The 143,799-nt window shown below is 46.5% G+C and overlaps 3 protein-coding genes across 6 annotated transcripts; 1 reads left to right on the plus strand and 2 right to left on the minus strand.

The window, feature by feature from the left end:
- Positions 1-21,281: 21,281 nt before the first annotated feature.
- IL1RAP (interleukin 1 receptor accessory protein) lies at positions 21,282-84,466 on the minus strand. 4 transcript variants are annotated; one of them, XM_030575742.1, is made up of 12 exons: positions 84,388-84,466; positions 82,472-82,772; positions 64,801-64,868; positions 53,337-53,622; positions 52,369-52,561; positions 48,860-49,025; positions 47,715-47,786; positions 45,307-45,436; positions 41,858-42,006; positions 37,845-37,994; positions 37,052-37,195; positions 27,505-30,984 (listed from the first exon to the last, which is right to left on the minus strand). In XM_030575742.1, the coding sequence occupies exons 2-12, from the start codon at positions 82,588-82,590 to the stop codon at positions 30,617-30,619; spliced, it is 1,845 nt and encodes a 614-aa protein (XP_030431602.1). In that variant the 5' UTR covers positions 82,591-82,772; positions 84,388-84,466; the 3' UTR covers positions 27,505-30,616. The 4 variants fall into 4 exon arrangements, with proteins under 4 accessions (XP_030431598.1, XP_030431601.1, XP_030431602.1 ...); XM_030575738.1 differs by lacking the exons at positions 27,505-30,984; positions 82,472-82,772 and adding an exon at positions 21,282-22,130 and having other exon boundaries at positions 84,388-84,463; XM_030575741.1 differs by lacking the exons at positions 27,505-30,984; positions 82,472-82,772; positions 84,388-84,466 and adding exons at positions 21,282-22,130; positions 82,359-82,461.
- A 30,822-nt stretch (positions 84,467-115,288) lies between these two features.
- Positions 115,289-119,817, plus strand: TMEM207 (transmembrane protein 207). Its single transcript, XM_030575049.1, has 5 exons — positions 115,289-115,363; positions 117,214-117,251; positions 117,720-117,764; positions 118,720-118,862; positions 119,669-119,817. The coding sequence occupies exons 1-5, from the start codon at positions 115,289-115,291 to the stop codon at positions 119,815-119,817; spliced, it is 450 nt and encodes a 149-aa protein (XP_030430909.1).
- Positions 119,818-127,538: 7,721 nt separating this feature from the next.
- Positions 127,539-138,412, minus strand: CLDN16 (claudin 16). Its single transcript, XM_030576455.1, has 5 exons — positions 138,299-138,412; positions 132,439-132,541; positions 129,598-129,762; positions 128,429-128,620; positions 127,539-127,678 (listed from the first exon to the last, which is right to left on the minus strand). The coding sequence occupies exons 1-5, from the start codon at positions 138,410-138,412 to the stop codon at positions 127,539-127,541; spliced, it is 714 nt and encodes a 237-aa protein (XP_030432315.1).
- Positions 138,413-143,799: the final 5,387 nt, after the last annotated feature.

Below are 143,799 nucleotides of genomic sequence, written 5' to 3' on the forward strand. Positions count from 1 at the left end.
TATTTTTTTTTACTCAAACGAAATGGCCCATTGCAGTTACCACCCCAAGGGGGCTTTGTTCATCCCACATGTGGCCACTGTTCCCCCTAGATCACCTGCGCCCCGTGTCTCCTCTCCTTCTTTTCTTTCCCACCCTAAGGAAACAGTCTCAGTTGATTTTACTTGATTAATTTGTCACCAGCGCTAGTAACTTAAAGCAAAGTGATGTAAATTTAGGCTAAGGTTTGGGGTCACTGCACTCAGATTGGCTTCCCCGGTGTAATGGTAAAGAACACTTAATCCTCCTTTTGACATTTCGGGCTCAGTCATCTTGCACTTTGTGTGTCGCCGTGAAGCTATAATTACTGTACCTGAGTCAGATCTGACAAGTGAAGGAGAGGATTTAATTACAGTAACCTGGCATGACTGTGGGAGGGAGGGGCGTAGGCGGCACTGAACAGACGTGGGGGTCTACGTTCGTGTGTTGTTCAGCTGGTTGCCAGGCCACAGGTTAAATGAAGACGAAAGCTCCCCTGTCATGGGAAGGGATGGAAGGCCTTGTGCTGAATTACAGCTCTGAGGGTATGCAGGCTCACCACTTCCATGGGCTGTCACGGCGAGGGGCTCAGAGGGTATATTGGCCACTGAAAAAGGTAACACTGGAAAGAAGAGAAATACAGCATGGCTGTAACACAGCGACAATGGCCTGGTTTGGTAACTCTGCAGTTTACTGACAGCGGAGAAGGGAAACAGGCCTTGTGCTTTTAGAAGCCTTTGTGGTACTCTGCAATCAAGTGTGGGGACAAAAATCTCCAGTGACCAAGAGCTGAAACAGATCCTTGTATTTAGCACAAAAGGCTTTCATGTGACTGTGCTATAGTGTGGCCTAGTGGCTAGTATGAGGGATTAGGACTCAGAAAATCTCAATTTAATTCCCGACTCTGCTGCTGAGTGATCTTAGGCAGGTCATGTCACTGCTCTGTGCCTCATTTTCCCCATCTGTAAAATGGGGCTGATGATACTGACCTCCTTTGTAAAGTATTTTGAGATTAATTCATGAAAAGAGCTAGGCATTATTCTAATGTCATCCAGGGCAATTAGAGCCTGATCCTACTGTTAGTGAAATGACTTGTTTGATTGCAATGCAAATGGCATGTTCCACTGGGATATAGGGTGGCTGGATATCAGGAACTGGTGGCAATGGGCGGGCAGGATGGGCAAATCTAAGGGGCCTGTTGCTGCCCCTGAATGTCTGGTTTTAGGTACAATGGCCATTTATTCCTTGAAAGCCTACAAAGCCATGAATGTTAACAGGCTGCTGGAGCAAAGCTAGCTTTGCTTAGAAGTTGGTCATAGAATCAGGAAAACTAATCCTTTTTCACGCAACCTCCCAACACACCCCCTGAAAAACTGGCATTTTGTTGCTGTTATTGTACACACAACCACATATATACATATTGCATTTATACGTGTGTGTGTGTGTGTGTGTGTGTGTGTGTGTGTGTGTGTGTAATCATTTATATATATCTATATATATAATAACAAAATAAGGAAAAACAACAAATTATAAGGATTTCCATGCTGGTGTGAACAATTTCCACATCACCAGCTAGAAAAGTCAAACCAGTGACCTCCAGCTTGAAGGCTCTATGCCATCACCATTCCTCTGAGCCATTAATTCACCCTTCTCACATTACTTTATGATTCGTAATGAATCCTATATGGTAATTCTTTGTATTTACATATTTAAGTCAGAATTCTGCCCTGAGGAGAATAACGAAAACATGATGCTCAAAGGCAAAGGACATTTTGCAGAACCTGAAATGTTTATCACTTGTCAGTTATCCACCCGGCCTACAAATGAACTGTCCAGAAGCTCTGGGCTTTCTCAGAGATTTCACACCACTTGAAATTAACCAGGCATGGTCATCTCAGTCTAGTTTCTAATAGGCTACTATCTCCCCACATTTTGTGCTAGGAGAGAGCCCAGGAACTGAATGCTCCATGAAGACTGACTTCCCAGGCAGGGGCGGTTCCAGCTTTTTTGCTGCCCCAAGCACTCTAGTCAGGCAGCCTTCAGCAGCATGCCTGTGGGAGGTCCCCGGTCCCACGACTGCAGCATACTTGCCACCGAATTGTCGCCAAATCCACGGGACCGGCCAACCTCCCGCAGGCATGCCACCAAAGGCTGCCTGACCACCGTCCTCACAGGGACTGGCAGGATGCCCCCCGTGGCTTGCTGCCCCAGGTACGTGCTTGGAACGCTGGTGCCTGGAGCCATCGCTGTTCCCAGGGGATTGTGCCAGGCCAAGGTTAATTAAGACATACTAGACTGGCTTTGGGGGCAGGGACTGTTCTAACACAATGGGGGCCATGGCTGGGGCATGACAGTAATACAAAATAATAATAATGATAATTAATAAAGCTGGTACTTCTGTTGCTGTAGCTATTCTCTGAGAACCCCAGTATCTGAGGGTATGTCTACACTCCACACTAAGCCCAGGCTCTGACTCAGGTTGGAGACCAAGTCCTCCTTCTGTCCACACATAAATCAGTCTCACTCAGAACTGCAAGCTCTCAGGAACCTGGGTCCAAGGACCCTGCTAGTGGGGTGGGTCAGAGCCCAAGTCGTACGGAGAGTGGGGTCCAAGCCCTGTCATTTGCAGTGCGGACGCAGGTTAAGCAGCAGAGCCGAGTCAGAAGGTCTGTGTAGTGCAGTATGGATGCGTTAGCACAGCTGTGAGACCTAGGTTTACAAAGCAGTGAGGACCAACCCAATGGCTGTTGAGACAGCAACTTTCATCAGCCCTAACTCCACTTAAGAAGTTTACTTAAGAAACTTCCCCCCTATTTCATCAGGGGAAGGAACTCTGGCTCCTTTTGCTAATCTCACTTGACCTTAGAAAAGACGTTTTTAAACCACTAATTAAGTGGATGGTAAGATCAGTTCCTGCATGCATTTCTCCGAAGTGTACAAGCCGCAGTGAAGAATAGAGATCTGTGTCTTGGCAAAGCGAGCCACTAGCACCTTCCTTCCCCTAAGCTGAAGTAGGAAATACTTAGTTCATGCCCAGCGAGAACAATCTCTCTCGGCAATAAATCATGGAAGCTGGTTTGTCCACATTTCTTTCTTTTCTTTTGACTGCTTGGCTGAATCTCCCACAGAGAAAGTTACGCCATGCAGGGGATTCAGCAAAATGAATGAAAATGTACACAGGTCACCTACAAACTCCTCACCTCTGGCCACGTTCCAGTTGTGGCTCTAATGCAAGACAATGCCTTTTCACTTTCCCTCCCTGAACCTTATAATTGCAGCTGTTTAAACATTCATCATTTAATGTTTCAAAAAGAGGGAGTTCATTGTATGATGCTATCTGATCCTTCAGACCTGCTGAGTGTTTGTTCCAGGGACCAATGGAACCTGTGTAGGGTCAGGTGGAGTCACTTCATGCTGTCCACCTTGGGCTTAATTTCTGGACATGAAAAAGCTCTCTAAGATTCTCCTGATTCACTTCAAATGGGTTCAGGGAACTCAGTGTTGGAGAAAGGATTCGGTATGATGGGGAAAGAACTCTGCGCCTGATGCACAGAACAGGTGGAGCATTAACAAGGATGGTACAAGCTGGTTCTCCCATGCCATGCAGCTAACGTGCTGCAACTCTGTTCTGCAAGTTCAGCTTTTAGTTCAGCTGTTATGTCCATTAGTGCATCTCATGAGTCTGATAACAAAGGGCACAGTTAGTGTCCTCTGTGATGTGGATAGATGGCCACTTGGAAGTGGCTCTTGAGATCATAACAGGCCACTGAATACATGATCCCAACTATCAACTAACATCTCAAGCTAGATCTAGAAGTGAGAGTCTCTGCATACAATTTACCAATAGCCAAAGGTGTCCAGGCCCCTGGGGCTGCTTGTAAACTAATCCATGTTTGGAAAGAAAGGCTTAAAAAAAAGGTTACTTGCCATCTTCTGACACTTCCATTGGGTTTAATGGGAGCCCTGGCTGCTCGGTGCTTCTGAAAATCAGCATATGGATTGTGGTGCTTAATATTAAACAACAAACTCAAACATTGCAGCCAGCATTCCTTATCCTGTTCCCAATTAAATCCAAGGCAAATGCGGTACGGTCTCCTGCTGCCATTAATGGGGGCAGGATAATTCCCGTTGAAATGCACAAGAAGAGGATCAGCCCCCAAGTTTGCCACAACTTTGCTTATTGGCCGCTTGTTTTCTTCAACTCCGGCTGTCCGTGCATTTCCAAGGCGATTTAACGAGGCAGGGGCTGTGACTGAGCAGGAGGGAGACTGAGACGTTGGCGAGTTGCCAGTGCTGAGGAGCAGCGGTTTGTAAAGACCTGCCAGTCACAAACCATTCGCCTCCTTCTCCTGAAACCTTGCAAAGCCACCCTCCTTTCCACTCTCAGTCACCAGGCAATTTGCTGGCCTGTTTCTGCAGGTCACAGTGTTGGGGAAGCTCAAGTAAAGTTGTATCATTTTTCAGTTCATTGGTCCCCAGACTTCCTGTGGAACGAGTCACGTAGGCCCCGATCCTTCAAGGCATTTCAGTGCCTCACGTCCATTGATTTCCTGTCAGGATTGGGGCCTTAGCCTCTTTGAGGCACTGTGCCTCAGTCGCCCTTCGGTCTAATGCCCCGCCTCACGGGGGCTGTGAGGATAAATACACTAATGGGTCTGAGGGGCTCAGAGTGTGGGGCCCGCTTGGTGTGGTGCTCGGCCCCCCTCTAGTGGCACCTAGCCCTGCTAGAGATTGATGAGACCACTACAGCCGTGGCTAAGCGCCACGTGGCTTTTAGCTCATGCCGTACAGGCTGCTGCACTAAACTTCCGAGGTCCCAGGTTCAGTCCCAGCCACTGACAGTTGGGGTCTGTGGGAGTTGTTATAGCTCCACTGATTTCAGCGTCCTGGCCCTTCTGCTACGCCAATGAACACCAGCTGAGGATCTGACCCTGCCTATTGTCTGCACCACATTCGTTACAAGGTCTGGCGTGGCCGTGAGCAGGATAACGAGTGTCTCCGCTAGATGGATTTGTACAGAGCAGTTTCACAACCTCAGTAACCATTACAGTTCCTTGGGAGCAGGGCCTATGCACGGGCAGTATTTGACTTTGGCTCCAGCTCACTTCTGCAAGGTACTGACCTGCGGATGGAGGGTGCCATTTCTGGGCTGACTGTCCATTTCAGGGATAAAGCCCTTGTGTCTGCAGGGTCCTTGCTGGGCAGAAGAATACCAGCTGACGCTCCTGAAAGGCAGATGCTGCGAGCCCCCCTCTCTTTCTTGGCTCGGCTGCTCTTGGCACCCAGGCGTTCCAGCCAACTCTCTGTTTGCACTTCTCCTGCCACAGGCTGACACCAGATGATTTCCACTCCATGTGTTTGCAAGCTGAAGGGAGGTAAGTGTGGAGTGCTGGGAACCGACTCCAAATACTGAGTGGCAATCAACCCCTGGTACTTAATACCCAGTAGGAGAGCTGGCTGCCAGACAGAGCTCCAAGTCCAGGGACGAATGTTGTTTGGGGAAATTAAGCATTGATCCTGGTGCTGGGGGTGTTGCTGTACTCCCTGGCTTAATAACCAGGGGCGGCTCCAGGCCCCAGCATGCCAAGCGTGTGCTTGGCGCAGCATGCCGCGGAGGGCGCTCTGCCAGCACCGCGAGGGTGGCAGGGAGGGTGCCTTCGGTGGTGTGCCAGCGGACCCTCCGCAGGCACGCCAGCGGGAGGTCCGCTGGAGCCGAGGGACCGGTGACCAGCAGAGCGCCCCCAGCAGCATGCTTGGGGTGGCGAAATGTCTAGAGCCGCCCCTGTTAATAACAACCCACATATATGGTTTCTGCCTTCAGCGCCCCCACTATAGAAATTGTTCCAGCACCACTGAAATTAAATCCCCCAATTTCAGCATTTTTCGTGGACCTGGAAATTGGCCATATTTTGTTTTGGAACCCCCCGCGGCAGGAATGTTTCGGTATTTCCGAACCAAAATAAGCCTCCTGGGCTGTCAAGTTCCCCTGGGAGCCCTGGCTGTGTGGCAGTCCACCCAGCAAGCTGCCAGGAGCTTGGGATCTGGGGCTCCCAGGGTTGAGGAGTCAGGAGCTGGAAAGCTCTGGGAGCCGGGGCTTGCACACCAGGCCATATTATAGTGCTCACTGAAGTGAGGAGCAGCTGAATTCTGATATCCTCTAACTAACGAGGTGTATTGTGGTACAGGTTCACAAGGGGGCTGAGTGAAGGTTGCACGGGAACCCTTTACGTGGCCATTTTCTGGCTTCTCAGTGCTTAGCTGTGGTTTCTTGTACGGCACTGATGTTTTGTAGGAACAGCATGTACAGAAAGGAGTTTCTTTGCACTCCCAGGGACACCGTGCGGCTGCAATTCACTCCTCCGGGGCACGTAAAGTTTAACACCGCCTTGGCCTTGTTGGCTTCAGTGGAGCTACTTTTGACTTACGCTGTAAGAAGAGAAACCGGACCCAAGCCTGCACGGTGACACTGTGCCCCAGAAACAGGAAACTTTGGACAATGGTTGCCTCTGGGTGAAATTCAAACTTCTCCAGCAAAACTAAACCTAAGTAATCCTCTGGGTGCTATTGTGTATCTGCCAACCGCGCAGCTATTATCCAGCTAGCCCGACTCAGCAGCCTGGCCTGCTTCATCCTGCAGGATACTGCAGACAAGCCTCCAGCTAAAAGCCTCCCTGACCCAAGGACAGCAGGCCTCTTGGTGAGCTGCCTCCTGGCTATACAATCTTCATACAACGGCCTGCTTTGCCCTCTTGTGGTCATTAAACAGAAGACGGGGAAATTCGGAGCAATCTGCTCTGGTCAATAATAAAAAAATCAGCTGTTTGCTCTATCAGGCTGAAAGTCCTGAAGCAGCCAGTCTGGTCTGACCTTTTTATGGCCCATCTCTGGATAAGTGTCTCCCTAGGCACATAGATCATTAGTTCTGCACAAGAGGATGTGGTAGTTAGTGGGGGAGAGCGATGCTATTCTGAAAAGTTCAGAACAGATACCCTTAATGGGGAAAGGGATTTCTGGGAGCACTGGAAAAGAAAATTCCCTCTATTTCTAGCCTGCACGTGTGCCGGAACTGTGAAGGGACTATTCTGAGGTCAAGGAATGGATGAAAAATGGATGCAAAAATAGCCTCACCACATTCCTTTCCAAAAACATGTTGCCCTGGAACCTTCTTGAATCAATTGTCAATTCATCAGACTATGAGCTCAATGGATGGTCTGTCGGAAACCATTAGAGGAGACTTTGGCAGGAGAAAATAACAGTGCTGAGCAAAGAGCCCGTGGCAGAGCAGGAGAGGGGGATTAGAGTCAATTAGATAGTGGTAGAACTGGCAAAAAAATGACGTATTTTCCATGAAACATTTCTAAAGAAAAGGATTTTTTTTTAATTTTTTTTTTAATTGTGCACACATTTATTTCAGTTTTTGTTACACATGTAGGAAAACTTTCTGGGTTTTGATAGATTTTGGTTTTAATTGAAAAAACAGAAAATTTCAATAGAAACACACATTTTCTCAGACCCTCCCAACTTGCTGGGTTTCAGAGCAGCCTAAGTGGGAGCTCCGAGCCCCAGAGCTCGAACCCAAGTCAGTTGACCCAGGATCTGCGACTCGCTGGCACTGGGGTTTTGTTTGGGTTTTTTTTGGGGGGTAGATGTATCTTTAGCCTCCTCTAATTTGCTTCCTGCAAATCATAAAAATGTTCCTTTTTTGCCAGAATCTGGGAATGGGCGGCAGGGGATGGATCACTTGATGATCACCTGTTCTGTTCCATTCCCTCTGGGGCACCTGGCATTGGCCACTGTCGGAAGACAGGATACTGGGCTGGACGGACCTTTGCTCTGACCCAGTATGGTCATTCTTATGTAAAGACAGTGTCTTGAATAGGAGCTGGTCAGAAAATGGGGGTTTTCTCCATGGAAAAAATCAACAAAAATGGGGAGAAGAAAAAATGTTGTAGAAAAGTTCAATGAAAAATTTCTGGGTTTTCCCTCCCCTCAGAAAATCAAAAACCTTAAAACCAAAAAATTTTAGACAAAAATAATCTAAAACCAGAGGGAGAAATGGTTTTTGTCTGAAAATTTTTGGTTTCCTGACAAAATATTTTTGATAATTTCAGTGCAAAGTTTGGTTTAGTTGAAAACCTAATTATGTGTTGAAAATAGGTGTTAATGGAACTTTTTTGATCAGCTCTACTCTTGAATGTGTGTGTGAATACATATGTGCCCATGTTCACGCAAAGCCATATTTGCATGAGTCGTCGTGTCACACTGCAACAAATTCACACAACCCATTCATTGAACAACAAACAAATCTGTAACAATCAATGTCATTTGCACACAGTTCATAAGCAAAAAGAAAGGGGGTCCTTATGTTGACAAAATTAATTGTGACTAGCTCACTCACTCTGACTTCAAAGGAGATAACTATTCTATTTAAGTATCAGAGGCATAGTAGTGTTAGGCTGGATCTGTAGAAAGTGACAAAGAGTCCTGTGGCACTGGCACCTTATGGACCAGGGGCCGGCAACCTTTCAGAAGTGCTGTGTCAAGTCTTCATTTATTCACTCCAATTTAAGGTTTTGCGTTCCAGTCAGACATTTTAACATTTTTAGAAGGTCTCTTTCTATAAGTCTATAATATGTAACTAAACTATGGTTGTATGTAAAGTAAATAAGGCTTTTAAAATGTTTAAGAAGCTTCATTTCAAATTGCATTAAAATGCAGAGCCCCCTGGACCAATGGCCAGGACCCAGGCAGTGTGAGTGCCACTGAAAATCAGCTCACGAGCCGCCTTTGGCACACGTGCCATAGGTTGCCTACCCCTGTTATAGACTAACAGACATATTGGAGCATAAGCTTTTGTGGGTGAATACCCACTTCGTCTCACCACTATGGGGTGTAAGCATCAAGCCTTGATGAAACGTCATACCATGCTACAACTCTAGTGGCTGGGGGAGTTATATTTGACATTGGTTGTTGAACATGGAAAGATTTTCTAGTGGAAGAGAGTTCATGTCTCATTTGGTGGAGGCTGTCAGAACACTTTAGAACCTCAGTATTTTAATGTCTGTCCATCTCTGCTCTTTAAGGAAGATTTTTTTGACTTAAATAACTCAGTTTTACATACCACTGCAGGCCAGGTCTTTGATTCATATCAGTCCTAGCCAAACTACTGTGAACCATATTCTCTGCAGGTGTAATTCCAGTGAAGTCAATGGATTTAGGCCAGTAGAAAATTTGAAGCTGTAGCTCCATGAGTTAGTTTTGAAACTGCAGGGATAGGCATTGTGTTAACTGTGATGCCTGATTTCCCAAGATAGATGCAGTGCAGTTGTCCCAACAGGAAAGATTGAATCCTAGGTGGTCCTGTTACTCTGAGTCTATACTTTAGTGAAAATTAAATAGCTGTTTTCTCAAAAAAAAACCGACAGAGTCCTGTGGCACTTTATAGACTAACAGATGTATTAGAGCATAAGCTTTTGTGGGTGAATACCCACGTCGTCAGATGAAGGGTGAATACCCATGTGTCTGACGAAGTGGGTATTCACCCACGAAAGCTCATGCTCCAATACATCTGTTAGTCTATAGGTGCCATAGAACTCTTTGTCGCTTTTTACAGATCCAGACTAACACGGCTACCCCTCTGATACTGTTTTCTCAAGTGGCCACTAGATGGCAAACAACAAACCTAGCTTGAAATGTGACAAGCTACAAGCCAGCACCAGTCTCCTGTGGCTCCAGCCAAGAAGCCTGGGAAGACAGGGAAAAGAATCCAGCTTCCTGCAAAGGAAAGGACAAATAAGGGGTAGACCAAGGCCCTGTCTCAGGCACCTCCTCACCCCCTTTCGGATCCTGGACCCTAGCTCAGGTCAAGCGGTGTAGCCCAGCCCGCTCCCCCCAGCTACCTCGGATAGTGACTGAGATCCTCGTCAGCTCCAGGTGCCATCCACGCTGGAGGCCCTGGAAGCAGGGCAAGAGATTAGGTCCCACCCAGTGCCGCCTACTCCGGCCCCTGTGGGGTCCCGGTCCCGGGGTAAACCCACGTTTGAACAATCACAGTCTCCACCTCTACGGCAATGCTCCCCGTAGTGGAAGACATCCTGCCAATGGTCGCCCTCTCACAGCCGCGATATGCTTCAGACTGCGATAGGCAAAAGCTTCGCAGCCCCATCTGGTCTCTGGACCTCAGACAAGGGCAGAGCGGCTTGAGGCGCGGCTCGCCGGTGACCGAGCGCAGACCTCTGGAGGCATGCGCCCCCCGGCAGGAGTTTCAGAGTCAGCGCCCGGAATCTCCATGGCACTGGTTCTGCTCCAGGGACAGGTCGAGGGACCGATGGTACCATTCTCCAGACTGTCGCCGATCCCCCAGGGCGGCATAACCACGTGCGGCTGCATCTTCACAATGCCAAGCCCACTCTAGTTCCTGCTCCACATCCCAGTACATCTCGTTAAGCATGAGATGTAGATCGCTGGCCCAGTCCATCACAGAGCCACTGAGCACTGCCGGTTGCTGAGGCCTCAATCCAGATGCTCATCGAGGTCAGCCAGATCTAACTCCAGGAGGAGCGACCAGTACCGACCGGGACAGAGCTACCACTCAGCCCCGTCTTGGCTGCAGTCAAAACCCATTCTCCCTAGGCACACCAGCCCGAGTGAGCACTACTAGAGCTCCCTGACTCTGCCAGGAGCATTAACCTACTGGTCCCCCTTGTGAGCCATGCTCCTGACACACGTTATTCCACCACAGCATCTGGGGCTAGCGAGGAGAGTGGGTGCTCACACTAAGCCATGAGGTTAATACCATACTGTAGGACAGCCGTGAGTTTTCAGAGGTTCTCACACATGACTTGGAAGATAAATCTGAGGGATATTCGACAAATGAATCCTGAACTGAATTTGTGTTGGGGAGACCTGCCTTGCCTATATCCTGACTCCATGATGGGACAATGTCATGCCATGGAGTTATAGGTCAGTATTTTCTATGCCTGTCTGATAACACTTTCAGGAGACAGAACCCAACCCTTAACTCTTCCACTCCTGTTTGATGGCCTGTAATGGTCAAGGGGTCCAGGCTACAGATTGCTGGGGAAGTGAATGGTCATGCCAAAGCTCATTGCTTGCTTCTTCGGACAACGATGTCTTTGTGCAGTGTGGAGTGGTGGCTGCCTTATGGCTGACTAGGAACAAGCTATAAATAACTTCTGGGCAAATATATTTAACAAATAGTTTCCACTCTCTTGAGATACACTGGTTGGTTTGAAGTGCGTGTGCAGGGGATGGGCAGGGGAGCTCGGAAAGCATGCCTGCCCTACCTGTAAAGGGAATATCACAAGACTCCCAGCATAAATGTTAACGTAATGGAAAGGGGCCACGGCCCAGAAAACGTGTCCAAAACAAACTAATCCTTTAAGAAGTGCGGCTTTAGCAGCATAACAAGGTAAGTTGTTTTCTTTTAGAAATTGAGCGTGAGTCTGGTGCTGCTGAGGGCCAAGGAGAAACGGTCGGTGTGAGATAATGCACAGCGGGACCTGTGAAAGCCTCTGCCCTTATGACTGAGCTCTGCCCATGCCCCCACGGTGTCCCCTGCTGGCCAGGCATAGACACCTCTCCAGGGGAAACTGCTACGTTTGATGAGAAACAAGAATTTCACCACTAGTGGCATGTTCACTGAGGGTGACCTCTTCTTGCTGGTTAATCCAGGGACACTGTCTAATCTCAGGCCATGTGTACGCTACAGACCCTATCCCAGCATAACCCCCTCAGGTAGGTACAGCATAGGCAGACGGAGGGAGTTATTCAGCCGACATGGTAACACCACCCCCCTGAACGTTCGCTACACCAACGAAAGTCCTCGTCTCTGGACATAGCTGTGTCTATGCTGGGAGTTCTGCTGGCTATGTCGCCCAGGGAGTTGTAATGTTTTCACACCCGTACCAGACACAACTGTGCTGGCTGAACTTCATAGTGTTGAACAGGCCTCACATTAGTAGATATCTGCAGCATTCAGCACTGTGGATCACAGTCAATTATGGTCCCGCCTGGAAGACTCAGCGATTCCCAGGCCAGAAGGGATCACTGTGATCATCTAGTCTGATCTCCTGCGTAACGCAGGCCCATAGACCTTCCACAAAATAATTCCTAGAGCAGGTCTTTTCGAAAAATATCCCATCCTGATTTTAAAACTGTCGGCGATGGAGAATCCACCACAACCCTGGGTAAGTTGTTCCAGTGGTTAATTACCTTCATGGTTAAAAATGTACAATTTGTTTCCAGTCAGAATTTGTCTAGCTTCTAAATGTAGCAAAGGTTAGGGTGAAAGCAGAGGTTTGGCTGAATCCTTCCTTTTGGGCTGCACGGAGAGTGAGCAGGGACATGCAACTTCTCCTCTGCCACTAGCCTTCTCACCTGCGGAGTCCCAAGGCTCTAGCACAGGGGTCGGCAACCTTCCAGCAGTGCTGTGCCGAGTCGTCATTTATTCACTCTAATTCAAGATTTTGCGTGCCAGTCATACATTTTAACGTTTTTAGAAGGTCTCTTTCTATAAATCTATAATATATCACTAAACTATTGTTCTATGTAAAGTAAGTAAGGTTTTTAAAATGTTTAAGAAGCTTCATTTAAAATTAAATTAAATTGCAGAGCCCCCCGGACCGGTGGCCAGGACCTGGGCAGCGTGAGTGCCACTGAAAATCAGCTCACGTGCTGCCTTTGGCACGTGTCATAGGTTGCCTACCCCTGCTCTAGTCTATCACCCATCTGGATGAAGCTAGTGGAGGACACCATGAGACGTCACTAATTGGAATGCTAACAATACATGGATGACACCCCTCTTTATACCACATGCAGCACCATCACCTACTTATCTCAGAGCCTGGCCATGGTCAGGATGAAAGGCAGCTGCTGGAAACCAAACTTGAGCAAGACGGAGGGCTGGTTGTTGGGAAGAGGACACCATTCTGGAGAGCTAGCCACCACCTTAGCATCACCCAGCACTGAGGGGGGTCTGACTCCAAACAGTAAGTTTGGAAGTTCTAGAGTCTGGTCGTAAGACACCTGAGTAGTTACAACTGCCAGAAACACTCTCTGCCATCTGCATCTGGCACGAAGGATGTAGCACTTCCTGCCAGACCATGAGCTCACAATGATCCTGGTCTTTGTGCTTCTGGGCATGACTTCAGCAGCTCCCTGGACTAGGGGATGGGTGGGCCAACTGGTCCCACAAAATCCTGCCTTCCAATCAACACCACCAAGAGCAGCCTCGGAAGGCTCCTGACTTGTAGATGTCACAGATCTCAGGAGCACAACTTGGGCCTCTGTGTCCAGTGGGCCTGAAATTGAGACTTGTATCCTGGATCTCTTGCCCATCACTGAAGTTCAGATTTGGCTGTGAACTCCCCAGCTCTGGCCTCTCTCTGTAATAGGCTAACCTAGAAAAACCCAGCCTGAGCCAGTCTGTGCTTTGCAGAAGTGTTGCTGCAGAGCTGATTTGTGGAGGTGAACTCTGTGAATCAGCCCCATCTCCGGATAAATCAAGGAATGTACATACCAGAAACATCCAGCTCTTTGTACAGATGGAAAGAACTGTTCAATCAGCTGAAAGGAATGAAGAGCATGAATGGAAAGCATCCTCCTCTGGGGGAGGGATAGCTTAGTAGTTTTAGCATTGGCCTGCTTAAACCCAGGGTTGTGAGTTCAATCCTTGAGGGGGCTATTTAGGGAACTGGGGCAAAAATCTGTCCAGGGATTGGTCCTGCTTTGAGCAGGGGGTTGGACTAGATGACCTCCTGAGGTCCCTTTCAACCCTGATATTCTATGAACATCCAAGCCAGCACATAATGGGTACAGCCAATAGAATAGCAGGAAAAAGGTATTAATGGACAATATTATATGACAAATTTCACTGGTATTTATCAAACAATATAGATTCACTGAATAATCTTGTGCAGCTCTAATAAGACACTTGATGCCAGATCTTTGCAAACTTCCTTATGCACAGTAAAGCCATGCTTATGGGAGGGATGGTCCTGTGATTAGGGTGCCAGTTTGGGTGGTGGGAGATCAGGAGTCAATTCCCTGCTTTGCTACAGACTTCCTGGGTAACCTTCAGCATGTCACTTAGGGCCAAATTTTTAAAGTTATTTAGGCACCTAACTCCCAGTGGGAATTACATGCCTAAATACCTTTACCAATGTGGCCCTTGGTATCTCCCCAGGCCTCATTTTGCCATCTGTAAAATGGAGAGACCAGCACTGCCTTTCCTCACAGGGGTATTGGGAGGGTACATACACTTAAGATCGTGAGGCCTCAGATACTACAGTGATGTGAACTAAGGAGTCCACCAGCAGGGTAACTGCTGCATATCCTTGTAAAAACACATATTACTTCGCATGGGCTGTGATGTTATCTCTGGACCTGTTCTCTGGTTACAATTTGATCCACTTCTCAGGGGAAAACCATCTTCAATTATCTTTATTTTCTCCTTCCACTTCCCAAGGGCAAAATGCATTTTGTAGTGTAACCAGCACATTAGGCCTGGGTTGTGGTAGATGGGAACCTAATCCCCTAAATCATTTGTGAGCTTGTTTGGCTTGAGGGTGCAGCTGATTTGATTAGTGTAAATTGACTGAGGAGCTAACTAATTGGGTAGAGTATAAAGAGACTCACCTGAGGCTGTGAGGTCAGAAGTGGGGAGGGGTTTATGCTGGGTTCTCAAGAAATTTGCTCTTCACTTTAGAAGTAAGGTCACTTCATGGGCTTTTCTCACGTACTCACAGTTCACCGTGAAGTCAGTGGGGCTCTCTGGGGATGGGCCTAATTACAGGGCTGGGGCCTAAAGCAGGGGTAACTGAGAAAGGACAATATAGGGAGGACTATGATAGACCAGGGGAAAGGAGATCTGCCTGGGGGAGGCCTGATTTACTAATAGCTCATAATGGAGCATAATCCTTTCTCTCTGACACTGTTTATCTCTGGAAAGGAAGAAAAATGTTCATTTAACTTTGTTTGAAAATACTGATTCCTGCCAATGCTAGTTTTAAAGTTAGCTATTAAGAGCTTCAGAATGCTGATCCACTCTTTGAAATGCCTGATCCCTCAATGTTCAGAGGTCTCTGATCTGGGAATTTTCTAGACCCACTATAAGTGGGGCCACTCCCAAAGCCAGATCCTGTTTTGGATTCCAACACTCACACACTGTTTGAGTTTAGGGGTATTACAATCTGTGGTATTGGTTTGGATGGTTCTTTATTTCCTCCACAAAATTGCTTCTACTCGAAGGTGCATCCTTGGTGTTTCTACAGCAGTGACTCTCAGCCTTTCCAGAGAACTGTACCCCTTTCAGGAGTCTGATTTGTCTTGGGTGCCCCCAAGTTTTGCCTCACTTAAACACTGCTTGCTTACAAAATCAGACCGAAAAATACAAAAGGGTCCCAGCACACTACTACTGACAAATTGCTGACTTTCTCATTTTTACCATATAATTATAAAATAAATCAATTGGAATATCAATACTGTACTTACATTTCAGTGTATATAGAGCCTTACAAACAAGTCATTGTATGGAACTTTAGTTTCTACTGACTTTGCTAATGCTTTTTCTGTAGCCTGTTGTAAAACTAGGAAAATGTCTAGATGATTCAATGCACCCCTGGTTGAGAAATGAGAACCACTGCTCTACGGCTCCCAGGTTTTCATCTACAGCAGGAGTGATCATTGCATAGCTGCTGCAATATGAAATCTATCCCCAAGCTGGGACAATCAATGGGATTGGTTTGAAAGGAGTATCCCAGTGTCACATTCTTGTGCTGCAGGACTTGGCAATGCATTGCCACAAGGCCTTTAAAACCTCGACCATCACATCTGTTGAATTGCTCTCATAGCAGTGATGATTGCTCACCAGCCCTGCTGCAGCTAGTTCACACATCCGGGGTTTAGTGGTGTCAGGACGGGGCAGCCCCCACGTTGTTGTCATTTGAGTACGCTCCCTGCACAAAGGTCTCCTCCTTGCCCAGTGTGTTGAAGACAGCACACCAGGCTTTTTCCTCTCCAAACATCCCTAGGATATCGGTCAAATTCTGGAACATTTGATGAGCTGAAACCCTAGATGCTGCTTTGTTACCAGTGTGTTGTCAGAGTCTCTGTTTAAAGAGGAAGCCCAAACACCAGCCAGAGAAGAGGAGAACTGAAAGGGATCAATGACTAGTTATTACCAGCAAGGTTAGATACAGAGACAGTTGTAACCCTGAGACAACAAGGCAGGCTGCATTAGCAGTATATTTGAGTAGCTACGGCAACTACTCTAGGAAACAGAAATTCCAGGTGCTAGTCTCAGTTCTGCCCCTGACCTGCCATGTGTCCTTGGGTGAGTCACTGCTACTCTTTGTGCCTCAGTTTCCCCATCCATGAAATGAGGATGACGCTATTTCCCTTCCTTTGTAAAGTGTGTAGGGATCTGCAGATGACAAAGCGTATGAAGGTGCCAAGGGTGATTTATTGTCCAGGCCAGCCATAAGCTGACGGGAAGGATGGCCTTGTGGTTCAAACTCAGGAATGGAAGTCGGGAGGCATGGGATCTAGTCCTGTCTCTGCTGTGACCTTGGACAATTCAGTGCCATTCTCTGTGCCTTGTGTAAAATGGAGCTATCGGTGCTTTCCTACCCCACCAGGGTGTTGTGGGGTTGAAGGCATTAACCCCTGCAGAACGTTCGGAGATCCTCACATAGAAAATGCTACAGAAGGGGCAAATGCTGTTAAGAAAACACCATAAATGTCCAAGCACTATACAAGGGGTTGGCCCCAAAGAGTTTACAGCCAAGAAGCCCTGGATCAATAATTCAGGAAAGGGGCAGTAGCGAGAGCCTACTGGGGAGGACCAGGAGGGAGGCGGTGTTCCTTCAAACCCACAGCTTCCAGGAAGTGGGAGCAGCTGGGACCAAACTGGACCCTGTACCTCATTAGAGTTCAAGCCTGGCACAGAAAGTCACGTCTCCATCCCAGAATGGACCAGGGCTGTTTGCCTGCCAGGTGAGGCATTACACACATTGAATCTATTTCCCCATGTATCTTGTCAAACTGTCTGTGATGGGCTGTCTTGATTATCACTACAAAAGGTTTTTTTCTCCTGCGGACAATAGTTCATCTTAAGGAATTAGCCTCTTAGAGTTGGTTGGGCAACTCCCACCTTTTCATGTTCTCTGTATGTATATATAATCTCCTCACTATATGTTCCATTCTGTGCATCCGATGAAGAGGGCTGTAGCCCACGAAAGCTTATGTTCAAATAAATGGGTTAGTTTCTAAGGTGCCACAAGTCCTCCTGTTCTTTTTACTCCAGAAACGTGGCTACGCAGAGACATGAAAATAACAGGGACTTTCTCTGATGGACATTCCAAAGTGAGTCCATTTGATAACTGATGAAATGTGAAATTTAAGCCCATTGCTTCTTGTCCTATCCTCAGAAGTTAAGAAGAACAATTTTTCTCCCTCCTCCTTGTAACAACCTTTTATGTACTTGAAAACTGTTCTCATGTCCCCTCTCAGTCTTCTCTTTTCCAGATTAAACAACCCCAATTTTTTCAATTTTCCCTCATAGGTCATGTTTTCTAAACCATTTCTGTTGCTCTTTTCTGGACTTTCTCCAGTTTGTCCACATCTTTCCTGAAATGTGGCACCCAGAACTGGACACAGTACTCCAGTTGAGGCAGTATCAGAGCAGAAGAATTACTTCTCATGTCTTGCTTACAACACTTCTAGTGTGTATTTGTCTCACTTCAGCTTCCAGCCATTAGGTCTTATTATAACTTTGTCTGCTAGATTGAAGAACCCTCTATTATCAAATATTATCAAATGTATAGCCTGTAATCCAGTGACACCCTTAATCTCCTCTTTGGTAACCTAAATGGAGTATCCTCTTTGAGGCTTTCACTATAAGACATAATTGTGAGATTTGGGAACTCGAGGATTAAAATGGCTGAAGTATAGTTTAGGCGCTGACAACACCCAGCATGTGTTCCAGATGGGAGCAAGGACCCCAAAATCTCTGCCTTGGCCTGCCAATGGTCTCTACATCCTGCTGTACATGAGACGTCTCTTCTCCATCTGCAGTTGGAGGAGCAGAGTGAAACTGAAAGGAGACAGCGGAGCTTCACAGAGCTTCAGTGGGTCAGCAGATTTCTAGGGAGGAAGAGAATAAAAAAAGCAGGGGTGGGCTGACCCACCAAGAAACATGCTCTGTTTGGAATCCTCATGCTTCAATACATGCAGCTGGGGCTGCAGCTCTCTGTATAAATATTGTACTAAAGGCTTTGTGCATTATGACTTTACATTTTCCTCTGGAGCATGAGCAGCTGCTCCCTGCCAGAGGCAAGAGATACTGGTCTGTATGAAACTAACAAACAATCTATTCCAGTAGAGCAAATACTTATCAGCATTTCAATCCAGCAATCTCAGTACAGGGCAAAACTCCATAGAGTCTGAATTTTTTACTGTACCAGGAGATCCTGTTCACAGATCCCAAGTTGAGGAGGGACAGTTCTGCTGGGGGTGTGTGTGTGTCTGTGTGTGCATGCGCGCAAACATGAGATATCACATACTACAGTAGGCCCAAGGTGACAACAACATTGTGCCGAGACTGAAGCGTTTCTATAAAATGTTAGTTTTAATGTTAATGCCAGAAATGTGTCAAAAAAAGGATGGATCTGAAAGTGCCTTTTCTACCTCCATTACCACGCTAAAGGTCTACGTATTTCTCTGCATCTTTACCAAGAGGAGAGCAATGACTGTATTGTGAGGGCTGCACCTGCCAATAGCAGATTGAGTGTGAAATGGTTTAATTGTTATTCTCATGGGGTAGAATCCACCCCTGTGCAAAGGGCCCACCCAACTCCTTATGGAATTCATAGTCCTGGTGCAGATCCTTAAAATTCATTGATTTTAACAAGGAAGTGTGGGGCTCATTTGGCTGCCTTCTGCTTTTGGAGCTGTTGGGCATTACATTTTTACATTTTTCTACACAAGCATGAGGGCTAGAGACCTAATTTTCTTTAAAATAAAAGCCGAGAGTCCCACAGAAATCACAGGACTCCAGGAGCTGGGATCCTTCTGTGCTGAAGTGATTTCTGCCCAAAAGGATTAAGATGAGGGACACACAATCGGGAATGAACCTAACTGTATTCTAAGGTTCAGCCACTGGAGCTCTGCAGGCAGCTGAGCTATGCTGGATAGAGGAAACCATTCCCGTCATATTAGCATGAGCTGCCACAAAGCTTTACCAATTTTCAGCAAATGAATGTCCACATTCTTGTGACGTATCAAAGCTCGGCTTCTCCTCCCAGTCGTTACAATACCAAATACTCAAAGATTAGGCCAGCTCTTCGGCTGGAATAAACTGGCACACCTCTGCTGAAATCAGTGGAGCTACACACCGACTTCCATCATCTGAGGTTTTGGCCCTTGGCATTTTACCTCCTCCCTGCCTGGAGGGCCAGGAGTTTGTCCCAGCAAGGGCTGAACTTGCCATTTTTACAGCCCTCCACAATTTTACCCGCCTCTCCAACTCCTTCCTTTTTACAAAGCTCTCTGCAGTTTCCTAGGTCTCCTGCCACACACAACCTCACTCCTCCGCCTCTACTTAATCACTCAAGGTTTATGTGACTTTATATGAACCTGGCTTTAGTCATGTACAGTTTGGCATCATGCAGTCCTGGAGACAGACTGACAGAAACAGTTCTGCTGTGGGTGGAATGATGGGCGAGACCTTGAGGATATTCTAATTTTCACACTAGACAGGGCTGCTCATTTCAGACTCAAGTTTCATTTGGAATTCCTCCACAACCATGTTTTTCTTTCTCCATTTCCTCCTAACATTTGCCTCAGCTGTGCGCTACATTTTTTAGTTCCTCGTGAATCATAATGGGAAAGCCCCGGGGGTTACGTTCAGTGTCCTGATGACAGAGAAAAGGATATAAGATTTGGCACAGGGGAGAGGCGGTGGAATGAATGCCACCTGTACGACTTTCAGAGAGTGACGGGAGGGTTGCTGTGCTCCGACAGTATTAATCTCAGGCAGATGTAGGCCAGACCCTCAGCACTGACTCAATTATGTCAATGCAGCTGCGTCCACTGACCCCAACCGAGCCTCTGGGCTGGTAGCCACACACTTCCTACGGTGGATACCTGACGCATCCCTCCCACACACAAGAAAAATTAATAACAGTCACACTTAACTTAGAGACAAGCAGTCAGACCAATTAAAGAGCTGGGGGAGGGATTAATTCCCAGGGAAAGGCCTCCAGCACTCAACGTGTGACAGCAAATGACAGCTGAGGGGCTGAAGGTGGTAGTATTTGAAAACCCCTGGGTGGAGGGGAATGGGTGTCGAGATGAAAATGGAATTCAGGATGCACAGCAGGAAACGCTGGCGGCGAGGTCTGCTGGACCCGAGGGTGGTGATCAAGGGCCCTTTTTGTGAATCACTTAATGAGACACGGTCCATTTGAAATCTAGGGCGTTTCAACAGTGGGGTTTTTAAGTGTGTTTCAGGCCTTATCTTGCCTCTTCTGGGGCTGGCCACCCCATGTCTCTAAACGTTAGTGGCTGCGTGAAAGGCCCATCCCAACCAACAGGGGAACTGGCCTGACAGGGCCACCACTGAAACGGCCTGTGCACAAAGGGGAAGACTCTCGAAAGCGCAATGAGTGGTGGGCACCTCACCCCCCCGTGCCTGAAAATCTGCCCCCAGAGCGTTGTCTGGAGAACACTATTTTTCACTCTTTCAGCTTCAGTGACCTTAACAGTCACTTCGACCAGTGACACGCTAAAAGGCCTACAGAGAGTCGGGGGTTATTTTTTAAAGCTGTGACCATGTCCCTTTAAACCAGGATATGGCAAAGCACCACGGAAAACACTGAAAGGGACCAATCCGGCCTCGGCAGGAGTTGGGACTGGATCCTGCCCACAATGAAATAATTAATGAAGTTTTAATTGACTCAAAGGTGGAGGGTCAAGCCTGAGGTCACGTCACACTTTTGTACCTCTTCAGAGGGAGACTGTTTAGTCAACACCTCCCCTCCGATTCACCTCACAGGGACTCTTTGCTTATCTCCCTGGGCCGACTACAGCAACTCCTCATGGGGGAAAGCAACATAAGGGAAATACTGAATGCCTTTTTATATCTATTTAGTAACCCAACTGCAAATGCCCTGTGAGGCCCCAGAGGTCCCTAGATCAGTTTGGGACTAGATGATCTTTCCTATCTCAAATGGCAATGAGTGGAACTTTTGGTAACATCACTGTGGCCCTCCTGCATGGCAATTGTTTGGCTGGAAAAGAATGCGGACATGTGGAAGGAAGTGGAGCCAGTCCGGGAAATCCTGAAAACCCTCGTCATTGCTCCATTCACCCTGCATCCCCAGCAGCTCTGCTGTGGTCGAGGAACTCGGCTACAGAACGCAGACGTCGTTGTTGTTGGACATATCAGTGTACTGGCAGAGCTGTGCAGCCAGGGGCTCCGGTCTGTTTCTGCCCAAGATCGGCCTGCAGAGGTGAGTCTCCCATTTGGACTTGGGCATGGCTCGGCTCTTCTGCCTGAGTTTATCACCATGGTCACAGTACATCATGCAACACTGACATGGCATGAACCGCTTGGCTTGGTGCTTGGTCTTTGGCCTGGGTTCTGGGGCCACCCCGCTCTGAGCAGCAGTGCCCGTTCTGGAGCTCTGTGGTTCCCTCTGTCCTTTCAACCTGCTCCTCCTCCTCTGGATGGGATCCAGGCTGATGTCTGACTGCGAGGAGCAACTCTCATTCCAACCCGAGCCAGAGCTCAGGCTCCTCAGAGGCAAGGCAAGGCGTAAGGCTTTCCAGAACTTGGAGCCAGATGGCTTGGATTTCTCCCCATCCCAGGTCACAAAGGAGACAGACTCCTTCAGCTGGAGAATGCCGGGATGGGTGACCTGCAGCGGCCTGTACTCCACCACAATGAGCTTGGTGGAGATGGCGTTCTGGCACACGATGCCCAGGTTCAGCTCCAACAAGCTGATGCTCTTCTCCATCAGGTAATCGGGGCTCAGCACCACGATCATCCTCCGGCTTCGCTGAATGAAGTTGAAAACTGCCTCAGTGGTATCTAGGGAGGCAAGGGCAGGAGAGGAGAACAAAGCCAAATGAGGCTATTTCACTGGACACATGCATTGCTCTTCCCAGCTGGAGAAGAGAGAAATTGGTTAGTGCAGCCCAGCAAACTTTTACTCGCCCATGGTCCTGGCACACAATAAATATAATAGCTGATTTTTCAGTCAGCATCCCCATCATGGTGAGGGTTGACAAGCAGGGTCTGTGTCTCTCTGGTAAGTGTTCTTTACCAGGCTACTAGTGAATTTAGGAGCGATCCATACCAGGTCAGACCAGTGTGCGACTTGGTCCAGTATTCTGTCCCCAGCATTGCCAGGAGCACCTATTTCACAGGAAGGAACAAGAGTCTCCCCAAAGGATAGGTAGGGAATTACCTGCCTATAGGGTTTACAGCTGTTTTGCATCACTAGAGCAATGCAAATGTGTTTTAGAAGAAATAATCTCGGGATTAGTGTGGGGCAGGTCTCTGGCCTGTTTCTCTGCAGGAGGTCAGACTAGATGATCAACAATGGTCCCTTCTGGCCTTGGAATCTATGAAAACAAACAGTTCATCTGGCTCAGAGAGCCTGTTTTTCAGAAGGCTACACCTGTAATGGACATCACTGGGGGCTTCTCGCCAACACCAGAACACCACCTCTTCTTGTCTCACATTGGATATCCAAAAATTGAAGCATCCCAAATTAGAGACCTTTGAAAATGTTGGCCCTTGACTCCTCTATGTCTCAGTTCACCGTTCTCTAAAATGGGGACAATAAAAGTACTGCCTTGCAGAGGGCTTCATTAAAGTTTGTACAGTAAGGCGAGCTCCTTAGATGGAAAGGTGCAAGACAAGCCCCATGTATTTACTATTATTAATAGTACTGAAATGGAACTGAACCAAGGAACAGCCTTAGACTTTCTGGCTCTAGCTTAGATGAGGCAGGTTATATAGTGTATTAGCGGCTGATAAATGCAAGAGTTGTGACTAATGGCTTCACAGTGAACAGAATGGGGATTAATAGGGTTGTGCCACTTAGCAAATTAACTCACTCTAATTGACATCAATGGGTTTTCATGGTAATAAACACAGGAGGGATGGCTACGCGTTGTGAGTGATGGCATCTGGCACAGGGTAGCTGGGACTTGGTAGTGTCTGACTGGGGCAGAGTGTGCTGGAGGGAAAACTTTAATAAACACAAGAAGAAAAATCCCCTATAAAAAGCTTCATTTGCACAAGAGAGCAAACTCAGCTACGTCCATCGCCCTTGTTCAGATCTCTGACGTCTAGGAGCTGCCACATGGGAAGGTTACCTTGCTGCACCATTCAGCAGTTTTAACAAGTTTGTCTGGTCTCAGCTGTGCAATGCAGAACCAGACTGCGGGGAGGACAGAGTTTGACTTTTCTGGCAGGAAATGTTACTCGCTTGTGATTTCGCTGTGAAGGTCTCTGGTCTGGTGCCTGCACATTTAGGTAGCATCTGTGTGCACCGCAGAGCACCCCAAAGTTATGTGCAAAAGGAACCTAAAAGCGACACATTTCTATTAGCCCTTTAAAGGCTGTAAAGTTAGAGTACGTCTAGTGCCCTAAGCATTCATTTGGCTAGCAGTCTGGAAAGGCTAGTTTGTGAATCTACAACCTGCTAGTATGTAGATAGGAAAGAGGCAAGCCTGAGCAGAATGAGAAGCCTTCCCAGATAAATGGATGATGTGAGAATAAGCGCTTAACGGAGAGGTTGACTTTGATTAAGGATGAATTCCTAGCTCTGACATAGACTCCCTGTGTGACCTTTGACAAGTCACTTACTCTGTGCCTCAGTTTCCCCATCTGTAAAATGGGGGTAATAGCCGTGCCATCCCCCTTTTGTCTTTTTAGACTGAAAGCTCTTCAGGGCAGGAAGTGTGCGTGTGTGTGTGCACACGCGCGCGCAGCCCCTACAACAAGGGGGCCTCTGATTGGGGCCTTTGGGTGCTATTTATAACATTAATAGGTACCACTATTTGGATGGCATACATGTGACTGAGGTGATACCTAGGCCTCATGACGCTGGGTCTCTGCACAGGGGTGACTTCCACCCGCTAGGGTTCTATTTACAGTAGATGTTGCCACCGGGACAGAACATTTCGCCTTGGCTACACATATTTGCTGAGGAAGAAATGGAGTAAAATGAAACTCAGGAGAACCGTGCAAAGACTGAAATATAAAAGTGAAAATAAACATTTTATTTAAAAGTAAATATATATATAAAACCCAACAACACTGATTTATCACAAAAGTGGGAAAATGTAGAATGGAAAAAGGCCTTAAAACAGCATATGAAATGGAAAGCAAAGTCCATTCCAATTTGTGCAAAGCTGGTCCTCCTCCGCAGTGAGATAAAATGAAGGACTTTACGTTTAGCTATTTATTGACTAATGTAATGTTACAGCACAGAGTCAGATGAACGCACCAAATTAAAGGTACAAGCTGTGCTAAAATCCTGCACTGGGAACCAAATTCCATTCATAAATAAGTGGACAGGCTTATTTGGGACAGGCCCCAGCATCTTCCCTACACATGGGACATTCAAAAAGCCAAACACTGGCCTAACATTGCAGTCAATGGTAACTTGCATGCTTTTATTCTTCACCGAATTGATGGAGATTGCCTACCTCTTTGTAATTCTGTCGGGGAGTGGGCACAAGCATTTTGAATCATTGATATTGATGGAGTTACGCTGACTTACACTAGGAGAGGATCTTTCCAAGATAAATCTCTACCACCTTATTAACAAAGGATCTCTTGGTACCTAAGCTGGCGGTGAGACGCAAGATGATAATGTCTGGGAGATGTGGGGACACTCAGATTTCATGCATGCAGGCTGTTTTTTTAATCAACTTAGAATACAACAAAAAGTGTTCGGAGTGCGATGTGGGGCCTTTCATCCTGCATGCAGATGTCACAGCTGCTTGAAGGTAACTGCCTACGTTTATAGCAAGGAGATGCTTAATGTGAAGAGATTCCATAGCCCCAGCAGGAAGAAATGGGACAAAACGATGCATGTTAGAGGTTAATCCTGGCTTTACCAAGTTTTATAAACTGTGAGGTGCTGATTAATCACAAGTGAAAACATGGAGACTGAGTTTACGGCGGCAGGAAACCACACTGCCTCCCGCACAGCCAGCGGTGGATGATGGCCCCAGCACAGCAAAATACTTGCTTTATCCTAAGCAAATGTGCAGTTCTGCTGATTTCCAGGAAGCCACTTGGAACTTGGAGTCACCAGGACTATTCATTTGCTTACAACTAAGTATGTGCATAAAGGCTTTGGCAGAATGGGACCTTGGCTGTATCTCCAGCACAGCACAACGATTCCTGTCCAGTTGGATGGACAGTTCACAGATTCCAGCTGTTGTTTCTTTTTAACAATGGCTCCACAATGTGCATCCCAGTCTCACCAACGAGCATCACAGGGACTGTGATGCTGGCAGACCAGGTGCCAGCTCATGCCAAGGTCCCTAGGTCCCAACTGAACACTGATGAATGCAGAGCTGGGAACCCTGTCTGGCTCAGCTCTGGGTTCGGATCATTAAAATAGGTATTCAACGTATAAAAATGTGTTAACACTTTATGAAATACTTGTAGAATGCTGCATGTATTAATCTCGCTTAACATCTGTAGCCCTTATTAAAAGGTAACATTAAGCGTTTGCATTGTAAACCTCTGTAGGTGTGTAACTCATCACACAGGAAAGAAGCATTAACTCACGTAAAATGCTGGCTTCCTGCAGAAAGGGTTAGGCCCTGCCCTGCTCTGCAAGAAAGCCGATTGAAACCAAATGAGCCACCAGGGCCATCCTTAGGATTTATGGGGTCCTAGGCAGTATTATTAAACTGGTGCCCCTATGCCGGATGGCAGCCCAAGCTCACAGCCTGGTGGGGGAGGGGGAGGAGGGACTTGACAGCAAAGGATAATGAGATGCCCAGCCTGCCTCATGGTGGCGGAGAGTCACAGTTCCCCGCAGAAACTTCCATGCACTCTCCCTCATGCAGAATGGACATGAAGAAAGTACCTAATTAAAAGCACTAAAATTTGGGAATAAAAAATGTCAGTCACAGGTTTTTTGATATGCCCTGAAGTTTGTCAGAGATTTATTTGCAAAAACTTCATAGTAAGGGTGAGTCAGCTGTCCAGCTGAATACAACATTACATATAATGGAATACATGATGCAGCTCTTCTCTGTTTTACATTTTCTTCATCAGTATTTCTAAGTTGAATTTATATTTTAAATGTACTCAAATCTTAAGCCAGCATTCCTGATTACTACATATTTAACTCACTGAAACAAAGACATTCTTTTAAATTAATCAGAGAGATTTAGTGTGTTCATAACAATGTTCATTGCTTTTAGAAAAAGGGAACAGTAATTTACTTTGTGTGATCTCCATAACAAGAGACATGGTTATGAAATTTCACCAACTTTAAAAAAATATGTTTCCAAAGATTTTAGGTATAACAAGGATTTTGTCTTACTAAGGTACTGATTTTGCTGGAGGGTTCTTTTAAAACTAGTTTGTCGGACAGTCAGAAGTAAAGAAAGGGAACTCTTTGTCCAGCTATCTGGAAGGGAAGGACTGTTGTCCCTTTAAGGGCTCTCTTCAGTGGGGAGTGGGGGGAGAGGTGGTGAAGGGATGGACAGAAAGGACAGGAAGACTTGGAAGCACTTTTTTTTTTTAAATATAGTAATTAAAATGTGTATTTTAGATTAGGGAGGTCTTTTGAAGGATTTATTTAAAAAACTATGTGTGAAGATCCACACATTTAAGGCTAAAGATGATTGTGCATCTAAAACTCTATGCAAGCATTTTTTAGAAATGTGATTTTATAATCTTCACCAGCTCACTAATGAAATATTTTTAAAGCAAATTTTAAACTAAGGTCCTGTAGACTGACATGTTCTGTGTAAATACTACATTAATGCACAACTGTTTTTGTCAGTAAAGTCAGAAACTGACAGTATAAAAATTTATTTGGGCATAAGCTTTCGTGGACATCTGATGAAATGGGTTCTAGTCCACAAAAGCTTATGCCCAAATAATTTGTTAGTCTTTGAGGTGACACAAGAACTCGTCCTTGTTTTTGCTGATACAGACTAACAGGACTACCACTCTGAAACCTGTCAGTATATACCTTGGGGTTGGCAAATGCCTGTTAAATGGCTTTATTACCCCTTGAATGTCTCTTTAACAGTTTCAATGTTGTGCTAATAGGTCTGGCAGGCTGGAGGTTTTTTCACTTTTAACTACTAGATTCCCTCCCAAGGAAGACTCACCAGGCTAGAGCAGCCATCTGCAGGAAGGGTCAGAACAGGGATAGGAAAACAAGAGGGTGGACACTAAGACCCAGTGGTGCCCCAAATTTTCAGGTGCCCTACGCAGCTGCCTATGTTGCCTATGCCTAAGGACGGCCCTGTGAGCCACTGCGAAATGTCAAAGAAAAAAGACATTATTAATTGCATTCGCCCCCTTTCCCCGCCCTCCCAGAAGAGGAGGCCTGCATGTAAACTCATCCCATCAGTTAGAGCTCGGGGAGGAAGGGAATAACAATCCCCAGCAAGAAGAACCTCAAGCTCTGTGCTGCTTGAACGCTTAGGGGCAAAGATTTCTAAGCCTAATCAAGAGACCCCAGGGTTTAGCATAGGTTAGTCCTAAAGGACACAGAACTTGCATATTACAGCAGCTTCTATTATCCCTTTGTAATTTCAGACAGTAACCCATTTGTGTGCATATGTGACCTGCTGTAACCTTGGAAAGAGCTTTAATTTCTTGTCTTACTTAATAAAAAAACAAGATTTATTATAGGATTGGCTACAGCTGTTGGCTTTGGTGAGAGGTCTAGGGTGCCACTGACCTGGGGAATGACTGGACATTCGGGACTAGGAATAACCTGAATATTGCTGTGATTTTGGGGGGCAATGGACCATCTATCACAAGGACAAGCTTACCTAGGTGGCAAGCTAGATTAGATTGCCCAAGGGGACTGTCTGTGACTCCATGTTAAGGCTGTCACGGTGCTTGAGTTCACACTAGATACTTGGCTAGTGAAATCTAGGTATCGGACTCACACTCAGTTTGGGCTTTGTGCCATTTCTTCACAATCTGCCCTGAGGTTGGTACTCGCGCTTGTGAGCAGCTCCGGATAGCCTGACGCTGCTCGGGTGGCAGGGCGAGTTACAGGTCAACCAAGAGTTACAATCTTAGACACAAACAATGTACGCGCATTTACCAGGAGTAACGCTCAGTTCCAGAATAAAGCAAAAACGTCCCCACGTACCAAGACATCTAGGTGCCTCAAGGGAGGCAAAGAATTTTAGGACAATAGTAAATGATTAACAAATCTAGACACATGGAAAACCCAATCCTCCTTCCCTAGGAAAGCATGGCAGAGCTGACCTGCCCTGAGAACCGATTGTCCTCTAATATTTATCATTAGTAAACATTTCTATCACAGCAGAGTCTCAAAGCGCCAGCCAGAACCAGCCCCATTATGCTGGGCTCGGTAATGAGTCCAATGCTTGCCCCAGCGAGCTGACAATGGGAAAGGCCTGCAAGCCAAGCCCTTGATTCTTCCGGCCAGTGCCGCTGCCTCCTGTCTAATCCAGGGTAAAGCAGCCCAGAGTGGAATTTTCAAAAGCTCCTGGCCTAACCCTGCTGCCACGGATGACAGGGGGGCTTTACCACTGACGTCATCGGGGGGGAACAGAGGGAGAATGTGAAGGAACAGCTGGAAGGCGGGCAGGACTGGTGCACTGGTGCACTGGGGCCCAGCACTGACAGGCACTGTTAAGACCAGGAAAGACACTTGTCAGGACCAGTCAGATATGTGCCAGCGGCCCAGAATCACTCCCCTCGTGCGTCGCACTGCTTCTTGCACATCCAGCCCTGCTAGTGTCCTTGGTGCTTCTCACTTCAGAGAGTGGCAATTCAGAAACAAAATACAGGTTGGCAAATACACTTCCATAACCGCTGTTTTAAAAAATGTGGATCTACAAAACCAAACATCAGGACAAGAGAATAAATAAAAATGCTTTATTGCTTCATACTCCTTAAAAATCTGTGCAGGGGGCATTCAGCCTTCCCCGAAAATCTGGGAAGTATGTGCAGACTAGGGTGACCAGGCAGCAAGTGTGAATAATTGGGATGGGGGTGGAGGGTAATTGTCTTCCATATAAGAAACCCCCCAAAAATATCAGGACTGTCCCTATAAAATTGGGACATCTGGTCACCCTAGTGCAGACTCAGTCCTAGGTGTCTCAACAAAAGCTGCTGAGGTCTGCCTGTTATATACTGTGAAATACAAGCAATGTTGTCATTGCTGCACGTCTGAGCCGGGAGAGCAGTAAGTGCAGATATCCCAGTGGAAAGTGGGCTCTCCGAAGTGCCATCCCAAGCATGTCTGGCAGCAACAGATGTGCTGGTTGACTCACGTACCAAGTGCATGTAGATGTGGGCAGAACTTGGAGAGAGGTGGTTTGGGTTTTGGTTTTGAAACAAAATGTCTCCTTGAACTCCTTCCACAGTGTTTTCCAATGCTGAGCAGCATAGGTTGAACAGGGACATTACTCTTCCCTGCAGTAAAACGGAACTGTCTGCAACCCTTGTGAAGTCCCTGAGCTTGTTCTACGAATAAGGGTCACACATGCATGTGAAGGCAGGCTCTGTGGCACTGTATGAATGGCGAAACTCCCCTCGATTCTGAGGATTGGGCACCACAGGGGCTTGGAAACTCAGAAGACTGCCATGAGTTTCTGGGCTGGGCCAGCTTTTGCCAGAAGGGCTGTAAAACAAATACCACCAAGGAGTAACTTCACAACAAAACATAAGTACGTTTCCGTGACAATCGCTTCACATTTGTAAAGTCCCTGAAGGAAGTCGTTCCCATGGGAACACGTCCGGGAACGGTATGGGCCAGTTGAGTGTTAGGTGTGAACATGTGCTGTAGTGTACGTCCCATCCTGAAGCAGAAATCAGGAGTGTCTGAATGAGCAACGTGGCCACTCCCGTCTCCAAGGATTCTTACTGAACACATAACAGCCAGTCTGGTGACTTTGTTCAAACTGGCCCGGTGCATCTATGAGGGGTCGCTACTGCCACAAGCCATAATCAGAAGGGATGAAAAGTCTTAAGGAGAGAAAGCAGGATAGAGGTCCCAGAATAGAGGGGCAGGGCTCAGCTCATATCCCAAGAGTGAGAACGCTGACCCATGCAAACACCTCCCTTCCCCCAAAGGATGCTTGCACCCCTCCTGGATGGCAAATATTTAGACCCTGAGAGTGGATGTAATGCCGACCAGGTCCTGTCCAGCTAAATAAAAGGGGGCACATTTGAAACAGTGGCCAGTGAGCTCTTCTCTGACCAGAGCAGTTTGAGGTGCCATTCTGAAATGCTCGAGATGGAATCCTTCACTGTAAACCCTCAGAGGACACGTTCTTGTCCCCTCCCCAGCCTCGCTATCCCCTCCTCTATCAAACATCTCGCAGGCAGGAATCAGAAAGCTCCTGTTCACTGATGGTAGTGCGCCTCGTCTTCTTCTTCAGTGGCATCTCCACCTGCAGCTGCTTCCAGAACCTGCCCCGTGGGTACTTGGACTTCTCGCCCTTCCACTTAATGACAGTGAGTGCAGTCTTGGCCTGCTTCAGCTCCTTCACCTTGCTCTTCTTGATGGCTTTGTACTGGACCAGGATGACTCTGATGCTGCCCTGAGAGGCCATGTTCTCCAGCCCCGCTTTGAGCTCCAGGAGGGCTTGCGTGCCCTGAAGGACGTAGTTGGGGCTCAGCACAACGAGCAGGCGGCGGCTTTTCTGGATGAAGCTCAGAGTTTCGTCTGTGACAACTGGGAGAGAAAGACACTGAGCTGGTTAGTGACAGCAGAGAACGCGCCGCTGAGTGACTGTGGCAAAGCAGACCCTTCTGGGAGACCGAGCCCCTCTGTGAGACTGCATGGGGATATCCCAACCACTTCAGGCAGGCCTCCTCTCCATCAGCCAGCACCCCCCTCCTGCCCAGCAGCTGGGCCTTCTCTGATCCACAAAGGAACCACTACCTCACTCCCAACCCCTTCTCTCCAAGCCACGGGCAGAGCGTGGCTGTGGTCGCTCAGAGCCTCAGTTTCCCCCTCTGTGAGATGGGGATAGTAATTATCCACCCAGAGGTGTGTACTGAGGGCTAATTTAATTTTGAATCCTGGATTTCCAACTACTCTCCTGGACCTATTATTAAGCTACTGCTCCTGGCTCCCATGTCACCGCAACGAGGGCACCTCCACAATGTTCCCAAATGTAGTGACCCCAGGCGCACCAGGCTTTTTCATGTGGGGTCTCTAAAGTGACACCATGAGAGTCAGTGACACAATAGAGGATACCTTTGATTTCCAGCAGCTGGAAGCAGGTTTGCCTTAGCCATCTTCACAAAATTAATGCAAAGTCCTTCTGAGAGCGCATCTCCCAGCGGCTGCTTCCATAGTTCACGGGCAGAAAATATAATGGAAAAGAAAGTAACACTAGAATGTAACGGCATTGAGCCGTCAAGGTGTCTGATTCGCTCCTGCCAGCAGAACTGGAGGGATAATCCATCTCCCTCTGCTTTGTCATCAAGGACAGCATAATCCTCCCCCTATCACACAGGTGCATGCTCTGGGGCAGGGTACCAGCTGCCCAAAGCTACCTCAGAGCCTGTCACGTTTCCCTAAGAGGTAGATGAGGTGAAGCCCTGCAGCGTGTGATGGGGGAACAGCAGCCATGCCGTATGTGGCACGGCAACTGAACATGACCTCGCCGCTGTCCAGGTGGGCAGGGATGGGCACTTGGGGGACCTAACCAGAAGGTGGCAACTGCTGACCATTGTTGTGAGCCTGCGTCACACAGATGGGTATGGAAGCACCCCTGGTTGGGCTTGAAGGCAAGGGGTCCCTAGATCGGTCTGGAAGGGAGACACAGCAAAGGGATACGGGCAGGCAGGAGAGAAGCAGCGACGTGAGTGTGCAGAGCAAGAGAAAGAGGGAAGCTTGCTGGCACAGCGTGGCAGGCAGATTCCTATGACCCACTTTCATTAGGAATTCGCTGGGGCCTGTCAGGAGTAGCAGATTCTCATTCTAGAAAGCCGGGTTTAGCAAATCTGGCTCCCTGGTCACCCCAAGAGACGGGCTGCGCTGATGCCAGCCACTCCACTGTCCATGCCGGAGGCAGTGAGAGGCAGATGAGTGGTAGGGACTAGAGCTCATGCGCTGAGCGTCACTACCTCTCGGGCACATTCTCTTGTTTTGGCACAGGAGGTGGCGGTGCATTTTAAACACACTTTTGCAAGGGAGCATGAGGGCGGGGAGAGCCCTTTTCTGCACTCCTTGTTCCACACATCCCTGTGGCATTCTCAGGGTCAGGAGGTTGAAGCCACACCACAGAGGCTGGTGCTGAAAGCAGCCACAGGCAGCTTGGGGCCAGGCTTGTTTGACCTGGGCACCATATTCGTTTCTTCCAACAGGGCAGAGGAGTGGCCAGAGTCGCCTGGTGATGGGTGTCGCCAGATGCGCAGGGGCAGACGTCACCATGCCCCACGGGGGATTTAAACAAGGAGCTTTTCTTTTTGTGCAAGGACACGCAGCAGAAGAGCTCAGCAGATCAGACACAAAGCGACGGCTACTCTGCCCATTACCTGCATCACGGCTGAGCTCGACTGAAAGCTCTGCCCCCAGGAGTTCTTAGCACAGTGCATGGCTGAGTGATAGTGCTGGACTTGGCTGATTTCTTTCTTTTAGCTCTTTATTTTTTTTCAGTCGGGGCCCTGCCGATTCTCTCTCTCTGTGGAGAATTTAGGAAGAGGCTCAGGCTTGCCCTGAGGGCAGGATACCGCTGTCTGCCTGCAGACCTGCCACCTTCAGATACAATCCGGCCAGATCTTACAAGGCAAGGAGAGGAAGGTTGAATCAACTCTTTGCTGGAAGAGTGCCACAGATTGGCTAGGGGCTGCAGGGAGCGGTGCTGGCCAGTCAGCAGATGCTGCTTAGAACGGGCTGAATAATGGTAAAAAATATTCACCAATTAATTTGAATCATGGACTGAAACTTGTGAATAACTTTGGCCAGCTCTACAGAGGACTGTCCCACTGAGCCACACCCTACTGAAGTTCTAGTATGGCACGAGGGCACCAGGCTGCTGGAAATGCCATCTTCACATGCTCCCCACCAGTGGCCATTGAAATTCCCACAGTACTTTTCACTGTAGGCAATTCAGATGGATAAACTATTCCTCACGTCCTGTGCTAAACAACCCCTGGGTTCCACACACGAGGCGGATAAACCAATCCCTGTGCACGCTGTTTGGAAAGTGCTTTGGGACCCTTTGAGAGGAAAGATGCTCTGTTGTTTTGAACTGGACCAGTCCCCGAGGAGGCAGAGTGGGTGATATTGCACATGGAGAGAAAGGGGGATGAGAACACCAGAGTGAAAGGCAGAGGACGATCTATCGTTAGTTCCTAAGGAGAGTGTGCATTTGCTGGGTTATGAGAGAATCACAGCAGCCAGCACCCTTTGAGAGCAAGGCCAGAACAGAACAGAACAGTGGAGCTGTAGATCAGACGCAAAGCTGTCCTTCCTGCTGATACAAAATAGCTATGGAACATAATGAGCAGAGACGTGACCCATACGAGGCAGGGAAGAGAGTAGTCTGTTAATGGGCATCTGGGACTAACACCAGAAGGAAAGGAAAGAGTTAAGCACTTCCTAAAGCAATCAGCCAATCTGCTCTTGAAACATTTGGCCCCATGCAGGCTTGGCTTCGTTACAGTAACATAGGACTGAACAGGACTTTGAGAGGTCGTCTAGTTCAGCTCTGCATTGAGGAAGGACTAAGTATTATCTAGACCATCCCTGACAAGTGTTTCTCTAATCTTAAGAATCTTCAATGACAGAGATTCCACAACTTCCCCAGGCAATTTATTCCAGTGCTTAACCACTATGACAGGAAGTTTTTTCCTAATTTCTAACCTAAACCTCCCTTGCTGCAATTTAAGCTCATTGCTTCTTGTCCGATCCCAAGAGGTTAAGGAGAACAATTTATCACCCTCCTCTTTATAACAATCTTTTATGTATTTGTTGAAGTTTGTTCTCATGTCCCCCCTCAGTCTTTTCTTCTCCAGGCTAAACAATCCCAATTTTTTCAGTCTTCCCTCATAGATCAGGTTTTCTAGACCTTTAATCACTTTTGTTGCTCTCCTCTGGACATTCTCCAATTTGTCCCCATCATTCCTGAAATGTGGTGCCCAGAACTGGACAAAATACTCCATCTGAGGTCTTACCAGCACTGAATAGAACAGGAGAATTACTTCTTGTGTTTTGCTTGCAACACTCCTGCCAATACATCCCAGAATGATGTTCACCTTTTTGGCAACAGTATTACATTGTTAACTCATATTTAGTCAGTGATCCTCTATAACCCCCAGATCCTTTCCTGCAATACTCCTTCCTAGGCAGTCATTTCCCATTTTGTATTTGTGCAGTTGATTATTCCTTCCTAAGTGTAGTACTTTCATTTTCTGTTACCGTCTTTCCCTCTTCATTGAGTGAGGAGCCTCTCATTCATGTTCCGACAACGTGGGCCTGCCTTGTTCCTGCCATCATTGTTCCTACACTGGGGCCATGGGACCTTGGTTCTGGCTTTGTGCCACATCTCACCCTTAATGAACTGCTCTACCTGGAGCTTACTGCAAAAATGACATTGTGGGGTTCCAAGTGTATCGCCTCTCAGGGACTCAAACTTACCTGCTCACAAATATGTTTTATGTCTAACTGCCAGCCCTGCAAACCCTACCTGGGATCTGAGAGGCAAGCTGGATTCTTTCCTTCTTGTACATCACCTCCAGTAATAAAGACAAAGTAGGTTGACTATGCCTTCCAACACATGACTAGAACTTAATGAATCAATCCTGTTGATACACAAGAAGGGACAGAAACTCTCTCTCCTAGAGCAGCATCAGCTCTGCAAGGTGAACTGGAGCAGAAAACAATAAAAATATCAGCTTGCTGATCTGACTGCTAACAGGCACTGGGAGCAGATCTGCTGCGGAAGGAGATGTCAAGTTTACAGAGTCTCTTCTCAACACAGAACTGCACTTTTTAGTCCACGGCTGCCTCAAAATTGTGTTAAGAAGTAGAATAAACCCTGAAGATTTAGCCTAGAAAAAAACAAAACAACTTAAATCATCAGTGTTCACCAAACCCTCCCTCAGCTGTCTCGTGCTTTGCAGGGGCTGAACTAACCTGCTATTTTCACTTTGAGTCGGTGCACAAAGCCTCCAGTCAGGACTGGAGCCTGTTATAAAACTGTAAGTTTTCGTAAAGAGCCAGATGATGCTGTCAAGTGACACCCATGCAAACACCTGGTGGGAACTGCTCTGTGGTCCCTACTAAACTTGGCTCCATGGTTTGGTGACATAAAAATGGTTCTCCTGAGCCTCCTCCCACCATGGATTGTCAGTGGGTGGAAGGAAGGAGGAGCCACAGTCCTTCCCCTTTCTCTCAGCATTCACATCCTGTGGGATGCAAGGCCTCCATCTACTGACCACTGGCCTTAGCTAGGCAGATGGGAACATCACACAGTGAACAGCTGCTGGACTGAACTATCCAGGGCTGGCTGCAGGAGCCTGCTCCTTCCGAGCATCTGCCTGGGCCTGACCATTGGTGAAAACAAACAAGCCGGCGTACGGCTCGCTTCTTTGTGCATCCTTTGCATTGACCAGCCACCCAGAGGTTTTAGCTGGTCACTCACTTGGTGATTCATCTTTGCTTATCTATATGTCAAAGGGGTGGCGCCCAAGCACCTTGTCAACGGACTCTGCATGGGACCAGGAGAGCAAAAAGACCCGGGGTCTGATTCTGATCTCTTGCAGCTGGCTCAGACTGGTGTCTGACTCCAGGGGAGTCGTTCCTGGTTTGGGGTAACTGAGTGCACAAGCCTCTACTTTGGAACAACCTAGCTAGTGATTTTTACCAGCACACGTTCTGATACAACCGGGCCCTCACCCAAAGCCCACTGAAGTCAAGAGCAGTCTTTCCATTGACTTCAGTGGCGGTGGCCCTTATCTAGCCTCCTACTGAGGGTCTGGCACCTCTGTGTCCTGTAGCCATGTGGGGTTCCCCAGGAGATGGGCATTTGGAGCAAGGGCTGTTCTTGCATCTTTGGTTCCGCAACCCCAGGTTTGTACAACTGATCCAAGGAGGGTCCTGGATTTGGACACTCCCGGGTGTGGAGCCCTTTGGCCCTGTCCATTGTTTATGGATGGGCCCCCAATAAATACAAATGTAGTATTTGCTATTCAGGGTTATTAATATGCTGATATTTACGAAGGACAGACGTGCTTCAGGGTATGAGCTGATCTCTAATTAATGGGGATTAGTAGGAAACTTTCCTTGGGGACTGGTCATCTCATCACTGCTACAATAGGGTTTAGTGCACCTTCCTCTGACGCAGCGGGTGCTAGCCAGGATCAGTGACGTGGTAATGCACTGGCTGGATAACAGATCTGGGCTAGTACAGTAATTCCCCTATTCCTCAGCCCACCCCCCCACAACTTTATCCTCCCTTCTTCAGGCCAGTTCAGAAGTTTTATTTAAGGATAGGGGGCTGGTTGCCTAGTGGTGCTTTTAGAGCACTATGCAGCACTCCTGGAAAGAGCACTGAAAAATACCCAATGTCGTTTGACCACGGCAGCGTCCCGCACGCTGGCTCCAAGTGTTTGCAACATCCCGTGAAGCCAGACGCCGGAATCTGCTCCGAGGGATGTTTAATGGCATGGGGGACGTTGCTTTGAAATAAAGTGAAACTTGAAAGACCAGGTCGTTATCACCCTCCTCTCAATCACCACTGCCTCCAACATAACGAAGGGGAAGGGCATCCCCCGGACATACTTACTTCCCCCGGGGAGGCTGTCTCTGTCGAAGATACACAGCTTGTATCCAAACTCATTCTCCAGGACTCCGCGCAGGGTCAGCAGCACAAACTCCTCTTCCTCGGCATTCCGGGCATAGGACACGTAAATGTCATACTCCTTCCCGTCTGAGAGTCGCGAGCAGAGAGACACTTCTGTTACTGGCTACGTCCCATGCCTTCCCGTTGTTCAGCCCCTGCTGCCTCTCAAGTCTTACAGACGCCGTGGCCCTGTACCTACAAGCCACCTCACCAGACAAGGCTCTGCGCTTCTCCAGCCTCGGCGGGACTCAAAGCACCTGGCAAACATTCATGGGATCAGCAGCAAACCGCCATTCCAGCCAGGGATCTACTATCATCCCAGTTCTCCGTAGGAAGAAATAGCGGGGTGGCATGCCTGGGAGATGAGCTCAAAGTGACATAAGAAGCCTGATTCTGTGCTCGAGACAGAAAACCATTCTTTCCACACCCTTAGCCTAAATATCAGAGACCAGACAACATAGTCCTGTCCCTCGAGACAGTCCCTTGAAGCAATGTGTGGAGAGCTTACACTATCATGGCCATGTCGCATCTACTCCAAAGAGACCCTCCTAGACCCTGCCCCTGGCTCTTCTCATAAGCACTCAGTTCACCCCGAAAAGTGAAAACAGTTAAGGACATTTAGGGTCAGTGTTACCCTGCTTCTGGAGGGGGGAGAAATGGCCTGACACAAAGTTATTTCCAGAACCAAAGGGACTGGCAGCAAGAAGAAGGCCCTGCAACTCCATGGAACCCTTACCTAGGATGGCTTCGTCCGTTCCAAAGTGAGCCCGGTAGAAGAGAACCATTTCGAGCCAATAAACGTGGTAGACGACAATCAGGATCACCACCAGCAAGACGGTGGCTCCTAGTCCGCAGGCCAGTTCCACGGTGTACCTTGGAGCTAGAACTGGGGTTAAAAACAGACAGGTCTTTTTTCATGGAATGCGCTGGTCTTCCATTTTAATGGGCACATGGCTGGAACACAGGCAGCCGAAGGACAGAATACAATGTGAGCCCATCTGTAAATGGAGGTTCCTGTAGGACATCAAAGGCTAATGCCTAAATAAACACACACACACACACACACACACACACACACACACACACACACACACACACACGCCCTGTGAGCAGTTTTAGGGGGCTGGGCGGTTGCAACATGAAGGAGGCAATTGAAAGGGTGACAAAATGACTGAAGGGCCAATTCTGCTCCCCAGACAGACCCTGAAGATGGGTCACTCCCCACATCTTCCTGGAGCAAGACAGACACCAGGGAGGAATCTCTGAGTCACAATTCCCTTCTGCCGCAGGGCTGGGCTGGGCCCAAAGGCTCAAGCTGGCCCCAGAGGGTACCGATTGTGAAAGCTGCCTTTTCAGGAACAATCATAACCTTGGAAACAGCATGTAGCAAGTGCAGTGGGTGTGATCGGCGCATGGACATGGGGAAAGCCAGGCCAAAACCAACAGCCCTAGCCTGGAGCGGAATAACTCCATGGCCGCCATCTTATGCTCATCTCTTTGGGACAAGGCATGAGATAATACATATGTCAGTAGCATCCTCCGACTATTTCTAGTCACGAGACAGAAGGGAGGCTCTGAGAAAACACTGGAAAGACTGAAATGTTTGCAAAGAGTCTGTCTAAACAAGACAGACTCTCTCATGAAGCCAGCATTTGCTAACAGTAGTATCTGAGATGCCCCTGTTTTTCCTCATACTTAGAATAGGAATTAATGTGGTAACTGCGTGGCATCACTAGGCAAATACTGATCTTTTAATGGGCCCCGCCGAACTCAATGACGTGTGCAGCGGCAGTTTGAATAGAGAGCCATCAGCAGTAAATGGAAGCATCACAAAACTCGTGGATGTAACTGAGCTTTATTAGCGAACAAACCAAACCACCAGAAAGAGAAAACGGAAACTGAAAAAATCCAGCAAGTCTCCGTGGGTAGCGAACAGCACAAGAGATACAGGGAACCGTGAAAGAGACAATCCCAAGAAGATTAAAATCAGGAGCCAGAAATGAATATAAACCAGTGGCAGGGAGATAGGGAAATTTTTTCATAGCCAACACAAAAGAAATACAAGCCACTTGCTAACATTTATAAGGCAAATGGTACTGAGAGGTTAGGTCCTGGCCAGGTTGAGCCACGAGTGACATAATGTGACGGTCTGCAGCTAGTTGACTTTAGCCTGCAGTGGTCCAGGCTGGTTCTTGCACTCTGCTGTGGAATGGAGCAGAAAGAAAAAAAGAGAACATAAGTAACTTGTCTACAGAAAGAACAGCTTCCAGTCAACTATCCTGGGGTCTGGCAAAGTGGACAGGAGGGAAAGAGAGACAGCTGCAGACAGTCAAGCATCAGTCAGCCAAGAAACAGTGTTCTGCGAGGTCCTGGATGGCTGTGTTTTCTAATCAAAGGGTCAGCATGCCAGGCACCTCAATTTTCCTATCCAGAGACAAGAAGTGCACAGACACTACAGTGATGACTGCTAGAGAAAAGCCTAAGGTAGGCAGATAGATAGATGGCTCTAACCAAACTCTGGCCTTGATTAATTGCATGCTCTGTCTGGGGCTCCTTTCTGAAGGGACACAAACAGATTGTCGCAAGTGGATAATTCTATAAAGAAAAGGGGTGAGAATAGATGTGACGCGGTCGTTAGTGAGGTAATCGGGTCAACCATGGCTAAACTCCCAGCAACCCTGGCGGCAGCAGAGCAGAACACAAGGAGCCAAGTGTAGTCCTAATGAAGATCTTTGAAACCCAGAGGATGACTGCTCATGTTGACAGATGGAGAGTAGAGTAGAGCAGAGCAGGAGCCACAAAGTTGTTCGACATAAGTCAGAAAAAGGCTATTTTTTGGCATCTTGCATTTGAAATAAGTTAAACCAGGGCAGACTCCTCTCTGATGGAGCTTCTTGGAAACAGCAGTCTTTCCTGATGTACAGCTGGGCAGTCTCTCGGGCCTTCTATGTACAGTGCTGTCACTCATTGTGGTTAGTGAGGTAACAGAAATGTCTGCCTGGCTAAGGAAACTTGGTACAGACATGCCTGAAGAAAGGGTTTTGGCTGTTGGGAGATGGGTATGTGAAACAGGAAAAATACCTCTCACGTTAAGAGAGAAACAGCTCTAGAAAAAGTCGGCTTGCGAGGCCAATGTCTCTGAATTACACTTTTTATCCAGAATTTGCCCACCGTCCTGGCAGTCCCAGATCACCCTCCCACAGTGAGCAAGGCAGGAACCAAAACCAGAGCACGGTGCGGAGTGTTTCATGCTCTGAATTCTGTCTAGTCTCCGTCTGGGCACCTCAAAGGGACGTGACCTTGAAGGGTTTCAAGCACAAGCAACTTCCAAAAGGCATTTCCTGTCTGCCTGGTCACACTGGTGGGGAAGCAGTAAGGTGGTGACCTGCCCCAGGGACACTCTGCCAGGAAACCCATAATGAGAGACCGCAAACATCCTTTGTCTTCAAAGAGGCCCCAGGATGAGAGAGGATGCTCAGATTAGCGTTTCCCAGTGAGGGGCAGTTATTTGACATTGGCTAAAGTTGTTTCTTTAAGTGAAATCGAGACTCATGGGCCTGTTCTACTGATGCACAGGGCATGGGCACCCCACACTAAAAATACTGTGTTTAACAGGGGTGAATAGCGTCGGTCGGAAGAACCTGTGTGCTCATCCCATGGTGAGTTTCCACTGGCCCTCCTGCAAAGCAGTGGCATGTTTAAAGCAGAGGAAAAGACTCTGAGCAGTGCCTGGGACAGTGACCATTGCTAGACTCCAAAGGCAAGGTCAGCGCATAGCTCTACTAGCAAGTCTAATCAGTCCGTGGTTTTTTCGATTTCCTGGTGCACAGTCCAGAAATGCCACGCCTCAGCAAATGGTCCCTCATCCTGTGCTGATAGCACCCACTGCATGTACCGCTTAGGACAGGGTTGGAGGAAAATATTCTTCCATCATTTAGGGCAGAATGGTTTATGTAGTTCTGTGACTGGGATATTGAGCTTTATAAGAATCAGAGTACAAAAAAGACTGCAGCTTCCCACATAACCCAGCTTGGTCAGCAGAAATGAACATAGAAAAGCCATCACATCCGGTTGCTGCAGGATGTATCTTCTCCTCCCGCAGTACAGAGATAAATGGGAACCGTGTCCATGCACCACGGAGATAACAGATGTCTAAAGAACAACTGGATGGCACCTCCGAGAGGGGTCTGGCAGCTGACATAGTGTAACAACCCGGTGCCAGCCCCTGAACAGGGCAGAACACTGTGAGCCCCTGCTCCCTAAGGGCCAGATCAAGCCTTTAGGCTCAGCCCATGGAAGGGCGACACGTCACTGTGCCACCCCAGAAGCGGCACCAACAAGGAACCGTGACTTAGACAGAATTCTCCCTTGCTTTGAGGGAAAGTTTGTCCCTTCCTTCCTTTCAGGGTGCAACTTATTAGCCTCTTTGGCCCTGCTCCACTTAGTGCCTAGAGGGAACAGAACCATGGTTTCACACCCCATCTTTCTCCACCCCCACTTGAGCACAGTGGCGAATATCAGGCATGCAGCCTCCACTCTTTTCCCTATAGCTGGAAGTGCAATCTGAGTAGCAATAAGAAGGCTACACAGGAGCAGAGGGAGTAGGAAATATTTACTCCCCCTATTCCTTGTATGACCACGTTCAGCCAAGGCCCATCTTGCCCCAAGAAATTTCTTCCACATTTGACCATGCGTCTAAGATTTTTGCCTTGCTGCATCCGTTAAGCCGCTGCTGTGCAATTCCATTACCTTTCATTCTCACCACAGCCGCCTGGTGAACCTCCCCTCTGGTGTTTCTGGCATGACAAGTGTAGTTACGCTTCAAGTCCTTGGGTGTGACCTTGGAAATGGTCAGAGTCCTTGTGATATGCTTATGTCCAAGGTCGGCAGTAAATACGCTGGAACAGAAAAGTTCAAGTGTTGCACATGCTAACGCTGGCTGCACTGTTTGTGATTTTTACACACACACACACACACACACACACACACACACACACACAATTCAGCCTTTCCTTTTTGGCAAAATTACACCCATTCTTAGGAATTGCTTCATTTTTCACAGAAACTTGTACAGCAGAACGGTTTGACCTTTTGGTTGCTCTATGAACAGGTTTTGTTTAATTTTCTTGGCATTACTTTTGCTTATTCCCAGTGTGTGGAATATGACTGACCAACTGGTGCCCTGGGGCCTTTTAGAGGGGAAGGGTGCGCTTGCCATAAGGCACTGGACAAAGACTTGAGATCTGGGTTCAGTATCCACCTTCATCACAAACTCTCTGTGGGACCCTGGGCAAGTCATTTAGTCTCTCTGTGCCTCAATTAGCCACCTCTAAAATGGAGATAATAAGATTTCCTTTCTTCTCCACTTTGTTTTGTCTGTCTAGTCTGTAAACTCTTTTTGAAACAGACACTGTCCTTTAATATGTGTCTGTACAACAACCAGCACACTGGACCCCCAATCTTGGTTGGAACTTCTACGTGCTACTTTAACACCTAGTCATAGGTTCACAAATTCCAAAGCCAGGAGAGAGAGCTGTGATCAGTGAGTCTGACCTCTTGTATAGCTCAGGCCAGGCAACCTGCCCCAAAGCATTTACAGAGCAGATCTTCTAGATTAACAACCTATCTTTGATTTTAAAATTGTCATTGATGGCGAATCCACCACAGCCCTGGTCCAATGGTTAATTACTCTCGCTGTTAAAACATTACGCCTTATTTCCAGTCTGAATTTGTCCAGCTTCAACTTCCAGCCATTGGATCGTGTTCTACCTTTTTCTGCTAGACTGAAGAGCCCATTGTTGAATATTTGTCTCCCATGTAGGTACTTACAGACTGTGATCACGTTACTCCTTAATTTTCTCTTCGTTAAACTCAACACCTGGAGCTCTTTGAGTCTATCGCTGTAAGGCAGGTTTTCTAATCCTTTAATCATTCTCATGGCTCTTCTCTGAACCCTCTCCAATTTATCAACATCCTTCTTGAATTGTGGGCATCAGAACTGGACACTCTACTCCACCAGCGGTTGCACACTAGTGCCACAAACAGATGTAAAATAATCTCTCTACTACTTTATATCCCTCTGCCCTGAATCCCAGGATCACATTAGCTCTTTTGGCCACAGCATCACACTGGGAGCTCAAGTTCAGCTGATTGTCCACCATGACCCCCAAATCTTTTTCAGAGTCTCTGCTTCCCAGGACAGAGTCCCCGATCCTGAAAGCATGGCCTGCATTCTTATGTACATGGCATTCTAATGATGATAATGCTCATCTTCAAATGAATTCTGTTTCATCTCCAAGCTAATTATGGCTTGGTTCTACTAACCATCATATTTATTAACATTCTTATGAACAAAACGATGACTGTCCAAATTTTAGAACCGAAAGGTGGATTTGAAAGCACGGAAAATTAATAGTTGGTTTTTAATTCCTCTAACAGTTTGGAAAACAAACAAACAAACAAAATCCCATGACTGGTCACCCAGTTCTTTATAAACTGCTGGTAGGCGGTAACCTGACCCCACACAAGCAATGCTAAACCTAAACGTCATGACGAGACAACTCCAAGGAAATCCCAGCTGCTGCAGGGTGTTGTTGGGTGATTCTGAAGATGGTATTCTGGCCTCTGAGTCAGCATGGAATGAAGGGCCTAGCCTGGTGCTAGGGGTGCTCTGCTTCAGGACAGAGTTTTCTAGACAGTTCATAGCACTTTTTATGAGCACCTCAGCCTCCTTGAAAGTTCTGATTTGGGTCGTTACTTTCGGCCTATCCTCAGTGCCCCAGCAGTTTGCAGTGGGTTGTGCTCTTCTCTTCCAGCCCCAAAATGTTGTGCTATATTCTACTCCCAGGCGGCTTCTTTCTAGTGGCGGGTGAAGCTGTAATAACAGAATGTGACCATGTCTCCCTGTAGTGGCTGGTCCCAGGATGCTGCTATCTCTCAGCTATGGGAGTTCTTCATTTCAAGAAGTAATGACTTGTGTACTTGGTACTAATGCTGTGAGGGGGCGGGGGGGGGTGGTTCAATCTGCACTTGTGATTGGGGTGTGTGTGGGCATGAGTCATGGTTTATTACAGTGTGATCTCTGTACATGTGTCATAAAGCACTCTGGGGTCGTCCAGGATGAAAACATAACAGGAAATGGAAGATGCTGTAATAAATCTATTGCTCTCAACAGGTTCAGGTCATTATGACGATGGTGGGGAAAGAACTCACATCCTCCTGATCCAAAACCAACTGCCTGAGGTAAAGAGAGAGCCTCCCTTGGTTGTTAACAGCACAGAGTCTTTGACACACAGTGATGCAGTTCCCTTATTCTCCATTTCAGCTTGGAAAAGAGGAGACTAAGGGGGGATATGATAGAGGTCTATAAAATCACGGGTGGTGTGGAGAAAGTGAATAAGGAAAAGTTATTTACTTGTTCTCATAATATAAGAACTAGGGGCCACCAAATGAAATTAATGGGCAGCAGGTTTAAAACAAATAAAAGGAAGTTCTCCTTCATGCAGCGCACAGTCAACCTGTGGAACTCCTTGCCTGAGGAGGTTGTGAAGACTAGGACTACAACAGGGTTTAAAAGAGAACTGGATAAATTCATGGAGGTTAAGTCCATTAATGGCTATTAACCAGGATGGGTAAGGAATGGTGTCCCTAGCCTCTGTTTGTCAGAGGTGGAGATGGATGGCAGGAGAGAGATCACTTGATCATTGCCTGTTAGTTCACTCCCTCTGAGCACCTGGTATTGGCTGCTGTCAGCAGACAGGATACTGGGCTAGATGGACCTTTGGTCTGACCCAGTATGGCCGTTTTTATGTTCATTAGAGGGCAGTGGCACACACTAGCCAGTTTGAGATGCTATTACCAATGATGAGCCCTCTTTAGCTTATGGAGTCTCTTAACAATGTCTCTTTTGAAAGAAAGCTTGGTGACAAACAATGAGCAGATCGTGGTTAAGTATCATAACTACGCATGGGTGCCATACTGCACCCTGGAGGGATTTGATCTAACACTAAGAAACGAGTGACCCTTGGCTCCTAAAGTTTGGGACTTGCCAATAACCTGAACAGGCTTTTTCCATTGGGAGCTCCAGGTGTTGCCAAAGGGGCAGTGCTGTTGAATACCCCAGGCCTCTCTGTGGGATCCCATGTGAGGCTAGTGGAGAGGGCTGGAAGAGCTATGCAATGAATGTTATGAAATGTTACCTTTCAGAGACTTTTACTTTCAGGTCTGTGATATCGTCTGTATTTTTTCCATCAACTGTCCACCAAACCTCCGTTCGGGAATCTTTCAGAAAGGTGAAGTAAACTTCGCACGGCAGAACAAGCTCGGCACCTAGGAGCAGAGGATTAGGGTGAAGTGGAGGCAGCAGCAGCCTTGCATTGCTTCTGCTTTCCAGAGCCTTTCATAGCCCGAGGGTAAATAGAAATGAAAAGGAACAATCACAAGAGTGAAATGCTTGCAAGCTGCATGGAAGCTTTTTTAAAACACCATAATAGAGGCTCAAACTAAATGTATACAGCAAATAAAAAATACAGGAAGAGGAACAAAAAAATTCCACCACGGCTAAACAACAGAGTGAAAGAGGCGGGTAGCGATAAGATATCCTTTAAAAACTGGAAGGCAAATCCTACTGAGGGAAATAGAATGGAGCATAAACTCTGGCAAGTCAAGTGTAAAAGTATAATCAGGCTGGTCAAAAAAAGATTCTGAAGAGCAACAGCAAAAGACACAAAAACTACCAGGAATGTGGCCAAAATACATTTTCAAATGTCTGATAACTGTGCAGTAGTGGGAATATTTCACTTTTGTTTTACAAATAAACAGTAAACAAATAAACAAACAACCCTCCCCCTAACCAGGTATGTAAGTGGTTCCTCCCACCAATTGTGAGCCCCTGTGGTGGGGTGTTCACCCCACACTTGCCCTGAAGGGGTTAATGTAGGCTAAGAAGGGGGCCAATCAACCAGCCAAGCCACAGATGAGCGCAGTAGGACATTTACTGACTGAGGAAGCCCAGAGGAGGAATGGGCTGGGTTTATAAAGGCAGGAAGCTGATAACAGAGGGGGCTGCAGGGAAGCAACCTGCAGTTCCTGCCAGGGAGAAGGGAGGTGTGTTTGGGGTTACAGAGACAAGTAGCCTATGGTTACTCCCTGGGAGCAGGGAGCTGTGGGGCTGGCAAACCCAGAGAAGTGGGGAGAATGGAAGGTAAGGAAGGGCTTAGGGAAAAGGCAGCAAGGTCCAGGGTGGAACAGACCGTGGTTGCTGACTGGAGGGTCCCTGAGCCAGAACCCAGAGAAGAGGGTGGGCCCGGGTTACCTACCTGCCACTGGGGAAGTGGCACCAGTTGGGTAGTGAATGGGAAGATGGCCTGAGACCATTGCTTTGAAGAGACTGTGATGCCCCATAAGGGGGAAGCGCGCATAGTGACCTGGCTGGAGGGCCAAGTGGCACGAAGAAGGAGCACCCAGTCGCAGAGACCAAGAGAGTGCAGCAGTAGGACGTACAGCAAGCAGCAGAAGGGGGCCCTGGCCCTGGACGGTGCTGGTCCCCAGAGCGGCCAGGAGGAGGCACCCCTAGCTGTGAACCCCGTGACAGTGCCCCCCAACAATAATTGGCTTATTCTCAACACCCCTGGGAGGCCAGATGGGGCTACTGTCTCTATTTTACGGATGGGGAACTGAGGCAGAGAGAGAGTAAATGACTTGCCCAAGGTCCCAGGAAGGAAATCTGTGATAGAGCAGGGATTGAACTCAGATCTTCTGAGCCCAAATCCAGTGCCGTCAGGACAAGATCTTCCTCCTTGTTATGAATCATGTTTATTGTTTATAATTATTTGTAATACTGCAGCTCCTGGAAGCTGTCTGTGCCTAACGACCAACGAAGAATGTGCCAGGAGCTGTGCAAACCCAGAGTACCAGACAGTCCCTACCCCGAAGAGCTACCAATTTAAAGAGACCAGACAGGCAGAGGGCTGGGGAAGCAGGAAAACACACCAGCAGAGTCAACGATGTGAGGATGGGCAAGATTTTAGGAGGAGATCGGCTAAATGGAAAGAAAGGGGTGGGGGAGAGGGCAGGAGAGAAGACAAACAGGTGCAGAGTGAAGATGAACTAAGGGGACTGCGGGAGCGGAGGGTTAGCACAATCAACACAGGGCAGAGAAAGTCCAGTTAAACCTGTAGTAAGTTCTCTGACTGTCTGCAGATCCCTGCCATGGCTGCTTCTGAAGAAGGGATGCCCCCAGCTGCGCCCCATTTTACCCGCTTCTCTCCAGTGCTTTCTCTGCTTCTGAAGCTGCTCCTACCAGCTGGAGCCTGATTTCCATGCTTATTATTTCAGTAAGTCTGTGCGCTCAAAGAGCCGCCTTAATCTGTGTTCTCATGTCCCATAATTGGGCTTTGGAAATTTGGAAGCTACAGAAAAGAGAGAATCCCATGCTGCTTGCAAAGCAATCCTGGCCCCCCATATGCTTCAAGTAAAGACACGAAGGAGAGCCGTGGGAAAGCAGGCAACCGAGATGAACCCCTGGGCTTGTTAATTACATGGCTTAAGATAATCTTCCCCGTCACTGCATGCAGGCTTCCTGTGGGCAGCTACTGCTGTGATTTACCTGCTTCGAGTTCGTAGATTATTTTCTCATTTGGAGAGAGAAATTGCGGTGGCATTGCCTTGTCTGGAGACCCTGCAGAACAGAAAACAGAATCCCACCCCCGGGTTCCCAGTTGAAAACACACTCAGTCTCATTAGGATTTTGAATGATTTCAGACTATTTTATAGTAACTAGCCACTTGCATATACTCTACCGTCTATGACCGTGCACTAGGTCACTCACCCCCTGCTTCCCTGCACCCCCAGATGTGTGTACCCATCTCCCGCTGCAGTTGCTAAGAGCTGTGCGTATGTCCCAAAGGGCAGAAGCTGATCTAAGTAGAGAGTGGTCCCAGTCACAAAACTCGGTGCCCAATCCAGATTTTGAAAACCCCCAAATGTAGTGCTGTCTGGATAGATGATCTGGGCCCAGCTACAGTCTGGAGGAATCACACCTCCATCTAGGCACTTCGGACTTTACTTACAGTTCAGCCTAGCTCACAGATTTTTCTACTGCTGCTCTTTAAAAGAAACAACAAAACTTGTTTTTTCCTGCCAGCAGTATTCTCTTCTCCTACCTGCATTCAGTGAGCAGCTGTTACCACGTGACACAAGCACGTTCTAGTGTCTACGAGGTTTTTACACTCTGCATAGCGTTCGCTGCCACTTAGTCTGAGCATTCTTTGTTACTTGCATAGCACCACGTGTGTGCTAGGCACACTGTAGGCAGCTCTGAAGAGACAATCTCTGCCCTGAAGATCCTACAGTCTGAACAGATGAGCCTGCTAGTTTTAAAATACAGCCTGAGAGACGGTAGGAAACACAGCAGCCACTGGAAAAACGAGACACTATTTCTAACAGTGAGTTGAGATCACCATAGACAGACAGTGACAGGGGCGATGCCAGCAGAGGCCAACCCAGATCATCTCATCCTCATTCGCACTACTCACCCAGCCGGAGATGCGTCCTGGGCATCCACATGCCAGAGGAGGCTGACCCCAGCAAACCAAAATACACACCTGGTGGTGGCAGATTAATTAATTCATTTACACCAAGGAGTTGGAGGTGGGACCAATAGTCAGTCACTGATCAAGCCCGCAAGAGCCTTCTCCAGATCTTTTCATCTCTGTGGCTACAATTCTGCAAGGTTTTTTTTATCCTCCTTACCTACTACCTTCATCCTTATGGTTCTGGTGAGGTTGTAGGTCCTTCCGTTCTCCTTGTAGCTCACAATGCAGGTGTAATTGCCTTCGTACACACTGCGGACAATGCCAATGATGAGCGTTGGGCCTTCGGGATATCGGTCGTGGAAGCCTTTCACCAACACGCAGTTCTAGAAGCAGACAGCAAAACACTTACATTTTTGGACCAAAAATTCAGAAATTTGTTTTCAATCCCTCTATAAAAATCTAAAGCTCTGCTTGGAATAAGCCTAGCAGGCAGTATTTGGATTTTGATTCAATGCAGGTTAAGGTCTAAATTCTACAGCATCAAAATCTCATGAGTCCAATAAGGTGAGGGGGACACTTGTCCACCCTTTGCCTTGGTTTCCCCAGATGGAGAAAGTTACTTTTCAGGAAAGATTAAGGCTGGGACAGTCAAAGGAACTGGAAGGAATCAGGCACCCAGCTCCCACTGAACTGTATGTCTAATTCCTCTTTGCTTCTCTTCCAAGTGGCATGAGTTGTTGGGGCTCTTCAGGTCACTTTCCCATTCATGGAGAGATCACTAATGTGGAGTATGGGTACTGCCTTTGTTTAACTTCTTTTTTCACACTATAGGCACCTGTGCTGGAACACAGGATGCTACAAACAGCCTGCAGGCAAATCCTCTCCTTCAGAAATATCAGCCAACGCCTGGTTCCCAGGGAGCAACTCTGCCTCAAGAATTAGAGAGATTAAGACAGACAGCAAACTCCCTTACTGTTTATAACAGCTCCCCCAGAGATTCCACATCACAAAACTAACCATACTGCACGTCTTTGGACAGTACGCTACTCACACTGTAAGAAAGCGAACAGGTGAGATTTTGTAACAGCACCTGCTGGTGTCTCCTGCCATAACAGCCCTTAAACTCCTTGAGCCATTAGGCTCTTTTAGGCTGTGATTTTCAAAGGTGATGAGCATCCACAAAAGCCAGCTGGATCTGCGGGTGCTCAGCAGCTCTGGATACCAGCCCATAAATGCACACAGTTAAAGGGAGACGTAACTACCTACAGGTTATTTAGAGGGTACAAACACTAAGAAAGGAGAAGAATTGTTTAGCTCAGTACCAAGGAGTATAATGGGATGAAATTAAAAAGGAAAAGCTCTGGCTGGAGATTAGGGGAAAAGTCCCAGAACAAGAGCGATGGGGCTGTGGAAAGGTTTACAAGAGAAGTCATGGAACACGCTGACAAGTAAAACCGGAACCACCTTTGCACTTCCAATGCTTTTAATTGCTGGAGTATCTGGATACCAACAAAACTGTCTCAATAAAATTTTGTCTCCCCTGCTCCCCTTCGTGTGTTGGATTTTTTCTCTTCTTTCTCTCTATGACAGTGAGCGCAGGTACTGCAAGGAATAATCTTGAATAGACAAGGCGATGGCGTAGATGACCCTAGTAAGTTTATTCCATCTCTGACTAATCAGGTTCTATAAGAGACAGAGCTCTTAGCGACGCTGAGATGCTGGAAGGGTGAGGGTCCCAGAAGAAAGAAAGATACAGAAGTGAAAAAAAGGACAAGAACTAAACTTAACTCTATTCACAAACTGACACCAAGCTGCAAGGACACATCTGCAGCTGCATAGCACTTTTGCTCTCAATGGGACTACGCTGATTGATGTCAACTGAGGATTTGACCCAAAATGAGCAACTCACCAAAAGAAATCCACAGTATAGGAACCTTAATAAGCCTTCCTATTTGTCAGAAAAAGCAGGAAACATGTCCCATGTGCCAAGTTACAAGCCCATTTTCAGAAAGGTTTATATCCTCTAAATATGCTGATGATAACTTGACTGTCATAAAAGCCAAAGATTTGTACATTTTCCAAGTGATTATTTCTAAATGGTGCATTTCCAACTCAGATTTATCTTAATGTGACAGTTGAAGACGGAGGTAATATACCATTGTTAATGGCTTTTACTAGGCAAAATGGCTTTTACAGCTTGCTGTCTGCAAAATGGTTTAAGTGGGGCTCTTTGTTTCATTCTGCTAATTGATTGTCAATATTTGAACATCAATAGATGATACAAATTAGTCATTTAAACCACCAAAATGAAGCTATTCCTCTTGGCCCAGAAGGAAGGGTTTTAGTTAGACCAGATACACTAATTCCCAAATGTCGTTAGTGAGCAGCTAGCTGCACACCTGCGGCACCTTCCATCTAAGAATCTCAAACCACTGTACAAAACATTTAGCCTCCCAGCCCCGTGTGGCTGCATGTCCATTGAGACTACCCAAGGGATTCTCTCCCCCCTGTCTTAGCATGCAGGAAAGTGTAGCCCAGCCCCTAACATTCTTACCACTGTGTCATCTAGCCCTGCCAGGCAGAGCTGGACACTGCTGTGCCTGTTGCTAGCCACGGCACGCGGAATCTCGAAAATCTCAAAGGAGATATCAAGATTTTCAAAAGCGAGGAGCACCCAACTGCAGAAACCAGATAAGGCCTAATTTTCAGGTGGTGCCTCCAGTAGGGCCCCAAAAATCACTCATCACTTTCCAACCTCTTCACCTAATAGTAATAATTTGGCCATTGATGTCCAGCTGCTTTACAAAGGAGGTCAGTATGGCTAGCCCTGTTTTATAGATGGGGAAACCTTGAGGCACAGAATGGGCATGTGACCTGCCCAAGGTCATTCAACAGCTCAGGAACTGAACCAAGATTTCCTGAGTTCCAGTCTACTGCCCTCTCCAGAAGGCCACCCTGTGGCTAAACTCTTCCTTGTTAGAACACAAGGATGGCCAGACTGGGTCAGAACAAAAGTCCATCCAGCCCAGTATCCTGTTTGCTGACAGTGGCCAATGCCAGGTGCCCCAGAGGGAGTGAACAGAACAGGTGATCACCAAGTAATCCATCCCGTCACCCTTTCCCAGCTCCTGGCAAACAGAGGCTAGGATCATCATCCCTGCCCATTCTGGCTAATAGCTATTGATGGACCTACCCTCTATGAATTTATCTAGTTCTTTCTTGAACTGTGTTATAGTCTTGGCTTTCACAACATCCCCTGGCAAGGAGTTCCACAGGTTGACTGTCCGTTGTGTGAAGAAATACCTCCTTTTGTTTGTTTTAAACCTGCTGCCTATTAATTTCATTTGGTTACCCCTAGTTCTTGTGTTATGAGAAGGAGTAAATAACACTTCCTTATTTACTTTCTCCACACCAGTCACGATTTTATAGACCTCTATCATATCCCCCCTTAGTCATCTCTTTTCCGAGCTGAAAAGTCCCAGTCTGATTAATCTAGGCCCCAATCCTGCGTCAGTGCTAGCAAGGGACATTTTATTGCTGACTTCAAAGGAAGCAAGATTGTGGCAGTAGCTCCAGTAATGTCAGTGGAGCTGCATCAGGGAGTTTGGGGGTAGAATTTGGCCTCCTGGTTCTTATATCAAAGGCTGCACAGTTGGCTCCTTCGGGTGAGAAGCACTGCACCCCACTGCCTGGCCCAGGCTACAGCCCCACTACTCCCTTTCTTACCCTGTACCAGTTGACAGTTGGTGTTACGCTGGGAGGATAAAAGCCATCAATATCTGGACAAATGATCTTCTCGTTAGTATGCTCCAAATAGAACAGCTCTTCGGTGGGTTTTATTGATTGGCTGACGCAAGAAGTTTGGTCCTTCTGAACAACCTCCAGGGGAAACGCGACCTTGCTGCAATAGGTTGTGTTTCTAAGCACAGAGGAGGGAAACGCAATTAGCTTGGTCTAGTTTATTCACGTGGCATTATGAATGAAATAAAAATAAAAGTGACAGTTCAGGTCATAGAAATGACGACTCTGATGAGATAGATCCAGCCTGAACTGTCGTATTTGCATGTAGGAAAACTCCAGACAGACACTCTGAGACAGACACAGCAGCAGCACAGTGCATTAGGAAAGCCTGAAGACTGTTTTCTCCATGCAAATACAACTCATGTACTGCACCATCCTCTACCAACGTCATGAAAACAACGGGGCTAAGACATGAAAGAGGAAGACAGACTGAGATCTCTTCTTTGTTGCTTTGGGGATGCTACACTCATTTTCTCCTGCACCCAGAGCTGTTTTTAATTCCCTGGAACTTTTTTGAGGTGTCAGGAAACTTTGGCAAATCAGCATCCAGTCGACATATTATCCTGCCTCTGAAGCTATCTCCACTTCTATATAGAGATTGTGCCTTACTGAAGAAGGCTTGTGGATTTTGCCAGTATTCTCTCCACGGACACTCACAGTTAGCACGGAGAGGTATGTGCATTAATGTCTGCAAGGTGCTAAGCATTATTATAATATAAATTGGCTTGGCACTGAGAATTCTTGTAACTGTCACATTCTTTCACTATTAATTCTTCTGTAAGTGGCTGTCATCCGACAGTAAGATATTAAGCTGGCAACACAAAGTTTCTGTTATATAAAAGGCATTTGCATGCCCTAAAGTCTGACGCCCACCGCCCTACTGTGCTGCTTACCTGAGCATGCAGGTATAATTCCCAGTGTCATTAAGAAGGGCAGGCCGGAACCAAAGGGTGTCTTTTTCCTTACTGATCCGATTGTCCGGGAGACGGAAATTGATTGGCTCCTCCAGGTCCCAGTCCTGTCCAATCCAGTACCAGATCAGGGTTAAGCCGGCCGAATGAGCTGTACTGTAGTTGTATTTTAAGAAGGCCTCGAAGAGCGGGCATTTGATCCTAGCTGGTTCCCCGTCATAGACCTGGATTTGTTTCATGGTATCCACTCCCCAGTCATCACAGCGCTCTAGGGCCAGAAGGAAGAGATGCCTTAGCTTTCATGTGGGCAGAAAAGAACTGCTGTGTGTGCTCCTACTCCCGCTGAAATCAACGTGTCTAGTGGTGTCATTGGCGACGGAGCTGGGGATGTTGCCTTCAGAATACTAGGCACCTGGAAACCTGGCTTCTTCTTTCTGTTCTTCCTACAATTCCCCAAGATCTGCGTCCCTGCCAGGGCAACCTCACAGGACATGAATGGGTAGAGCCAGGCTTCCCGGACAGCCTGGAGAGAAACCTTACCTGAAAATGCCTCCTTGATTAACTTTATGCCACAGCTGTGTGTGCGTTTGTGTGGGGCAGCAGGGGTTGGGAACAGAGGGTATTTCCTGGTGGTAGAATCAGTTAACGGTGCCACAGGACTTAAGGGCTGTTGCTGGAGAATTCAATGGCACTGTGCCACCAACTACATAGGGACTTGTTTCTATTATAGCGTAGGCAAGGAAACATGGGGGCCGGGCAAGGTTGCTGGTGGTACAGCGGGAAGACCTGGCATGGAAGGAGGCGTAGTGTACTTCTTTGGGGAGGGTGCTCCAGACCTAGGAAGCAGCATGGGAAAAGGCACAGAGCCCTGAGATGCATTCCCATGGCCACACGCGTCATACAGCAGAATCAAGGAGGGCTCACTGCAGGGTCTGACAGAGGCAGAAGCTGGGCTGGGAGGAAGAAAGCTGCAGAGCAAACCCACATTCATCTTCATCAATAACAAAGGAATAAAGACAAAGAACAAGCAAAAGGTCAATTGTTCTTTAACAAGTATCAGAGGGGTAGCCGTGTTAGTCTGGATCTGCAAAAGCAGCAAAGAATCCTGTGGCACCTTATAGACTAACAGATGTTTTGGAGCATGAGCTTTCGTGGGTGAATACCCATTTCGTTAGATGTATCTGACGAAGTGGGTCTTCGCCCACGAAAGCTCATGCTCCAAAATGTCTGTTAGTCTATAAGGTGCCACAGGATTCTTTGCTGTTCTTTAACAGGCATCTCTTTTCCCCGCCTTTGCCTCAGCATGGAAGCTCCTTAATAAAATGGACACGGAATGCAAATGAATCCCAAAGCCACTGTGCTGGCTAACCGCTGTGTTTCCTAATTCTCCTCTGTAAGCCGAGAGAGGCTAGTGGTATGACAACACATCCTACCTTAGCGTCAGGCCCTGCACACACACAGGAAACGGGGCTGTGGCTCGTGAGAGGTGTCAGGTAGTGGCAAGCCTCCTTCTCATGCCAGAAAACCAGAGTGAATCACACAGAAAACCGAGTCAGATGCAGCAGTGCCGTCATACCATGACAGTGCACATGGGAGGGGATTTACCACAGAGCCTCTCACGTGTGCAGAGATTGGAGGAGCATTTCTAGACAGAAAACAGAGTCCTCAGACCTATTTCCTTTGGGCCAATCTTGCTGTCTCCCATTGCCTTCCAAGGATCAGGCCCTTCTGGCACATCCTCCTCCTCAAAGGGACAGTGGAAAGTATTTTGGCCCAAAATTGACATTGAAAAACAAAGAAGGTGAAGAGTGGGGCCAACACAACCTAATGGGACAGACTTCACTACCCTTGCGCTGGGCAACATGAGCTTGCATAACTAAGTGCTACTTAAATGTAAGAATTAAAGAATCTGACCCAATCTGAATAGAAATGTTTTTCTTGTGAGTCTAAAAATGTCAATGAAAACTGAATGTGTATTCCCTTGGAACAGGAGACACCCAAACCAGCAGGAGAAACCTGGTGAAATGGACTGTCAACAGGAAGCCATGCTGAGCGGATAGCGAACGGCATAAAGAGTGAAAAGTGAAACTAGATTTGTAAAAATTATTTCCTTTAAAACTCTCTGGCTGGTGTTTTCAGAAGCACACAGCATTGGCCTAACTCTGCTCCTAGTGAAGCCAGCGGTAAAACTCCTATGGGCCTTCCCTGGAAACAGAGTCAGGCCAATGCTGAGTGCTACTGAACCCCTCATCCTGTAAGTCCAAAACATTGGCTAACCAGCATCACGGTCAAAGCTGAATGGGACACATACATCATGGACAAGGCCAACTGTAACCAACACATTGCTAAGCATGAGGTCCAGGCTACTTGATTTATACAAGGTCAGGACTTCAGAGTTGTTAGCAAAGCAGAACGCTCAGTCAGCGACTGCCTGCTTACAGGCCTGATGAAACTTTACTGCTATATGCTTTAGGGGTATTTATTTTCACAAAGAAAGCCTACAGCCTCATCCTTTCCTCTGCTTCCCGTTAAGGCAGGGGTTCTCAAAATGGGGGTCAGGCCCCCTCAGGGGGTCGCAAGGTTATTACATGGGAGGTCGAGAGCTGTCAGCCTCCACCCCAAACCCAGCTTTGCCTCCAGCATTTATAATGGTGTTAAATTGATAAAAAGGTATTTTTAATGTATAAGGGGGGTCCACTCCGAGGCTAGCTGTGTGAAAAGGTCACCGGTACAGAAGTCTGAGAACCCCTGCATTAAGAGAAGGAAGTGCTGTCCTTCCTCTGTGAACAGGGAGTGATGTCTTGGGATTAGATCAGGGGACCGTACATGAGGGCTCCCTGGGGTTCGTTCTCACCTGCACTCCATGTGCCACTCACTTCACTATGTCCCCTTGGGCTGGGTAAGTGTCACTTGTCTTTATTTCTTCAAATGGCAGGGCCAGAGGGGAAGAGAAACCTACGTAAAAATGGCAACACATGTTCTGGGCTCAAGGCCAATGAACTCTGCAATCCTGAACAATCCTTTGTACTTTGGAAATGCTCCCAAGTCAGCACTGCCCACAGTGTGGTGGGCAGGGGGGTGTTGGTCGATGGCCACATAAAAGAGAATTGTGGTTTTCCGTGATTGTCAATCACTCTGGTAACCGGTGGGCAAGGAGAGGTGTTACCTGGGCTGGGTAAATTTTCCTGACCGTTTAGTAAGGCTGTCACAAAAGGAATGGCCAGCAATTGCTGAGTCCATTGCACGGATTCAGGAGTCAAGACATGCTTAGGAATCCCAACTTGGAGAAGGTGGCGGGCTGCAAACCGCAGTGCGTGAACTCAAAACGCAGCCGGCAGCCATGCTGATAAAGAACGGCTACACCGTACACCACAAAGCAGGGGGCTGGCTTTAGATTACAGGGGAACATGGAGAGGTTGACTGCTCCCCAGCCCCAAAAACGCAGGAAGGAAAGCCTAGGACCGTCAATCTCAACTTGGACAGCAGAAACAAGCATTGCATCTGACATATAAACCTTTCAGGGCATGAGACGGGCTCCCCTCTACCCCTTCCTACCTGGCTCAGGCTGCTGTGAAAGGATGCAGCCAGGCAGCCATTACCCACAGGCTGATGCGCATTTAGATTTACCACAGTGGGTGCCTTGTGCCTGAGAGATTGGGTTTGTCTAGGAGGACGAGTGACGTGATCTGTCACACACACACAAGAAATTTCTTCCTCTTCAGCTGTTCAGTGGCTCTTTTACCAATGCTGATAACGCCCTTTGCTGCTATGACTAGCCTGCCGCTGTCGCAGAACAACGCAGAACCTGCTGTGGAGAGAGCTGGTTGTATCATTTGCCCAGGATGTGGGAGATTTAATCTGGGCTGGAAACTGATCTTGATGTGTTTGCATTCAGCAGTGTTTTGTGTGCCAGCAACCTGCTGCACCCCTCCCCATCCCCACTTCGTTAGGCTTCATTAGAAGTTCAGAAACGTATTTGCTGCCGATGCCAGCAAGCCCATAACACTTCAGCTGGCGATGTCAGGCTCAACAGGTGACAAGGGCATTTCGTTCTTCCCTGCACAGTTCAAGTCCGGCAAATATTCTTCCACAACACAAAGGATTTCATTCTAAATACTGATGGGATAGCTCAGGTCCAGCCTTACTACAAAGCAGAACAATGACACCAAGGAGGGCTTCGGGGCTCGGTGCAAGAGAAGCATCCAGAACTCAGGGAGCAATCCTCAGCTGGCATAGCTCCACTGAAGTTAATGGAGCTGCCGGGGCTTACACTATCTTGGGCTCTGGCTTTCACAATCCAGGCACAGACAGTTTCCTGTCTCTGAAATGTCCCCTGCACAAATTAGACCTGTCAGAGGTAAGCTAGGTGGAATCAGCATTCACTCTGTGGCTTGAGGGACTTGTGTAGACTTCTGGGCTTGGGCTGGAGGACCCTGCAGGGTGGGAGTCTACACAGCAATGAAACAGCCCTGCAACCCAAGCCCAACTCAGCTGGCACTGGCCAGCCACGGGTCTTTCTTTGCTGTGTAGACAGACTCCCAGATATGGTAGCAAAAGGAGCATTAAAGATGCCTAGCAGAGAGAGCTGATGAAATTCTATTATAGTCCACGGATACTCACCCTGGAGATGCCAATACAATTTAATTTTAAAATAATGCATGCAAGTGTCACTATTATTCGCATTAATTTGTACTGCTGCCGTCTCGAGACTGAAGCCCTGTTGCACCTGGTGCTGTACAAACACACAGGAAAACACAGTTCTGGACCTGAAAAGTTAAAATCTGAATTGACAAAGGGTTGATGAGATACATGTTGTTATACCCATTATACAGCTGGCGGAACCTAGGTCCCGAGAGACTGCCGTCACGCAGCGCGTTCATGACAGAGACTGGAATTAGACCAGATCTCCTGAGTCCCAGTCCGACGCCCTAAACCACCGACTATTGCAATGTGTCAGCAAGAGGAACAATGAGTGCCGAAGGGGGAAGGAAAAGTGGGATGGGACAAGGCATGGAAAGCCAGCATCAGTAAACACCAATGTGCAGAACTGGCTGTTCAGAGGCTGCAGGCCGCAGGGAAGAGGCTGGTTTACAATCCTGCCTGGGAAAGGGAACAGGGAGCAAGTGAGATGCAAGGAGGTGGGCAAAGTTGTTCCAGCCGGTGTGTCAGGAGTCAACGATCCACCTCCAACCCAGGAGGCTGGAGAGCAGAGACAAAGGTCATTCTAAGGCCACTGCATGAGTTCAATGTTCCTTGAGAGAAGGATGAGAAGGGAGGAGTCCCTCCTTCTACAGTTCTTCTCTGATGCACGGGGAAAAGCAGCTCATACGGAGGAGGGGAGTTAACGCTGAATGACCCGGGCTGTGGGTGTTACAGCACTGACCTCGCACGCAGGCAGATTTTTTTTATCATCACCATCTTTGTTCTCTTGCTTTAAAAACCTGCCCCCTTGCTCAGCCTGGCTGTATCATGGGTGAGGAGGCTTAGCAGGGAGCCGGGACCTTGCTCAGAAGCTGAGCGAAGCCGGGGGTTTCCTCTCTGCACAAAGGAAAGTGCTGGGAAGGAGGGAAAATAACGGTGTCGCGCGACCTCCGGAAAGTAGAAAATAAAATTCTGGAACATTGCAGTTTGTTCACAATGCTCCCCACTCCCCCATTAGGAACGCCCCCTGCAGACACACAGACCATCTCCTCCACACACACGCGCACAACACACCAACAGAAGCACCCGCGCACGCACACGTGCCCAAATTTCATCAGATATACACGGTAAGTAGCTAGGGCACAGCACTGAGACTCTGGGAACCTGGGTTCTATCCATGGCTCTGCCACTGGCCGGCTCAGTAACCCTGGGCAAATCACTGCCTCACTCAGTGCCTCAGTTTCCCCATTTGTAAAATGGGGATAATAATGCTGACCTCTTTTATAAAGTGCTCAGAGCTATAATAGATGTACTAAGTGGGCACATTCTTTTGTATATTATTGTAAAGGAAAGGACTTTAAAGCAGGTTAAGTTACAGATATGCCAAATCCAGAACTCTTTATCGCACCTTCCTCAAACTTTCATGGTTCAAAAGAATTAGGACCCACTTCTAAGCCCTTGCCAGTTCCTTTCAGTTTTTTGTTTTTCAAAACTTCTGACCAATGAAATTCTGCCAAACCAACCCCATCCCCAGTTTTGTCCATCACTAGTTAAAATCTTGGAGATGACATTACAAAGAGCTGTTTATGCGGCAAACCATCTACCCTGCTGGCATCTGCTACTATGCCATTGCCAAATAGAAGCATCCTTTTTAATTGTCTTGAATCCTTGGAAAGCTGCCCTCCCTGCAAAGTGTTTGATTGCACGATAACAGCAGGCTGCGAGCCAGTAATGGTTGTTTCTTAGTGGATCCGCAGACAAGTGTACTGATTTAGTTGGAGATCGGTCCTGCTTTGAGCAGAGGGTGGGACTAGATGACCACCTGAGGTCCCTGCCAACCCTGATATTCTATGATTTAAGCGCCTGATGCTTTGCCCTAGCAGACACCAGAGCGAGCTTCATCCAATCTTATCTGCGCTTTCCTCCAGCACACCCATCTCAGAAGCAACAGTGAACAATGCTCTATTACAGCGGTTTTCAACCCATGATCTGTGGACTCCCAGGGGTCCACAGATTACAGCTAAGACTTCCAAAGGGGTCTGCACCTTCATTCGAAATTTTTCAGGGGTCTGCAAATGAAAAGAGGTTGAAAACCACTGGCCTACTATCATCTTAGCAGCTTCCTGCCATCTTTAGCTGCCGCTGCCTTACCATCTTCAGCAGAGCTGATTTGACTCAGCAATGCCCTGAGCGGGGAGGAGAGAGCCAGGCTCACATTCGGCTTGACAAAGAATCAGTGTCAACGAGACAAGAAAAGTTGGTCATGAAAGGCAACTAAGTAAAACATAGTAATGTCCAGAAAATCCCTCACCCTCCGCTCCAAGCCAAGACTGCAGGGGCTGGTGTCACAATTCCAGAGGGAGAGAAGAAGGCAGACTGAATACAAAAGTGTGCGCCAGCAGCCAAATGTGAGTACGTTCACGCAGAGAGCAGGAACTGGGCAATTACCTGTTCCCTTCATACCGACTGTGTCTTGTGATTCTAACTTCGTACACACGTTCCAGCCCAAGACCGTTCCACTGCCATGCCTACTACCTACTGGGAAATGGCACAGGGGAGATGCTCCCCAGCAAACCTCCACACCACACCCTCACGTGGTCTATCTATTCACACAACAGAAGAGTCATCGGGGGAGGGGGAAGAGCAGAGCAAACGTGACTACAATCCAGGATACCCTTTCCCTACGCAGGACGAGCAATGGGTGGATCCAAAGCCCAGGGGGCTCCTTCCCTTGACCTGGTATCTGGTGATCTCAGGATCCTCATTTTCCCACAGCTTCTCTGTAAGCTCCCGTCTCACACAGCCCAGTGCCCGTGACACCAGGCAGCAGCATTGGCTGTTCCTTGCAGCATGCTGGGGTTTCCATGGACCTCTCATGCAAGCGCAGCCCTGCTTAGCTTATACCTTTTGACAAGGCGACTGCAACTGCTGCCCCTGGCCGCCAAAATCCAGTTACACCTCGAAGGGACCTCAAAGTGCGTCTAACAGGTTTTCAATCAACAGCGGAGTCGAACAGAAACGAAACACCCAAACAAGATGTGAGATATGGACGTTGCTGGCTGGTCTCAAAGCATCACCCCGGCCCCTCTGGCTTCGAATTTTGGCTTATTACACCAAACTAAACCGAGGGGAAGAGATTAGGTGACTCAGATAATATGATATGGAGCTTGGATCAAAGAAGCCACCAGTTCAAATCTGATTCATGTGAGGAGAGATTGAAAGTGACCAACTGACCTCATATCAGTGACCTAAGTGAAATGGGCTCCTCCCTTCTGAGAGCTGCTGCCTGCTTGGACATAGAGACTGAACTCCTCTCTTGTCTGCAGAAGGAATCTCAGCAGCTAGGGGTTAATGCACATTGGTAAGTACAACATGGGGGTGGCTAACTGCTCTACCTGCTTTGCAGCCAGACCTCCCAGTTCCCCTACAGCTGTGGATCAGGCATCTTTCCCCAGTATAACTTCACTTAAAATGTTGGGTGGGGAACAACCTATCTTCAAAGCATTGAAAATAAACCTTGGAGATGAAAGCAGCTCCAGGACTGTGCTTAAAAATGGTGCAGCAGGTCATAAAAACATACCTGAGCAGCCAGGGGAATGGACGAGGGGGGGTGAGGCAGGAAATATTAGAAGATGGGGTGGGGGCAGAGGGCATGAGAGGGGCGGTTGTTCATTTAAAAAAAAACACAGACATTTCCATCTACTTTTCTTGTTACTTTACACCCTAAAATACGCAAGCTCTGGGTTCTGGGGCTGTCACCACTCATAGGAGAAATATGGTCATTGGAATCCCATCATTCGAATAACAGCTGTGTAGCAATACTTCCCAAGAATGGATACAAAGCTTTGCCTCTTCAAAGTGTTTCACAGACAGTAATTTATTAATCCTCAAATTATCCCTGGCCATAAGTAACTACACACCCATCGGAACGAGTGGGAGACAGGCTAAATCAGTGGTGGGCAACCTGCAGCCTGCACCGCTTCCCACAGCTCCCATTGGCCAGGAACGGCGAACCGTGGCCACTGGGAGCTGCGGGCAGCTGTGCAAATGTAAACAAACCATCTGGCAGCCTGCCAGCGGATTACCCTGATGGGCTGCATGCAGCCCGTGGGCCGAAGGTTGCCCACCATTAGGCTAAATTGATCCCTGGTGGGAGGTTAAACCGGGGATGATTTGACCCAGAGGGCCTACTTCTGGGCAGATGAGTTACCACTGAGGGCAGATGAGTTACAGTGGATTTACACCGTAAGCTGAAAGTCTCAACTCCGTACCACTGAAGTCAACTGGAGTTGTGCAACTAATTTCAGAGGGAGCCAGGTCAGGCCCTGAAAGCAGAATCTGGAATAGAAACATAGAATCAGAGAATATCAGGGCTGGAAGGGACCTCAGGAGGTATCTAGTCCAACCCCCTGCTCAAAGCAGGACCAATTCCCAACTGACTTATCCCAGCCAGGGCTTTGTTGAGACTGACCTTAAAAACCTCAAAGGATGGAGATTCCATCACCTCCCTAGGTAACCCATTCCAGTGCTTCGCCACCCTCCTAGTGAAAAAGCTTTTCCTAATATCCAACCTAAACCTCCCCTACTGCAACTTGAGACCATTGCTCCTTGTTCTGTCACCTTGTACCACTGAGAACAGTCTAGATCCATCGTCTTTGGAACCCCTTTTCAGGTAGCTGAAAGCAACTATCAAATCCTCCCTCATCCATAGAAAGACCTAACAATTTACACTGATTTCGTACTGACTTACAACTCCCTTTAGGGACAGCATGGGGTGTAAATCTGCACAGAACTTGGCCCCAAGCATCCCTGGCTTGCACTGCTGTTGCTCATTCCACTCGATCACCCGGCCTGTTTGGATAGGTAAGGAAAGGGACATGATTTTCTATATATGCATGATGCTGAATGGCAATGAAGAGTTACTTTTTGGACAGCATTTATTCCTCAACTCTAGACAGATCCTTTAAATAATCAGAGCTCAGGACGAGGCTTTCCCATCTCTGCTGGCAGCATTACAGGCTCTTAACCAGTCCTTTCTAGTTCCCCACAACAGTAATACTGCCGATGATTTTCTCCCAATCCTCTACCCTTCACCAAAGTTGAAAGACCGTGAAGAATACGAAGGCAGCCTGGTCAGGTAAGTGATACAAATGGAACTTGCAGTAAAATCAGAGTCATCTATAAAACGATGATCAGGAGCAAATAAGGGAGTGTAGTATTCAAACACAAAACAGCCAGTATTTTGCAGTGCAGAATGGGTTATGATGGCCCTTAAACCAGTGTCAATCTGAGTAGCTTCACTGGCCTCAAAAAAGGTAATCTGGATTGACACCAATGAACTGAGACCAGAATGTGGCCCACATCGTGCTGCCATCCATGGATACTAAAGTGCGTCCCTTCCTGACAGCGGTTAACTCCCTTTTAAGGCAGAGCCCAGGGGAGCTATGGATTCTCAACCCTTTTCATAGTAGGCCTGGGGTCCCACGGAGGGCACCCAACAGCTAAAACACTAAAATCGGTGGACACTTCTTTGTGTCCTGCCTAAGGGTACAAAGCAAGCCAAGGGCAGAGCTGGGCACAGAACCCAGCAGTCCTGGCTCCCAGCCCCATAATCTAATCAGGTTTCAGAGCGGTAGACATGTTAGTCTGTATCAGCAAAAAGAATGAGGAGTCCTTTTGGCACCTTAGTCTAATCAGTAGATCATACAACTCCACCTCGTAGCACCTGCTTCTCATGTCCTCATTTTAGCACAAGCCTAAACAAACTCAGCAACACCTGCAGAGGCAACAGGCCAGGAGCTACAAACCACGGCACTGCGGGGAATTGGTTTTGCTCACTGGCTTGGGCTTCCCAGATCCGTCACTGCAGCGAGCAACGGCGTGAAATACTCCGGTAACACTTTCTGGCGTGCTGCCAGAGAGCAGCACCCTGCCCGAAAAGGAAGGGGAGATTGTCTACCCTGCAGACAGGGCAGTTTTGATTCCATGGGAGAAATGCACGGAAGGGTGAATCCAACCCGCTTTCCCACCCACCAGGGGCATGGAGCTCTCGGGACCCGGCAGAGCCAGGACAGCTCCAATGAGCAAGGGATGGGGACCCATGTAGGGACTCCGGGGGGTTATCCAAGTGCAGGCTCGGTAAATGGTGCAACGAGGCCGATGCCCACAAGGGACATACCGAACCTCCACTGGCCGCCTGCAATGTTCATTCTTTAATGTGTTTTCCCTAATAAAGCTAGAGCTTGTCCTCCCCCTTCCGTTTTCCTTCCAACACCTCTCCTTCACCCCAGATAGGAAGCGTAGGGCCGATACAGATACAATCCTCCTCTTCATGAGCAGCCCAGCTGAATGCGAGCCAGACGGCCCACGAGGATTACAGCATATTTCCTGCTAGAAACATGACTCAATGAGGCTGGCATGCGAGCTTGGCCCATTCACGAAGTTCCACTCTCAGCAGCCGTGACTGAGAACATGAGTCAGAATTCAAGGGCCAGAATCTCATGTTCCAGATCCAAACAGGAAGGAAAGATTCTCGGGTTTAGTTTCCAGCCCCGCCTGACTCAGGCAAGTCATTCCCCCCCATACTGAGTCTCTGTTTTACCAGCTGTAAAATGGGATAACGTTACTGACCAGAGTGTTTGCATCCAGGAATAAAAACAAAACAAAACTATTTTTAAGCAATAAATCCATCCCTGCTGAGTTCAAAGGCCCAGAGATGAGTTTGTGCTTCCTGTCCTGAGTTGGAAGAGTGGAACCTAAGACACTGCCAGCCATTTCCTAAAACAAAATTTGACAACTCTCTTACCTGAGCTGCTGCTGAGGGTGGCCATGCACAGCCATAAAGTAACCAGCAGGAGGCAGCACAGCTTCATCCTGTCAATACAAACACACACAAAGAAGTTCCAGTTATTACTAAACTCTTGACTCATAGATGGGAAGTTTTGTCCTTGTTCTGGCACCTTCCAGCACCTCTGAATTTGATTTTAAGGCTTTTTTAAAAGTTTGCATAGAGACACCATGGGAGCATGAGGCACCTAAGCCCAAAAGTCTAGTTAGAAAGTGGAAGTCAGGTTTTAAGTTCAACCATTTTGCTCAGTGTAACATTCAGAGGCAGCGTCTAAGCACAGATACCATGGGCATCTGCCAACTGCAAGCACACAGCATGGGAAGCAAGAGAACTCTTGAGCTTTGGCTAGGGTGACCAGACAGCAAATGTGAAAAATTGGGACAGGGAGTAGGGGGTAATAGGAGCCTAGATAAGAAAAAGACCCCAAAATCAGGACTGTCCCTATAAAATCGGGACATCTGGTCACCCTAGTTTTGGCTCCAAAGAAACAGTGCTGGACCCCTGTGGACTGCCAGTAGGTGACCAATCACTCGGTGCATTCAAAGCAATTGTCGCAGCAAGCACCCTGCAGCCTAACCACTGATGCAATACATTTGCACAAGGCATTAATCTAATGATTCTGAGTAATGAAGGCATTTTACAATCTGACCGTTGCAAAGTCTGTTTGCCGATAATTTGCAAAGGTGGAAAGGCTAAATTTGACAAACAAATCGCTGAATGCAAATAGTTCACCCAGATCTAGTGGGCAGGTCGCTTAGGAATGAGATTTAGGTCATATTGTGATTGCAATAGCTTTCAGTCAAATCCAGATTTGAACCGATGACCTATAAATAGTTCAAGGCTCCAGATCCCAGCACCGAACCCCTCAGTCCAGTCACTCCAGGAGATGATTTAAATCAGCTCATCTCCACAACTAGGTCTAGAACCCGGGTTTCTTGATTCCCAGTCTGTGCTCTATCTGGTCCAATTCATTACAGATTCAGGGCACAGGAATATGAGCCAACACATATATCTGACATTTGGCATTCTGCTCTCACAAATCCTCTTGGTCACTGAAAAGCAAAGTTCCCTGCAGCCCCAGGCCTTCTGAGCATGCCGAACAGAAACTGCAGGTTGTGAAAGCTGACATTTACTAGATGTTGTAATTAGTGGGACTGAAAACTTCATTGACATTCCCAGGCGCCAGGAGATCGTGAAGGCAGGCAGACAATTGAAGTGGCTAAGGCAAAGCTGATCAAAGACTCTGGACTTAGCCGTGTGTGTCAGTGGGAGCAATCTCTAGGAGTGCAGAGCCCTTAAGGCAGCAAAAGTTCAGCCACCAGTGGGAGCTGTGTGCGCTTAACAACTCTGCAAACCAGGCCATGGGTTTAAGGGTCCAGCTTCTGGCACCTGCACTTGAGATTATTTGTCATGATGCTTCCCCCAGCTGGGCCAGCCTCTCCTAGCAGCAGAGGGAAACAGGGAAGAATCCTGCGCTTCTCTGCAGCCCCAAGCAAAGGGCAGCAGGCCGCTGCTGGGCTGCGAATGCAAAGCTGCCTAGCCATGATGGTAGTGGCAAAGGGCACTGCTCCACTGGCTAATGACGGAGACTAAAGCGATGCAATAGCACAGCCTTTCGCTGCCTTCTATACAGCGCTTAACGAACAACCACAGGAGCCTACAGGGACCCTCATCTAAACAATGAGCCCTTATGCAGCCACTTTCGTGTGTGTTAAGATCGGGGCTCTTGGAGGGATGACTCCACGCCCATCCCTTCTCCCACCAAGCGCCCTCATCTGCCCGAGGAATGCTCCCTCCTTCTTCCCAGTAAGCTTCCCCAAAGCACCCTGCTTTCCCAGCCTGCTGCTTCTCCCCAAACCCCGCCCGACTTTGGATTAAGTGGAGGGAGGTTGGTGGGTGCCAGTCACACCAGGAAGCAGGCTAGCAAGGAATAGGCAGGATGATGGGGAAAGGAGTGTAAAGTTATTGCCCCCTGGGAGAGGGGCGGTCTTCTGGGTCTCAGGAGGTGAGGCTGGGAAGGTAGGATCGGACACATTTTCCTCACAGAAGGGATGAGGAGGGAGATAAGGAAGAAAAAACTGCAAATATCCATAGATTGCAAGGCCAGAAAGGGCCACTGTGATCATCTAGCTGACCTCCTGTAGAACACAAGCCAGAGAATTTCACCCAGTAATTTCTGCATCTAGCTCATATCTTGTGATTGAGCTAGAGCATGTTTATTTTAGAAAAAAACATTCAATCTTCAGTTAAAGACTCCAAGTGATGGAGACTCCACCACATCCCTAAGTAGATTGTCCCAAGAGCTAATTACCTGCACTGTTAAAGAAACATGCACCTTATCTTAAGCCTGAAATTAACTAGCTCCAACTTCCAGCCATCGGATTTTGTTCTGCCTTCATCCGCTGAAGAGCCTTCTACTCTCAGAAGGTTTCCCATGTAGCACTAAGATCAATCACCTCTTCACCTTTGAGCTTCTCTGCCTTTCACTATAAGGTAGGTTTGCACTGAATGTGCTTAGCTCTAGAGTTACAGAGCACAAGGGTCCCACTGATAGTCCCTAGCCAGTCCTGGGAGGCATTGCGAGGACATGACAAATGAGGTCCTACTCTCATCTCTCGTTGGCTGTCTGTAAACATGCAGGGAACCAATTCTTGCTGGCAGGTTCCAGGATTGTCCCCAGAGTCTGAGTATTAGAGATCAGTAGAAACATGACAATCTAGGCATTTGTGTTTCTTTTTCATGAGCTGTTTTCTTCCTTTGGGAGCCAATTACCAGGCCTCAATAAAAATGAAGAGACCTGGTCTTCTCGTGGCATTTCTGTCATCCAAAGTGAAATGCCATCCGATAGCCTAATCCTGCATTACTGCTGCCCGGTAAATACCTGCCTGAGTCATTCAGAACAGTTCCAGGGCTAAAAAAGAAACATGCTACCTGCCAGCCTCCCTCATGGACAATAAAATAACTCTTTATTTGTCTTCTTTTAGGCTGGTCAGTCGGAGGAAAGAGAGAGGTCGTGACTGCTCAGCCGGGAACAGACAGCTGACAGCACAGAGGGCTGGAGCTGGGATGGGTGATACATTTAATCAGAAGTGGGGGCAAAGTTCTCGCACTGCCCGGCTGTTGTCAGATCTGACGATGAGAAACACCACAGCATCTTGTGTGTTCTCTTGCGCCTGCAGAGTCCACTCTGTGAGCAGCAAAGTCTTCCCTGTTCTCTCACCAAAATAAATCCACAAATGAGCCCTCTTCCCTGCTTTCCATGGAACCCACTCACTCCCCATTTACACAAAACAGGACAAAGTCAGCCTTGGTGGAAGCAGGCGCAATCAGTGGCTTTAGGGGAGTGTCTCCTGCTTACCCCAGGGCGGAGTGTGGCCCACTGCCATCAGCTGGGCTGCTATACCCTCGCCCACCGTGACATGACATTCAGCCATCATCTCAATGGGCTCTTTTTTGCATCCTTTAGCTGTTCAGATGAGGACTTGCTCCCCCCAACAATTCCATTAAAGCCAATGGGTCTCGACTCCCAAGAGTAAGGTGATTCTCTAAGGGCTCCACAAACTTGCCCCAATGATTTTTTTTTTTTGAATGAAATCCAGTGTTTCTGCAACTTCCTCCCAGTTGCGTTAGCTGGAGCAGCGTAACAGTTTGATTTATTTTTGCTTCATTGCAGGCTCTCCAGAGATCTTATCACTGGACACAGACACAGAGCATGTCAGATTACAGCAACTTCTCCATTCCTGGACTGGGACTCATCTGCTGCTCTGCCACTGAACGAGTACAATGGAATGCACCGGGTGACGGAGGGGAGCCTTTCTTTGCAGGACACACTCAGAATTAAGAGCCGGACCCCTAGGAACAATGACACAGGCCCCTAATGCCCAGTCTAAGCCAACACTTACTGCCGGAACTTGCCCCACTAAAGGTAATGGGAGTTTTGCAAATTCAGGAGGATGCTACTCCGCTCTCTGTACACGCATTGTTACCTGGAGTTCTCATGCAACACCCAGAATCGCTCACTGCTTTACAAAGTATCCAACACCAGGGCAAAAAATACCGTCAGAAGTAACTACAGCCTTTTCTGTCCAAAGAACCTGCGCCCATTCTGAAGGACAACAATGCTGTATTTTCCACTACGCTGCCTCTGTCCTTGAGCCCCTCTAAAGACCTGACGGGTTTTTACTTTTCGCAGAGAAGCCAGGTTACTGCACATGGAACGAACGCTCCCCTCAAAGACTTCCCACTAAGTGCTCCGGCTGAGAGGACCGTTAAAGTTAATGGGGCACTTCAGGGGGGAAAATAGTCTCCAGATGGCAGGAGCAGGGTGTGCACTGTGCATGTTGCTTTCTCCCTGCAATTCTCTCCAGGATCAATCCTGCAAGGCGCTGAATAGCTCTGAGCACTCTCAGCTCCCACTGCCTTTGATGGGAGGTTAATACTCTCAGCCCAAGAGAAGGGCTGCAGCCGGGGAAAAGCTAGCAAGGTGGACTGAGCCGGTGTGCCAAGTTTGGTGAGAAATTGGTTTCATCCCTTTATCGGCTTTCGTTTCTCCCCTGTGAATTCGGTCCTTGGGGAAAGCAGCCCTGGAGGAAGACAGTGAGCAGCACCGCACAAGCTTCTGGGATGCACATATCTCGCTATGGTACTTATCTGGGCCCTCGCCACCATGGGATCTGAGACCCTCATACGTTCATCCTCCTGGCACTCCTGCGAGGTGGAGCAGGGAACTAAGCCTGGGTCTCCCACGCCATCGGCTATCCGTCCCCACCAGTGCACCTCAAGCCAGGCCAGAAAGGAGCTGACCTCTTGGGGTGAGAAGCTAGTTCAGTCTCTGGCCGTCCTGCTGAGACTGACAACAAGGAGGACAGCTTGCTCTGTCTTGTACTGCCTAGATGTACCTGGAAGGGCTCCAGGGAAGCACTGGGCTAGAGGATTCAGCTAAACAGGTGATAGATTCAGGCTAGGCGCTCTCATGGCTCCACCTTTTGCTCCATTCGTTTGCCGGTAGGACAAAACTACCCTTTCTCCCTTGGGTTCTCAGGTCTCCGTAGCAATTGACTTGCTGCAGAGGGACTAGAATTCTGGAGGGGTGCACCCAGGGGTGTATGCCATATTCTCGCCAGGGCTCCCGGCAATGGGGTAGGCTGAAGGGGCAGTAGGGCCAGAGACCCAGCACTTCATAGATTCCTTCCTCAATGGATGGCTTCCAGTGGCCGGCACAGCCTCTGCACAGTGCTGTGTGGGAGGAGGAAAGGATTCCTTTTCTCACCTCATCAGAGGAGGTTTCTCTTATCATTTACAGATAACACACCCACTCAGAGCTCAGCTCCTCTGGAGAACCTGGCTCACACCTTGCACCGGACAAGGGTTGAAGATTGACAAGAAGCAATGGGCTTAAATTACAACAAGGATGGCTTAGATTGGACAGTAGGAAAAATTTTAAGCCCTGGAATAAATTGCCTAGGGAGGTTGTGGAATCTCCATCACTGAAGATTTTTAAGAGCAGGTTGGACAAACACCTGTCAGGGATGGTCTAGATAATACTTAGTCCTGCCATGAGTGCAGGAGACTGGACTAGAGACCTCTCGAGGTCTCTTCCAGTCCTACAATTCTATGGCTGGATGCTTAGTTAAGATTTTTTTATCCTGGCATTCAAGGGATACAAAAAAAGAATATAGTTAAAGCAAAGAAACTAAGAAAACCAAAGAGGGGGAAAAGAGACAGCCAACAAAGGCAGCTGCAAAGGAAAAGATAAATGCACTAACGGAAGCTGGGAAAAGGCCCTTCAGCCCTTAAGGACATATTCTTGCTTTTCAATATCTGCAGGAGTAAATCGAACAATGAAGGGAATAACTGCAGCATAAACTATCTGGGCTCCATTTAGCTGGGACTTACTGTGGTTTCTTTCGGACCAGATCACTCTTCCAGAGGCGATTCTGGCATTGAATGACACTGCCTTTTGTTAGAATTTCTGCACACATCTCCCAGGAAGCAAACCATTAGTGTGGTGCGTTTGCACCTTCCACCGAGAGCTCTTCAGAGCAGCCTAACGTCACACTGGACTGTGCTGAGAGGATGAGCAAGAGCAGGCGCTGTGGGTTTTCAGACCCCAACGTTCCCTCTCTGCTCATTAAAGTCTCCCTTTGCAGGAAGCTTTTAAGAAGGCAATAGGGGGAATAACCACAACAGTCCAATACTGAATACACCGGCCAGTCCACTACACACAGAGTACCCTAATCTCAGAGGCAGTCATGCTGGCCGAATTCAGCCCTTAGAAAAACACATGCATCTCGCCTGAAGGTCAAATCCACCCCTGCTGCGACTATACTACAGCCAGTGGAGTTACATCTGGCATGAATTAAGCCCAGAATCTGGCCCCATGTCACCAGTGACACAGAAGAAGCAGCGAGACAGGGTGATCTAGTGACACGTTAAGAATAAAAGGCCCTGATGAAGGCCCAAAACAATTGCCTATCACTACTGAAAGGATGGTACAGTGCTTAGAGAACTAGCATAGGATTTGGAAGACAGGTACATTTCCCTGCTTTGCCACAGACTTCCTGTGTGACCCCAGGTGAGTCACTTAACATCCGTGCTTCAGTTTCCCTCTGTACAATGGGAATAATAGCACTGCTACACAGAGCCGATGGGAGGATAAATATTAGAAGTGGCCAGGAATTTTTGTCTTGAAAATTCTTTCATTTCCCATTCTATTTTATTTTAAATGTCAAAATCAGAGTGAAACATTTTGACTGTATTGAACATGGGGGAACTTCATTTCGTGGGCAAGTTTTGAAATTACATGCACACATCAGCTATCAAGCAGCCATTTGTGGGAGCATTTCAGTGTTCAGGCATCCAGCCATGGCATTCTGTTCTTTACACCTGAAAAGCAATGAAATGAAAAACTTCCAGCGGTGCACCAGAGAGCCAGTCGCTCAGACCCTCCACGACACGAGACATGATTGTTCTGTTTGGAACAGCAGCGCGATGGTCAAACGGCGGTTTTGACACCCCTCAGATATCTAGCCCATATTGGAAAAGAAATTTACGTCTAAAGGATGTGGGGGAAACAAGACAACTGCAACCAATGCAGCTTGAAGCTCCGAGGCTATTTGAGGACCCAGGAGTGAGATTGCTCCCTCACCAGCAGAGGTCCCATTAGCTTTGGTGGAATCCAGTACATCAATCTGACTGTCAGGGAACCAGAGGAGTTCTAGAAAACTAGAAAAGATCTAGCTCATCGGTGCTGCCAGTGAAGAAATGCTCCTGGCTATTGCATTTCTGGGGCTTTTGCCAGCCAAGAGTGTCACCATTACTTCCTCTCCTAGACTATTTCATACTCCTTATAGATCACAGTCTCAGGAAGTGTCCTCAGAGGTTTTTTCTTAATTTCATCCCTTTATTCCTAGCTACATCTTATCTGCCTCACTGCATCTCCCTCCTTGGCCTTGGCACCTTTCAGACTTTTGTAGACTGCACTACAAGAATCGATATTCCATTCCCAGCATGCCCCAATGACCTGGGTCTGTCAGCAGCAATCCCCTCACATGCTGACTACAGCCAGCTGAGAATTTTTCAACAAAACTTTTTTCTCCCAACCAAAAATACCGATTTGTCAAAACCAGAACTGTCTGTAGGAAAGAGCTAATTCTGAGGAATTTGCCAACTCAATACAGTTGAAAAAAAAGTGTTTTAAAATTGTCAAAAACAGGACATTTGATATTTTTCCACATGAAAGTTTTGGTTTTCTGGTTCAAAATGACTTTTTGTTGCAAAGTTTCACTTAATATTAAAAAACAGATTAAAAATAGGGAAAAAAAAGATCAAAATGCATGGGCATGGAGGATAGGTCCATCAGTGGCTATTAGCCAAGGTGGTCAGGGATGAACACCATGCTCTCAGTGTCCTTAAGCCTCTGACTGCCAGATACTGGAACTGGATGACAGGGGATGGATCACTTGATAATTGCCCTGTTCTGTTCGCTCCTTTGGAAGCCTCTGGCACCGGACACTGGGCTAGATGGACCACTGGATCCCACCCAATATGGCCGTTCTTATAAATTGAATTGGAACATTTTGAAATTATCAGAACAAAACATTTTGATTGACCTGAACTGAATTTTTTTTCAGTTTGTCAGTTCATGAAAATATAGCATAAAAATCAATAATTAATTTTTTCTTCCTGATTTGGGGGAGGAATTCTTTTTTAAAATCTCATACATTCTGGTGGGACAGAAACCTGTCTACTCCCTATGTTAACACTTCACAAATCTCTCCAATTCTCTGCCCACCCTTTGACCCAGCATGTCACTCGTCCAGACATCAGTGAAGAAAAGTTCCCATGTCACAATGTCCCATTTCAAGAACCATGAAGTGTCATTTTTTCCCCATCCTCTGCTGTGCATCACCACCAACCCCCACGCATGTTGCTACATCTCCAGCTCCGCAACCAGGCCTACACAGACCATTTTCAATAGCTCAGGCGTCTTCTCCACTGGGGTGGGAGCCAACAGTGGAGCTACACCAGTATCAGTCCCTAGCAAAGACAGTTTACACTCATGCAGCATGATTTCCACTAGTTCAGTGCACCCTGATGAAAGCTGCACTGGTATAAACCATCCAGGGATTTGCAGCACCAGCAGCATAACTGCCTCACTGACTAAAATTCCCGTGTAGACAAAACCCAAGTGTTTGAGACCTTAGCTGAGAAGCAATGCTGACTTTTTTGTAAACCAAGTATCCATTTTTCTTCGGAATGTGTCTACAATTTCCTTATCTTATAGCAGACACAAGACAGCAATGGCTATTGTTGAAGCTGCACCTGTTATAATCCTTTGTTTCACACATTCCTCCTTTTAGGACTGAGCTTTTCCACACTTGGGGTTTGTCCCAACTCCCGCTGAAGATTCCCATTGGCTTGGGTGGTTTTGGATTGGGCCCTATGTCTCTGCTAGAAGGCAGATTTGATGTTATTTATATATTGATTTTTCTTAAAATCCCTATAGCCACTTGCAATTCAGCGAGAGTGAAAATAAATAGCTCAAAAAGACCCATTCACCTCTTGGCAGCCAATTCAAATGCAGCGTAGGTGAGGGGCCGAGGAGCACTGGTGAGGCAGCTGGGACAGTGACATGCTGCTAGTATTTTAACAAGGGGTCCCTGCAAAGCAGTGTCCCAGTTAGCCTCTGTCAAAGCCCATGCAAGGGGGTAGGGCCAAGCAAACTGCTGAGGGGCCCAAGCATGGGACAGTGCAATCTTTTCATTCCCCTCCCGCTCCCCCATTTAAACAAAACCACCTGCTCATAATCGTAACAAGGGAAAGAGGAGACACCAATGGGGAAACAAACTCATCAGAGGGCGGGATTTTTGCTGACTAGGTTTATACTTTATTCCTGAAAAAACACACTACGGGCACTGAGCTGTGTTAATGGGAAGCGGTGAGTGAAGGAGAGACCTGATACGTGGTGCAATCTAATGCACTAAGGAGGGCTGAAGGGTTAGGATCTGCATTCTATTTTCTCCAGCACAGACTTCCTGTGGGACCTTCAATAAGTCACTTAGCCTCTCGGTGTGCCAGTTCCTCATCTGCAGAATGGGGATAATAGAACTGTGCTACCTTATATAGGTGTTGGGAGCTCAAATACCACACAGATTGTGAGGCTGTCAGATACCATGGTGATGGTGGCCAGGTAAATCTGCTGGATGGATGGATTATGACAGCAAAACAAATCTGCTCTTGAGAAGAATTTTTAAGAGCCCTGAAGACAGATGGTCGCTGGCGGGAGGGGGTCAGGGATGAGCTCCCTAAATTGATAGGGAGGATTTTAACAAGGGGGATTCCAGATGGCCCCAAGGTATTCCCAGCTCACCACTGAGCATGGGAAACTTGTCCTGGCCGTGCCTGTGCTTACCTGCCCAGAGGACACAACTCCAGCCCTCAGGGCTGTCCATGCAGCACCCTTCACTAGCAGTATTAAATGTACCTTGAAACAAAGTGACTCTAAAACACCATGGAAAGCATCTAGCGAGCAGCCTTCTAGCAGAACCTGTCTCTCGTGATATGTCAGGGAGAATGACTGATTTCAGGAGGTCAGTGGATTTATCCCCCGAGCTGAAGGACAAACAAAAGGTAATGTATGCATTGCTGACATTTCCAGAGGCTGCAAGGCGCAGGGACAAGGCAGACAACCAACTTCAGGCTAAACCCACCCTCCCCGTCTGCGAGTTCCAAGTGTCTCATTCCTGGGGTTTTCAAGTCTCAGCTGCCAGGAAGTGGGTGCTTTATTACTGTAAAATCTGCACCGCACACAACCAAGCCCTGCAGCTTCCTTACTGCTCAGCCACTGCATTCCTTTAGAAAGATCTATGCACACACCAAAAATTACGATCGGCACTTCTCCTTTCGCCCCAGCAAACACCCGTTCAGTGCACCCAGTGGATATGGAAAGGGCTCCTTTGAATTTCACTGCTGTATGTTGTTATGGCCCTGAGCTAAGCGGTGAGCCTGAAAAACCATGGCCAGTTGCACAGCATGATTCGCTAGCGCTGAGCTGTAGCAATCTCAGTACAAAGCGAGAGAGGAGGAGGACAGCGGCCCTGGAGCAACATGCTCACCCCCTTTGGCAACCACCACTTGGACTCTCTGTAACACAGGGAGTCCAGTAGGGATGGACGCACTGTGTTTGCCAAGTGGCAGGGTTGCTGGATTCGGTGAGCTAGGTATTCCCAGCCCCTCTGTGTGGATCCAGTCTCCCATCCCATACTCTTACTGATGACTATTTGCTCTGCCGGGATGCCTAGGCACCCCAGGCAGGGATCAAGGCACCTCTGTCCTGGGTGCTTCACACTCCCCACAAAAAGCTAGTCCCTGCCCCAAACAGCCGACAGTCCCGTAGTCAGCGCTCCCAGCCCAGGTCTGCCCGGCCCTGTCGGCTGCATGTGGTTACTGAATTCCATAGGGACTCTGGCTCCAGCTGAAGCTCCAGGCTCCTCCTCTGACACAGAGCTCAAGGAAGGGGGAGAGGTTCTCACTGGAGGACAGGGAAAGATGAATATGGCTGGGCTGAGCTCCTACCCTCCCAAGAACGGGCCTCGGGGTCCCCGCTCACACTGAGCCATGATCTCGAAGGGCTGCCCATTGGCACTGTTCTCCCCACACCTTGGCTACCCCTCCCAGCCACCTGGACTAGCTGCCCACACCCTGGCCTCTCTCACTAAGGCGGTGCTCACCCCCGCCCGACATGCTCTGCGGCTTCTCAGACACAGCGCAGAGGACTCCAGCAGGGAAGCTGCAGCTGGCAGGGTGCACACCTCTCTGAAGACACCCGCCCGGAATCGATGCAGGTCGGTGGGCAGGGAAGGGCTAGGTGGGCATTTTCTGGGAACCAGCAGGGGAGAACAGGACCAGCTCAGACCATCAATGTCCCCTTCAGACATTGAGTAAAGGTCCTGGGCTCAGCATAGCCCATCATTCTGGCAGGAGGATGCGTGGTGGAAGGGAGGGGCAGAAATAGGCCCCACAGTCGCAGAGCATGTCCCTGTCCAACATCCTCTTCCTGGTGTTATAGCTGGCAGGAGGATGTTATTTGTCTGAAGGCGGCAGAGTGTCAGACAGACCCCCAAAGTATTCCCCACGCCACTGTTCCACCCTGCCTGCCGGCGCCTGCCTCTAGCTGAACTTTTACAAGCAAGGGTGGCTAAGCTAAGTGTTTCGAGAGCCAAGAGACAGTCCTTGTGCAAGAGCGTGTGCTTATTCAGCGTGCACCAACCTCCACCTCTTTGCCAGCCTGACAGAGTTATGCAAAATATTTAGGAGGAAAATAAATCATTTATCTGTATTTAAAATTTGTTTCCAAAGCCCTAGACTTAGGGGTAAAGGATTTCTACGCAGCTCAGGGCTTTTTATCTGCAATCACTGACAAATTTAAGTGGGCTGCGGCAGGATTCTTTTCGTTTGGTTGGGGTTTTCTTTGGTTTTGCACTGTGCCTACCTTTTGCAATGTGGTACTAATTAAAGCAGGGGACTAGGAGGTAGGATTCTGCTCCCAGCTCTGCACGTGATTTGCTCTGCCCTTGACTATGTCTCTTAGGAAAAGCTTTCTAACTTAGGGTTCCTCCAGTTTTGCTTGACCAACGTGAGACACCTAAGTCTTGACTTTCAGAGGTACAGAGCACCTATGGTAGTCAACCCTTCTGATAATCAGGACCATGGTGACTCAAATTGGGCAATGGGAGTCAGGTGTCTACATACCTTTGAGGATCTGGGCCCCCAAAACTGAGATGCCCTAAATTAGTGGATGCTTATGAGAATTTGGACCATAAGATTTCCATGCTACACTTTTCCCACCTAGCTAAGGAGTACAATAATACCTTCCTACCTCACAGGGGAAGCATGAATCTTAATCAATGTTTTTAATGTGCTTAGAGATGTGAGGCTATTAAATACCATGCAGGTGCAAAATATTTGATTAATTCCCTTAGTTCTGTAGGCCGTGGTGGGGTCATGGATGAATGCACCAGTTACCCACCACTGAAAACATGGGTTTAAATCCTGATTAAATAACAACAATTATTTAGCAACTCTCCTTAGAACAAACTGTCTCTGGCAGGTTGTTGGGCACATGGGAAGCCCCAGCAGATGGGTGCAATAGAAACGCAATTTATTGCTGGGAAAAAATAGACGTCTTTCAGTAAAACCTTTGCCGGAATAAGGGCTTTTTCCTGTTCTCATAGACGTCAGTAGCTAAATAATGACTGACTTCAGCATGAGCAAGATTGAGCTGCTAGATTTATTAAAAAGGATGTTGAGCATGTGCCCAAATGCATTTTGTAAATCTAACTATATTCCTCTTTGTTTCTTAAATGATTAAAAAAGCCAGATTAAATATCACCATGAGCATCTTAAATCAAGCAACAGAACATTTGGCCTCGTTCCAAATCACAATGTAACACCTTAAACCACTAGTGTTAACCTAACAGATGGGAACGATTTTTACCTGTTCAAAAATCTGATTCCCCTCTGGTGGAATTAACAGCAATTAGGTCATTGTTTATACCTAGTACCAAAGGTAAAACTACAAGGGTAAACAAAAAGGAAAAGGCAAAACAAACATAAAATCCCTCTGAGGAAAAATGTAGCGTGCTTCTTAATAACCCTGGTATAAATATATAGCTAGATAAGGTTACGTGTATCATGCTGATCAATACTGTCTCATTGTTTCCTGGTATTCTCGCATCCGTCTACATCCAGCTGTTGTCTCTTGTCTTAGGCAGGAAGCCGTTTGGGGCAAGTAGTGTCTTTTTGTTCTGTGTTTGTACAGCACCTAGCACAATGGGCCATGTCTAAGGCCCCTGGGCACTATGGTAAAACAAATAAATAATAATAATAATAATAATAATAATAATAATTAGGGCTGTTGATTAGCCATGGTTAACTCACATGATTAACTCAAAAAAATTAATTGTGATTAATGGCACTGTTAAACAATAGGATACCAATTGAAATTTATGACATATTTTGGATGTTTTTCTACATTTTCAAATATATTGATTTCTATTATACCACAGAATACAAGGTGTACAGTGCTCACTTTACATTATAATTTTTTATCACAAATATTTGCACGATAAAAATGATAAAAGAAATGATATTTTTCAGTTCACTTCATACAAGTACTGTAGCGCAATCGCTTTATTGTGAAAGTGTAATTTACAAATGTAGATTTTTTTTGTTACATAACTGCACTCAAAAACAAAGAATGTAAAACTTTAGCGCCTACAAGCCCACTCAGTCCTACTGCTTGTTCAGCCAATCGCTAAGACAAACAAGTTTGTTTACATTTATGTGAGATAATGCTGCCCACTTCTTATTTACAATGTCACCTGAAAGTGAGAGCAGGCGTTCACACGGCACTTTTGTAGCCGATGTTGTAAAGTATTTACGTGTCAGATATACTAAACATTTGTGTGCCCCTTTATGATTCGGCCACCATTCCAGAGGAGATGCTTCCATGCTAATGATGCTCGTTAAAAAAATAGTGTGTTAATTAAATTTGTTACTGAACTCCTTGGAGGAGAATTGTACGTCTCCTGCTCTGTTTTACCCACATTCTGCCACTCTCGGATGATGACTCAGCACGTTTGTTTTAAGAACACTTTCACAGCAGATTTGACAAAGCCCAAAGAAGGTACCAATGTGAGATTTCTAAGGATAGCTACAGCACTCGACCCCAGGTTTAAGAATCTAAAGTGCCTTCCAAACTCTGAGAGGGACGAGGTGTGGTGCATGCTTTCAGAAGTCTTAAAAGAGCAACACTCCGATGCGGAAACTACAGAACCCGAACCACCAAAAAACAGAAAATGAACTTTCTGCTGGTCGCATCTGACTCAGATGATGAACATGAACATGCATTGGTCCTCTCTGCTTTGGACTGTTATCAAGCAGAACCCACCATCAGCATGGATGCATGTCCTCTGGAATGGTGATTGAAGCATGAAGGAACATATGAATCTTTAGCGCATCTGGCACATAAATATCTTGTGACGCCAGCTACGACAGTGCCTGCCATGCAAACACCTGTTCTCACTTTCAGGTGACATTGTAAACAAGAAGCAGGCAGCATTACCTCCTGCAAATGTAAACAAACTTGGTTGTCTGAGTGATTGGCTGAAATAGGACTGAGTGGACTTGTAGGCTCTAAAGTTTTACAATGTTTTATTTTTTGAATGCAGTTTTTTTGTACATAATTCTACATTTGTAAGTTCAACTTTCATGGTAAAGAGATTGCACTACAGTACTTGTATTAGATAAACTGACAAATACTAGTTCTTTTGTTTTTTACTGTGAAAAATAAAAAATAAATATAAAGTGAGCACTGTACACTTTGTATTCTGTGTTGTAACTGAAATCAATACATTTGAAAAAACAGAACACATCTAAAAATATTTAAATAAATGGAATTCTATTATTGAGTGCGATTAATACATGATTAATCTCAATTAATTTTTTAATCGCTTGACAGTCCTAATAATAATAATTAATAATGTGACATTCAGTTAGCTCTAAGCATGAAGGCCAATGTCCTGCCATCACTCATGCACATGAGTAAATTATAAACAAGAATGGTCCCATTGAACTATTCACATGCATAAAGTTACTCACGTGCATAAATGCACGCAGAATCAAGGAATATGACAAAAATCATCTGTCTTGCTTTTTGATTTGTCTAATACAAGGATCCAGAAAGTTTAAGAAAACACTGTGCATCTAAATTAAAGAGATGGGAACAGATTAAACATTTCTTTTTTAACAAAGTGTCCTTGCAGTCCTGACAACACCTTAGATTACTAAAACTGAAGACTCTTCAAAAAGCCAGTTTGCTTTTTCATTATTTTTCCTGTATGTCTGCCTTTCTCAGTCACGCAACAAAAACTGACACCTCAATTTCGTGTCTCTCCAGCTTCAATTTTTTCCCTGCTGTGAATGCTGCAATGTTATGGACTTTTTCCAGAGAAACATTAAATTAGCCTTATGTTTTGGGAAAAAAAGCCTACATTCAGGCCCAGATTAAGAGGATACTTGGTGTCAATCTAGCAGAAGCCTAATTTCAGGATGCTACATTCAGCTGATGGCAGCTTGTAGAGAAGTGGCCTGGGGTTACAGGCCAGGCAGCTCCACAGTTGGAAAAGGACTCGCCTGAGCTCTGCCTCCAAGTAATTTCCAGATTCCAAGGTGGCCTGGAACTGGCAGGAACAGAGAGGTCAGTTTATGCATGGCAAACATGACAACTCTCTATTCTTTCCTTCTGCCCCCGCATCTGGTCTACCTTGCTGAGACTGCACTGCTGGAAGGAACACTGGCAGTGAGCCACAGGGTGCGACCAAGTCAACAAAATAAGCAGTATTGTCCAAGGATGCAGTTCTCCGCTCTGCTTTCAGCGTCAGTGAAAACCACCAGCTGTGCTGGGAGAAAGATACCTCAAGGAGGTCGTGAACTCAGATCTTCAATGCTGCAAGTGTCTCAGCTCACTGTTAGCATGGAGCCATTTGTATTTTTAGGCATATATATTTTTATTTTTTAAAGCATTTCAATTCACCTTGACTGTAAGAGTCAATGGAAGACCAGCATGGCTGAAGCAGTTAGCTGGCATATTTTACACACATCCACACACAGGTTGCAGCTTTTCTAACTACCAGCCCTGAAAACTCAGCTTGGGCTCTACGAGACAAGCTGGGTTCTTTCCTTCTCACACATCAGCAGCTGTAGTAAGCATTCTGCAGGGCAAATCCTGCCTGTGCCACCCCAGAATCCTGTTAAAAGGAGAGAGTGTTTGACAGCCGGCAGTGTCCTCTGCTTATCAAAGACTGAAATAAAATTCAAGGGGATGATAAGAGATGGGCAGGAATAGAAGCCAGCACTGGGGCCTCCTATGGATTTCAGCAGGAGCTGACTGCATGGCTCCTAGTCGGAGACCCACAGTGCCTCGCAAAGTCAGCCCTGAGGAGTACAGCTCAGACAAAAATCTCCTCTCTCTCCTCCACCTTCTAGGATGTGCACTTCAAAAAGAGACAATCCCTGGCCTGCTGAGCCTCCCCTGGTCCTACAGCTCGCCTGGGCACTCATTGGCCTCAGTGTCTCTCCAGCCCCCTAGGTTCCTCTTTATCCCCAGGCCCCCACTAGGCCTCTTAGTGGCCTATCACCCCCTTGTCTCCCCTCTTCACCCTTAGGCAAGTCCACAGATTCCCCTCACTTCTACATTCTCCATTCCCCCTCATGCATCCAGTCCTACCTGCCTCCACACCTCATGCACCTTCCAGCTTCCGTCACTGCAGGCTCCTCCAATTCAAACCTTTACCACAACGTTCCCTAAACCCCTCTCATCCCTAGGCTGCACCTCAGTTTGTCCAAGGTCTCTCCTTTCCCCTGCCCATGCTCCCCTAGCCCCTTGTTTCTGCCTCAACACCATGTTCTCCACATCCCATTAATGGTGCTTCGGCCTATTATAAATGGCTCTTTGTACTGTCATAAGACAGTTAACAAATTATATTGGACCTCAGGCTGCAAGCCTTCTGTGTGTGTAAATCTAAGTTCAGGGAGTTCTGCTCAGGGACCAGCTGGGGACCACAAAGAAGGCAGCAGAGTTAAAAACAGACTGTCAGGAAAATTAACGGCTCTAATTACATCTGATCAGGTGCGTGCTGGGATCTCAGAAATAAAAGAAGCAGTTGGTGCAATGACAAAAATAAATGAAAATAAAGCCAATTATTTAAAATAGGAAAGAACGTTTAAAACATTTTTCCAGTGCATCATTACTGGCTGAACCACAAAAGAAGACCACAGAAGTGTGTATGTGTTTGTTTTGTTTTAGCACCTACAGACCTCAAAATCAGGGACCCTTTCTTCTAGACACTGTACAAACACATAGTGACAGACAGTCCCTGGGGGTGTTTATTAATCAACCCACGTGGAACAGATAAAAATGAACCCCACATAGGTCACAGAACTGCGGCGCTTACAAGATGTAGTCCCCATGCTTTGTCTTTCTCCCTGCTCCAACAAAACAAGCCAGACTTCATCATTTTCTCCGTAAATACTGCTATAGAATGCTTTGTATTTAAAAGCGGCTGACCTCCACAAGCACACATGGCGAAAAGGGTCCGGCTGCTGCCAGCATCTAATCAGTTTCAGATCGTTCTCTGTATTGCCAAACAGGAGGGAACATTGCATGCTGGGATATGTCCTTTGCATTCTATTTTCATGTTGTGTCTTCAGTGTGACCCACCCTCACCCTCTTCTTCTCCCCATGCACAGCAGAAGAGTGCAGTTGTTGAAGACTCTTCTGCTTGAAATGTAGATGAAAATTAAAGTTACACTCCGTGCCACTGGACGCATGGCAAGGAATCAACGTGTTCAACTTCCCTGCATACACCCTAGTTCAAAGGAGAGAATTAAAGTAAACCAGTTTGCATTTCTGATAATACAGAGAACCCTGGTGCTGCTGCTGAAGCAGCTGAGGTTTGCTTTTGTGGCTCTTTTCACTACGAACATTTTAATACTGGGTGCATCCTCTATCAAATGTATCTTGAACGGTTTAGTGCATCTTTCCTTTCCACCTAATTTCTACTATTCTAAGTGATCTTGGGGATCTGAAAAGCTGGTGTATTTAAATTTATTGTGCCAAAAAAAGTAAATTAAATTAAATAGCTCATTATTTACCTGGCTCTCCATTTCATGATAACAGTGATGACTTACAATGCCTTTCATCTAAGGATCTCAAAACACATTATAAACATAAATGAATTAAGCCTTTTTAAACTTTCTGCTCCCTCCTGCTCACATATCAGAGTCAGTTGAAAATTTTCAGATAAAGGGACTTTGTATGTGTGTGAACTTGTCCGTGTTTGCGATTTACTTTGTCCCTTTTTTTACCAGGTCGAATTAATTTCCCCATTTTATGGACGGGGAAACTGAGGCACCAGGCGGGAGGGGCGGGGATTAAGTGATTTACCTATGGCTACATCTGTGGCAGAGCTAGAACACAATGAAAACAAGACTCTGTAGGATTTTTTTAAAATAAAAAACTGTTAAGATTTAACAACAACAAAATCCAACCCCCACACATTCCGTGTTTGCAAAGTTTTCTGCAGAGGGCTGAAAGTTGGCGAAATCGCGTGGGACATAGGCCTGCAGTCCCGCAGCGCAGCTGAGCGACCGCCCACGGCCGGGCAGCCAGCAGCGTTCAGGGGCCGTTTACACGCCAGGGACCAGCCCATGGCGAGAAGTAACCCAGCCCGCCTTCCCTGGGGCTCGCAGCCGGGGTGTCACGGGCGGGGGCTCCCCGACACCAGCCCCGGAGAGGATTGGGAGGGGAGACGAGCCTCCGCAGCCGCCCACGATGCCCAGCTGAGCAAGGGGGAATCGATCCGGAGCCCCGGACCCACAGCTGCTGCTGCGTGCGCCTCCACATCTGGCGCTGAGGGATCCCACATCTGGCGCTGCGGGGCCCCACATCTAGGACCCCGTCTGGCGCTGCAGCACCCCCCCATCTGGGACCTCCCATCTGGTGCTGCGGGACCCCACATCTGGGACCCCCACATCAGGCGCTGCAGGACCCCACATCTGGGACCTCCACATCTGGCGCTGCGGGGCCCCACATCTGGGACCTCCACATCTGGCGCTGCGGGGGCCCCCATCTGGGACCCCCACATCAGGCGCTGCAGCACCCCCCATCTGGGACCCCCACATCTGGCGCTGCGGGGCCCCACATCTGGGACCCATCTGGCGCTGCAGCACCCCCCATCTGGGACCTCCCATCTGGCGCTGCGGGACCCCTCATCTGGGACCCCTATCTGGTGCTGCGGGGCCCCACATCTAGGACCCCATCTGGCGCTGCAGCACCCCCCATCTGGGACCTCCCATCTGGCGCTGCGGGACCCCCCATCTGGTGCTGCGGGCTCTCACATCTGGACCATACAGCTGGCGCTGAGGGACCCCCCATCTGCCCCAGCGCCAGCCCGCCCGCAGCCCCCGGCCCGGCTCACTCACCTGCCCCGGGGCCGCGCAGCGGAGGGTCCCGCACCCAGCGCACCACGAGCGCCGCCGCTTCTTTCCTTTTCCTTACGGCGCCTTCCCAGCCGCCCAGCGCCCCGCCCAGACTCCGCCCACCGTGGGGCTGATTGGCCCGACCCTCCAGTGACGTCTTATTATGCAAATGAAGGAGGGTTTCCTTCCTCTCGGCGAGGCGGAGCTTTCCCGACAGCCGGGAGTCTGGCTTGCGCCAGGAGCGCTCCAGCTGTGCGCGGGGAGGCAGGGGCGGAGATCTTGCCTGCCAGATGTGCCGGGAAAGGGGAGGAGGGGTGCGGGGAATGTTCCTTTCCAGATGGAACAGCCCGAGAAGGGAAATTCTGCCTTGCCAGATGTGCAAAGGGGAGAGGGGTCGGGGGGGGGAAATCATTCCTTTCCAGATGTGCAGCGCCAGAGGCGTCGCTCTGCCCTTCCAGATGTGGCAGATGTGCAGCAGAAGAAGGGAGATTCTGTCCTTACAGGTGGACCAGCGTGGGGGAGGCGAGAGGATTCTTTCTTTCCCGATGTCCCAATATATATATATCTAAATAAATAAAAGCAGGAGACTTTTTCTCTTCCAGATGCTCCAGCTGTTCTGCAGCAGGGAGGGGATTCTGCCCCTCCCAATGGTCTTGCATTCACACAGCTGGAGGTTGGGAAGAACACTGCTGAGGCATCAGGGATGGCGAGGGGGAGGGACTGCTGTGTTCTCTGGCCCTTCTTCCCTACCCCCCCTGCTTGTCTCATACACACCCCTTCAACCATCTGGAGTGACAGAGCTGGAGAAGTCGGGCTGGAACTATGTGTAAGTATCTTGTTGAAAACACCCTGCAAAAAATCTGTCCTCGCAATTCTTTTAAACTGCCTTAAAATGGATGCAAATAAGGAAGGCTTCACAGATCTGCCAGGCATCTCGAGCTGGGCCCCTGGGCCAGGTGGGTTGAGAGACAGACAAGCCTTCTGGAGGCACAAGAGCCTCTTGAGGGGACAAAGGACGGACAGACATGCTTGCTAGGAGGCTGCAGAGCCATGCTAGGGACTCATCAGTCTCTCACTGCAGCAACAGAACCGGAGGGAGAAGGGAAGCCAGGATTGTGGTGACTCTTCTCCCAGAGCTGACGCTTGAAGAAAAGATCAGGAAGAAAAGGTCAGGATTATAATAAAGACCTAGGCAAGTTAGTTACTTGCTTTTGCCATTTCATGGATTCCAAGGCCAGGAGGGACCATCTAGTCTGACCTCCTGCAGAACACAGGCCAGAGAACTTCCCCAGCGTAATTGCTCTAGAGTGCATCTTGCCCTCTGCAGCCCTGGTAGCAGCAGATGAACAGAAGCGTTGACATGTGGGCAGTGAAGGTCACTGCTTCATCCACCACTGTGCCACCCGTCCCATAAAAACAGAGCCATCCCTAACCTCTTCATCTCATCCTCAGCTTCACTCCCAGCAGCCCATGGATTAATAAATGGCAAGTATGCAAATATCTAAGCAATATGAGCACATCTGGCCTTTTACACATGATTCATGGGCATGCTCAGAAGTCATGCACCCTTTTATAATTACTAGATTTTTGCAGACTCCCATTGCAAAGTGTTGGACCCATGTAATTAAACACTAATAACCAAAAGTTCGGAAAATACGACAGTATTGCCCAAATGGGGGTCGAGGGGTGTCATGCCTTCAGGCGGTGTGCTCACATTCGTTACATGAAGGTGGATGCATTCCCCTAGGAGAAAAGGAGAAGTGGGAATTACCTTCTGGGAGGAATTCGCCCACCATGCTCCTCCAGAGGCTTCTTTGTGCAGCAAAGAAGTATCACACGCACACTGCAGAGTAGTCCCAACGGCCCTGCTGGGGTAGATGGCCTCTTTGTTGAAACTCTGTGATTCAGAGATCTCCATCGCAGGTCTCTCAGCTGTGGGAGGAAGCAATTCTTAAAGGGAACATGCCGCAGACAGACATAAAGGAAAGGCTTTCTTCCTACCCCCGAATTGAAAAGACCCTCCGGTTTGAGGGCCCTGTGTGGAAGATGATGGGTTGCACATGAAATCAGGACCAGGGTGCCCTCTACTGTCTGAATTTATTTTCTTAACTTTAACCATTGCAGTGACCCAAGTATCAGAGGGGTAGCCATGTTAGTCTGTATCGACAGAAACAAGGAGGAGTCCAGTGGCACTTTAAAGATTTATTCATAGAAGCTTATGCCCAAATAAATCTGTTAGACTTTAAGGGGCCACCAGACTCCTCATTGTTTTTGTTTCAGTGATGTGACACTACAGTAGAAAGGGGCCCTAAAATCCGAGCCAGGAAAAACTCCAGGCTTCCACTTGACAGGCATTCATTTGAACAGTTTCTTTGGGATCTGATTCATGCCTATATAAAGAATGTATATAAATAACATACATAGTTTGAGGTTATCCCTCTCTCTCCTTTGTTGTCGCTGTGTCATCTGTCCTGAGGTCATGGGGGGAAATAGAACTAAAAAGCCAAGGTCCAATTATCACCCTGAACACTTTGTGTTTATGTTGTATCTCACTCGTCTTCCCATTGTATGCTTAGATTGCAAGGTTCTCGAGGCAGGGACTGTCTTTTCCTTTGGTTTGTACAGGGCCTAGTCATTGATCTGCAGTAACAATAACATTTATGTGCTCTCTCTCCCTCCCTCACACACACACCCACCCCAGAGGTTCAAACAACTCAGAAATCTTAAAGCTATAACTCCATCAAAACTACGTAGGCCTTAGCAGCAGAGTGCAGAATTTCCCCCTGATCTTGATGCAATTCAGCATCAAGCTCATTTGAAAGATTCATGAACATTAGCAAACCTTTCAGGGAATATGATCCAAAGTTAAAGCCGATTTGGACTGAAATCCAAAACCCGGCTCGTCTGTTGTGATTTCACAGCAAACATTTCATACAGCTTCTGTCTGTAGTTTAAAAATGCTAACAACTAATAATGCCATGGGCTAATATTGCTCACCTAGACTCATGGATGTTGTAAGGATTAATTAATATTGCTGTTCTTCTTCACTCCCTGCCCTATGCTGTTGGGTACTGTTGCGCTGTTAAACACCTGTGGGGTTATACTCCAAAGGTGACTGCACTTCAGTCTGAAGAGAAGTTCATTGTATGCATAGTTTGAAATGATTGGGAAGAAGGGAACTGTATAAAAGATATTAATTACTATTGATGATGATTATTATTATTATTATTATTATTCACTCAGGCTGAAGTGCAGCAGCTGTTTAGCAGCAAACAGCAAGAACACTGCAACAGTGAGGAACGATGGTGTGAAGAATATCATAGCCAAATGAAACCACAAAGGGAATTTAAATAGGCGGAAAAAAGGCACTGGAATTAATCCAAGACACTGTGGTTAGTACTGCAACTGTTGGGAGAAGTTCCATGAATCTTTAAGGATCCAGACCTTGGTTTTGTGGTTTCTGTCCTGTTCCTGTGGGAATCCTTTACGATTCCTGCACATTGTTTTCCCATTCTTTTTGTATCCAACCATTTCGACACAGTGAGTCCAAGGCTGTTTTATAATCCTCAGAAGACATGTTCTTGCCTGTTACTGTCCTCGGACCCACCTAATCCATTCTTCCTCCTCCCTCCTGATCCAGGAAGCAAATGCTAGAGTATATGAAATTATAGTCTATAGAATTATAAATGAAGGTGTTGAATACATTATTGCACAAGGTGTTGTAACTAGGGCCAGGCAGATGAGGCCATGTTCCAGTTAGGGTCAGTCTGAGGCTGCCACTCAGATCATAGGAAGACTCAGAACTTAGATTCATGTTACAATGTGCCATAGCCTTGTTAGATTTCCCCCTGCCCCAAAGTCAGCTGATTTTGGACAACTTGTGCCATCACGGGCCACATTCAAACCAGATCTGGAATCAGGCCACTTCTGGGTTTAACTCTGACTCCAACCCGAGACATAACATGAGACCCTAGAAAATTGAGAGTGAGAAGGATCAGATCTGTGGTTCCATTTGGGTCCACATTTGTCCTCAAGGAGCAAGAGGAGAGTTGCTGTAAATCTCCATGGTCAAAGTAGTCATTGGTTCTCCAGTCCCTGTCCAGTTGTGAATAGTAGGTTTGATTATGTGGATACCTCCCAAGAAGGAATTGGACTCCACCCTCCAAGCTGCTCTGTCATATCACTTAACTGCCCACATATTATACAAATCCATTCATACAAATCTGGATCACTTTCAAATTTGAGATCTAAAGATCAAATCTTCACAGCCCACCAATAATTTTGACCATCCATACTCACATTTTCAATGAAATCCATCAATATAAGCATTTTTCATTCCATTTTTCTGCCAAAATAACACATGGAAAACTGATCCCCACTCTGTTTCCAGCCAGACCAGAAATTAAAATGTACCAGATGTTGTAAATGTTGTCTGATCTGATCAATTAAACCCATCTTAAGAACATAAGAACAGCAATACTGGGTCAGACCCAAGCTCCATCTAACCCAGTATCCTGTCTTCCAGTAGTGGCCAATGCCAGGTGCTCCAGAGGGAATGAACAAAACAGGTAATCACCAAGTGATCCATCCCATCACCCATTCCCAGCTTCTGGCAAACAGAGGCTATGGACTCTTCAGAGCATGATTTTCCATCCCTGCCCATCCTGGCTAATAGCCATTGGTGGACCTATCCTCCAGGACCTATCCTCCATTAGTCGTCTCTTTTCCAAGATGAAAAGTGCCAGTCTTCTTACTCTGTCCTCATTATGGAAGCCATTCCATATCCTTAATCATTTTGATGCCATTTTCTGAAACTTTTCCAATTCCAATATATATATTTTTTGAGATGGGGCGACCAGATCTGCACGCAGTATTTAAGGTGTGGGAATATCATGGATTTATCTAGAGGCAATATAATATTTTCTCTTATTTATCACTTTCCTAATGATTCCCAACATTCTCTTAGCTTTTTTGTCTGCCACTGCACATTGAGTGGTTGTTATCAGAGAACTATCCACAATGACTCCAAGATCTCTTTCCTGAATGGCTACAGCTAATTTAGACCCCATCAGATTGGGATATGTTTTCCAATGTGCATTACTTTGCATTTATCAACATTGAATTTCATCTGCCATTTTGTTGCCCAGTCACCCAGCTTTGTGAGATCCTTTTGTAGCTGTTCGCAGTCTGCATTGGACTTAACTATCTTGAGTAGTTTTATATCATCTGCAAATTTTGCCACTTCACTATTTGCCTCTTTTTCCAGATTATTTATGAATATGTTGAACATCACTGGTCCCAGTACAGATCCCTGGGGGACACTGCTATTTACTTCTCTCCATGCTGAAAAGTGACCATTTATTCCTACCCTTTGTTTCCTGTCTTTTAACCAGTTACTGATCCATGAGAGGACCAATCTTCCTCAGTCTGATCTATGACAGCTTACTTTACTTAAGAGCCTTTGGTGAGGGACTTTGTCAAAGACTTTCTGAAAATTTAAGGACACTATATCCACTAGATCCCTCTTTTCCACATGCTTGTTGATCCCCCTCAAAGAATTCTAGTAGATTGGTGAGGCATGATTTCCTTTTACAAAAGCCATTTGGACTCTTGCCCAACAAATTGTGTTCATCTATATTTCTGATAATTCTGTTCTTTACTATAATTTCAACCAATTTGCCTAGTATTGAAGTTAAACTTGTCAGCCTGTAATTGCTGGGATTGCCTCAGGAGCCTTTTTAAAAAATTAGCATCACTTTAGCTATCCGCCAGCCAGCTATGCCGATGTAGCACCAGAGTGCAGACCTGCCCAAAGTTAGAACATGTTAAAGCCTCCTCAGTAATGTTGGTAGGTCTCCTGCTGTGAGATTCTATTCCATAGGGTGGCAACCTGGGATTGTTGCTTGAAGACCTCCACAAATCATCTTGCTCCAGTGTACTGTGACTAGGGCACAGTTTTTAGCTACCCGTTAGAGGGAAGAAAAGCACTTAGCAGTGCTGACAGCCTATGCTGCCCGAATAGGATGGCACCATTTAAAGGACACTGACATGGCTAGTAGACACAAAATATAACATACCACTTCTTTTCTCTTATTTGATTGTAAAGCTCATGCATTTCTTTGTGGGTTTTTTGTTGTTGTTGTTGTTTTAGAATAAGTGTTTTGATACTCTTTTTTCTAAAAAACAAAACTACTGGGGGCCCAGATCTTAGAAGCAACCATCCTGCGCAATAACAACACAGAAACAGTAACAAATAACAAATGAGGGTGGTCATGCAATGGAGGAAACAGATATACTGAACAATTAATAGAGGAACAAATTTCTATTTGCAGATTCCAGAGGTTTATTATAATCAATAGCAGTTCATTGTTTTCCCTAAAAAAATGAAAGAAAAATCCTTTTGACAATGGACTTTTAAGTCTTTGATTTCCCTTCAGCAGTGATAAAGAATTGTTAATCTTTAGGCTCACAGTTTGTGTGTAAGTGAGTTAAGGATTGCTTTCGGAAAACCCTTAAAAGGTTACACAGCTAAAGAAACAAACTCACAGGCTGCAGAAAACCTTACCCACTATTTGTGTAAGGCAGCCTGGGTTTAGCAGGGCACTGATATTAATATCACAGTTTTATTACAACTGAAAATCTAGAACCCTGTGGTTATATGTCAGCACATTTTCAATAAGCAACTAGATCCACCACAGGGGCAAATCAGCAGCTCCACTGAAGTCAATAGGCCATATCGTCAGTTAGTATAAACCAGCGTAACGCCATTGGAGCTAGACCAGTAGTTCACACCAACAGTAAATGTTTGGCCGGGCAGAACTCCTCTCTCCACAAAGGCACAGCTGTCATACATTGCAGAGAGCAGTGTATTTCCAGACAGAGTATTGTTATATACTTGGAGTACAGGCCCATAGTAAGAGACAGCTGAAATTTGTGAGGCTGAGACTGTGAGGGGCACTTAATTCTGAAAAGCACGTAAGTCCAATAGGACTTTAAGTTAAGCACATGTTTAAGTGCTTAAGTGCTTAATAGGGATGGTCTTAAACAAACGTAAGTACTTACCTGAATTAAAAGTGTTCAGTAAAGCCCCAGGTATTTATGAAAATATTTTTACATCATGGAGTGTAGCACAAATTACAGCTCTGGGCAGATCTTGTTCTTTTCTGTAATCTATATGCAGTGATTATGATCTACAGTGCTTGTCACTGTAGAAATGTTGATAGAGAGAGATATAGCTGTGTGGCACTTATTATTCAGTATTATTTATTATTCATTCAGAGATTTCGGTTGTCCAATCAAGGAGCAGAAACAATACTGTATGTTTTGATATGAAACACAGAGCACCAGTTGAAATGAACAAACTGTAGTCTGAAAATGATTCGACCAAAATATTTAGTGGTTACTTCTAAATGGTGAGGATTTTCAAAGACACTGGGGATCGGAGGGCTAAGTATTTCCTATTAGAAAAGGGGCTAAATTCATCACCAATATTATTTGCAACAGATATTCTGGCCAGTTCCATCCGTGATGAAATGAACACAGGCATCACGATTTTTTAAAGTTGCTCCTGAAGGTGACAGGTCAAAATTCAACCTCCTTTTAAAAATACTTGTAGATAAATTAATTCATCCCGATTGTGAAGAAAATCAGAAAATCCCTGTTAGTACCTTTTACACGAGGGCAGAAATGTAGCTCCCATCTCCCCCCCTTCTGAGCTGGGTGACCTGCATGACTCCTCTGAGCCAGACTCATCGGATTCCACTCAGCCAAGGCACTGAGGACATGGGTGCCGGGCAAACCAGGCCAAGGCCTTTTATTTAAACACTGGCAAATCTGAACAGAGCCCCCCATGCAAACAGGAGGGAGAGCTTCTGTTATCCCATCTCTCTGGACCCACCACCATCAGCTTAGCCTCATTTCCCCTTCTCTTCACCACTCACGGTCAGGCCCAGTCCCACCGGCTAAGAAGGAAGGGTGTGCATTGGAGTGATGGATTGATGAAGGAGGATTAGGGGCTGGATGGCAGCTTTAAGAGGCTGCCTGTGCTGGGGAGGAGGTTGTCTGCTCTAGTGACAATGCCCAGAGGTTCAGTATCCCACTGCTCTCCTAGAGTCAGAGATTCCTAGGCCAGAAGGGACCACTGTGATCATCTAGTCTGATTTCCTTCTTAACACAGGGCAGAAAACTGCCCCAAAACTGTGAACCTGCTTAAGGCTTGACACAAACTGGCTCTAAACTTGCTATGTAGAGCTTGGACAAAGGGAGCTCCCAGTGTATGTCTGTGTCTAGGAATGTGTCTAGGTTGCAATCGGGGCTTTAACCGCCCCAGCTCAGGTTCAGGAGCAGTGAAGCCATGATAACAAGCGCTTCTGTGTGGGCTAACCCACCAAGCAATTACCCAGGGTTCCAGGTGCCTCGCATGGGCCACATTGAAGTGTGTAGTGCCCTGGCTTCCCTGCTCTGGCACCCGAGCTAGCTAGCTTAAAGCTCGCTCAGATATATCTAGCTGAGCTGCAGTCATCCCCCGTGAGTGCAGTACAGACACTCCCTGTGTGTGTGTTTGTGGGTGGGACAACATGAAAGGTGTAAACAGGAGAGGAATGACTGAGTTTGGTATATGAAGTTAGTAAATGGAAAACGTAGGCTGAATCATAGAATCTCAGGGTTGGAAGGGACCTCAAGAGGTCATCTAGTCCAACCGCCTGCTCAAAGCAGGACCAATCCCCAACTAAATCATCCCAGCCAGGGCTTTGTCAAGCCTGACCTTAAAAACCTCTAAGGAAGGAGATTCCATCACCTCTCATGATGATCAGAAGATGCTTGCTGAGTGTGCTGTCCTTACCGGCATCCACCAGGCTGTGCAGGAAAGGAGCAGAAATCCCACAGCTTGGGAAATGTTCAAACAGAATGAGGACAGCACTGGAAATGCAACAACCCAGCACTACTGAGGGACGGCACAGACTAATGATGGGTCCTTCCCACCTCAAAGGTTTATTCCTTGTTGTAAATCCACCACGATCAAACACCAATAGACAGGAGTTTGCAAATCTTTCCCACACAGGACTCTCCCTGACGGCTCTGGGAATCCGGTGACTTTTGGGATATGGCCTGCAGGATGCCGGGATTCAGACAACATATGTGGCACCATCTCTCCTCTCTGCTGATTAGATGGAAGTAGTGACATTACAGCCTAGAACAAATTTGCCAGAGCTGCTGAATGTTTTTAATGCAAGGACAGTCTATTTTGCTTGAGAGGGATAGTGAGTATAACTGTGCACCAGTATTTGGAATGTCAACCAGGGCTAATTCTAGTTACAATACTCAGCAACAAGAATGTCTGTTGAACTACTCCACTGGCTTTTAACCTTTGCCATTCCAATGCCCCCACAGCCTGCATCTTGCCAGGACCCCTCTGGCCACCAGGTTGAGAAACTTTCACATCTCAGAACCCTGAGTGTGCTTGTTTTTTGGAGAATGAAAAATAATGCATGGTGGGTTGTTAGAAAGAAACTTCCTGTTCATTCAACAAATCAAACTACAGGTATACTACAAAGTGGATGCACTAGATATCTCTTCCTGAAACAGAAAGAACATAAGAATGTCCATACTGGGTCAGACTAAAGGTCCATCTAGCCCAGTATCCTGTCTTCCGGACAGTGGCCAATGCCAGGTACCCCAGAGGGAATGAACAGAACAGGGAATCACCAAGTGATCCATCCCCTGCGCCCATTCCCAGCTTCTGGCAAACAGAGGCTAGAGACACCATCCCTGCCCATCCTGACTGATAGCCATTGATGGACCGAACATCCATGAACTTATCTACTTCTTTCTTGAACCTGTTATAGTCTTGGCCTTCACAACATCCTCTGGCAAAGAGTTCCACAGACTGACTGTGAGTTGTGTGAAAAAATGCTTCCTTATGATTGTTTTAAACCTGCTGCCTATTCATTTCATTTGGTGACCCCTTGTTCTTGTGTTATGAGAAGGAGTAAATAACACTTCCATATTTACTTTCTCCACGCCAGTCATGATTTTATAGACTTCTATCATATCCCACTATAATCATCTCTTTTCCAAGCTGAAAAATCTCAGTTTTATTAATCTCTCCTCACATGGCAGCCGTTCCATACATCTAATCATTTTTGTTGACCTTTTCTGAACCTTTTCCAATTCCAATATATCTTTTTTCAGATGGGGCGACCATATCTGCACGCAGTGTTCAAGATGTGTGCGTAGCATGGTTTTATCTAGAGGCAATATGATATTTTATGTCTTATTATCTATCCCTTTCTTAATGATTCTCAACATTCTGTTTGCTTTTTTGGCTGCTGCTGCACATTGAGTGGCTATTTTCAGAGAACTATCCACAATGACTCTGAGATCTTTCTTGAGTGGTAACAACCAATTTAGACTCCATCATTTGATATGTGTAGTTGGGATTATGTTTTCCAGTGTGCATCACTTTACATTTATCCACACTGAATTTCATCTGCCATTTTGTTACCCAGTCACCCAGTTTTGTGAGATCCTTTTGTAGCTCTTCACAGTCTGCCCCGGACTTAACTATCTTGAGCAATTTTGTTTCATCTGCAACTTTTGCCACCTTATTGTTTACCCCTTTTACCAGATCATTTATGAATATGTTAAATAGAACTGGTCCCAGTACAGACCCCTGGGGGACACCACTGTTTACCTCTCTCCATTCTGAAACTGATCATTTAGTCCGACCCTTTGTGTCCTATCTTTTAACCATTTACCAATCTATGAGAGAACCTTCCCTCTTATCTCATGACAGCTTACCTTGCTTAAAAGCCTTTGGTGCGGAATCTTGTCAAAGACTTTCTGAAAATCTAAGTACACTATATCCACTGGATCCCCTTGTCCACGTGCTTGTTGACCCCCTCAAAGAATTCTAGTAGATAGTGAGGCATGATTTTACATAAACCATGTTGACACTTTCCCATAAAATTATGTTCATCTATGTGTCTAACAATTTTGTTCTTTACTGTAGTTTCAACCAGTTTGCGCAGTACTGAAGTCAGGCTTACCGGCCTGTAACTTCCGGGATCACTTCTGGAGCCCTTTTTAAAAATTGGCATCACATTATCTATCCTCCTGTCATTTGGTACAGAAGCTGATTTAAATGATAAAGTACAGTTAGTAGTTCTGCAATTTCACATTTAAGTTCCTTCAGAACTCTTGGGTGAATCCCATCCAATCCTGGAGATTTATTATTGTTTAGTTTATCAATTTGTTGCAAAACCTCCTATAATGATACCTTAACCTGGGACAGGTCCTCAAATTTGTCCCCTAAAACAGTGGCTTAGGTTTGGGAATCTCCCTCACATCCTCAGCCATGAAGACTGATGCAAAAAATTCATGTAGTTTCTCCACAATGGCCTTATCGTCTTTGAGTGCTCCTTTAGCATCTCAATCGTCCAGTGGCCCCAGTGGTTGTTTAGCAGCTTCCTGCTTCTGATGTACTTAAACATTTTTTTGCTATTACCTTTTGAGTCTTGGGCTAGCTGTTCAAATTCTTTTCTGGCTTTCCTAATTATATCTTTATACTTCATTTACCAGAGTTTATGCTCCTTTCTATTTTCCTGACTAGGATTTAACTTCCACTTTTTAAAGGATGTGGTTTTGCCTCTCACTACTTCTCTTACTTGGTTTAGCCACAGTGACTCTTTTTTGATTCTCTTACTATGTTTTTTTAATTTGGGGTATACATTTAAGTTGAGCCTCTATTATGCTGTTTTTAAAAAGTTTCCAAGCAGCATGCAGGGATTTCACTTTTGGTGCTCTACCTTTTAATTTCTGTTTCACTAACCTCCTCATTTTTGTGTAGTTCCCCTTTCTGAAATTAAATGCTACAGTGTTGGACTGCTGGGGTGTTTTCCCCACCACAGGGATGTTAAATTTAATTATATTATAGTCACTATTACCAAGCAGTCCAGCTATATTTACCTCTTGGACCTGATCCTGTGCTCCTCTTAGGACTAAATCAAAAATTGCCTCTCCTCTTGTGGGTTCCAGGACTAGCTGCTCCAAGAAGCAGTCATTTAAGGTGTCAAGAAACTTTATCTCAGCATCCCGTACTGGGGTGACATGTACCCAGTCAGTATGGGGATAGTTGAAATGCCCCATTATTATAGAGTTTTTTATTTTAATAGCCTCTCTACATGAGGGGCAGGAAACATTTTCTGTGCAGATAAACTATTGCACATTTACCAATTTCTGCTATGAAATAAGCAGTGCCCTAGCCGTGCTGCCAAACTGGTTAAGAAGGTGTAACAAAGCAAGAACTCGCAAAAGACCTGCTATCCTCCTTCCATTAACCTCTCAGATTAGCCAAGTGAAATGTAGAGATCTTGTGCTCTTTTCAAACCACACTATATTTATACGTTATTCAGGGCTTTATCTGGCAGGCTGCTACTGGGCAATAAGGATGTAATCTTTTATTGCTTTGTAATAAGCAGTGAAGGCAGGGTACAAGCACCACTGCTAAATCACAGTTGCCTAATAACACTGAGCTAATGCAAGTGCTTTGAATTGTCTCATGTTCCCAGACCAGGGGAAACAATGATGAATTAAATTTGCAGCATTCACACCCAGAACTAAAGTGAGGTGGACTTGCAAAAAAGCCAAGAAAACTGTCAGTAGAGGCTGATTGAAGAAATCACTTTAAAAGTCGGAGACTGTGTCTCATTGTCCCAGATCTAGAGGCCCAGCTTTTCATCAGTTGCTAACACCACTTTAGTCCCTTGCTAGGTCTGGAGATTAATGGTTTTCCAGTTTTTGGCAGGTTTGGAGGATTAGGCCCTCTTGCATCTGCGTGTGCTGACAATCTATTGTTGGGTATTGGAGCTGCCGCAGGGGTTCTGTTCCTTTGTGGCTCAGGATGCGGTGAGGAGTTTGGGGACAGAAGTGGAATAGAGGGCTCTTTGCATTGCCAGATCAGAGCTGTAGAGAAGGGCTGTGACATGCAAATTGGCAGAACTATTGTCTGGGTGCAAAGTTTGCCTTGGGGGAATGACATGCCAGGGACTGTCTTCAGCTATGATCTTTCAAGACTCAGGAGGTTGAATGAGGACAGAGAGGAGACGTTTCATAATGTTTTTCATCATTAGCTATTTAGTTACTTGGTGCAGCTTCAAAACACTCCTTTAGATTTTGTCGAAATGCTCCCCACCAACATTAATACCCATTCCATCTTGTTCCTTTCAAGGGCAATAGGTTTCCAATATGATGGCAGAGCATGTGTAGTGGTTAGAGCAGGGGATAAGAGATCAGGACTCATCTCCTGGGCTCTATTCCCTGCTATCTCACTGATTTATTGTGTGATCTTCGGCAAGTCACATCATTTCTCTGTGTCTCAACTTACACATCTCTACACTGGGGTTAACAATAGGACACTGTGAAACCTTCACAATGAAATTCAAAACCTTTGACATTTGGATGCCTGATTCACCACCTCCTCAATGCAGTCTTATGCCATTGAGATGTAAAGCTGGAATAACACCATGGTGAACCAGAACCTGAGATTTTAGCATCCTGCTGCAAATTTGTTTAAGTGTTCCAAGGTAGAGAGAAAACTAAGAAATGTCAGGATCTTTTGCTTGAAAATAGTTCAGGATTTAATTTAGAGGAAAATACATTTTCAAATTAAAAACATGTGCAAATTTGAAGTTTTGGAGGGGTTTATTATGCAAAAATTCCATCAATTTCACCAAAGATGAGCAAAAAGTAAAATTTCTGGACCAGCAAGTGACCCCAAGAAAAAATAAGTAATATTTAGTTTGCAGATTGTCATGACATTTTGTGAATCCTTTGGCACCCCATTAGTTAAACACTTTCCTTTCTTCCCTAGCATGGCAGAGCCTTAATAAATTACTCTCTGAAAAACACTGAGATCTTCAGATGAAAGGCAAGATACAAGTGCAGACAATTATAATATCCTTGAGACCTCTACACCAGTAACATAGAGCTGTTCAATTTCATACCTAATGAGATTCATTTGTTGGTCCGTTTCAGCAATACTTTTGTCATTTTGTGTTTCTCTTCACCACTTGCAAGTTGCTGAAAAGCACTGTTATTATGTGTTGCAGAAAACATTTCTGCATCTCTGATTGCAACATATTTGGAGGAAAAGAGACGTCAGCTTGGTATTTCAAATGTTTCCCAATTAGATGCTTAGGTATTAATGTTCAGACATGTTTGATGCAGGTTTCCTGTCATGGCTGTTTAGTAGTTAAACTAATGTTGAATTAAATTGATAAATGATGCTCTAAAAAAAATTAAGAACTCCAGCAGGGAGATTGATTTGTGATGCCCTTTTAAGAAGAATGTACAGTATGTGGTCTGCATTCTTAGCTGCTTGGCACATGTCTTTCAGCATCTGAACAAACAAGAGTCCCAGAGTTGTTTTCTGATTAATTATAACATTAGATACACTCAGATGTTGATGATACATTTACACATTTGCTGGTGCTCTGTTGCAGGAGTAGTCTGGCCTCACACACTTGTGACATTTGGCAAGCTGAAAGCATCCCACCAGCCTGGTAACTGGCTCAGATTATTGCTTGGTTCATAGGACCAAGATACAATGTCTCTGAACTCTCGAGGAATAGAGGCTAGGAACCATAGCTCTCCGGTGGTCCAGTCCTGGTGGTTTGTGACATATGAGGCTTTTAAAAAAAAAATCACATTTTTCTGATTCCACTCTTGCCTTTCCTCCTCCTGCTTAAGCCAATTCAACCCAATTTTGTGGCCACTAAACTGAAAACTCTTTGGAACCAAGCCCATGCTGTTTGCCATCATCTGAGGAACCCTTCATCCAACAACAGAGCAACTGGACAGCCTGTCCCCAGCCTCCTGGAGTGATGATCCCATGCAGTGCAATGGCTAAGACAAGGGAAGGGTGGACACTCTAGGACCTATATGAAGGAAGAATGTGCTATGCAGAAGGAAGTTATCTTGTGGCCAGTATAACAGACATGAGGGATCAGGCAGTTAATGCAAAGAGTTCGCTGCCCTTCATGGACCCGTGGGAAGGGCAATCATAAATCTCCACCCTATTACTTGCCCCTTGGACCAAGTGCTTAACCACTCTGTGCTTGATTCTCCCCCCAGGCCTCAGATAGCTGTTAAATGAGGATAATTACTTCATCTGATACTCACTCTTGCAAAGCACTTGGGAATCCTCACACAAGAGGGTGTGCTGTAAGGCAGTGCAGCACATTATTATTACAGAGTGAGGTGTCTGAAATTTCGGGTGCGATAAGCAATCCTGGAAATGTTGGGAGTCCCACCAGTCACGGTAACTCAAAAGTGCACATAGTGGTTGATGCTGGGTGTTTAGCAGGGCTGTGCATGGTATTGCTCTGTACTGAAATACTCATCCCTTTCAGCACATCCTTTCCTATGTCACTGCTCTGCCATGACTCCTAGCTACTAGTCAACCTGTGAAACTCTTTGCCAGAGGATGTTGTGAATGCCACGACCATAACAGGGTCCAAAAAGGAACTAGATAAGTTCATGGAGGATAGATCCATCAATGGCTATTAGCCAGGATGGGCAGGGATGGTGTCCCTAGCCTCTGTTTGCCAGAAGCTGGGAATGGGAGCAGGGGAATATATCACTTGGTGATTCCCTGTGCTGTTCATTCCCTCTGGGGCACCTGGCATTGGCCACTGTTGGAAGACAGGACACTGGGCTAGATGGATGTTTGGTCTGACCCAGTAGAGCCGTTCCTATGTTCTTATGTTATGTTCTTATGTACTGTACAGTGAGCTTGACAGTAAAAACCACTCCTTGAACAGCCTTCAGCTCACTCGCTGCGTGCCACTCAGATTGCTTCATGCTGCAGGCAGAGTCCTTTTGACACGTGCACTTATTCAATTTGTTGTGACAAGAAACTGGGTCAATGAGGAGTAATAAATAGCAATAAACAAGAGTCGGAGCATAAGCCAGTATCCTATCTCCAAGAGTGGCCAACAGCAGTAGTTTCAGAGGAAGGGGTAAAAAACCCCTCAGAAGATACCTAACCTCGTTAGTGAGAGTCTAGTTAATGCCCCGAAGGAGACAGGTTTAGACCTTTCCAAAATTCTTGTTTGTTTTATTTATAGTACAGGATGGTCTCACTCTCCATACAGATGTCCAATCCGTTTTTTGAATCCTGCTCCTCTCTTGGCCTCAATGATATCATGTGACAATGAGTTCAACAGGCCATTTGTGTGTTGTATGTAAAAGCATTTCTTTCAATGAGTTTTAAATGGCTGGATTACTGGATTTGACTCCCATGAACTCAGTCAGAGGAGTGGAAATGGCTTTAGGCTTCATTTCCTGCCTTTCTACTATAGTTATCAAGCCAGCTCTTGCACAGGGGAATTTTGACACAAGCGATGGGTTCCAAAGAAACACTCACTGTGGTTGCCATCCCACCTAAAGAGAGGGATATGAAGCAACAGCCATAGGGCCTGATCCAAAGCTTCCGTTGACTTCAACAGGCTTTGGATCAGGACCTTAAACCTTATCTCCAGAAACTAAAGAAGTTAGAGCTGGAAGAGATCTGTTAGCTAAGCTAGTCCATCCACTTTCCCGGCTAGTGTGGGACTGAGACCTACCGTATGTTCTCTAGTGTGAGGTTGATTCCCTTTCTCAGGAACTCCAGCAGCAGGGCTTCTGACACTTCCACGGGGACATTATTCCACAGCTTAATAAACCTCCTGGTTTGGAAACTGCTCCTGATATTCATCCTGAATTTCTCTTTCGTTCCTTTGATCTTAGTTCCAGTCTCTTGGGGTGCTACTTGCTCTTATCACTGAGAAGAACCTACATTTCCAAATCGGGGTGTGTGGGGGAGACCAGCTGCATGACACCTCATTGGGAATTATGCAGCTCAAACCCTAGCTATGCTTTTAAAATACTACCTCTCAGAAGTTTTAGTCCACCAGTCTGGAAAAAGGGCCACGCTTTTACCATCAAATTAATATACTGAGCCAAATTCATCCATTGATTTTAATGGGATGAATCACTTTTTAGCCCATAATTTCTGTTCTCAGATGTAGAAATATGCCTGAGTCTCCTGTGTATCCATGAATATAACAGATTCTTCATCCTGGACTAAAGTAGGGTTTTCTCTCACTGTTAATTTCAGCACCGGTGAATTATGTTGGTAGTGTATCCTATATGTGCTAGTGTCCCCTTTCTTCTTGTTCTTCTCATGCCTGTAGATCAGAAAGAATAATACTGTCGGGGCTTGATACGATGCTGTATCATACTCTCTTCCTCTCTTCCAAAGAAATCAATTTCCAAGCAAACATATGCCTTGGGTATTTCCAGATTTGTGGAACCAAGCCTTTTACCTCGACGAGGCACCACATGCTGCATTTTATACAGAAAGCAATTTTCCCCAGCAGATAAAACCTTATGGCAATGTCTGCTATATTATCTAGCTTCCTGGGCTTTTTCTCTATTTGGGGATTAATAGGGATGGTGTAATTTAAACTCTGTAACAAGCTACCTATCGTATACACATGGATTTACTGAGTTATCAGTCTAGCCACACACCTGCAACTTCGCTTTAATTAAATGTAGTGCCAGGGACAGGGAAAAGTTGGGAGACTGAAGGTTCGTCTTTTGCTGTCTACCCAAAGAACAGGCACAGCATAGGCTGCACCTTAGCAAGCTCGGCTGCAAAGTCCAATGCAAGAGCGCTCCAGGCAAGACCTCAAAGGACCAACCTCTGGGTAGGTCAGTCTCCATGATCATTTGGGCCCAGATCCTCAATAAGGGAAGTTAGGAGTCTAAATGCCTTTGAGGCTCTGGGCCTCGCCCTTGCTTGCTTTCCTAAGGGTCCCAGGGTGGTTTTGTAACACGGATAGCCATATTCTAGGAAATGACCTGTGTCTACTAACTCACTTCACACAGGGCCCCAAAGAGGTGTCAGATGGTACCAACCTTTGGTCACTGCAACCCAGGGTGGCTGGAAAGTGATGACCTAGGGTCTGAAAGGTTTATCATCCCATAGGTCAGACATCTGAACCTCGCACAGATGTAGCAGGAGCGCCAATGTCTTAACTGCATTATTCAAAGCCTAGTTATGCTCTCCGGATTCCCCCATGTGTTAACTGAAGATTTGTGACTATTACCATGTGCCATTTCAAGCTTCATTCGCATGTAATAGACTTTTATGGCTTAATTTCTGTGAATTCTAAATTAGTGCAACTAATTAAAATGCTCCCAAGTTTTATGTAAATAACTAATTACCATTTGAGACAGAATAGTAAATTCCAAGATGCTCACACTCTATTCCCGTAGGAGAGAGGGGCCCAAGCCTGTTCCTGGTGTTGTCAGTGACAGAAGTCCCATTGACTTCAGTGGGTGCCAGATCAGGCTCTGACCTCCTGCCCTGGTATGTGCCCAGGCCAGAACAAAATGATTGGGCCCTGACTCTGAAAAATACCGAGTGCCCTCTGTTCTCCTTCTCTTCAATGGGAACTCAGCATTGCAGGATTAGGCCCCTGGTAGCTATGTTTGACACCAGGGCTTACTTGAATAAGGAACACATTAGAACTCAGATGGGAGCCTTTAGAAATACCAAGAGGTATGTGCATGGGTGGGTGAGGGTATGAGCTAAGCTTTCCAGCAGTTACAGTTTTGAATGCTAGTGGTTAGAGTAGAGGCTGGGCATCAGGACTCCTGGGTTTTAATTCCATATCTGCCACAGAGGGTACGTCTACACTGCAATAAAAAAACAGCACACAGCAGTGAGTCTCAGAACTGGGGTCCACTGGTTTGGGCTTATAAGAACGACCCTACAGGTCAGACCAAAAGTCCATCCAGTCCAGTATCCTGTCTACCAACAGTGGCCAGTGCCAGGTGCCCCAGAGGGAATGAACAGAACAGGGAATCACCAAGTGATCCATCCCCTGTCACCTATTCCCAGCTTCTGGCAAACACTACAGGGCTACAAATGCCAGTGTGGACATTCAGGTTTGGGCTGGAGCCTGGTCTCTGGGACCCTTCACCTTGGCTGGTTTCAGAGCTCAGGCTCCAGCCCAAGCTCCAGCTCCAAGCTCAAATGTCTACACTGCTGTTTTTATCCCTGTAGCACAAGCCAGAGTCAGCTGACCAGGGCTCTGAGACTGGCTGCTGTGGGTTTCTCATTGCAGTGTAGACATACGTGGAGTCACTTCAGACAAGTCACTTAACCTCTGTGTTTCAGTTTCCCACTTCATACAATGACCACACTAATACTTACCCACCTCAGAGGCCCGGGGTGGGGAGGAGAGGAGGGGTGCCTGTAACACACTTTGGGAGCCTCGGAGGAAGGTGTTCATAAAATCATTGAATCTCAGGGTTGGAAGTCCCACCCCCTGCTCAAAGCAGGACCAATCCCCAACTAAATCATCCCAGCCAGGGCTTTGTCAAGCCTGACCTTAAAAACCTCTAAGGAAGGAGATTCCACCACCTCCCTAGGTAACCCATTCCAGTGCTTCACCACCCTCCTAGTGAACAAGTTTTTCCTAATATCCAACCTAAACCTCCCCCACTGCAACTTGAGACCATTGCTCCTTGTTCTGTCACAGGAATGAGGTGAGTTAGGATCTGGGAGGTGGATGAATGACTAGTGTGGGGGATAGAAGGGGATACAGGCTGCTCTCAGTAACAAGGATGCTAACCATAGGGGTGCATGTGTGCATCACAGCTGAGTATATAGTGGAGTGATAATGAGCCACCGCTCATAAATTCCAATGGGCTGAAAAATGAATTGTTCTTCCCCGGAAGCAGCTTTTCCTACCTCATCTGCTAGCCAGATGTGGGCTGTAACAGACTTGTACTCCTTGTGGGTCTGGCCCAGAGCGGGATGGAGTACACATCCTGGCCAGTGAGTTACATGCGCTTCCTCATATTAGTTCTGTTTACCCTTCATGCCCCTCCAGTAGTCTTCAAAATATGTTTTTTTCATTCTCTTCCCCTAGCTCTCTACCTATACCAGGCCTCTCCCCATGGTTGTAGTGTATAGGAACAGGGTACTATCCCTTTAAATAGTTTGTGTGCCTTCTACTGGTGCTTACTATGTTCTGTGTTTCAGAAGCCACCAGTACCCAACAAGAGCAGCAGTGCATATGTAACACTGACAGACCCTGGTCGTCGGTGGGCAGGTTTGAACCTGGGACCTCTGAAGCTAAATGCATGAGCTAAAAGCCAACCAACTGTAGAGCAGACTCATTAATGCTCTCTAAGTGGTCTTGGTGCCACTTGATGGGACAGAACACCACACCCAGGAGGTGTGTGGGTTATACATGTACGCTGTATATGTCCCATCAACACAGTTATCTGGACTGCAAAGTGCCCCCATGATTTCTTCCTATTGCCAGTATTGTGTGAAGAGACATAGGCACAGCAGTGGTATGTCTCGAAGTCTCTGTGATTGCAGAGGCTGCTCTGAGGCCACTGGCCAATTGATCTGCTGCCCTGGAGGGGGCAAGGAACAGAAGAGGGCTTAAGGAGGATTTTTTGAATATATCAACAACAAAAGGACCCAACCACTTGAATCCCCCACTGTCTATCTATTCGCACATGAACACACCCACGCTGCCAAAACCCTGGAGAACAGACAGAGCAAAATACCTTCTGGGACCTCTTCTTTCCTTCCTCACTGCTAGTATTTCCCACTCCTGTACCAAGGAGCCAGGTTCTGTAAATCAGATAGCGGTTACTGCAGACTAGCTGTGCGGCGACTGGGGCTGGCTTGCCCCACAGGATTTGATGGGTGGGGGTAGGGGGCTGGAATCCAGCACAGCCCGGTTTGCCATTCCTTCCCACCCCATTTCTAACCATCCCCACCCCGCCCACCCTACTACCACCACAGGGATCCTTTCTGTGAGTTAGGGAGTGAGCATGAAGCAGTGACAGCCCTCCCCCAGCCTAAATCTGTAGGCAACACCCCTCCCTCCCTGCCTGCAAAGCAGCAGGAGGGGAGCCAGGGCCTTTCTATGCTGGATTTGTCACCTGTAACCCAAGGAAATTCTTTTCCTCCCCACTTCAATCCCATCAATGGCTATTAGCCAGGATGAGCAGGGATGGTGTCCCTAGCCCAGGGATGGGCAACCTATGGCACACATGCCAAAGATGGCAAGCAAGCTGATTTTCAGTGGCACTCACACTGCTCAGGTCCTGGCCACCGGTCCAGAGGGCTCTGCAATTTAATTTAATTTTAAATGAAGCTTCTTAAACATTTTTAAAATCTTATTTACTTTACATACAACAATAGTTTAGTTATATAGTATAGACTTATAGAAAGAGACCTTCTAAAACGTTAAAATGTATTATGGGCACACGAAACCTTAAATGGGAGTGAATAAATGTAGACTGGGCACACCACTTCAGAGAGGTTGCCAACCCCTACCCTAGCCTCTGTTTGCCAGAAGCTGTGATAGAGTGACAGGAGATGGATCACTTGATGATTGCCTGTTTTGTTCATTCCCTCTGGGGCACCTGGCATTGGCCACTGTCAGAAGAGAGGATACTGGGCTGGATGGACCTTTGGTCTGACCTAGTGTGGCCGTTCTTATGTTCTTATGAAATCTGTTATTTTAAAAAATATTTTTACTTGTGTTTTCAGAAGCCATAAACTTGGAGGCTCAAATCCCAGCTTGTGCTGGGCTGCTCTGCCAGTTAGACCACAGTCAGGGCTGAGCCAGCTGCAAGTTGTGTCAGCAGCAGGTGGTTTTTCTAGAGGAAGCAAAGCTCCCTTTCTTTTAAGGTATTGGTCCTAAATGGTCTCAACTGCTCCTAAAGAGCTGCCAGATATGGCTGCCTCTGCATCCTGGCTGGAAAATTAACCTCTGAAAAGCCCAGGCCTAATTTAGCAGGGCTTCCTCCTAATTTCAGGAAGTAGGAGAGGTGCAGCAGGGTTTAGTTTTTGGTTCCTACAGGGGGCACCCAAAGACTGGCAGCCCCATTGCAGTGCGGTTGTGGGACTTGACTTCTGATACATTGTGCCTGTGTCAGCTGATAATGAACCCTCAGAGGGGAGATATTGCAGCATTCATTGCTAAACGATTCCACACAAGAAATTGACTTGAAAATGCATTTCAGGCTGTGCCAGGTAGCCTCACTCTAATGCCTCAGTCCAAAACTCCCATACGGTGTCCAATATGTTACCAGTAACTCAAAACCGGGGGTGGAAATGAAAGTGATTTATTCTCCTCTTGTGTTTTTTCCATCCAGCAGCTATGGGAATTACAGAGGATTAAAATACAAAAGTCATTTAAGTTTTTAACTGGAATCTCAGTTTCTTGCAATACAGTAAAAGAAGGGCAATCAGGGAAAAGTTACAAATGCCAGTGCAACTTAAAATGATTAAAAATAAAAGACCCAGTTTGAGCATAAATAGATGGTTTTAGGCTTCAGACCTTTAGCACCTGTTAGCTGCAATTTCCCTTTAAAAACCTCAAGGGGACAAATTCTCTCAGTTGATAAACAGATTGTATTTCTGGTCCACTCCTCAATGTTCACCTTCACTCAATCTGCCTTTATTTCCATGAGCTTTAGGTCTAATTCTTTGCATTACTGGTATGCCAAAGGGTGCAGTATTGGGCTAAATCCTGTGGAGACACATACTGAGAGACAGTCCCTGCCTTGAGAATGTATCTTTTAAACAGAGTGGGAGAAAGAAAAGGTTCTTATTCCCACTATACCGCTGGGGAGGTGCGCCACAGAGAGACCAACTGATTTGTCCAAGATCAGATAGGAAGTCAGTGGCATAGTTGAGAACTGAACTCAGATCTCCTGAGTCTCCATCCAATACCCTAGCCAGAAATAAGCTGCAGGCTTACTGTTGCATGCCTCACTTACTAGCCATTGACTGACCTATCCTCCTGATGCTTGACCAAAAAACCCCCCGTTGTTTCCCCTCCTTTAGTCTCTTAGCATCACCCTGTCACAACCCAGCTCACATGCAAAACTGTACAGCCAAAGAGTCTCTATCTCCTGCAAAAGTGGAGTACAGAGTCGATACCAAACTCACAAACACATGCCATAGACTGTTACTGGAAAGATGCTGTTATAAAAGCTGTATTCCCCTATGAACTATTCAGTAAGAAAGATCTCATGCCAATCGAGTTATGTTTAGGGCCTCAGTCACTGTAACATCTGTTTGCCAGATGTTTCTCTGCAAACTGGTATTTTGGACAATTCATTACAAACTCTCACGGGAGGCTTTTGGAGGTACTAAAATGTTACACATCCCGTTCATGCACCATTACTAATTCCAGCTTTCCATAGCTGGCTATTTGTTGAAAGCAGCTGTCTTGTTAGTTCTAAGCCCTTGTGCGGTATAAAAAAAGTGTGCAATGGAGAAATCCACCTTACACATAGCTAATGTTGCCTGATGTACAGAATTCCTTGGGTTTTTCTTTGAACCAGACATAAGGCTTAAATGATTCACCCCTGCTTTCTGCTAGTTTTACTGCTATTGGCATGGAGCAGGTGAGCAAACAAATGGGGCTGCCCAGGGGACATGGAGGGCAAAATCGGAGAAGAATGGAATTGTCCACATGTCATGATGATGATGCATGAGAACCTCTTTAGTGCTTTCTTCACTATATGGAAGAATTGTTTCCCCTCCTCTAGGTGGGTGATGCACTGGAATCTTTGACTTCCTGTGTCGGAGGGGAAGCCGTGTTAGTCTGGATCTGTAGTCAGGATACCTGCCCCTGGAAATTTCCACTACATGCATCCGACGAAGTGGGTATTCACCCACGAAAGCTCATGCTCCAAAACGTCTGTTAGTCTGTAAGGTGCCACAGGATTCTTTGCTGTTTTGACTTCTTGGTCACCTACTGGCAGTCACTGAAGAGGATCCTTAGCAAGTAAATGGACTGTAATGAATGCAGTGCTAGCAGGATGCATGCCTGTACTTTACCAGTACACCAATGTTCTCTACCATCAAAGCACCGCTATGGTGAACACAGTGATAGTATGTTGGTCACAAATCACAGCTCATCACATTGACTGACTTAGCTATGCTGGCAGAAATCCCTAGCGTAGCCTTGGCCTGAACTGCAGCAGTAGGCAAACACCTTGGCAAGAAGCTGCCACCAACAAAAGCAAGAGAGATCAGGGCTATGTGCCTCAATCTGAGGCACGGGCCTCGATGCAGAGATGTGTCGAAGGCTGATTTGGGGCTGAAGTCTAGGACTGGGTCACAGTGTGAATCCCACAGTTATCCATAGCCCTTCTGGAAGAAGACCAGGGATAAACAAGACACAGTCGTAGGTTGTATTTTGACTGTTGCACACAAGGAGTCAACAGGATTGTCCCGGATTCTTTATTCAAGCAAACTCACATTAGCTTAACAGCTCCACCATCTTGTTCTCCGGCATGCTCCTTTGCTTTGCTGTACTGTTCTGAAGTGTGCAGCACACTTACTCCAGTTCTAATCAATGATCATGAGCTATCATGCAACATAATTTTTAAATAAATAGAGGAATCCACCTGAACCATCCAGCACACTGGTGAGGAGAGAAACGGTATGAGATGAAAGAAGGCTTCCATGGACTTCTGGAAAAAAAGAATCCATTTGTCATTAGAATTTTATTCTGAAGGTTATTGTAATAGGACCCTGTTGGACTAAATTCTGTATATATGCCTCGTAAGAGACAGTCCCTTCCTCTAGTCAGCCTCTTGGATACTTGAAGTTGTTCAGAGGTGAGTAGAACCTCCTATCCCCACCCCTGTCCAACTTATGTTTCATAAGTTTTAGGGCAAGTCAAAATTGGGCTACCAATTCCTTTCTGACTTCTCTCTTAGCCAGATATAACAAGTTCATGAAGCTATGGTGAAAAACTAATTTAATTATACGTACTAATAAAATCTAAGGCAGAAGGGAAAATACATGTCTGTCTGTAGGGAATAACACCAGAACATTGCTTAGAGATAAAATTGTATTAAATAAAGGAAAAGGCAAACTTTCCCCTAACACTAGCTAAATGACTGAGGGAATAAATGTCTTCCTTACTTGTGGCACCTTAAATGTGTTTGTCCATCCACCCATCTCACAGACCTCCCTTCCTGGTCCTATATGTCAGGCAAACGTCCCTCGTGAGGATCTGCCCCAGGTAGAAGACATGGATGTAAAAACTCCCTCCTCCCCTCCCAAGAAGCTCTGTCAGTGAATTCCAGGTTTGCAGATCTTCCCTCACTTGTGAAGACCAGCTCCTTTAGAAAAAGGGATAATGGACGGCTGCAGGTTGCTGGGTGTTGCAGTATTTCTTGCTGCTCAGTAGGTGGTGCCCTTGTCACCTACCAACGACTTTCGGTGCCTAGGAAAAAGTGGGTTGTCGTGTCAGAAAAGGCCCCTTTCTAACAATAGGCCGCAGCCCATGGAAGGCAGCCTCCAGAGTCCAAGCGGACAGAGGGACACAATTCAGATCGGAAGAGAGGAAAACAAAACCTGGTCATCAGCAAAAGCCCTTGAAGCCGAAGGTCTACCAGGCAGACGTTGCGCTTTTGGAGGGAAAGAGGAGAGAGACTCCACGAGAAACCCTAGGATGAGAAAACACTGGACATTCAAGGGTTTAGGCTCCCAACGCTGCAAAATACTGACTGCAATGGGGTGCTCATGGTAGGAAGATCTCTACCAGGAGCATTTGCAGGATTGGGCCCTTATGCTGGAAATCTTATTGACCATTTTCCAGTGATCTCTCTGGAACAAACCTTGCCTTGATTTTTTGTTTCAGGCCTTAGATCTCTTATACTGGTACAGGAATCCTTGCTTAAATTCACAGGTTTCAATTGATCAACAAATGGAGGTCAGGAAGGAATTTTCTGTAGAACAGCAGTTCTCTAGCTTTTCAGGGTCTGTACCTCTCCTTAAGCAAAAGAGAGAGATTTTCATGGGCCCTCCTCACCTTCCCACTTCTCAGTCCATGGTGGCTTAGGGATTGAGATGTGCCCCATGTTGCAGAAGCACCAGGAAGGAATCCAGAGACTGACAACAAGAGCCCTAGTTTGAGAACCACTATACTAGGATGTCCTGGCAGGGAACTTCTTCTAGGGAAGTGAGCAGGGATCATCCATTGGGATTAGATGGATGTATCCATGTGATCAGTTTCCTATGACTGTAGGAAGGTAAGCATTGGTGAAGATCAACCCAGAAAGAAGTTCTTTTACTTTTCAATAAGGGATCTTACTATGCCCGCAGAGACATGGCAGGGATGATACATTGAAGAGCTCTTAATTAAAGCAATTCTGTGTATTCTGCACTGGAGTTCTTGATAATGGTATCTTACTGAAGTGCAGGCAGGGAATTTCAGGGAAATAATTGCAAGAGGAAGAAATCTGAAATTAGTTCAGTGATGGACGATTCCTTTGAAGGTCGAAACTGTACAAGTAACAAGGTTTTCCTACCAATGCTGAGGACACATTTTTATGCAGTTAGATTTAATTTTTTTAAGACAAGCTCAGGAATGGGTATGACAATTAAGTCAGTTAACAAAGCTGAACGGAAACAGCTGAGCAAATAGCACTGGCTTATTCAGCCTTTTCTCTGGCGTGGTACATATGTCCCCTCCAATGTATGAGAGACACTGTTGTTCAGAGCACATTGCTACGAAGATGGCAGAGATATCACTTCAGCAACCACATCCCACAGCCCCAGAAGAAACCCTGGTTCAATCAGCTAGAATTCCTCCCCATCCACAACCTGGCCCCTCTACATCCCTGCCTGAGAGTGCTGGGGCAGAAGCTTGCCCTTAAGCAGAGATGGGCTCAAAACAGATCCAAACAGCCCAAACTTGGAGGAAGCTGAATCCATATCAGGCCCATGTGAATCTTTAATGATAATTAATAAAACGGGATTGATTTTGCTTGCCCACTGTTATTGAAACCACACACCTCTTCAGTTGGAAAGCCCACCAGAGAGGTACACCTGACTATTACCAGAGCTTTGTCAATCGTTACAGCACATGATGGCATCACTGCCTAATGTTTAACTTTAAATTATCGCAAAACTCCTTCCCAGCAACACCCTTTGTGTTAAATCTGCAAGGCCTGAAATTAATGGCGCATTTCAGCCACGGGCTGTAAACCTCCGTGACAATCTAGTAATGAATGTCAGACAAATCAGAGCTGGGCAAACAAAGCTAAAGTGCAAAGCGTTTTCCAGCTATGCTTTAGCAGTAACAGCTCTATGCCTCTATCCTTGGTTTCTAACTAACATTTACCTATCGACAGCAAAGCCATATGGATCTTTGGTTTCCAGATACCGTTTGCTCACATTATTGTTACATTATTGCAGAAAGTGATCTGGGGGTCATAGTTGATCACAAGCTAAATATGAATGAACAGTGCAACGCTGTTGCAAAAAAAGCAAACACAATTCTGGAATGTATTAGCAAGAATATTGTATGCAAGACATGAGAAGTAAATCTTCCACTCTACTCCGTGCTGATTGGGCTTCAATTGGAGTACTGAGTCCAGTTCTGGGCACCACATTTCAGGAAAGATGTGGACAAATTGGAGAAAGTCCGAAGAAGAGCAACAAAAATGATTAAGTATCAGATGGGTAGCCGTGTTAGTGTGGATCAGTAAAAGCAGCAAAGAGTCCTGTGGCATCTTATAGACTGACAGACATATTGGAGCATGAGCTTTCATGAGTGAATACCCACTTCGTCGGATGCATGTCACGTGTATCTGACGAAGTGGGTATTCACTCACGAAAGCTCATGCTTCAATACATCTGTTAGTCTACAAGGTGCCACCGAACTCTTTGCTTTTTTAAAAATGATTAAAGGTCCAGAAAACATGACCTATGAGGGAAGATTGAAAAAATTGGGTTTGTTTAGTCTGGAGAAGAGAAGACTGAGAGGGGATATGATAACAGTTTTCAAGTACATAAAAGTTTGTTACAAGGAGGAGGGAGAAAAACTGTTCTCTTTAACCTCTGAGGACTGGACAAGAAGCAATGGGCTTAAATTCCAGCAAGGGCAGTTTAGGTTGAACATTAGGAAAAACTTCCTAACTGCCAGAATGATTAAACATTGGAATAAATTGCCCAGGGAGGTTGTGGAATCTCCAACATTGGGGATTTTTAAGAGCAAGCTGGACAAACACCTGTCAGGGATGGTCTACATCAAAGCTTCTCAAAGTGGTGGTCCACGGACCGGTGCCAGTCTGCGAGCCATCGGCTGCCGGTCCGCTGCAAGTTTCCTCATAAGAGCGTCAAATAGGATAATAATATGGCACCAGTCTCTGGCACACTGGAAAAAAAATGCTGTTCCCCCGCATCAGATATTTTGAGAAACACTGGTCTAGATAATACTTAGTCCTGCCTTGAGTGCAGGGGACTGGACTAGATGACTTCTCAAGGTCCCTTCCAGGTCTATGAGTCTATGAATTTACATGCTTCACATTAATTGAAAAATTGGTGTCTTTCAGACACACAGCTTTTCATGGACAATATAATACGTTCAATTTTATTATTCTACCTTAGCGCCAAGGAGCCCTAGTCTGAGTATAAGGCAAGAGATGACAGATGGCCACAGACAGATGGAGGAGCACAAGGAAACAATGAACCGATATTGGTCGGCATGATCAGCTCTGGTCTCAGTACACCACTGGTCTAACTATTATCAAGTTTTTTATGGGCATCATGGCAAAAGTGAGTTTTAGGGAGGGTTTTGAAAGAGGACAATTAGGTAGCTTTGTGGATGTTTGTGGGGGGCTCCTCCCAAGCATGAGGGATAGCATGGGAGAAAGCATGAAGTTGTTTGTTTGAAAATTGAACCAGAAGGTGAAGGAGGCTGGGATCATGGGCTGGCTGGAGGTGAGAGCTGACCTCTCGATACTGAATGAGAGATGATGGGTAGGGTGGAGCTAAGCCATGAAAAGCCTCGAAAGTGAAGACAAGCAGCTCATGTTTGATGTGATAGAGAAGGGGGAGAAATTGGAGGGATGAAAAGAGAGGGGTGACATGGTCAAAGAGACAGGCAAGGAAAATGATCTTTGCAGCAGCATTCTGAATGGATACCAGCAGGGCAAGACTGCATTTGTCAAGGCCAGAGAAGGACACCCGAGAACATGGGTCTAAAGGGACTTGCAAACTCCAGGCACTTACTGTCCCATGATTCTTCCCTGGGCATAAATTGTGGTTCTTCTGTGTGCATTTACATTCTGCAGTGGTCAGATCAGTGGCTCTATCAGAATGGCTAATAGATCCTGCTACACCAGAAGGGAGAATGTGCCACTGGGCTGTGTCATCTGAAGATAGCAGCCACCTGCACTGGGTAGGAACAGGCTGAAGAAGACTCAACCATCTTAACATTACATATGTATTAGGGACACTGAGGTGAGTCTTATGTCTCCCTCTGAAGTAGCTAGCATCGGCCACTGTCAGACAAGCTACTGACATTGACTAGACTGGACCCTGTCCTGTCCTGGAGGAAGGATGGGTTTATGGTTAAGGCATTGACCTGTGAGTCAGCTGATGGGGGCTTGGTTCTGACTCCCTGAGACTATGAATTAGTTACTTAGTCTCTCTCTCTCTCTGCCTCAGTTCCCTATCAGTAAAATGGGCATACTTTGACTGGCTCCTCTGTCTAGGTTGTAAGCAGGTGCTGTCTCTGGCTATGTGTATGTACAGCACCTGGCACAATGTACCACTGACTGGGTGGAGGTTTCTTGTAGTAATAATAAGTATGAAATTCTTACCTTGCCTGAATTCACCAAACCTCAATGATCTGGAAAAGAGGGTTTGAAATCTCTCAAAAAACGGTTTTCTCCTGATATCTGTAGGGTGTTTCCCACTTCTGCTCTACCTGGAGACAGTGCGGAAATATCCTTTCTCCTGTTATTTAATTTGGCACTGTCATGTTCAGACCAGATCAGGATGATGCCAGTCACATGACAACAAAGAACGATCAACCAAACTTTTGACTCTCAAGTTTCGGTTTTGTCTTGAGGGATGGGCCCAGATTTGGGTTGCTTTATACTTTTATCTGAAGTGGATCGCCCACCCCGGCTTGGAACTATGCCAGACTTCACCATGAGAACGGGGATGACACCTCTGGAGGCTCAAAAAATAGTTCTTGGTGCTTCTTTCATTGTTAGAAATTAAAGATCAATGGCACAACCCAAAGCCCTTCAAAGTCAGTGGACATCTTTCAGTTTACTTCAGTGAGCTTTGGATCCAGCCCAAAGGAAATGCTTTCGCTCTAGCTCACAGTGGAACTACAGCTTAGTAAATATCATACAGCCAATAAAGGCATGCTCCTTCTGAGATCATGTGCAATAAAATAATGGAACAAAAATAAAACCCCCAATGCCCAAAGCATACAAACAAAAGAAGAATATGTATTCAAAAATAAGCCCTCCGTGCCATCCCTGCTCACTCTATTATGCTTATGCACTGAAGCTGATGGAACTATTTGCGTGAGTCAGGAAAGCAAGATTTTCCCCTGTTGATGTAAGCCAGCCACGCTTACTCTCTCTCTCATTGAAGTCAATGGCATTACTGGGTAAGGACCCTTCCTGCGACCTAGGCCTGCAGGTTGTAGTTCTGTACTTGAAGCAAGTCCAGGGAAATGTACAATGTTGTGTTAATATGGAACCAGGCATTAGCAACAGGCATTTTTGAAAGCTACAAAAGGATCGGAACATTTGCAAGGTGCTGACCTCAAACTAATATTCCTTTAGGACTCCTGGTTATTTGAGTGTGTTCATGCAAAGCAGCATTCATTCCCTGGCTATTATTCCCTAGTCACGAGGAGCTATTGGATAATGTATTCCATGGCTCAAAGGACAATTTATAGGGATATGTAAAAATTTCAGCTCATATGTGATCCTATAGCTGCAGCGATAAACCAGAGCCTTACAGGGGCTTCTGTTGTTAACAATGTGGAGACCCAAAGGTCAGTGTCTCACCTGGCTGATCTCAGAAATTGGAGGCCTGTGTCTGACATTATTCCAGGTAACAAAATCTTTTACTGGGGTCAGACTTTGATTGATTTTAGGGCTCTGTTGAGCATGTTTTTGTTCTTGGGATAACTTGGCAATAACAACATTTGAAAAATATCTGTGAAGACCTGCCAAGTAGTTGGGATTTTATATTCACAACCAATTCCATCGAATGTACTGATATTTTTCTTTTAGTATCTGAATCCTTTTATTCAATATATGGCTGTTAAAATCAGAAAGTGCATGTCTCCAGCCGAATTAGTAGGATTTCACTGAAGACTGTTTATCTATCTATCTACAATGTTATTCAGGTATTTATGTGTGTCAGTAACATAAGGAGTGATCGCTTCACACAGAGACGTTTAAAGAATGTGAAAGATAAGTTACATGTGTTCATTCATCCATAAAAAGCACTCACAGCCACATATGATCCTGGTGATAAACTGTCTATGTTTTTTTCACCTACTTTCCTCATAATTGGCAGAAGTGAGGCAAACAATTAAAAAAAGATGCCCCACCAGATGTGTGAGACTTGGCAGCTGAGCACAATTTGAAAAGGGCACGTCTGGAAAAGTTCATTTTGAATTCTCAATCTCTTTCTGTTTCCCGTTTCATTTTAAACCCTCCATGAAATTTCATAGATAATGTTTTATCTTACACAGAAAGCCTTTTGTTACACCTGGGAACTGACTCTGCTCCCACTGAGGTTAATGGCAATGCAGACAGGATTGGGCCCTTTATATAGCCATGTAAGACGATTTATTGCTGTTCGGGATGTTGCTAGCATTGTACAACACGGCTCTTACACTGATCCCTGCTAATTAGAAATGTGATATGTGATCTGTCCAAATAGAAATCTGTCTTCTATGCAAAAGAGCTTTTCAGTTTTAACTCAAAGGAGGATACAGATTTATATGCCTGTCAGACACATGTAAAAAATACGAAGTATAGCAATTATCTGCAAATTATGCATCATTTTTATTTAAGACCTGAATCTAATTTGTCACATTTTATTTATACTGTACCAATATTTTACTGCAATTTGATATTTGATTTAATTTTTTCTGCAACAGAGCTGGGAAAATATGTCCAAAAATTTCCCCTAATATTCATTTGAGATTTTTAATGGATTTGATTCAGCTTGTGCTTATCAACAGTTTTGTTCACTTTCCACAGATAAGTTGGAAAATGCAGTTAGTGGCAGGAAAGTTTGCCAGATTGAAATGAATGTTATAAAATATTCCCCCAAAGCAACTTTCAGATTCATAGTTGCCAAGATTCACACCAAAGACCTGATTCTAAGAGTTGCACATTTCTCCAGTCATGGAACAGAAACATTCCAAAATGACTCAAATCACAAATATTGAACATTCACAATAAACGTCTTGCAAAGGAGCTACACACCCACAATTACTCACAGACACTGTTCAGCAACCAATTTTGAATCACAAATCAATGCCAGTGTTGTAAACATTTCTGTTTATGCTTGTTCATATCTCTTTGCTCTTGGACTTTGGCATGTCACTTAGCAAAAATATACGTCATCCGTTAGCACTACACATCTGACAGCTTTTATTAGAACATTAAGGATCTGATCAAACTAGATGGCAGGCTTTCCACTGATTTCCACAGGAGCTGGATCAGGCCACTAACAGAAAAAACTATGGGCCCAATCCAAGAAACTTTATCAAGGCTGTTAGTCTTCTTTAGTTCGGCACACACAATCAATGGGACTGGTCACACAAGTAACAGTCACAAGATCGGGCCCTGAATTTGTCTGTAGGTGCTTTTCAGTTCATATAGAAAAGGATTCTATTAATAAGATACTGTATTTGCCATGACTGGTTTCTTTGTGTGTTTCAGTTAGCAGACTCTGATCCGAAATGTGAACCTGATGAACTGTAAGTACTCACTCTCCACGTGCTCACTGGTTATTATTTTGGATTTGGAATTTTACAGGCAATGCAAAGTAAGGAAAACACAAAATAATCTAGATGCTCTAAATAAGAGTACCATGTTCATACCATTAATATAAAAAGGGATAGCAAGCATGCTAGCTGTCTGAGCTTAATTTTTCTTCAGAAAGAGAGAAACATAACGGGGAGATACCCAGCTGTTTCTTATGATAATGTATAATTTTGTTGTTTTGTTAACATAGAGAGAACAACTGCCATGTACAATATGTTTGAAGGAAAAACAGTTATACACATTTGATTTAAACACATCCCATTAATTAAATGTTGTACCACTATAAGTTCGTTAATGGTGCTGGTTCTTCCACCACTCAAGTTAAGGACAGCACTTCAGCTGATTTCATGTCACTGGGCTCAGCGCTGTCCCAACATGTTGTCTGTTTCTTTAATTGCTAGATATGTTAATTACAATGAGGAGCACCTCAGTACCTGGTATGTCTGGTAAGTACTGAGCCATTCTAAAGACAGAATTGGCAAAAAAAGAATGTACTGATATATAGACAGGAAAGCTGAGTGAAAAACTGACCAAACCAAAAAATTCAAAATCATTTAATTTGGGGTAGAACCAAAATTAAAATGTTTTTGGTTTTGCGAGGTTTGGGTTTGGTTTGGTTTTTATGTTTTGGGGTGTTTTTGCCCTTAAAAAAATTTTTCAGTTAAATTTCTAAATAAAATGCCATTTTGAAACAAAAAGTTGCCAGGTTTCATTTGGAATATGTGGGAATGTACTGTTTTGACTTTTTCTAATTTTTTTTCATTTTTATTTGACTAACAGTGTTTGCCAAATTTGACCTGAAACTGCATTTTTCAGCAAATAAACTATTTGACTGAAAAACTTCACCTAGCTCTAAGAGATATGGAGAGAGCAATCGATAGCAAGGAACATTTCTCCTCACATTTCACCTGAATTTTCTGTGCTTAAACCCATTATTTTGTGTTCTGCCCTGACGGGATCATTTCTCCTCATCCCTTTCACAGTGTGCAGATGGCAGAGCTCATCAGTTGAGCGTTTTTAATGGAAAAAAGTCAAAATTCTTAATGAAAAGTGTTTTTGCAGAAATTCTGAATTTTCAGAAAAAGCCAGCCAGATGGGAGGGCCTGATCCTAGGCACAGGAGCAATCGACGGGACTTTGGCCATTGGCTGCAACAGTTTGTGCAACTCTGGTAAAAAAAAACCCTGCCACTCTCCCCCTCCCCCCCAAAAAAAGAGTTTTGTCAAAAATGTTTTGAAGTTTTTTGTGCAAGAGAATTTCAATAATTGGACCAACTTTGCCCTTCTCCTAGTTGGCAGGTCTCTTCTCACTCCCCCAAAACCTGCCCTCCTGCCTTCACTTCTGAAACTGTTTGCAGTTGCCAGCTGCTGTTGATTGTTCCATATCTATGTCTCTGCTTCAGGTTACTGATCTTGTTCTTTCTGGCCATGATCCTGTCCTGTGGGATTCTCTTCTGCCTGCAGTGCTGGCTGAAACGGCGGAGCAGCTTCCCCTCCCAGCGCACGCTCGCTGTCTTTGCACTCAGTGACTCCGATTCTCTTGGTGGTTAGTTTCCATCTAGATCTTTGCGGGGCTTCTCGTCGCTAAACCTGCTCCTGTAGGGTCCAACCCAAATTCAGTGGCAGGGCCATAGTTCCCTGACTCGGCAGGTAAAGTGATGTTGCGTTCAATCCAGTGATCTGGTCTCGCACCCAGATGAGAATTATTGCCCTGGGCTTCCTTCCTGGAGAGCTGTCCATCTCATGGGGCATTTAAAACAATCATTAGGCCTCATATTCATTGGAATGTTGTCACAAAGGAACACAGGCACTGGGTTAATTGGCCCCAGCCCCTTCCACAATGCACCCTGGGCTGGTCTCCTAGAGTATCTGGGGGTATCTCCATTAGCTTCAATAGGCATTGGATCAGATTTTAAATGAGCTCCCCTCAGAAGAAAACCCATCAGACCGAGTGCGTGAGCCCTGATAATCCAAGAGGAAAGCCTGGTAGCTTTCTGGGTCAGGGGGTCAGAGCAAACGCTAGGATCTCTGGGGAAATCACACCAAACCAAACTCTTGACTCCTCTAAGGTGTTGGCAGATTGAATTCAGAGCTTCCCAGCCCACAATGTATAGTTAGCTGGCCCCAGAGCCCTGAAATGCAGCTGCTGCATGTGCATGGCAGATTTCTCTTGTAATTTTCTTTCAAGTGACTGGAACCACGTGATAGTTCAATATCTCAAGCTAATGTAGCTTTCACGTCGTCATCATTGTCCTCTCCCCCCCCCCCCCGTCTCCTCGGTCCCCCATGTGTGGTTTCACTCAAGGCTCGCATATGGTTACCAAGAAAAGCTCCATTTTTTTCTCTTCCCAGTAAGTGAAGCTTCTCCATATGCCTTTTCCGGAGTCCATGCCCATTCTCCAAACCCAGAGCTGTGCCCTTCTCCCGCCCTGCGCATCGGCACCGGGGCGACTGGATCACCTCCTTCCTACGAGGATATTATGATGGCAGGGAAACACTAGGGGCCTGATTCATACCTGCCCATGTTACTCCAGATCTACACCATGTGAGAACAGAATCAGCCATGAGGCTGAAGAAGAGACAGAGGAAGTGTTTTATTTTTAAATTAAAAGGGGGAACATAATGCAAATAGAATAACACCCACTTTCCCGTTATACTCCAAAGGACTATATTGCAGAGAGTAAGTTTTCACCTTCCTTGCAGGCTCAAGATCTGGATCTGAAGGTCAGGCTCCTCCAAAGTTTAGGTCTGTCTGTATCCAATATTTTTGGTTCAACCTGAACATTTAGCCTATTTAATATCCCAATTCCTCCCATGTGCCTGCAGCTCCCTGCCTTTCAGGAGCAAAGGCTAAGACATGACTAGGCAGCAGCTTCTCAATTGGAAATAGATGGGTTTGCTTCAGTCAATTGGCACCAAGCCAGCATGGCACCAGGCAGCGTTAGTTACACTGTTATACTGTGAAGTGTGATGTAAATATTTCCCATGTAAGTGATGGACTGTTTGCCTCCCTTGAAATGCGTAGTACGGTTTAAAAGATACAGACAGTGCAAAATGCAGCAGCTTGAAAGGCGGCAGAAGGACTCTTCAACTGGAACCAAATTAAAATGTTGCTCTGGTTATTTTCAGTTGACGTAAATACTCTTGATTTCAGTACTAATATTGTGCCTGTCTAGGGTGACCAGATGTCCTGATTTTATAGGGACAGTCCCAATTTTTGGGTCTTTTTCTTATATAGGCTCCTATTACCCCCTACCCCTTGTCCCAATTTTTCACATTTGCTGTCTGGTCACTCTATGCCTGTCTCCACTTTGGTATCTGTCATAACCAGAAAGGAATGGCACTCAGCACTGCAGCTCTGTGTGCCGGCCCAGCCCCAAAGGCCAGGAAGGGGACCAACATCTGAGACCACTGCCTGCTTTCCCATTGCTACATTCCAGGCCTGTTGACTTCCTAAACTCAGCAGTGCTGAGATCCAAGATTCTGGTTTTGGCTTTGAAATAACAATAGTTTATAAGCAATCGAACACAGCGAGCTCCATAGGTGGTCTGTATTTTATTCCGCACAAAGCATTATTGGCTTATTATTATTTACTTGGTTCTAAATATGTTGCTGCTTTTAATTTCATTGAATGTCACCTCCTAGTCATATTACTGGAGAGGCTAACAAGCAAAGAGGGTCCAGTTTTCAGATACACCCTCATTTTGAACACCTTCAATAATCCACGTTCATGGCAAAGAGTGTGACTCTTCTCTCCAACGTCCAGCAGAGGGCGATACAGACTATCAACAGAGATTAAGGGGCTTTTGGGTTACATCAAAGTTGAGCTGGCCACAGAGAACAGGTTAGGGTTGCTGTGTTACTGTGTGGTTTAAAATTTGGTTTGTTTCACATTTTGGTGCTTTTATTATTCAAAAAATAAAATGGTTTAATCCAGTTGTGTTCAGTGGCATGCTTGCCCTGCAGTTATAACCCCCACAATGCTACGGGATAAAGAAAATGAGCCAAAGGAAATCACAGAAATAGGCTGTGACATATTCATGATTGTGAGATGACATATGTGACCACAATACCTCCAGGCAGCCTGCTTTAACACTATGAGGGAGCAGCTTGTGGGGGAGAGGTCCACCCACTGAAGGGCTCAATGAGATTGTTTGAGGGGGGTTTGTTTCATGGGGGGAGGGGGTATAAGGAAGACCTTGGGCCATGGTATCTTGCTGCCCTTGTCTGGCTCACTGATCTGAAATTCCCAGCCCGCAAGAGCCAGGTATGCTTGACACTGGTCTCTACTTCACTGGATTATCTACAGGGGGAAGGTCATCAGAGTCAAATAGCCGAAGGATACTGGTGACAGCTGGGAAGTGAGTAGGGAAACTTGCATTTTGCTCTGAGGCTGGGAGTTCCTTTCCCAGATCTGCAGAAGAGCTCTGTGTAGCTCAAAACGTGTCTCTCTCATACCAACAGAAGTTGGTCCAATAAAAATATATATACAGGGTTGCCCAGGGGGGGCAAGAGGGGCAATTTGCCCCAGGCCCCGGGCCCTGCAGGAGCCCCCACAAGAGTTTTTCGGGGGCCCCAGAGTGGGGTCCTTCACTTGCTCCAGGGGGCCTGGAAAACTCTTGCGGGGCCCGGGCCCCAGGAGCTTCTTCCGCTCCTGGTCTTTGCCGGCGGAGGGGAGGGTCCTCTCGCTCCGGGGCGAAAGGACACCCCGCCGGCGAATTACTGCTGAAGCGGGACCCACCGCCGAAATGCAGCCTGGTCTTCGGCGGTAATTTGGCGGGGGGCCCCTGCCGCAGGTCTTCAGGGCACTTCAGAGGCGAGTCTCGGAATGGAAGGGCCCCCCGCCACCGAATTACCGCCGAAGCGGGGGCCCCCCACCGCTGAAGACCCCAGGCCCCCAGAATCCTCTGGGCTGCCCTGTATATATATTCCCTCCCCCAGCTTGCATCTCTACGGAAACTCAATGCAGTAATGTCAGTTTTTGACACTCTACCCTGCCTGGTCTGGGTATATAACTTCTCACACTCACAGACACACGTCTGCTCATACTGGCAACCTACACACTTCAAGCCGGATCAGGATGCACTTCAGGATGAGCTCAGTTCCCACCAGGGTATTGCAGCATGGGGAAAGTGGCCTTTGTCACTCGCCATGCTGCACATGTACAGTGCACAAACGGAAGACCTTCCTCTCCAGAGTTGTCAATCTATCACCTTCCACCAGCGTAACATTGCGGGAGGGCTGAGCATTTGTCCCCATGAAAAGTGCACCAGGGCATGGATCCAAGAGGGTTTGAGCAGTAAGGAATTTTCCTCCTCATCGATGTGCTTGGTGTGGACCAGCTACACCGCTTACGACCAGGGGTTTGTCGTAATAGCTGGAATCTCTATGTGCCCCACAAGAAGCAGTGTGGGGTAATGGGTAAGGCACTGGGCTCAGAGCCAGCATACCTGGGGGTCTATTCCTCATTCTGCAATAGCTATGATGTGTTACCTTGGTCATGTCACTGTCCTGTGCCTAAGTTTCCCCATCTGTAAAATGGGGATAATGACAGTTGCTTTCTTTTAAGAATGACTGTTACTCTCACTTACTTACCTGGAGGCATTTAGGTGTGTGGATCCAACCAGTAGCAGCTCCAGTGGTGCACTCCTTTGCTCAGTCCCAGGCCCCTCCGAGCTGCCCTAGAGCAGCGTGGGTGGATTGAGTTCCCTAGGTGGTCTCTCCAGAGAATAGTCACTTTGCTTTGGGCCTTATGTCCCCATGCAGCACTCAGCCCCCGAGGAAGGTATTTCTTTTTGGCTGAGCAATGTTTCCAAGAGTTACACTGGAAGATGAGATATTTTTTATAAAGTATCAGCTGAAAAATCCCTGTCTTTCAGATGTAATAGTGCTGGCACTCCATAACTGCCTTCCAGCTACCATAACTAACAATGCAACGAAATGGAAATCGTGAAAAAACCATGGAAGGCAATAAGAGGGTGAATATTTTGCCTTTGGGATCCGCTGTCGCTAAGTTTTGATAGTGGGTAAATAACGAACTGTAGAAGGATTAATTTGTAGGACGCAAATGAAGGAGTGGCACAAGGAAGGCTGCATAGCGAGGCTTTCACTTCATCGCTGCATTCAAGGATTGAATTATAAAGTCATAAATAAAGTCATTTGCATGGAAAAGCCACAATGGCCTTTTGGATCTGATGCAAAATGGAGCAAAATCAAATGCAGGCTGGACATGTTGGGGGGATGTTTCCAAAGAGAAAATAAGAACATAGGAACGGTCATACTGGGTCAGACCAAAGGTCCATCTAGCCCAGTATCCTGTCTTCTGACAGTGGCCAATGCCAGGTGCCCCAGAGGGAATGAACAGAACAGGGAATCATCAAGTGAACCATCCTCTGGCGCCCATTCCCAGCTTCTGGCAAACAGAGGCTAGGGACACCATTCCTGCCTATTCTGGCTAATAGCCATTGGTGGACCGAACATCCATGAACTTATCTACTTCTTTCTTGAACCCTGTTATAGTCTTGGCCTTCACAGCATCTTCTGGCAAAGAGTTCCACAGATTGACTGAGTTGTGTGAAAAAATGCTTCCTTATGATTGTTTTCAATCTGCTGCCTATTAATTTAATTTGGTGACCCCTAGTTCTTCTGTTATGAGGAGGAGTAAATAACACTTCCTTATTTACTTTCTCCACACCAATCATGATTTTACAGACCTATATCATATCCTCCCTTAATCATCTCTTTTCCAAGCTGAAAAGTCCCAGTCTTATTAATCTCTCCTCATATGGCAGTTGTTCCATATCTCCAAGTATTTTTGTTGCCCTTTTCTGAACCTTTTCCAATTCCAGTATATCTTTTTTGAGAGGGGTGACCACATCTGCACGCAGTATTCAAGCTGTGAGCACACCATGGATTTATCTAGAGGCAATATGATATTTTCTATCCTATCATCTATCCCTTTTTTAATGATTCCTGGCCTTCTGTTTGCTTTTTTGACTGCCACTGCACATTGAGTGGATGTTTTCAGAGAACTATCCACAATGACTCCAAGATCTCTTTCTTGAGTGGTAACAGCTAATTTAGACCCCATCATTTTATATATATAGTTGGGATGATGTTTTCCAATGTGCATTACTTTGCATTTACTTCGCAAATCAATCAAGAATGACAAGCAATATGTAAAAAAAACAGGAAATAACAGAAATGCTTGTTGATCTGTTTTCCAGTTCAGTTCGAAGACTCGGTATTATAGTCTGGAATGATATGTTTGATGGTGTCTTTTTGGGTAGAGGGAGAGGATGGGGAATCAATTTTGCAGGATAGACATAGGTGACTGTTCTTCTCTGGGCCATGAGATGTCAGGATTTCCAGCTTTTTTGCAACATGAACTGAAGATGCTAATCAAAGTACTGTACAGGCTCAACCTTGTAAGTGCAAACTGGCTACCCTTGGAAAAGTGCCCTCCGCTCCCATTGACAGTGCTGAACACCGCAGGATCTAGCGCTATGGGAGATCTGTTGCTGCATGCTGCAAAGAAGCCAAAACATGTTTTTCTTTGGTTCCTTTCTATTGAAACTAAGGCCGTGATTCTGCCATGATCGCCTTGCCACCAGATACTTGCACCACCCAAAGAGAGCTCCATTGAAGTCAGCTGGATCCACACAGCGCAGGGGCTTAAGTATCTCTTAATAGTGCTTTGAATCTATAAAAGGGTGGTGTTATTTATTGATGTGCACATAAAACTGAGAGACAGGAGCACCTGGAGTCTAGCTCCAGTTCTGACACTGATTTTTTCCTTTAACCTTGGACTAGTCACTTGCCACTTGCCTCAGCTTTCCCCTCTGTAAAATGGGGACAATAGAACTCACCTGCCTGTTAAGAGGTTGAATTTCCTAATACTTGTGAAGCTTTGAAGACAAAATCACTCCCAGTGCTAAGCGGTATTATTGATTATTATATATTTGTTCACTATTATTAAATGCTGTCAGCATCTGCTGGATGAACTCAATATCCTGGCGATCTTAACAGGTAAAAAGCCGTTTGGTTTCCCATTTAAAGAAGTGGGGCACCCAGGGCCTGTTGTTTAGTCATTGTGTTTACAGACTAATCTCATTTATACTTCTGCACATTCTTGGGACTCATCGATGCAGAAAGCAGCCTGTATGAATGCGCCTTCCCTATGGGTTTTCTTTTCAGAAGCATTTGCCCTTTGGAAACATTAAGAACAGATTAAAAAACATGGATTCATCTAAAGCTCACAGCAAAGGCTCCTAGATCTTGAAAAGCAAGTGACGGTGATATGCAGTGGGATCCAGTGTTAGCGATCAGAGATCAAACCTCTTCCTAAAGCCTCTTCCTAGTTGTGCTGCTGCCTTTTGCCCCTCATTTCCAGGGGAGACGTTATCTATATCACACAGATCATGATCTAGCAGGACTATCACCTGAGCACCTCTCCTCCCCTCCCACTAGCATGGGAGAATCCTGCAGGGCTGGAAATTACATGCGTTTCTCAGCGTGTGTTTTATTACAGTTCTAAAATGTTTAAATAAAACTGTGCTCTCTGGATCCACATCCTCATTCTAATAAAATCACCGAAGCACCGTGCAAATAACTCATGAAAACAAGGGGAGGGGAGGAAACACTGTATTTAAAAATATATACAAACCTCTGCCTCCGCAAATTGTTTAATCATAAGAGGTCACAACAAAGTATATTATTTACATGGTTAACTGAGGCTAAGGAAAGTAACAAGAGGGTGAAATATTACAGACAAAATGGGTAATACAGATTTAACTGTTTTATTAGAAGACCATTTTATTGGGTGTGCTGCAATCGGAAATCAGTATCTATTTACAGGGAAGGAACTAAACTAATCAAAGAGGTTATTTACAAACAATATCTATTTTTCCATAAAGCACCTGTGTTTATACACCTAAAGGACACTCATCCTGTCCCTTGAATCCAAGACAGCCATTCCAACAGTACCGGGAAGTGCCTAGCACCGTGTCTAGACGGGGATAAAAATGCATTGCTGCCACATTAGCTAAGCTATGCTAACTAACGTGTTCTAGACAAGGAGTGTAGACTTAACACATGCTAAACTGGGTGAGTTAAACTTGAGACTCCCACCCACGGTCTGTGGCTACCAGCAAACGTGTTGAAAATTGTCCTGTCTACACTGGGGTTTTAGCTTGTGTTAGCTAATTTGTTAAAAACACAATTTTTTTTCCTAATGAAGAAAAGGCCTACATCCTAGCCTACCCAAGATCTACATAAGGGCTGTAGATTTCATGCCTAGTAAAATAGCTCTGAATTGGATAAGAAAGTGTTTTGATTTAAAGGGGGTTCAGGTCAAAGCGATTTTACAGTCAGTTATATCAGCTCGTAGTTAATCCATTCATCATGAGACATGGCCAGTTCTGCATCCTCACCCAATCTGTCCTTGTCTGACTCAGGAAGGGAATGTTTAAGTACTGAATTAGGATTTCCAGAGCTGGGCAACAGAGAATCCCAAATGGATTGCCTGATCAGCTACTCAACATTTGGAGAAGAGATTTGCATTTCGCAGGGCAGAATGCATCTGCACGTACAGTGTTTTCTCCAGCTGGTGATTTGTGGGTGAGCCTAAGGCACAGACAGCAGAGGAGGGTGCAGGTTAGTACAAACCCGTTCCCTTCTGTACCGATCTGTTGTTGCTCTGGAGGATAGAACACGCCTATGTCCTGACTACATGGATTCCAGATGTTGACCTGGCAGCCCAGCCGCCTCTCAGCAGAGGCCCATATGTGTGGTCTCCCTGGTCTGTCAGCGCCTTATCACACATGAAATCTGTGATTTCCCACTGCCCCCTTCGTGTTTTGGTTTCTTTATACAACATGTAGGTGCCCACTCCTGCAAAGAGCTGATTTCTTTCAACTCACAGTGAAGTCACTGGGCCAAATTTTGACTGAGGCTGAACAGCAAGATTAATGGAACTCAGCTGGTGTTCAGCACCTCTCAGAATGTAACTCAGTGGGAGTCCTGCATTCGTGATCCTTCCTGGCAGCTGCTTGCTTGCCTTGTTGCTGCAGATGATAATTTTATTTCAAGCCCCTGACATAGGCCATTCTACAGGTATCTGTGAGGCACAGCTTAGCATTCCCCTCACAAACGCTGGAGGCCAGGCCTCTGAATAAGCAGTTCAAAATAAAAGCAGCGCTCTAGTCTCCTCATTTGCTGTTCCTCACACTCTGGTGTCCATTGCGTACATTTTGGCAGTCGCTGTCTGAGACGATGGATAGTATGTGTTTGCCACAGTCGTTCCAGCTGGGGAATACATCTTCCTCAAGGAACTGGGGGAATAGAACCTCCCAGAGCCAACATCTGTGTTGCAAAGGGAAAGAAAGAGGAAAATCTGATTAGCAATGACCTGGCCATTTCCATCAGCAAAGTGCCCTCAGAATACAATGCAATAATGCTTCCAATTTGTTAAAAAGGTAAATTATAACATTTACACTTAGACCTCATCTTCCATCTGAGGATCTCAAAGCACTTCACAAACACAGGTAAAGTAATACTCTCTGCATTTTACAAGCAAAACACTGATGCACACTTAACCATCACACATGATGATGCTGGATAGGAGATGAAACTTTTTATATAGGCTCTGTGATATTGAGGACTGGGCCTTTAAGGGCTGAGCTTCCCAGACAGAGCAGCTGGGCAGGGTGCTCGGAAGCTCTTGTTGTTTTGCGCAGCCAGTTGGACGGAACCAGACACAGAACACAGCAGATCTCGTGAGCACATGAATACTGAGTGATCGCTGAACGCCACGTTCTCCAACGTAGTCAGATCAGGCGTGAGCCTCAGGTAATAGCCTCTGATAGGCCGCTGGAGAGCTATAGGAAATGTGTGAGGAATCTTGGTCCTGTTCTCAGCTGCGAAGGATCCACATCCCAGCAGTCAGAACCACAGCAGTGAATCCGAGGGTCTAATGGACACACAGACTTGAGCTCTCCTCTCTGCCCAGGATATGCCACCTGAGCCATTCTATTGCTCTGGGCATGTGTAACAGCTCCCACAAGATTATTAACCTTATCTCAACTGTGTTTAGCTGATGCCGTTGGATCTTACCTTGGAAGAGATACATGCAGCAGGTGAGCACAGCCCCAGATAAGAAGCAGCCCAGGGACCCAGCCATTCCGAGCCAACAAGACCAGCCAAACTTATACTGGATGCCAAGAAACACATTGTGCAAAATCAGGGAGGAGCGCTCCACGTACACCTCAAGGGCATACCATACCGAGCCAATAAGGCCTGGGAAGCCTGCAGGGCAGGAGAGAAGAGCACCGAAGAGAGCTGTCAGACAGGTCACAGTGATTACCCGGACTATGCGATTCCTGGCGTATACTCTGCCATCTCCTAACGCTCCCATTAGCTCCTGCTGACTTCATCTGGTGGGTCCCATGTATACTCAAGGGCAGTTTATGCTCAATGGGTTTGCTTGCTCAAAGTGTCATGGACACTAGCTGGTTGACATCTTTCAAATTTTGAAACTTCTACTTAAAACTGTGTTGGGGGGAGGGGAGATTATATATCTATGCAATTCCCCCCTGCCCCACCATCCCCTGTTTATCAACTTATAGCTGATTGGGAGTTTTTGAATGTCAACGTTTTTCAGGAATATTTTGAATTTGGACACATCTGGAGGAAATGGCCAACAAAATGTTCACAAAGTGCTTTTTGATTAGCTCTAATACACACTGGGCCATACAGAAGCGGATCTCTGAGCACGTTATAAGCACATGTATTCATAAGCCTCCCAGTGACTGGTATTAGATCCTTTATATCTGTGAGGGAAGTGACATTGGGAGAGCTTTTTTAATATTGGTGCAAATCCAAATATGACTTTGTCCATAGTGAGCTGATGCTATAACTTGGCACCTATTTATCCTAGTTACTTCTCTGGCTCCCATCATGCTAGTATCTAAGACTCTTACAAGCTAACGTTGTTAGCCTCAGAACACCTCGGTTGTGAGGCTAAGGCAGGGCAGTGCTATTATCCCCATTTTACAGATAGGAAACCGAGGCACAGAGAAGCTAAGTAACTTGCCAGGGTCACAAAGGAAGTCAGCAGTATAGTAGAGAATTGAATTTGGTTTTCTGGCTAGCGGCCAAACCATTGGACCATGCTTCCTCTTAGAGCGTGTGTCTCGGCCCACTAACCTACTCTCACTCCTTTGCACTAATTATTTATTTTTAATCAGGCCATCTATGATCATGTGACCACACTGGACAAATACCTGCTATGAGCAATGTAACTCCAGACACGAGACAGATGCGCAGCTTGATGGTGGGCTCATCCATGAGGAATTTGACACAGTCAAGTCCCAGGAGCAGGAAAGCGAATCCAAACCCCGCCAGGATGTCTGCTGTGATCATCATGGCTCTGGTCAGCACCAACTTCACTGCAGGACAGGATAGGAGGTTGCAGTACAGCAAGAAGATACAGCCAGGGTCCTAAAAGCTAAAGAACTGGGGGCAGGTCTACACTACCGTGTGAGTAGAGGTAACCTACGGCACTCAGGGGTGTGAAAAAGGCACCTCCCCAAGTGACAGCGACCAAAGCGCTGTCCACACCGGCGATGTAGCTTCCACCTCTCACAGAAGTGGAGTAATTATGCTGATGGGAGAGCGCGCTCCCATCGTCACAGAGCGTCTTCACCAGAAGTGCCCATGAAATCAAAGCACCTGAGGTAGCAGAATCTCTCCAAAAAGGAGTATTGCGTGAAATCTTAGGCCTGGTGATCACCTGACATCTGCCACTTCCCAAAAAGAGAGTGACTGCTATGCAGCGCTCTAAAATGATTAAGTCCCCCATGTAAAAATCACCCCATCTTTTGGATAGCATCACAGTGTTGGGCCCCACCATTGATGTCACACACTGGATGATGGTAGTTGACAGGCCCATAGTTGATGCTAGTTATCCGTAGTCTTGTTTGTATACTGGACATTAATAAAGAAGGCCTCTTCTTCCCCCAACCGGTGACACATCCTAAATTAATCCCACTGCACTATGGCTAATCTAACCATAGATACTTCAAGGATAAGAATGTCTGGAAGATGAAGAGATGGGATGGCAGCAGGCACCGTGGGCAGGCCTTTGCTGAGGCCTTTTTACTGGGATGTGGAGGCAGCCAGAAACATGTCATCTTGTCCTGAGCACCCCAGCCAGCTGTGCCTTTCATGGAGGTTCTCCAGACAGACAGAAGGTGAAGCTGACCCTGTACCGATGGCCAGCGCCAGGCGTACACATGGCCTGTGCCCCACCGAAGGGTCTGTCTTCACTGCCGAGTGGATAACTGGAGTCACTCCTCTCCAGTTACCTTAGAAAAAGTGAGAGCAGCCATATTGTGAAATGCTGCTTGTGTCCACACTGGAGCTGTCTCAAAGGTTTCTGGGGCTGTATCCCATGGTTCTGCCATAAGCTGAGCCACGCTACAAATTCTTTCCCGGTGAATTATGGCAGAACTTCTCTGAACTTTTGGGGCACGTGTGGGAATTATGGGAAGGCCTTGGAGGACTAGCAGCATTTGAGTGGTACAAACCTACTTCCACACTTCTGAGCAGTTGTGCTAATGGCTGATGAGTTGTGCTCACTCAAATGAAGCTAGTCCCCTGATGGACCAACTGCCTCAAGTTAAAAGCACCATCGCACTCGAGTTAATGATTCTTGTGTGGACAGGACAGGAGTTAGGGACAGCACTCAAGTTAGAACTCATTCACTTTGCAGTGAAGACAAGCCCTAAGCCTTCAGGTTTCTAAGGCCATGTCTACATCTAAAATTTTGCAGCGCTGGTTGTTACAGCTGTATTAATACAGCTGTATAGGGCCAGCGCTGCAGAGTGGCCACACTTACAGCAACCAGCGCTGCAAGTGGTGTTAGATGTGGCCACACTGCAGCGCTGTTGGGCGGCTTCAAGGGGGGTTCGGGGAACGCGAGAGCAAACCGGGAAAGGAGACCAGCTTCGCCGCGGTTTGCTCTCGCGTTCCCGGAGCCACCCAGCAAACCACAGGGAAGGAGACCTGCTTGCTCGGGGCTCCGGGAACTAGAGAGCAAACCGGGAAAGGAGACCCGCTTCGCCGCGGTTTGCGCTCGCATTCCCGGAGCCACCCTGCAAACCGCAGGGAAGGAGACCTGCTTGCTCGGGGTTCCGGGAACGAGAGAGCAAATCGGGGAAGGAGACCAGCTTCGCCGCGGTTTGCTCTCGCGTTCCCGGAGCCACCCAGCAAACCGCAGGGTAGGAGACCAGCTTGATTACCAGAGGCTTCCTCCTTCCACGGAGGTCAAGAAAAGCGCTGGTAAGTGTTTACATTGGATTACCAGAGCTGGATCACCAGCGCTGGATCCTCTACACCCGAGACAAAACGGGAGTACGGCCAGCGCTGCAAACAGGGAGTTGCAGCGCTGGTGATGCCCTGCAGATGTGTACACCTTCAAAGTTGCAGCGCTGTAACTCCCTCACCAGCGCTGCAACTTTCTGATGTAGACAAACCCTAAGAATATCAGATCAGCTTTACATCTTGCAATATGATCAAAATCTCCTGTGGAGCCTGCTATCAGGGGCGGCTCCAGGTATTTTGCCGCCCCAAGCACGGCTGCCTTCGGTGGCTTGCCTGCGGGAGGTCCCCAGTCCCACAGATTCGGCGGCACGCCTGTGGGAGGTCCGTCAAAGCAGCGGGACCAGCTGACCCTCCGCAGGCATGCCGTCGAAGGCAACCTGCCTGCCGCCCTCGCGGCGACCAGCAGACCACCCCCCGTGGCTTGCCGCCCCAAGCATGCGCTTGGCGTGCTGGTGCCTGGAGCCACCCCTGCCTGCCATGCAAAATCTGTCCTTGGAAAGGAGAATGTTTGAAGCTCCTTCACTGGAAGTTTTCCAGTGGAGGCTGGACAGCCATCTGTAACAACTGCTGCATCTTGACAGGGGGTTAGACTAGATCAGGAGATCTCAAACTTTTTTTGCTGGGACCCCCTTTGAAAATATTTCAGGCTGTGATAATCTCCTCTCTCTCAAAAAGTGATGACTCCTCGCATACCAAGCCACCCTTCCATGGTTTGTGATTGAAATCTGAAGCATACGTACAGGGGTGCTCAGCAAATATGGAGTCATACTCGTCACAGGTTTGAATCCCATCGAACACGTTGGTGACGCATTCCCACCACAGGCCACGGCACTTCGTGCTCACCTATAAGTAAAAACGCAGCGAGTAAGCACACCCAGATGAAACAGCAGGAGCCAGAGGAGGGAGCACGAGGAACATTTTAGCCCAGCAAAGTTAATGATAAAACTCCCATTGACTTCCACAGTGGCTGGTCTTCATCACTGGACAATTGCTCAGGCAGAAGTGTTCAGTGTACTAAGTCCACTACCTATCATGCTAACTCATATTGTCTCATCGTTTTCTTGTGCTCCCCTGTCTGCAGCCCCCTGTTGTCTCTTCTCCTATGCTTAGATTGTAAGGTCTTTGGGGCAGGGACTGTTTATACAGCACCTAGCAAAAGGGGGTCCCGGTCTGGGCCTGGGATGCCAAGTTCCTACAGCACCACAAACAGTTAATGACAATAAGAGTTTTGCCATTTCCAGAATCAGGCTTCAGGCTGGTGGTTACCAGCATGCCTGGAACTCAGGTCACTCGGAACTGAAAAGTCACTGTACAATGTGGTTCAGAGTGAATATTGTTTTAAATTAAGACGATTCTGCCCCGGATAATTTTACCTCGAGCTGCCAGGAATTTGGTTGGGGAAAAAATCCCATGGCTTGTGCTTTGGAGTTTCCTGTTTCAAAGTGAACTTAGTGGGAGCGACAGCTGCTGGACTGACATCCCCAGGGACTATGTGTGTGGACAAGGTGGGCAGCAGCAAGACGCCTTCCCCCAGGCTGCCTTTTTTGCCCTGGGACCATAACTCGGGTTGAGGTCATTCACCACTCATGCCCCCTGGCTCAGATTCCCAGCCCCCTGACCCTTCCCACCAAACCCCCCATAAGTCAATCTAACACGAAAGATATTTTTGTTAGTACTGTAAATATGCCAACGGGAATTAAGCACCTCTTGCATATTCTTGGCATTGCTTGTACATATAGCAGGGAGCAGGGCTAATGTTTCTGCTACCTTGGACTCAAGTCTGCATTACGGCTGCCAGAGAAATCCCAGCTTAGTTTAACAAAAGAGTAACTCCCGTAGGAAAGAGGAACAGTACCGCTTGTTTGGATGATGAGACAAATCTCCTTTTTTGGATGGCAAAACGCACCAAATATCAGACTTAAATTTAGTCAGATAATACATAAGAACATAAGAATACCAGGTACCAACCCAGTTAATAGGACACATTACACAACTTGTAATCTCTTGAGCCGGGGAAATGATACCACACTATACTGAAAGAGAATACTCTGTACATCTATGGCTGGGTATATAACCTACCCCTCTTGGTGTAAGACAATACCTTACTAGTTTTCGTTACTATTACACACTGGACTGGCAGTTTAAATGTTGGTTCTGTCAGTTCAGCCGATCCTTTCCCTCTAGCATATTAGCTAAGCCATGGCCATTTAGGCTACTCTTAGAAGGGGTATATTGATACTCAAGTGCAATGATTTACACTTGGCCACATTCCATTTCCTATTCCACCTAGTGTCAGAGTGTCAGAGAGCTTAAGGCCAGAAGGCACCATTAGATCATAGGCCAAACACTTGTGTAAGACAAGCATTTCAGTTCTCAGATTGTTAACCTATTGTGTGCCACAGGCAGAGAACAGCAGAGACCGAGGCTGCCACTCAGCCCCCTCATCCTGAGACCAGCTAGTGCCTACAGTCAGGCACCCATCCCCTATTCGCCCCCAAGTTTAGTGTTGCCTTCAAAATGAATGATTTCAGCTACATCGATACTCCAAATCTAGAGCTCTGCAGGGCTTCAGGACTCACCAGTTTCCATGGAGAATCCACGCCTCTATGTGCAAAACTCTACCCTGGGCCTAAAATCTGAAGCGAGCCCTTTGCCAACCCAAGAGAGCTCAGTCAAAGTTGTGTGTGTCTTGGTGCATTTTGAGTGTCTATCATCCTCCTCTCCTGGCCCTGAATTCGTTCAGACAGCAATGGCAAAGCCAAAACACCATGAGAGGCTCCTGTCTTCCCTCATTCTTCCAGGGTGCCTCTTACCTCTGCACTGCCTTCCCTGTCTGTACCTGTACGGCCACTCCCCACTCAGAGCTCTTCCCCAGATGCTGCAGTGCCAGTATGGAGTGAGCCATCTCACCCTGGCTTGGTGAGGAGAGCATGGGGCTAATTGGTGCTCTATTGTAATGGGCCTGTTTCATCCTTGGGCTACTCCAGTATATTGTTCCCCCCCCGACCACTCCTGCGTCATCAGTTTTTTCAGCTTGTGAGTTAGATTGTATTTCTCTAGGTGCTGACATGGCTGTCATCACAACAGTCCCTGAGTGCCTCCCTGGTTAATAAAGAGAACGGTAACCAAATGTCTCTGTCTGCAGGGCAAAGGCCATGTTCACCTTATACGTTTGCACCATGCCTAGCAGAATAGGGCCCCGGTTCTGTGCTGACAACTCCACTCCTCTGACACAATGGAAATTTCTACCATCAGAATAAAGCTCATCTGGGCAGCAAGACACAGCTCCTTGGGGGCCAGGCCAAGATTGTGGAACGAACTTCCCAGGATCTAAAAAACTCTCCACCTTCAGCACTGCCTGTCAGGTGCATTTCTGACATTTCTTCTGTAATAAACAGAGAGAATGCGTGTCGCTAGATCTAAAGAGCATTTTAAAAATGACAACACAAAACACTGCCCTACACACACTTTCCCCCCTACGGAGAGGATGAGAGACCCAAACAGATGTCATAGAACGCACGGTTGGAAGGCTCTCAGATACTGCAGTGATGAATATGGTAGAAGAACTGTTAGAGGATACAATAAAAATGTTAGTAATAATTTCTAACCTGCCTGAAACCAGAGAGGGATGACGTCCCCCAAGAGAGCTTTTTCTGAAGCAGTTTCCAGGACCAGGAAAGTTCAGAGACCTGTTCAAACTTATCCCAAGTGAACTGAGCCTCTAGTCCAGAAGCTCCCAAACATCATTGGTTCATGGTCCATTTTCTTAAAAGATGGTTGTGAAGTGAATAGAGGGAATATCAAGCTGATGCTCCCTCAGTGGTACGTGCACTCAGTTTGGGAACCCCTGTTCTGGGGTACTGCTATCCTAACCCAGCAACGTGCGTAGTGATGCCCACCATGAAGGAAACCTAACTCCAGTTCAAACTAAGAGCCCCGAATAAAAAGTGCTCAGTGATTCTTACTGGAAACACAGCTCCTCTCCCTGCAAACCGAAAGCTGATTGCACTATTCTTTGTCAACCGTTGAAACCAGGAGCAATGTCAATTTCCGAGCTCCCAGAGAATTGATCATTTACCTGCATGCCCATATTTAGAGAGGCAATGAGCTCATTAGGGGAATTAGAAAGCTCATTCTATCAAGTATTAACGCTGGGGGCACTTTGCTGCGTGGTTTGGTATTCATGCTCAGGGCAGGTACGTGAGAATAGTGGCTACCATTAACCCAACTCCGTGTTAATGGAGCACTTAGGTGAAATCCAGGGGGAGGGTGAAGACAAGGTTAAAAAGCCTTTTGTTCATTGGCTGGATCCTTTATACGAATTGTTTTATTCTGAATGAATTCAGGTCTGTGAAAAATGAATAGCAAGGCACAATATAGTTACGATGCAGTCAATATGTTTAGTGCTTTACTGTAAATGGCTAGATTCTGGTGTCTCTCTGTTCTCTTTCAAACTTTCCAAGCCCCGTCAAATTCAAGCCATCTGCTGCTAGAGGCAAGAAGAGAAAAAGCTTCTAATGACCTCGGATTTCTCACATCAGCCTGCAATACATTTAAAAAAGAGCTAAAAGGATGGACTGAAAATCCAGGCCAGCTTTGGTATAGGTGGACGACGTCGATTCACGCCTGCTGGGGATCAGTCCTTAAATGTATCTGAACTTAATACTTAGACATGCTGAATATCATCATTTCATTTCTTTCTACAGTACAGATCTCTGAGCACCGATCACCATAGTACCTAGGCCTCGAGACGATTAGGGTTTGTGTTGTTAGAGGAAAACCATCTTTCCCCGTTGCTGTTGTGACCTTTCACTGTTCTAGGTTGGCCCTAGTATCATGCTTATTGCTGTGGCATCTGAAAGCAGATTCTGATCTCTGTGCCAGTGGTGCCCAGCCACTGGCACAATCGGTGGGTGACCCCTCCGATTCCATACATTAGCAAGTAGGTGGGAGATAGGAAGTCTGTCTGTAAGACTGCCCGGAAGTGAATTTCACCCCGACTGTGCAAAGCACAGATTTTCTAGAGAACATATGTTCTACAAAGTGCAGCCCTTCAGCAGGGTCTGACCATTCTGCAGGTTTCAAAGGCAGCAATAGTAGAGCTGTGTGGTGCTGTGTACTTGTGAAAGTGGTGAGCGTTTGGGAGCCAGGGGACTGCTTGGGACTGCGTGGTGAGAGGCAGGGAGGTCAGTCTGCTGCTTTGATACTCGCGATTTACTTTTGTTGCAGTTTTTCTAGACTGCTAATCTGTGTAAATGTCAATGGAGAGATTTCTGAGGCTCAGAACTAAAAGCCAATCTTTGCATTCCCCCCGAAGTTCTGCTAGCCCCATAGTGCATCTCAGAAAGCCACCCAATTACAGACCTAAAAAAGTCACAATTCTTCAACACAAAAACCTTCAAAAACAGACTCCAATAAGAAACTGCAGAACTGGAATTAATTTGCAAACTGGAGACCATTAAATTAGGCTTGAATAAAGACTGGGGGTGGATGGGTCATGGCTACCACTCTGAAACCTATTTCCCCATGCTAATTTTCCCCTTACTATTACACACACCTTCTTGTCAACTGTTTGAAATGGGCCATCCTGATTATCACTGCAAAAGTTTTTTTTCTCCTGCTGATAATAGCCCACCTTAATTGATTTGTCTCGTCAGAGTTGGTATGGCAACCCCCATCTTTTCATGTTCTCTCTCTCTCTCTATATATATATATAAATATCTTCCTACTGTATTTTCTACTCCATGCATCTGATGAAGGGGGTTTTAGCCCACGAAAGCTTATGCCCAAATAAATGTGTTAGTCTCTGAGGTGCCACGAATACTCCTTTTTCTTTATCCAGATCAGAGGTTTGCACTTTGGCTTCTTTATTCTACAAAGTCTGATCTATAGAATTCACAAAGCAAGGCGAAAACAACCAATCCAGGGTATCCACGTGAACTAGAAATGTAGGACCAAATTGTGCTCTCTTATACTGGTGCAAATCCAGAGTAATGCTGTTAAAGCCAATGGAGTTATTCTGCATTTACACCGCTGATGCTGAGAACAGATTCTGGGCTGTGAAGTTTGTCGCAGTAAGCAATTTGCTAGAGCAAATACCACTCTCCAAAGTCATTAGTTGCTTTTCACCCAAGATAATAGGGGGAAAGTATGAGAGACAGGGGAACAATGATGCTGGCTGGAGCTACCAGGGATCTAATGCCTACACTCTCTCCATTTTCTTGGCAGGCTCAGTCTGGAGGATTCCTGAGCAACCTGGCAGCTTGTTTTCTTACAGACGGGTAAACAGAAAAATCAGACTGCAGTGGCACTTGGCAGCCTTTCATGGAGAAATCCATTCCGCTCCATTTACCACTGGCTCAGTAAACTATTTCCAGCCTTTCACTATAGATGGAGGTTCCCCATATCAATGTTGCCTCTGAGCAGGTTGTACCACATCCCCATCACCCCAGCAGGTGTTTTAGCCTCCCAAAGGCTGATGCGCTGGACTCTCATGATGTGGCTTTTTGTTGCCTGTCCCCAGGAAACATGACTGTCCCCTTTGGTTTCCAAAGGAACATTCCCTTTGCTGTGTGTGGGTCACCCTCATCTCTACCTTACCTCCAGGGAATCGTCAGCGTTCACCATCCAGCAGTCTGTCCAGGTGGCTGCTATCAAAAACCCAGCAGAGAAGAAGGCGAAGAAACACGCGACATATTGGAGAAGGTATCTCATCCCAACGAGTGTTCAGCACGTCCAGGGCATAAAGAACACCGCCTCCCAGGGAGCCTCTGGGCCTCAGTTCACTGCTCCTGTCTTTCAATGGCCATCAAGCGAGTGAAGTTCCCTTTTCTTTTGCAAACACTAATGCTCAACTGTACAAAACTTAATGTTGCTGCAAGAACAATATACACCGGCTGCAACCAAAGGAGGAGGGTCTGAGAAGTCATCCGGAGTAACCGAGCCCTTGCAGCCAATCAGATTTGTTCAGGTAAAACTCACTATGGCTGGGAAAAAGCAACTCAGGTTATGCAGAAAGTGCACGCAGGCAATTAAAGAGTCCAAAACTTCCTTGGAATCATGGTCAGGGTTGGTACAATTTGCAGTTTGTCTATGAGCTGGGGAAGTGATAGAAAAGGAATCAAAATGGAAGCTTCAGGATAGAAGTTTTTTTAATTCCCAGAGATCAGGAAGGAATTCACCCCTCTCTTTCTCTGTCCATGTCAGAGCACTAGGCAATTGATAGGGGTGCGCTTACAAAACAGGCTAGGTTTTACCTTCCTTTGAATCATCAGGGTCTCTGCTAGAGGCAGGATGCCAGACTAGATGCACTGCAGATCTGATTCAGTATGGAAATCTGTTACCTTTAGAAGGAAAGGAATGTTTAAGAGACAAAGGCCCAGACAACCCAACATGGACACACACACCCTTCCCACCCCCTCCCTGTGAACAGACCACCCTTTCCTGGGTGAACTCAGATCTGAAGCTGGACATTGCAAAACATGGCGTCCAAGTTCAGTGAACTCTAGGTTGGTCGCAATCTGAATTCAGACTCCTATGATGGAAGAGCTAAATTCTTCTAAAAGCATTTTTTGTCTACTCATCCTCGTCATTCTAAATTCAGGCCCTGTCTACCCTGTTTTACCTGAAGGATGCTATAGATGAGTAGACAGTTGATACGATCTGGATCGGAGAGAGAGCATGTCATTAAACCTAATTCTTTGAGAAAGGAAGTGATTTGTATTCAGACTGTTAAAAATGATTTGCCTTTTCTTTAAGGCTTGTCTACATGGTGGCGCAGTCCAACAATGGAGAGGTGAACTGCAGAGTGCACTAGTTCTAACTAAAAAGAACAGGAGGACTTGTGGCACCTAAGAGACTAACAAATTTATTTGAGCATAAGCTTTTGTGGGCTACAGCCTACTTCTTCAGATGCATGGAATGGAACATATATTGAGGTAGGAGTTGTCTTACCGACTCTGAGAGGCCAATTAAGTAAGGAAAAAAAAAAAACTTTTGAAGTGATAATGAAGATAGCCCAGTACAGACAGTTTGATAAGAACTGTCCCATGTAGACCATGCTGGTGCAAACTAAAAGATACCTAGCTCGTGTTTATGTAGTTCAGTTTCAACCAGGATTATGTTATGCTCACTTGTTACCTTTTCATTCACACCAGCAGGGTCTACACAGGCAGTTAGAGTGCTACACATTTGCACACTCTACAAGTCACACCGCCTTAGACCACACCGTGCCACAGTGTAGACAAGCCCTTTTTAATCTCACACGCCTGAACAGACAATTGAGAGAAGAGATGTGCTTGTTCAAGGTTCCTCACTCGCCACCACGTTACTCAAGGGATCAGAACACTCACAGTGAGGGCTGGAAATGGTTCTCTCATCCTGTGAGAATTTCTGAGGTTCCAAAAACTGTCCCCTCCTGAATCAGGACAAAAGGTTAAATGTTTGAAAAATTTCACAAGCCAACAACCTGAAAAAATAAAATCGGTTTGGCTCAATTGAAAAGTTTTGTTTCAATAATTACAAAATTTTTCTTTTTGATTTCTGACCTATTTGTGGTAGAAATAAAGCTACATTTCAAAAGAACTGAAAAGTGGAAACATTTCATTTTGAACCTGTGGAAATGGGATGTTTCAGTGATTTCAGAACTTTTGTTTCTTTCAAGTCAGAAAATTCTTCCGAAGGACGCTTTTCTGCAAAGTTTCCGTTTTGGTGAACTGGCATTTTTCAGCAAAACGTTTTGTCAAAATTTCCCAATCAGCTGTACTCACAATCCTCACCTGAGACGTCCAATAAGTCCTCCAGGAAAAGCGAGGAAGACTAAGATTAGAATTTCTGATATTTCAAAGGTACAAACAAGCAGAAATCCCCATTTCTCTAATGTTTTTATTTTGGGGGGGTTGGGGAGGCAGAGACATAAGTGGGAGGAAATCCCTGACCATTAGGAAACCTTCTAATGATGGGCAAATCTCCAGTTAGATTAAACACATGGCTGGGAGCCTGGAACTCCTTAACTCTAATTCCAGCTCTGTTACCAACTCCGTGTGTGACGTGGGCAAATCTCTTCACTTCTCTGTGCCTCAGTTCCCTCATATATCAAATGGAGATAATGGTCCTTACTTGTCTCACAGGATGGTGATGTTAATGGAGCACTCTGAAAATAGAAAGTGCTTTATAGTGCCTCAATCCTGCAGTGAGGAGTGTACTAGAAATGCCACAGATAGGCAGGGCCTGATTTTAAATCAGGCTTCTGTTCATTGCATGCACAACTTATGATGTCATGGAGATGTGTAAATACCTGATTGTGCATACAGATTTGGTACTTAGATGTGCAAGTGACAGTGCCTCCATTAATGATTACAGGTGCAAAACTGCATGCACAATTTCTCCAGGTGCTTGTGTGGCCCTCATCAGTTCCCAAGTATATTAGCCAGGCATACAAATGGAGACCAGCTTTTAAAAACTAAGCCCATCGGGCCTAAGCAGAAACATTATTACATATTAACACTTGCTTAACCATGGAAAGTAAGACTTGAGTTACCAGCATCATTGGTGCCCCTAGGCACTCGGACTTCCAGCTGGTGCTTTAAACACAATCAGGTGAGGGATAGCTCAGTGGTTTGAGCATTGGCCTGCTAAACCCAGAGTTGTGAGTTCAGTCCTTGAGGGGGCCATTTAGGGATCTGTGGCAAAGATCTGTCTGGGGCTTGGCCCTGCTTTGAGCAGGGGGTTGGACTAGATGACCTCCTGAAGTCCCTTCCAACCCTGAGATTCTATTTAGGTCAGCCCATTGATTTAGTGCTCCTGAGCCCCAGTTGCTGTGGAACTCTGGCCAGCCAGGACTGCCAAAGCAGAATAGCCCAGAAGAGGTGAAGGGGGATGAAGTTAGCTTTCATTTAAAAGAAAGATGAGATTCTCCTGGAATAACCTGATTCCAGCAGCTCAGGCTTTAGGGAAAATACCAACTATCACAGTAAAAATCACAGGAGCTGGCGATGCTGGATCTGCACCTCTATTTAACATCATGCCCTAAGCCAATGGGTCTCACTAGAAACCACAGGGCACAAGAATCGATCTCCTAAAGGAGCCTTTGACCAGAGACACTCTTAGCACCGTAAACCTGCTACCACCACAATTACATCCTTGCTGGCCGTTCAGAGAGGATAGGATTTAAACCCAGCATGTGTTTTAAACACATTAGGGATGGAAAGACCCAAGAGGCTATCCCAGCCATCTCCCTGCCAATGCAAGATTATTCCCCTTGGTACGGTTATCAATGATTTTCTCCAGTGCTGTTTTAAATCTCCCAGAATGATGTGGTTTGTACCACTTCCCTTCTGAGCCTGTTCCTGCTGGTCATCTAAACTCTGACCTGAAGGTGGCAGCAGTTCTGTACCATCATCAGAGCTGCTCAAAGCTCACCATAAAAGCATGCCGCTTTTGTGATGCTTAACCCATTATTATTATTTACAATGACACAGAAAAGCCCCTTTGGCAAATCTCACTGATCTTCCCTGCAAACTCCTTTAATTCCACTCACTGCCCCCTAGGAAAAGGCAGCCTCCCAAAAGCAGAGTGAGCACAGGGGCTTGGCAGGCGCTGGGTCTGGGACAGCCGAGGGTCACAGCCCGTCCGGGTGCTGGGAGCTGTGTCTGAGTTGTGAGAGTGGATATGGGGTTAGGGGTTAGTGCCAGGAAGATCCCATGGTGTCTGAGGCTGTGCTGTGCCTCACTAAGTCTGACCCCGGCTCTCAGGATGGTCCCGACTACGGCCTTGTTTATCATGCCCCAGGCCCTACATTGTGGGTTTGTGTATGACACCATCCTCTCCCCCACCGCTACACCATCTGCTGCGACGTGCAGGCGAGCGACCTTCCCCAGAGGCAAATGTTCACGCTTGCCCAGTCGTGAGCCATCACACGGAAGTGGCCACGCACTGCCTGTTTGCACCCAGCGCTAGGGCTCCAAGACACCCTGGAGCTGGCAACCTGAGCAGCATGACAGGTCCCCCCAGGAGCCTGAGCAGCTGGACCTTTTCAGCAGCCATTAGGTGCTCTGTGGATGCCTCTGCTACCAGACAGAACTAGACTGATGCTCCAGCCAAGCTAGTGTCCCATCTCCTGCTGCCATTGGCCCAACCAGCAGATGATATGAAGAGTTCCTCATATGTATCCGGTCCAACTGGGGCATAGCCCATAGAACTGGCAAAGGGAGGGGTAAATTAGACCACCAGTGCCAGCGGGCATTGCCCTATAGGAAGGCAGGCATGTTTCTGCCACCACCTTCCTTGGATTTCTCACCGAGGGGCAGGATCTTCGAATTGCACCAAAGGAATCACAGGAGCTGCTCAGAGAAGCTGCTAAATAGCATCATTCCCATCTGCTCCAGCCAGGCCTCCTTCCCCACACCTGTGGCTGCTCATCAAAAGGGGGCCTCCCCCTCCAGCCAACTTTCTGCTGCTGAGAATCTGTGCTGGGGTGTCCAAGGCCGAAGTTGCAGTGAAGCCCAGGATGAGTGTAACCTCAGAACCAGCAGTATCGAGCTGGTACATGACAGCTTGCAATGCTGGTGACTTGATTGTGTCCCACCTGCACTTTGGTTTGGTTTGAGAGCTCATATGATGTGAGTTGGCAGTGAATGAGCTGTAACTTCTGCTTTTCTGCTCAACTCTGTTCATTGTGTGATCTCCTCCCCCTGCCTCACTCTGTGCATCTGTTCCATCCTCCTCTGGTGTCCTGTCTGACATGTAGCTTGTCAGCTCTTTGGGGCAGGGACTGTCTTCTTATTACTTGGCCGTACAGTGCCAGCACCAGGGGGGACCAGGCCCTGACAACTGTAATACAAATATAAAATAATAATCGTGTGTTTCAGCCCTTCCCTACACTCGCAGAACCCCAGTTTTGCAGGATACCGCCCATGTCAGAGTGAAACCAGCCCAACAGGCTGAATGCTAGAGATTCGCGGGGAAGAACCCATCATTCCTGGAGGCTTGAACAAAGAGGTCTCTTGCAGTCCATTCTAATGTGGCCAGGGGCAGGCAGACACACATTTTTGGACTGAGTGAATTCTAGCATGGGGCAGGGCACTGGTGAGAAAGCCCTGCCC

This window comes from Gopherus evgoodei, chromosome 9, assembly GCF_007399415.2.
Source record: "Gopherus evgoodei ecotype Sinaloan lineage chromosome 9, rGopEvg1_v1.p, whole genome shotgun sequence".
NCBI classification, from domain to species: domain Eukaryota; kingdom Metazoa; phylum Chordata; order Testudines; family Testudinidae; genus Gopherus; species Gopherus evgoodei.

Excerpts from the sequence above, each read along its gene's own strand:
- IL1RAP (XM_030575738.1), bottom strand. The coding sequence starts at position 64,867 with ATGAAGCTGTGCTGCCTCCTGCTGGTTACTTTATGGCTGTGCATGGCC. Across the intron at positions 53,623-64,800 it reads CACCCTCAGCAGCAGCTCAG|AGCGCTGTGATGACTGGGGA; the intron begins GTAAGAGAGTTG and ends TTCTGGCCCTAG. Across the intron at positions 42,007-45,306 it reads AAAGTAAAAGTCTCTGAAAG|CGTATTTACTGCCGACCTTG; the intron begins GTAACATTTCAT and ends TTTCTGTTCCAG.
- CLDN16 (XM_030576455.1), bottom strand. The coding sequence starts at position 138,412 with ATGAGATACCTTCTCCAATATGTCGCGTGTTTCTTCGCCTTCTTCTCT. Across the intron at positions 129,763-132,438 it reads CATATTTGCTGAGCACCCCT|TGAAGTTGGTGCTGACCAGA; the intron begins GTACGTATGCTT and ends CCTGTCCTGCAG. Across the intron at positions 127,679-128,428 it reads CTGCATGTATCTCTTCCAAG|ATGTTGGCTCTGGGAGGTTC; the intron begins GTAAGATCCAAC and ends TTTGCAACACAG.
- TMEM207 (XM_030575049.1), top strand. The coding sequence starts at position 115,289 with ATGTGGAGACCCAAAGGTCAGTGTCTCACCTGGCTGATCTCAGAAATT. Across the intron at positions 117,252-117,719 it reads AAATGTGAACCTGATGAACT|ATATGTTAATTACAATGAGG; the intron begins GTAAGTACTCAC and ends TTTAATTGCTAG. Across the intron at positions 117,765-118,719 it reads CTCAGTACCTGGTATGTCTG|GTTACTGATCTTGTTCTTTC; the intron begins GTAAGTACTGAG and ends TCTCTGCTTCAG.